We start from the raw sequence: 139,886 nt of genomic DNA on the forward strand, positions 1-139,886 counted from the left end.
CTTTAATGGACAGGCCGTCCCTCTCATTATCTCTCTCTCTATATGCTATAATTGTTTCCTGTAGTTTGCCAAATACCAAAAGGAAGTACATTTGGTATTTAAGTCATGATTGTATATCATCAGAATCAGCTTAAATTGCCAAGTAAATGTGAACAGCGCCTACCAGAGACCTGACTGTCCTGGGTAGTCTGTCCTGTTTGGTGGCCGGTCCAAACCAGGCGGTCATGGAGGAGCAGAGAACAGACTCCATGTTTAAAAGCTGGCACGGGGGGGGGGGGGGGGGCAGTGACGTTGTTAGGCCTATTTCAGGGGCTGGAGCTATCCTAAATTGTTCCTAAGCCCCCCAAACAATTGAACTTTTTATTTATTTAATTATTTATTCATTTGGTCTTTATTTTCAGAATAATGTCATACTGATGAAAGGATATACATAGAGTTTTAAGATTATTGCATAATAGTCTGTGGAAAGAATAGAAAGAATTTCTGTAAACACATTTGTCTTTTTTTTTGTTTAACAGACACCTGTATCCTCATTTAGCTGGAATAAATACTAAATACTTACAAAATACATTTATTTGGGTAAAGTTCATTGTTGTAGTTAGATTTCACTGTGACCTTTGACCTTGGTTTACTCTATTCTTTATGACAGAAACATTACTGAGCGGAATCCCACTGTGATTGAACCAATCTACAGGACAGTAACTGTAATTAAAGTCCATTCTTTAGACCTGCAGCTTATCTAATGGAGAGAGGAATTAGATACGCTATCACTTTAGTTAGGACACATTTACATAATCAGGTTTAAGCATGCAGCTTTAATGAGTCTAAAAGTTAACATGACAGTAACTCTTGTTCAACACAAGAGAACGGAAGAAGACCATGTCTGTTGCTTTTAACTTGTTACTTGCTGGACTTCTTCACTGGTTGTAGTTCTAATACAGTACTACAAAGATGCTTCTCCTGGGGGTTAAGCCCCCCCTGTCTTTAAATCCCAGTGACGTCCCTGGCGAGGGACATGTTGAGTACATTTGAATATTGGATGTGTCACCCCCAATATATATTATAATGATGGCCTTGATCTAAAGTGTAGCCAAAGTTATTTGGTAAGCTGTGAAGTAACTGATTTTCTAATCTTTGTTGTTACAGGGTTGTCAAAGCCACTGCGCTGCTAATCTTCCTAATGAATGTATAGACTCGGCTATTTGCTGGATGGCTCGTGGAAACATGCAGTTTATTAATATTTTTCTCTTGTGTGATCGACCTCAGTCCTCTTAACTTTTCCCCAGAGTGGTGTACTGGTGGTAGTAACTTCATAACTTAGTTACTTTCCACCATTGTTGGCTTAAAATCATTTAGAACTCAAGTAATAGTTTCCTAATCAATGCTATTATTAAGAAGTAATATTCTTAACATCACATTTCATATAAATATAGGATTTTTTTCCAATGAACTTGAAATGTAAATAAGGTGCCACAGTGCATTAAAATCATCAAAATAGAGCATGTTTATCAAATCTTTGGATAAACAAAGTATCAAAAATGTTACTTATTTTTCCATAATACAAAATAATATATTCAAGCTCCCTTCTTCAGTATAATTTGAAGACACTTGAACTTGCTTGAATATTAAAATATGTAATATGAAAACACGATGCATTGAAACAGCAAATGGCATGGGTGCTTAAACTTTGGTTTACTTCTTAATGCATTAGACTTCCATATTATAATATATAACACTCTAAAGAGGTTTTTCAACATCCTGCAGTGAGTACTTTTGACACTTTAATCCTATTTTACTTATTTGAAACCAAGCTCTCTGACCAGACCACCTTGAGACTAGCATGGCAATTCAGATGAGCGACAAAAATGAGTCAGGTCAGTAAGGTGTCTTACATGTTTAAACTCCGTTGAGCTTGGTAGAATGTATGAATAACTTTAAATGGCATTGACATAATTGTGTAGCATCGTGTACCTATGCTGGTGCAACAGCGTTTATACCGGTTTACTTGCCTTCAGCGTATTACATCTCTTTAGAATAGAGTCCGTGTGCTATTACTACCTGAGCATCCACGACAACGATATGAAAGTTGTATAAAGGTAGTGGGCGTGGCCGCTGCCTGTATGAACGGGTGACTGTTGCCATGGACGCTCTGCTCTGTACTTCACTGCCGTGACTACCGCGCCAGGAATTACTTTCACAACCTGATTGGCTCCTTCTCTCTCACCAGACATCGTACAACGCACACCATTGGCTCGGAGATGCGGCTCCGGCGCGTGGTTGTGATTCCTCGTCTCCAATTGGCCAGAAAGCTGCGGGACTTGGTAGCGCCGCATGTTGCCTGTAAGCTGTGATTGGACAGGAAGCCAGGTGCTGTAGCGCTGCGCTGTCATCGTGACATATAAATACACTTCAGCCGAGCTGTCAGAGATTGGTGGACTGGATACAAAAACACTGGCATAACGGTGTTAACGCTGACCAGCTCTGGAGTTAACTTCACACACAGGTGAGAAGCTTCGTGTAACGTTACTGTCTGTTTAGTCTTGATAGACGACCTTAGTCAACACAAGTCTCCGTGTGGACTCTGAATTACAGTAAAAGTGGTGAGTCGGGGTCTGGCTACTGCCGGGTGAGCTCGGACATGTCTTATAACAAGACACTGCTAACGTTGGATCAAACTGCTGTGTGTAAATTCTAGCATCATCTGTGAGAGGCGGAAGCGGGTCCGTCAGCTATTTGGTCCCGGGTAGAAATCTAACTTGTCATATTATCTTTCTGTATTAACTGTAATCAAATTATTGATGAAAAAAAAACGTAAGCTTTTAGGCAACAAAACAGTATTGTCTCACACGACTGACTCTTCGGTATGATGGAGTCTAACGGGTGACAGATTTCAGAATGAAGTTCCAAAAAATCCCGTTGCCCTTTCACCCAGTTTGGCTCCTCTATCCGTATCTGCTCTCCTCTCCCAAACACAAGCTGTATGTAGCTGTATAGGTAGGAAACACACAATATACGCTAAGGGCTTACTAGCTCCCACAATTAAGACACAACACATATGCTACATGTAACGAGTTGACGTTACTTCTGAAAACGCTGTCTAGCCACCGTTAGCAACTTTCTCTGGTTTATCGTCCTGTCTTTTAACATCCTGTGACGTGTGCAACGGTACCGGCATTTAGTTAATATCGTTAACGGTCATATATAAACGTCAAGCAACGTTAATAAAACCGAACAAATGCCACACTGCCAGTAAAACGGTCCTAGCTAACATGCTAGTTGGTCAGTGTTCTCCGTAACCTTGCCATCTAGCTAACCTTACAGTAGCTAAATAACGTTAGCTGTACGATATCTAAGCTAACTGGAGAACAACAGCACAGACCGTCTGTTACCCAACATCTCATTGCTATTGGCTGGCTTCTAATCTACTGTAGTCTTCTGTAAACACATACTTTGATATTATTCTGCAATGGCTGGTGGTCCGTGATGGTGTATAGTTCTCTGGATGGATGTAAATATTGCCTTATATTATTCAAACAGCATAAGTAGGATGCACTTTGACCTACTGGACAACGTTATCACAGTAGTAAATGTGCTGGTAGCTGTGTGCACGTGTAACTTTGAGGTCTGTGTGTATCTACCACTGTCTATTTTATTCATCCATTGCAGCCAGCACCTGGTTAAGTACTGTAGACATGTCAAAGTGAAAGTGTATTCATGTAATAATGCTGAACTGTGATGAACTCATTCAGGATGCCAGGATCAGCCTCAATCAGTTGCTTGGGACCATGGCCCAAAGATGTAGGCATCATTGCTTTGGAACTGTACTTCCCGTCCCAGTATGTGGATCAGGCCGAGCTGGAGCAGTTAGATGGCGTAGCGGCTGGTAAATACACCGTGGGCCTGGGCCAAGCTCGCATGGGCTTCTGCTCAGACCGCGAGGACATCAACTCTTTGTGCCTGACGGTGGTGCAGAGGCTGATGGAGAGGAACGGCCTGTCTTATGACAGCATCGGTCGTCTGGAGGTCGGCACTGAGACCATCATTGACAAGTCCAAGTCTGTCAAGACAGTCATCATGCAGCTGTTTGAGGACTCTGGCAATACAGATGTGGAGGGCATTGACACCACTAATGCCTGCTACGGAGGAACCGCTGCACTCTTCAATGCTGTCAACTGGGTGGAGTCCAGCTCATGGGATGGTGAGTGAACAAGTGAATGTTTGATGTATTTTCAGTGTTACATTGTTCATCTTTTACCTTTTTTAATTGTTCAGTCTAGAATATATTGCAACACGTTTTTAGTCTGTTACATCTTTGTGATGTGTTTCTTTGATCAGATTGTAGCTTTTTAGCAGATAAATGCATAAATTAGCTACAAACTCTAACTGAAATGAAAAATGCCATTTGAACCATTTTACCCCACATTCCCGGGCATATTGTTCACCTATTTAACAATATTTGCTTTTTTTTCTTTTTCTTCCTGTAAAACAAAAAATAAAAAATATAACCTGTGTTTACCAACCAATAATATCATGACATCCATCAATCAGAGCTAGAGAAGGTTTATCTTCTCAACCATGAAATCAAATTCCTCCCAACGTTATGTCCCCTTGATATCCTGTATCCCTGGGACATACGTCACCACACACATACTCTGGAGGTCATGGTTCATCTTCGCTCAATTAGTTGCAACAACATAGTGTTTCGTTCCTATAGAATGGTTTCTGCAAGAATCTCATGCAACTTTGCTGATGATTGCATTGTAGAGAAGAGATTGTATATATTTATTTATTTATTATCTAAGGAAATGAAATCAGCCTTGACTTTTCCCTTCTGCTCATGTTTCCTGTCTGCAGGCCGTTATGCGTTGGTTGTAGCGGGGGACATTGCCGTCTACGCCACAGGAAGTGCCCGGCCTACTGGAGGTGCTGGTGCAGTGGCCATGCTGGTCGGGCCTAATGCTCCTCTGGCTTTTGAACGAGGTCAGTCAAGTGATGTTGTTGTGCTGTGATTTTCTGTTATCGAGCTGATCCCACCACCCAAATATTTACTGATAACTGTGTTGAACTATACATCTAAAAAACGAGAAACTCAGTTGTTCTAGGAAAGTTTATTAGGAGCAAAACTTTTACTTGAGCACGAAACGTAATTAAATTTGTGTTGATTGTTGTGTAGATACTAGATTGTGGGGTCATTCATACATAGAAGGAATACTACATGTAAAAGGAGGTGAATTGAGCCGACTGCTGCTGTTTTCTGTGGCGCAGGTCTGCGAGGGACCCACATGCAGCATGCATATGACTTCTACAAGCCGGACCTGATGTCAGAATATCCGGTGGTGGATGGCAAGCTGTCCATAGAGTGCTACCTGAGTGCCTTGGACCGCTGCTACTCTGTGTATCGCAACAAGATCCATGCACAGTGGCAAAGAGGTGAGTTGATACTTGTAGAAGATAGATTTCGATCAATCACAGTGTCCCAACCACACTGGGTTTTACATATTTATTACAGTAACAAAAGTCAAAAGATCTAATGCAATGCAAGATATAATGAAAGAGCTTCCCTCTGAAGACCTTTGTCAAAACTACAAATACAAATCTTTCCAGCAGAAAAACCCATAATGTTGCTTGTATTTGATAGTCAGCAGCTTCTGCTGGAAAAGTGCTGTCTGTCATGCATGTGGAGGGACTGGTGGGATAATGGCCTGATTAGTTAAGAGGGTTTAGGATGTAACCTGCTTGCTGTGCTAAGAGGTTTACTTTAGTTCAGTGACCATAAAGTACTTTAATGAGTTGAGCCTTTAACCTGATGTGTCTACATGTACAATAGACCATTTTGTCCTGGACGTCACGTTTACGTCACTGTAGTTGTGTGTGCAGGGAGGTAACGGTGAGGTGAAACTTGTGTGGTAGGACAGATTGTAAATAGATTTATAAAAATGATTTTCCTTTTTTTTCCCCTTCCTTCGATGGCGGTATTCTTTATAGAAGGAAGGAAAATGCAGCCATTTAACAGACTGGACTGATGAAATTATTCTGAATTCTTGTCTCTGCAGCTCATTTCATAGCAGTTTTTTCCTGTTTATTACACACAATGAAAAATCAATGATAACGGCTTTCAATTAATGAATACTGCACACGGTAATATATCTGTGATATGACTTTACTCTACAATATGACTGAGGACGTTGTCAGGGCGACATGACTGATTGGGGCTCAAGAGACGACTTTGTCTTGAGTTTGTCTTCTGTATGGGTACTGTGTTTTCCATCAGATATAGAAGATATCTAGAGCACACAAGTCAGTCCACTGGAACTTAGTTTAGTTGGATCAGTGAGTACGGATCACTGTTATCAGCCACCGGTCACATGGTAGGACTGTAGCTGATCCCAGCTGACATCAGCCGAGGGCAGGGTACACCTGGACAGGTAGCCAGTCTATCACAGAGACAGGGACAGAGGCAGACGGAGACACAGACACAGGGAGAGACACAGGGACTGACAGAGACACAGACACAGGGAGAGACACAGGGACAGACGGAGACAGACACAGAGGCAGACAGCAACACAGACACATGGACAGAGACAGGGACAGAAACAGAGAGACAGGGACAGAGACAGACACACAGAGACAGAGGCAGACGGAGACACAGACACAGGGAGAGACACAGGGACAGACGGAGACAGACAGAGACACAGAGGCAGACGGAGACAGACAGAGACACAGAGGCAGACAGCAACACAGACACAGGGACAGAGACAGACACAGAGAGACAGAGACAGGGACAGACACAGAGAGACAGGGACAGAGACAGACACACAGACAGAGACAGGGACAGACACACAGAGGCAGACGGAGACACAGACACAGGGAGAGACACAGGGACTGACAGGGAGAGACACAGGGACAGACGGAGACAGACAGAGGCAGACAGCAACACAGACACAGAGACAGGGACAGACACAGAGAGACAGGGACAGAGACAGGGACAGACACAGAGAGACAGGGACAGAGACAGACAGGAACAGACACACAGAGGCAGACGGAGACACAGACACAGGGAGAGACACAGGGACTGACAGGGAGAGACACAGGGACAGACGGAGACAGACAGAGACACAGAGGCAGACAGCAACACAGGGACAGAGACAGGGACAGACACAGAGAGACAGAGACAGACACACAGACAGAGACAGGGACAGACACAGAGAGACAGGGACAGAGACAGACAGAGACAGGGACAGACACACAGAGACAGAGGCAGACGGAGACACAGACACAGGGAGAGACACAGGGACAGACGGAGACAGACAGAGACACAGAGGCAGACAGCGACACAGGGACAGAGACAGGGACAGACACAGAGAGACAGGGACAGAGACAGAGAGACAGGGACAGAGACAGACACACAGACAGAGACAGGGACAGACACAGAGAGACAGGGACAGACACAGAGACAGACACACAGACAGGGACAGACAGACAGACAGGGACAGACACATAGACAGACACATAGACACAGACAGATACAGGGACAGACACAGACAGCCATCCACACTCGCATTCACGTCTATGGTTTGGAGTCATCAGTTTTCCAGCATGTCTTCGGCCTGTGGGAAGATGCTGGAGAAGGTAGCAGATAAAACGGAGCAGGCCGAGTGTTGGAACCAAGTATGTTCCACATTTCTTGAGACGGTGCAAAGCAAGGGTTTTCAAGGCGTGTCCTCCTTCCTCTCTACAGAGGGATCAGAGGAGCGTTTCAGCCTGGACGACTTCGGCCATCTCGTCTTCCATTCTCCATACTGCAAGCTGGTGCAGAAGTCGTTGGCTAGACTGATGCTGAATGACTTCCTGAGCCACCCCAGCCCCAACACTGAGACCGGACCCTTCACAGGCCTCGATGCCTTCAGGTACGCTCCCAATAAACCCATGAGACAGGCCTCTTTACAGGACTGATAAAGGAGCAGGAGAGAGTAGACTTGTTGCTGTCTTCTCTGTGTCCAGCATAGCAGAGCTAAAGTTAGCTGTACAGTCGGACAATGCCTTTGCCAATGTCAAGAAGATATCTGGCTTGTTTTCTCTGGAATGTATCAAATTATTATTAATATTAATTGAGCCTCAGAGCTTCATTCATCACATCAACATTTGAAGTACACTGCTCACAAATATTAAGGGAACACTTCAGATTTTGAACGTATTATAGAAGTTGGAGTGGAAACAGTGGAAACCAAAAACCATCAACCCGCTGAGGGCTGGATTCCAAATCACACTGAAAGTCAAAGTGAATAAGGGTATAGGTCAGGGGAAAGGGAGTTGATGGCATCAATGTCTCTCACACAGAGCTTGAAGCAGCACTCTGTATTATCATCTCAACCCAAAAGATTAGATTAAGATTACTTTTAACACTTAACTGTAAAGTTTATCTTGAATTCTGGTGCTAAATTTGTGAACGGCTTCTCACTGGACGTCGGGTGGAACCAGATGCAGTAGGGTTGCCGCCGCTCTGCCGCTTGTGTTCGTCAGATCTACATCGTCCCTCCAAATATGGTCACTTCTCTGGCTGCAAAAAACTCAAAATTCAGCATGGTGACAGCCAAAATGCTGAACTCCGCACATGACTGTTTTGGGAAACTTCATGGAAAATTGTGGCACTGACAATTTCTCTTATTTTACCTTTAATAAAAGTGTCCTGAGTCCTGGTCGGGACGCTTTGAAAGCAATGAGTAGATGCTAGCCTGAGTTCAGATACAAGATCACGTTAGACTAGTTCTTCATATGACATCCCAGAAAGCTAGAGGGCTCCTTTATCTGGATCAACCAGTATTTTCTACATGAAGTCATCAGATCAAACATCACAGATCGTTTGACTCCATCTAGAGAGATAAACTCTATTGTACACGTGTGTAACCGGTTGGCAGAAATGCAACACAAGGAAACCCTGACCCCGGTTGTAATTCTGTCCATGCATGTGTTTGAATTTCAGGGATGTGCGACCAGAAGAGACCTACTTTGACCGTGATGTGGAGAAGGCCTTTATGAAGGCCAGCACAGACCTGTTTGAGAGGAAGACCAAGCCCTCCCTGCTGATCTCCAACCAGAACGGGAACATGTACACCCCCTCTGTCTACGGCTGCCTGGCTTCACTCTTTGCACAGTACGTCTCAGTGCATTCATTGGTTCTGTTGTTTGGAATCACCGTGTGACCCAAGTTTTCTCATGACATCAACATGAACAAAATGTCTCTAAATCAAATTTCAATAACTCAAAACAACAACATAGGAAACAAAGCATTAGACTGAGAGGGAGCTGATACTAGGGAATAGTGTTTCATGGTAAACCCATACTAGAACCGTACGGCCACACCCTGCTGGTACCCCAGACCTGTTGGTAGTACTTATTCTGACAGACAGTCAGTCTTCATCTGAGTTTAATATCATGTTTGTTCTGGAAGCCTCCGTCTCCCTGCTGCAGTACCACTCTCCCCCTGAATAACCATTAATGTGAACTTAACTATCAAATCATATACACATTCAATATACATACATGTTTAAATTAATTCCCATCTTCCATTACTTTCCCTGACTTTTACATTTTTTTCTTGCTATCATTTCAGTATCTGTATTGAGATATGTAGGCATTTTAACAAAGTCCCCATCCTGCAGCTGATTGTATCGTAAGATTGTTGGCTCCTCAAACAGTCGTTTCGTACTCCAGGTTATCATTACACGTGTCTTAGATGTGGCTGAAGTGGTTGGAAGGTTGAGTCCTGGTGTTGTCGTGTGATGAGAACCTTGTTGCCTCTGTGTTGCAGACACACATCTTCACAGTTAGCCGGACAGAGGGTTGGAGTTTTCTCCTATGGGTCAGGATTTGCTGCCACTCTGTATTCCCTCAGAGTCACACAGGACCACACACCGGGTAAGTCTGTTCACCTGTGGAATAGGGATGGAATCAGAATGTGGACATTATTGTTCATTTGTCTCCATGTGGTTCGTTGACTGTTGCAGGGTCGGCTCTTGAGAAACTTGTGTCCAGCCTCAGTGACCTGAAGGCCAGACTGGACTCCAGGAAGAAGGTGTCGCCTGCTGACTTCTCTGAGCACATGAAGCTGAGGGAGGACACGCACCACTTGGGTATGACCCTCTTATAGTGGCTTCACACCAAATGCAAAGCAAACTATTTGGCACAGCGTGTTTGCATACTAGTGAATGCAAATTAAGTGAATATGCAAATTTCAACTTAAATGAGGAATAAATGTGACGCTGTCATGAAATCCCATCAGCAAGAACACGACTGCTGGAGGGAAGGGTGGAGAACCAGAACCAGCACTGTCGGTGAAATGAGAGGCTTTCTAAAGGGGCTCTGGTGCTCACTAACACTACCGCTTTTGTCCACAAAGTCGATGTGAACGATGAATGATCCTTTTAGTAGATTCAGTATCGCTGTCCAATGCAAAATACTATATTCATCCCCAATATGAAGTTGATTGTGATGATTGTGGACAACCGTAGCTGACTGACCAATCAGTGTACGACCTGAACTCTGCCTCCAGGGGCCAGAGAGACGGTGTGATATCTGACCCCTTTCTGCCGATGTGTGTGTGCAGCCAGCTACGTCCCTCGAGGCTCCGTGGAGGACCTGTTCCCAGGGACCTGGTACCTGACACGAGTGGATGACAAGCACCGCAGGGAATACGCCCGGAGACCTCTGGACGACGACCTGCCAGCAGAGCCAGAAGTGGTTCGCTCCATCAATGCCACCGAGGTACAGGATAATTAACGGTCCGACCAGTTTCCCACATTGTTTCTAATGTTGATGCCAGGAACGCGTACACGGCCTTCTATGTGTGAGTTTATGACCAGCTGGAACCCATGATGAGTCGGTGAGCATGTGGAGGAACATTCAGAGCATTAAAACAGGCCATGTTTAGTGGGTTGTTATGGGTTGTTATCAGAACTTCCTCTCTGACGTTGCTGGCCAGCAGCGTTCCTTTGACTTTGACTCGCTCACGGACGCCGCTCTGCCCTGCTGTCATGCAGCAGTTACAGCTGATCATGTTGCCATGGAAGCGTAGCACCCACCCTCCGGTTAACACTGTTACCTCCGTCAACACGTTTGCCATAGTGTGTACTGTTAGCTACAGTGGCCTTCAGAGCTTGAGGATACACTAAAACATGCTACCTCTGCTTGACGGTACATTAAACACGCTACGTCAGCTTGACGGTACACTAAAACTTGGTGACCACTGACTTTGGCATCGTCATGTTGAGAGACAATCAAACTACCTCTAATTTGGTGTTTTTTAAGGATAATTCAGGCCAGACAGCTTTAAATGTAAAACAGCTGCAGGAAGGAAGTTTAACAGCGAAGTAAAAGTAGGAGCGACTGTGAACAGTGTTCCTGTTGAAGAGCAGCTGAGAGGACCAGACTGGTGAATCATGTGACATGACCGTGATCGGTGCTGTGGAGCAGCTTTGTTAACAGTCATTTCCCCTCCTGCAGCACATCCCCAGTCCAGCCAAGAAGGTGCCTCGCATCCCTGCAGCCAGCGCCGGCTCCGAGGCTGCCATCAGCAACTAACGGGCCCCGCCCCGCTCCGAGAGGCAGCACGCTCCATCAGTTTGAACTGGAATCACTAGACCACACTCGAGGTCAGAGGGCTAGTACGAGACCACATGTCGCCTCCTGAAGCGTTTTCCATGCAGCGTAATGAGGCCGGAGCAGCGTGGACGGCGGCCTGCAGCCTTCCCATCATCCCCCTGGTGTCCACACATCATGCCGTCAGACAGGAAACTCCACAGAGTCTATTTTGATCACAATAATCACTCGTTTTAGCAATCTGTTATTTTAATGGTAACACTTGTACATATTTTCCTTTTGCATTTGTGCAGAATGGACAGTTTGTATTTGGGAGAAGCTCCGATGTTTGTTATACAAGCTACTTGGTCCTGGCAGCTGGCAGCCGGGGGCAGGAAGAGGAAGTGGACATGGTTGATGTGGCTGCAGGCCTTCTGCTGATGGCAAGATTACAAGGAAGTGTGCCTCAGCCGGATTAACATGTTGAAATAGTGCTGCTGATGCCACGGCATACCGATGTGAGGCGGAGCTCTGACCCCACTCTGCTCTTTGTGTTCAATACCTCAGTCTTCTATGAAAAGATGCGGTCCTCCACTTTCTAGTCATGTGACCAGACATCAGGAACAGTGGGGCTCTGTGGTTGGCTGCTGCAGCTAACCTAACGTAGTCAACATCCATCCACACTAACACGTCGGCTGCTGCTCAAGCAGACGTCGTGTTCCACGTTGAACTGACGACAACGGTCATTTTAGTTTTCATTTGCTTTTTATTGCTGAGAAATGTCTAAACCCATTGAGAGAGAGAGAAGCTGCTGCTCTCGTTGTTTTCTGGAAAGAAGCAGCTCAAGGAGGTGTGAAGTATTTGTGAAATACTTTGTAGCTCGGAGTAAGGGATTCCTCATTCAAACGTTCAGTGTCTCTTGAAGAAATGGCCTACCTTGGACATTTCCACCATATTTTTTATGTTTTGCCGACTAGATGACAAATTACATTGAATATGATTATGAGTTTTAGTGTCTTTGTCTCATTGGCAACATGTGTAGTAACATGTGTAGTAACATGTCCAGTAACCGTCCTTCATGGTGGCTGGTTGGTTGACGGACTGCAGTCGTCATGCTGCAGCATCTCTACTGTTGGACAGTGGTAGAACCATAGAAATACATGATTATTAATATTTCTAGGAGTAGAACTCACAGTAGAGTGCAGCCAGTGGGTTTAGACGTTTCTATCAACTGAAAGAAAAACATGACAACGGTGTCATCCTTAAAAGTGCAATCAGCAATATATGTCTTTATCAACATGGTCAGCTTTTTAAAATGAATTCTGTTTCAGACGGCTGGGAAACGTGCAGTCCTCCAGTGAGAAGAACATTTCTGTCTTAATGCTTATGGCATACATTTTAGCAGGGATGTGAGTTTTGGGGTTTGTTTTTTTGCATTTTGGAAGTCAAAACCTCAGCTCTTAGTAAGTCTATCATAAACTGTGCAGCCAAAATAAAGACACTCAGAACATTAAGGACAAAAATGTCCCCATTGTGATTTGGTCCGACAGCCGTAACTCATTCTATCAGGCTCTAAATGTTCCTTTTGATTCTTTTCCATCACATTGAGCTGTTTTCTCATGTTTGTTTCACTAATAAATGCTATCCTTCTGGTGTCCACTAGGGGCACTGCTGTATTCTAGAGCAGAGCAGTGTTTTATCAATGTTGGTGCTAATATTTGTAATATCCCACACTGTAAAAAACATTCCACATTAGAGCGCTGAGCAACTTTATTTTCCTTAAAAACAACAGTGGGAACATGTAAACAAACTGGCATTTACAGGTTTAACGTTCTGTAAATGAATATTTGGTCGTTATGATCAGGACTGATGTTGAAGAACTCGGTAAAATAATTCAAATATATAGTATTTTTTTATAGCTGGTTTTAGGAAGGGGACTTTTTGTCCTTAATGTAACAAGTGGGAGTTTTTTTTTAAATCTGACACTGCAGACAAAATAAAAATGCATCAAAATCAATGTTGTTGCTAATCATTGACACATATACAATAATCCTCAATGAATTCAGTATATGTCTGCGTAACATCAGTGGCAGTATTTCAACAAACTGGCATTTAAATCCCAGAGAACACTCCTTACATGCATAGTGTCTTTTCAAAATAAAAGTCACAGGATGTTGGGTTCAGAAAACAAAATCACTGAGTTAGTTTTAGGAAAAGGTTGATGTTAACTCACGAGTCAGGTGACTAGCGAGTGACAAACAAGTCATGTGACTATCGACACTGACGACTAACGGGATTAAACGTTTGACATCAGCCTCCTGGACTAAAGTCCTGTGTTAGTTTGACCCGTCCTCCTACCCTCCCTCTCTTTCTACTGTTGCTCTACCCATAATGCAGTGGGTGGCTGTGTTACAAACAAACACAAAACTGGTTTTTCAAGCTGATTATTTGATGTCTGCAGTGGAACCAAAGTGCAAACATGATGGCCCGTTTCAAGCTTCAAAGCAGCAGCAGTCACATGACATATTCAATACAATATGAGAGACAGGAAGAGCAGGTGATCTGTAGCTCTGTCACACGAGCAGCAGCTGTCCTTAGCCACGGCTTCATGCATGTGGTCCATTAGAGCCATATAAGGCCTTCCTGTCAGAGGGCTGTTATCAACTCATGAGAGCTTCATGTCTCACATCGGCACGTTGCTGTTTGTCCTGTTTATCGGTGGCACTGATTGGACAGAAGCTGCTGTCAGCAACAAGAGACCAACTCACAAGGGTGAGTGTTCAAGGCTGACCGTCTCCCAGACAGACAGGCAGTCAGCTAATGTGACCGTCTCCCAGACAGACAGACAGCTGATGTGACCGTCTCCCAGACAGGCAGACAGCTGATGTGACCGTCTCCCAGACAGACAGCTAATGTGACCGTCTCCCAGACAGACAGACAGCTGATGTGACCGTCTCCCAGACAGACAGCTAATGTGACCGTCTCCCAGACAGGCAGACAGCTGATGTGACCGTCTCCCAGACAGACAGCTAATGTGACCGTCTCCCAGACAGGCAGACAGCTGATGTGACTGAGAATCCTCACAGTGAACAAACAAGTCGGACCTCCTCAGCATCACTGAGGTTTCCTGCTACGACTGACTGTGATGTCACTTCCTGCTGGTCTCTGGTGATTCTAGAGGAGGATTATTGATGCTTTGGAGATATGAATGGATGAATGTGACATCAATGAGTTTGTGTAGATTCAGAATAAATGGATGATTGACTCTTTCACCTATATTCACAGTGAAAACCCGATTTCTGATTTAAATATAATCCATGTCTTTGTAAAAATTAGCTTCTCTTTAACTAAAAGGCTTTTCATAATGTTGTCAGACACTTATAGTAACAATCTAGCCTCATCACAAATACGTGTACTCTACTTTAGCTTCTATCTTCATCTTTTTGACCCGTCTGACGTCCTGATATTTCCTTCAAACACAGACATGTCTGCTTCCCCCTAAACTCACTCAGCATAAAGTCTCTGTGGAATATTGCAGGCTCAGGATGGTCGGAGGGGAGTTTCTCCAAGGTGACGTATCTCTGGCAGCTTGATGCAGATGCAGCTGCAGCGGGGGGCGGGGCTTAGCAAAAGGTCATTAAGTGTTTTAGTAAATGTCACCGGATGCAGACATACGTCTGGATTGTTACACACACACACACACACAAATAATTATACAACTAACATTGTGTTTATTAAAGGTCTTACATATGAAATATTAACACCCCCCCCCCCTCCCCCCCCCAATAGAACTCACAGATCACACTAACCAGCAGATCTATGATGTAAAGTTAAGGTATAAAATCAGCTGCTTGACCATCACAAGTCCAGATCCAGTACCAGCAGAGAAGCGTTGCGTTTACATGTTGTCCACGCCACGGATCCTCCTGGCCAGCTGGATGTCCCGGGGGAACAGCGTGACCCTCTTGGCGTGGATGGCACACAGGTTGGCATCAGAGAACAACAAGACGAGGAACGCCTCCGAGGCCTGGAAGGACGAGGACCAAGGACGTTACATCAGAGACATTAGCTTCACCTCTGATTGGTTGATCAGGTTCATGATCTGGGACTTTCAAATGAACCGTTAAACTCATCCCAGAATAGTGTTAGTCTATGAGCATATCATAAGTGTTAACGGTTGAGTCGGTCATTTGGAAAACCACAGAGACTTTGAACGCATCAACGAACCAACGAAGCCCCGCCCCCTTCGTTCAGACCTCTGTTCAAACGAGTGCTCCAGATGGCAGAGTGAATCAGGAAGTAAACATGGACAGTCCAGCCACGGACACAGATGACATGTTTGAAATGTTTTAATGTGTTCACTGCTGTCGGGATGTCACAAGGATTTCACTTCATATAACAGAAGGTGTTGGTGAACGGACTCACCGACTCAACCTTTAAGTCACTTTAAGCCCTATTCCCACGGGACGAGTCTTCCATGGGGACCCCATGTGATTTAGAAATGACCCCCGACATCTGTGTTGCATGAGCTGGATTCACACAGCGACAAGCCAATCTGTATTTGAATTAACCGACATCCCCGCAGATAGGAATGAAAATGGCCTGCGTAACATTCGACCACATACAGAAATAACACTACACTATAGCTGTTTGTATTGCTGCCGTGCATGTCATCCATCCTATCATCTTCTGTGAGATGAACCTCCCCAATTTGCATCCAAAATTCTGCCAAAACATTTATTTATATTTTCCAACACAGCCTCCATCATTTTGACTGAGGAAGAGGCATGAAGGAGAAAAATAGCAGACATCATGTTGACAGAGGATCCTCAGTCATACGGTAGACTTGGTGCTTACCTCCTGCACGGCCATGAGAGCGTAGACCTGCCACCTGAGAGATTCTCTGGAGAAACTGTTGCTCACCTCACGAACCTGAACCAGAACAAGAACCCAACACTCAGTCAAGCTGCAGTCACACAGGAGACCCAACGCTGCTTCAGACTCCCAAGGCATACCGATTAGGAGAATTTATCATCATGTGTAACCATTAATATTCCTGCTGATGAAACGTTAAATCCAAGCGGTATGAGTGTGTTCCAGCTAGTGAACTCTCCTTGTGGCGGCGGGACTCACCAGACGGGCGAAGGGGGCCCTCCTGAGCAGCAGGTCGGTGCTCTTCTGGAATTTGCGGATCTCCATCAAGGCCCTCGTCCCTGGTCGAAACCTTCTCTTCCTGACAGACGGGGCGGGCAGCGCTGGAGACACATACAGAGTTTGAGTCTTCCTGTGAGGACAGGTGGACTGATTGGTGGTCTGTGGGTCTGAACATTAAGGATGTAGCCCGACGTCTGCAGCCTGATGACTGCCCTCACAGCCCAGCAGCCTGCAGCTCCACCGGCACGCACCAGAATACATCTGGATATATCCTGAATGAGTTCTTATTGTGAATGGAGCTTTTTCAGAGACATGTCTGATATGTTGATATTATTGAGGTTTCAGGAGCATTCTTTTGACAAATTATCGTCACTTTGCAACACACGTCCTCAGAACAGAAAAGACGGTTGTTGGGTTAGAACGAAAAGCACAAGGACAACCTCTTCCACATTACAGTATGTGATTAGTAGGGATGGGTTTAGGGGGAAAGGTCAATTGGTGCATGTAAACATAGTCAGAATGGATTTGCTCTGAAGGAATGAAGGCCTGATAAACAGCTCAAATATTCCACTTAACCAGATGGAATGTGTTTGTAGAGGTGGGATGAAAGATTATTAATTTATGGAATATGAATATTTAAACACCGGGATGAGCTGCTTTGTTGTAACTGTCTAGTTCAGATAGAAGCTGTGACTGATTTAAGGTCCCTCGTCTTACTTGAAGCTCCACTCTGTCTTGGGGACCGCCTGGTTGATCCGGAGGGCCCCGGGGACCCCGGCGGGGGTCGCCGTTGAGGTGTCGTCCCCTTCCGGCGGCTGGCGGAGGAGTCGTGACGCATCGTGTCCAACACTCAGCGAGGCAGCAGCCTGGGGGAGACGGACAGCGTCAAACACGTTACCTCAGCTAGCATTCAGCGTTAATCTTCCCAACACTGAAAACGCGGTAACGTCACGGAGCGCCGGTGTCGCACGTGCAGCTACTCTGATAACTATACACGTCACCGGGTAACGGTTGTACATTAACACTAACGTCACCACGTTAAATTCAACAGTTACAGTTGGTTCTTGCTCGCTTTACGGTCGGCTAACGTGTAAATACTAGTCTACGACGTCACACTGACGTCCTCGTTTTAAACCTTTCCGAACCATATAAGGTCATTGTAAACGTACCGGTGGAGTTGAACAGTATTCCCGAATTCAATGTTTCATAAACACCAGAAACCGGACTGAATGGTGTCAAGCATCCACAACAACATCCGACTAAAATTCAAAAAGGACGCCTCTCCGGCTCAACCAATCAGCTTCAGCTTCCTCTTCTTCTGTGGGTCGCAAAGCACCGCATGGGTACATACCGCCACCTGGTGTACTGGAGACTGTAACAGCAGCTTTACACTTACACTTAGCTAGTGTACGTGTATGTTTGTGTGTGTGGGTGTGTGTATGTTTGTGTGTGTGGGTGTGTATGTCTGTGCATATGGCTATGTGTGTGCGTGAGTGTGTATGTCTCTGTGTGTATATTTGTGGGGGTGGGAGGCTTGGGTTTCATGGTGTTCTTTGTTGTTCATATCTTGTTTAGTTTTTGTTTTGTTCGCTTTTATTTTCTGTGAGGCACTTTGTGCTACTTTTAAGTATGAAAAGTGCCATATAAATAAAGTTTGATTTGATTTGATTTGACTTACTGTTATATACAGTAAAAATCAAAAACCCTTTGTCTTACAACCCCGCAGTAAAAAGATGTTACCAGAATTATTCTTACTACATCTCATTATGACGTGGTCGCTGATCCGATAAGCACTTAAATAAAGAGTTGATCTTAATCTTGAAACAAACAACAACAACCACTTCCTTTCGTCTTGCATGTATGACACATGTATGACACATGTATGACACACTTGTATACTCTGCTGGGTGATTCCACGCCAACTCCCCTACATTCCAGGAGCCTCCCCAGGTCACCTCCTCAGATTTTGCTGGAAAAATCTTAAAGGTAGATCTGTATGTTTGTACCCACCATGCAAAATATTAGCTTTTAATTCCGCATAGTTTCAGAAATACAATTGAAATTTGGCCCAAAAAAAGCCATGTGCGAAAATGTTTCCAACTTCAGGAACTTATCATTTTATAACGGATTGATCTAGAAGCTAATATTGAAGATATCTATAGTATTCATGTTTAGCCTCTGGGATGCTAATGCTAAACGCATCGCGTTTGATCAGCATGTTATTGGAAGTGATTACATCTGTTTTCAATACATTTTGACATACAGAGAAGGACTGAGGACTGTGTTGCTGTGTGTGAGAGACACAAGGTTTCCCTTTAAGTTATTAATAATTTCAGTAATAATCAGTCCATGAAACTGATCGCTACACACATATTACACATATCACATAATAATAAGCAGAGGCTACATATGATTTAGTCCAGTCATGAATGATGAAAACCAATGGCATTATCATGCTTCATATGAAATGTGATCGCAGTAGCATTTCTAGTCCTGCACACATGAAATAACACAACCAGTGTGAAGGCTTGTGTTTATTATGATTGTGAAATCAGCGTTTGTCTATAAATCATGAATGTCAGTCATGAAAACGTACTCCATTTTCCAGGAAGACAAATCATTCAAACTTTTAATAAGCGTTTCATGGTTTTGGAGCTGCTGTTAGGTTTAGCTGAAGGATGGTTTTGATGTTAACAGTGTCCACATGCTGCTGTGTGAATATTTGTGAGCTTTAGTCAGACACAAATACAGGCTGAAGTAAAAGTACTTCACCAACTAACTTACAGGGATCATTCAACAAAGAAAAGATCGTATTGTTCCAGTGGGTGATGCGTTAAAGATGTTCTTCATCCATGGATTTCCTACGCTGATGATGTGGTTGTCTGTTATTCCGTATCCATGGTCTGAACGGATTGGAGGACGACGTCCAGAGAGAGCGGCGTCACCTTTTTGGTGAGGACGGCGGTGGTGCCAGGTTCATATCTGTACCGCCCCTCTCTGAAACAACACACGCCTCATTAGTCCTTCATGTTCACTCCATGTTGGCCAACATTAACCTTTTACTAGTCCACCAGCAATAATCAGGCCATGACTCAACTTTAAAAGAACATTAATCATAGAGATGAACATGAACATATGAATGGAAATAAGAAAAGGGAAACATCAAATATGAAAATCACAATGGGAAATGGAAAAGCTTCAATGGAAATTCTTCAATTAAAAGCTTGTACAAAAGAAGATGTTCAAGTTGAATGTGAATAAGGAGGCAGGGCCCAAAGCAGTGGTGGTGCAGAGGCACCTTATGGACAGCAGGGGGAGCCGACTACTATAGAGCACAGACAAATGTCCTTCATGGCAGGAGTAGAAGTCAAGAGTCCCTTAAGGCTTGATTATGCTTCCGCGTAGTGATAACGCAACGGCAACGCAACGGCCACGCAGTTGCTTGGAGACAGTGATGGTTCTGCGTTGGGTTTACGTGTCGAAATGCAATTCAAAGCCACACCGGTAAAGGGCGCTATGGTTTTTGTAAAGACTGACCGACCGACTGAGACTCTTGGCGTATATCGTCGTAGCCTCGTTATAGCGTATTTGTTTACTTTCCGGCTTTAAACGTCCACAATTTTTCAGAACTTGGTGTTTTATTTCTTTGTGCAAAAGCAAGAAGGTGCAAACAATAAAACGAGGTGAAAACAATAAAAGTAGCCTTTTAAAAGTTTAAATGGCGGTGTTTATGAGTGGAAACCGGATAGCGGTCTCCAGCGGATGTAGTTAGCGGACCAATCACAGCCAAAGCCGCTGCGTTGGCGTTGCGTCGCCTCGACGCGCGTCGAGGATTTTTGGGAGGCACACGTCAGGCCCTTGCGTTGACGTAAGGGGGGTCCGCAAGGACGTAAGGGGTCCGCAAGCTCCCTTGCGTTGTGTCGACGCGGAAGCATAATCCAGCCTTTATGGTTCATTTTAAGGCGGGTCCACACCGGACCGAAAATCTGCGTCTTTGAGAGAGTCGGCGTCCGTGACATGAGTCTCCTTGGTGTGGTCGCTCGAATCGGCCCACGTCGGCGTTCATTTTAGCCGATTCAAATGTGTAATCCGCCATTCGAGTCGGCCATATTAAGTAGCCCGACTTCATTTACCGACGCGAGTCGGGCAGTCGGTGCGGTGTGGACCCGCCTTTAGAATAAAACCTCTGTGTTCACTGAATCAGTTCAACACAGCAGCTGTGAAGGTTTTATTTCTACCACACCAGTTCAAATACATAAACACATATCATTATCCTGCAGACTACGTCCACATCATCAGAACTGTATTCAATTATTTATTTTCAAATGAAAACACTGATGAAACGTATATATAAAAAGAAATCAACACAATAAATAAAATAAAAAGACATTTCAATAAGAGCAAAAGTAAATCAAAGTACTAAATCAAAGCAGCAGTTATGACATAGAACACACTGTTTGAGTTATAAAGGGGACTTGTATACTGACTCACCTTTTGCCCTTGGCCGCCGGCTTGTCGTAGCCTCGCAGGAACTCCACTCCAGCCTCGGTGATGACACACAAGTCCACATTGCTGCCCGAACCCAGGTCACAGAAAATCCCTGCAACGATGGCGTCTCGTACCAGCTGCTTGGCCTCCTCCAGCTGAGAGGAAGACAGGACGGAGAGAAGGTACATGAACTGTCCGACATGTTGTTGGTGTTCAATAGTTACCAATACATCTTTTCACAGTCTGACATTAACAGTTATACCACCAAATGAGATTTGAAGATTGATGGACACATGAAGGGGCGGGGCTTAGCCTGTCTATTGGGATTGACTCCCTTTTGGAGCCTCGATTGGTCTTTTGAGGTTGTGCAGTTTTTGGCACTTCAGCTTCACTTCACCAGAAGTTGACTTCAAGTTCATGCTGTAGCCGTTCCCATCATTCTCTGCCAGATCGCCTCTGAACACAAGGGCAACTGAACTTTGAACTTAAGCTGCCTTGTCTCTGAGTCTGGCTGTTGGGGTCCAAACCAGATCACTGAGCCACTACTCATCCAGTACTACTGGAAAACCTGAATCACTGAAAACCTGCACTATCCTGCCGGCAGCAGATGCAGATCTGAACTCGAGTCGCTGCACAGCATGCCTTCAGGAAGTCCAGCATGTTTTTTGTTCCGTCACTTCGACCAACAGGAGCACAGAGCGATCTGTAAACGACTGTAAACAATGGTGAAGAGACGGAGGAACGATGTTGTTGTGAAATGGAGGAAACATTACGGTTACTATGGCAACAACAGCCCTGCCCTCTTTAATGTTTCCGACAGAGTGAAGAAAGGAAAACCGCTGGAGAGAGATAGCGGAGGTACTTCAGTAACCTGCTGAGTGGTGATGACATCACACACCTGGTGAAAGACGAGCAGCCGTGATTGGTCGGTGACTCTCTAATCACCTGATCTGACATAGTGACCACCTTACCGACCCTGACATACTGGAGTCAGAAGCAGGCGTTACACATCGGATTACATCAGCCAAGCATGGAAGAGTCAGCCTCACCTCCATGTTGGGTTGGAATCTGTCCTCAAACACCGAGACAGCAGCTGCAGCTCCAGAGCCTGAAACACATCATTCATTCATGAATAAGCTCAGACAGAATAAAGCTTTATTCTGTCTGGGGGGGGGGGGGGGGGAATTACGTACCCATGGTGAGGAACGGCAGTTTGTCGTAGGAGCCGTGTGGATAAACACTGTACAGGTGAGCTCCGGTCACATCCACTCCTCCGAGGATTAGAGAGGAACCGACGTGACCCTGGTACCTGAAACACAAGCACGTCACTACAGCATGCTGCTTTCTGTCGGCCAATGGGAGGAAGGAACAGGCCTTTAAATGTTCGGAACCCATGACATAACATGCATTAGCGTGTCGCACATTTTAACAACACAAGTCAACACATGTAATGAACACCAAAGAAGGTGAAGGAACCTAAATCCGTGGGTAGAACCGTTCCTATTGAGCGTCCACATAGAACCATGGATCTGTTGTGTAACGTTAAGAGTCACTAGATGATCAACTCGTTATCTGAGGTCATGAACACAACGTCACACACCAGCACAGAGACTCACAGCTTTACTGGCTGTTACCAACAGTCGTGTTTATAGACATCACCCGTGTTTGGGTTCAAATGGTGACCGTGTTACCTGGTGACTCCCAGCTGCTGGAACACCAACAGAACATGTAGGAGTCCTCGTAGAAGCCTTTAATCTAGTTTAAATCCATCTGTGTTCATCATCTACACCAACCGTTTACTGAAGTTACTACCAGCTGAAAGTCACCAGGTAACACGGTCACTGGTTCCACTGGAACACCATCCTGGTCTGAATGCTGGAGAAGTGTTAGAATATGGATTCTGACATACAAACATTTAACGAGCAGATATTTAGATGCTGTTAACAGTTTAAACTTCTAACCGGTGTGGATGGCTACATTAAAACCACACATGAGCGCCAGTATCTATGATGTCATCACTGTTAAGGGTCTATGAAACCCAAGAAAACAAAAGAGAAGAGAGACAACGAGCGGGTCCTCCTCCTTGTCCACATGTCAGGGTGACCTTGGGCAAGATGCTGAACTCCAAACTGCTCCAACTCTCAAACTGTGTGTGAATGTGTTCATTAGATCCCGATGGGCCGGTGGCTCCTTGTGTGTGAATGGATGAATGTTGACGTGAAGTGTTAAATGCTTTGAGTGCTCAGAAGACCAGAAGGGTGTTTGATAAATGCAAGTCTATCGAGCATTCAAACTGAAATGATAAATATGTACGGTCTAACTGTCAGAGATTTGTGTTTTACGCCGCTGGTACACTCACCTGAACAGCATCTGTTTCAGCTGTCTGGTTACCATGGCGACCAGTGGGGGTCGCCCAGTGTTGAGCATGTGCAGTTCCACGTTGGACGACATGATCTGCGTGGTGATCTCTGCATCTGCAGCCACGCCGGCACCACAGCAGCTGCAGCACACACAGGAAGTAGTTTAACAAGGCCTCATACAATACCTCATTACATTTACATTTACATTTAGGTCATTTAGCAGACGCTTTTGTCCAAAGCGACTTACAATAAGTACGTCAATAAGATCATTAGATCATAAAATACCTCATTCAGTCATTCGACATATAAACATGCACTTATGGGATTTCAGTAGACCTGTTGAGAGTCATTTAGGGTTCAGTGTCTGTCCCAGGGACCCCTAAAGAGTACCTAAACCCCTCAAACACCAGTCAGACTTCCTCTCAGCGTCTTGCCGTCGACCCTTTCATTCCCGGGTGAAAACATCTTGGTACTCAGACACCCAGCCCCTATGCCTGCTCCTGATCAACCCACAGAGCCCATACGTTTATATGGATTTAAGCCACAAACATGAAAAGGAATGTGAGATACAGGAAAGACAAAGCACCATGTCTTATTGTAAAAAAGTCCTACTCATACAGAAATAGGACAGAGTTCCAGGACAGGACAGACGGGTGAGTGAGGACAGAACGTGGTCCTGGTCCCGTTTACTCACTAGATCTTAGGAGCGATGTAGTGGATTTTCATGCAGTTTTTGTCGGCCACCACCATGTCGTCAGTCGCCCTCGTGTCGGCTCCCAGGATCACGCCATCCTGACAGACCAGGACAGGAAGTACACTATTACACACACATGGACCAACCAGAGACTAGCTTCTCTACCTAGATACAAATATTCATTTACAGTAACGTTCTAGAAAACAACACGTCAGTGAGCCTTCAAGCCTGGTTTATCAGTGATCCTGTCACTTCAATGAAAATAAATAGTTGCCACTTGTATGTCTTGCACATTTTGGTTTATCAGTAACTTTGACCAAGTTACTTTTTCTGGCAAAGACAGCAGACACATAATATAATATACAAGCAAATGCAAACAGGTCATAGTATGAGGATGTTGGAGAATGTTATTATTATAGATCATGGTTCAGACCTGTGTGACTTCACAGGCATCATTTCCCACATTCAAATTTAAATAGAATTCACATTTAGATATCATTCCTGGGTATGAAGCTATTGAAAATGTCCTTGATATCTGAAGAATGAGAGGATTGAACGATGATGAGTTACTGTATTTAAGTTACTTGTTCTACAACGTGGGGGAGATCTGTTAACAAAACGGGGCCTCATTGAAATCACCACCATGATGAGTATGGCTGAAGGAAATGCATTTTTTATAACGACTATCTTGGTGGACGACTCTCGCTCTAGCTTTCCCACCGATGGCACTTTACTAGTAGTAAAGGTCTTTGTTGTGATTTCAAAATGAAAATGAGTGGGTGAGGTAGTGTTTGTCCTGAGCTCCGGGTCTCCTTCATAATCATTATTATTGTCCCTTCGGCTGACTTTCTTGAGAGGACTGTTATTTCCTGTAGTCGTGTCCTGCCTGACAGTGAAGACTGAAGACAGACAGAGACCCTCACCTTGTAGATCATCCCAGCGATGGTGGTCCCCGTCTTTCTGGCTGTGGGAGCCTTGAAGCCCAACTCTGACAAACTGGACTCCAACACTGCATTCCTGGAAGGACATACAGACAGACAGACAGACAGACAGACAGACAGACAGAGACACTCCTGTTAGGGACCTGAAGAAAAAGAGCGAACTGGCAGCGAGACTGAAAGCCAGACGAGGACTGGTCACGCAGGGGATAAGAAATCATATTTATTATGGACCCCCGAGGCCGCCTCACAGGCAGCGAGACGCTCACACATCCGAGGAAGGGTTCGTGCCACAGCGGGTCATCGTTTTTTGTTTTCAGGGGCCAATGTGATGATTTGGGGGCCTCGGTTTTAATCTTTAGCCTTTCTATTGACATTTAAGTGCAAAGTAACACAAATATTGTATTAATGCGTTTACAATTTTCTTTTGGGCTGTTCTGGAGTCAGGTGACATATGGAAACAAATTAGTCACCAACCATTAACAACGACCCCCCCTCTATAAAACTAATGTACTGAGGAGAGGAGTAGCTATTAGTGAAGAGAAGCCCTGATCCTTTCCATTAGCCTGTCAATGACTTATGCTAATTGCTAATGCTAATCACGAGCACACACATATCCTAACTTTGCACGTGAACAAAATGTTTGTTATGATCACAAATGTTTATTAGAGCTTAAAACTGTTTTTGTCACGACAGACTGGTTATGAAAATGAGTCGATGATAGAGCTGCACACGGATACGTTTCTGTTCATGTTCCAGTAGCCGAGTTAGGCCTACTGTAGGCGGACCGCCCTATTGGCTGCAGAGGCCCCTCCCCCAGTTACAGACCAGTCAGTAGAAAGTTGCATGAAAAAAACGTGTTTTCCCCATGTGGACCATTTCACCGTGTCTCTGGTCTCTGGTCTCTAGTCTGTGGTCTCTGGTCTCTAGTCTGTGGTCTGTAGTCTGTGGTCTCTGGTCTGTGATCTCTAGTCCGTGGTCTCTCTTCCGTGGTCTGTAGTCTGTGGTCTCTAGTCTGTAGTCTGTGGTCTGTAGTCTGCAGACTGTTGTCTCTGGTCTCTATAGTCTCTAGTCTGTGATCTCTGTGATTTCTAGTCTTTGGTGTCTAGTCTGTAGTCTGTGATCTCTAGTCTGTGATCTTGAGTCTGTAGTCTCTAGTGTCTGTAGTCTCGAGTCCGTAGTCTGGTCGCAGCCCTTTTCCTGGTCCCAGTAAGACCAGATCCGGGTGCTGGTTTACCTGCGGCTGTTGTCGAAGCAGAAGCCTCCGGTCTGCGGCTCCACGGCCTTCAGACTGTGTTGCATGATGAAGATGAAGATGAAGATGAAGAGACGCCGCTGAACTGGAGGTCCAAACTGAAGTCCTGTCGTCGACGCGTCGGCGCTTTTCACCGATCTTTACTTTTACTTTCACTCTCCAAACAAAGCCCTCCTGCTCTCCACTGTAAAAGATATCCACACCAACGGAAAGCCTGCTGGTGTTGTCAGTCTGTCTGCCAATATTACAATATTACAATATTACAATATTACAATTACATTTTAGTCTTCGACCTGTAAGAAATAAACCACCGTCATCATTTATGACATTTATGTAAACGGATTTGTATGCGAGAAGATATACTATCATTTACAATATTATTTATATATGCATATATATAAATATAGATTATATATTATATTGTAGATTTATATATACTGTATATATATGTATGTGTGCGCTAATATTTCTTGCAGTGTATTAAATGTGACAGACTGTAACTGAAAAGTGACAAGATGGAACCTGCCTCAAGCTGACTCCTGTCATCTACCTTCACTTTTAGTTGGCGTTAGTTTTGATTTAACCCTCAACACTTACGTAGGCAACCTGATGATTGAGTTGATTATGGATGTACATGCATTTATAATATATGTTATATATATATATATATATATACACACACACACACACACACACACACACACACACTATATATACAAGTTTATCATTATTGTTATTAAGAATTATTACTCAGAGGTCCCTGATTGGTCAAGGCCCCTGGCTGAAGCCAAGGTAAGCCTGTGCATTAAGGCGCCTCTACCCCAGCCATACAACACACCGAATCAGATGAACAATTACATAATCTTCACTATTTTAGAAATCCGGCTCCTCCCTCCAAGGGGATCATTGTTGTTTACAAGTAAAGCCGATGCCTCGGCCACCCAGTATATAACAGTATATCAAGATCAAATCCAGTATGCCAGAAATACCAGGATGTCCTACTGTATCCGCTCACAGCATCCAAGCCAGCGTGCTTTCTGGCCAATCTGACCCACAATCCTTTGCACAGGAGATATCTGAGCAAAGGGTCAAAGTTCAAGTTGGCATGTTGTTAAGAGGAAACAGTAAGTCGCAGCTGTATGCAACAGTACGTTCTAAAGTTTAAAGAAAAAGTATGTGATGTCAGACGGAAAGTGGAACATGCTATCCTGTGGCATTATGGGAAATGTATGGCTCCAGTGTTTTTGCCTATGACCTGTAAGTGGATGATGACATGATGTCTTTGCATTTACACGTGAAAGTCACTTGCCATCTTCCAAAACAAAAGACTCACCTGTTCAGACTTCACCTAGACTCTGCATAGCATTACCCACTAACACCCCCCCCCCCCCCCCCCCCCCCCAAAAAAGATAGCACTTCAATGTTCTTACCTATAGCACTTTGATCATAGCACTGTAAGGTATCCTTGCTAAACAGCTACTACTTTACTCGCTTTGGACAAAAGCATCTGCTAAATGCCCTAAATGTAAATGTTATTAAAGTGTGTTACATGTAACATGGTCAGCTAGTCAGCATATCTGATTAGTTATTGTCTACAAAATCTCATGTTTCCAGAGTTCATCATCTGTGTCAGTGATGCGTTGAGATGGTGCTGAAAGCAAATAACGCTACAACAGGAAGTGCAAGTTTTGAACAATTTAACAACCTCCCAATATCTGCAGCCTTATTTCGACATTCAGTAGTAACACCTGCTGTGTGCTAGCTGACAACACACATGGATGAACGGGCCAACAGTCAGTCATGTGGAGGCATCTGTTCATTCAGTGATTTTCCAATTTACAAATCTTCTGAAAATACATTTTGTGTGGCTTGGCAGGTCGCAAAAACAAGGCAATATTACATAATTTCAAACATGGCGGCTTTAAAATCAAACCAAAATCAATGAAGATTTCAAGATTCAATTCAGACTTGTACTTTAAATCTACTATGAAAAAAAAAAAAAATACATCAATGCAGAATGCAACACCGTCACCCACCGGGAGTCATATGGTAGACAATGTAAAGATTCATTCAGAACTCATCAACCGACTGTGTCTCTCTCAACATGGACTACTAGCCGATGACTAGCAGCTAACGTGCTAACAAGGCAGCAGTGCTGACAGAGCTAACAGTCCTGTTGCTGTACATGAACTATAGTTATATTAATGATATATATTAATGATTAATGAGGGAGACATTACTACACTATATCTTCACAAAGACTCTAGATGTTGATTCTATATTAGAACATGTTTGTGGAAATGTGAGCGCACAGATTACTAATTATATTAAGGGATTTTACTGCATGATGCATATTTTACCTGCAAAACATTTAAAATGGTCAGTAAAGACGTCTTGATTGCAGCTATGGGACTTCTGATACTGACCGTCAGAATAAAAAGGTGTATGGATGTAGATAGAAACAAGATCATATCATTTGTTATGTAAGCTTTTTAACCTTTAAATGAAAACATGATTATTAATTAGGATGCTTTAAAATGTAGAAAATCCATTATTCTTCATATAATAGACAGCTGCACAAATCTTATTGGATTGCTAATGCATCATTTACTTGTGAGCACAAAGAAGAGGCCAGGAGGTGTTTGTAAATAGAAATGTATAATGGCTAGCATGCTTCTGTATATACTGAATACACTGTAAACGGACATGTATAAATACATTATCTGTACTGGAGACTGGAGATGAATCTGTGCGCTCTGATTTTCACACCTGTATTATTCTACCATGTGACATCTGGCGGGTTCCATAGAGTGGAGCAACGGAGGAATCAAACCTGCACAATAAACCACGCTGGACACGTTCACGGCAATGAAGCTGAATGTCACCTGAAGTTCTAACGTTGCTGAATCCTAAATGGAGGAACCAGATGTTGTCTCCTGGGTCTGTGGTCCCCCTGAGGTCTAGATAGTAGCTCACATTAGTCCAGAGACCAGACCAGACTATGTGGAGAAACCAGAGACTGTCTGTGGTCCAAACAACAATTATTTGTCTAGATGACCTTATTTGGAGTGTTGATGGAGCAGCTACAATGTTAGCATAGCCTAGCACCATCAACCAGACTCCATTCAGAAAACCAGCATTTAAAAAGCTTGTGGTCTTCAGACAGACCTAACAAAGCATGACTTCACACTTGTTACTGATCAACATCTTTATGGAGTTATTTCAGCATCCTTTTCATCTGGTTATTAATATTAAATCACAGATAAATAGTTGATTCTGGGTTCCTCCAGCTGTGGTAAACCAGCCCACGTGGGTCTTGTTAGATCCAGTGAATCCAGCTTGGTGAAATCAACCGAGCACCTCTGGATGATGTCATGAACCCAGACAGGACGGAGTTTAGGTTCCTGGTGGATCTGGGACTTCAACATGTACAAAGCAGCAATGGTGATTTGATTGGTGAAACCATGTGTCTACATGGAGGTAAACCCCACCTCCTCACTTCAATCTAAAAGAAACTCAATCACATTCAATCTGATTCAGACTTGCATTCATTCATTTCATCTTCCAGGGAATCTTCAGTGTCTGGAGGACCTTCAGAGTCTGGCTTTAGGGGTCTGTTCCAGCAGTGACCTCATATCCAACAGTGCCCCCTCCACAGCCTTGGCCAGATGTGCTGCACTCGTTTCTTTACAGGTGTTGAAAGATGACACAGCAAAGTTGATGTGGTTGTTCATAGGATTGTAGCAGACGCCGTATCCGTTGGGAACGACTGGTCCAAAACACATGACGCAGTCAGTCTGGGAAGGTACCTGAAGAAAGGACCATGGAGCGGTTAGTTCGTTTTAGTCATGGTGTTGAATACATGAGGCACATGTCCCATCTATGGTTCTTTTTAGTCCACTGTGGTCCACTACAGTCCACTACGGTCTGCTTTAATCCGCTACAGTCCGCTATAATTGACTAACCAATCCAAGGAGCTTGATTGGGCTGTCACAGTGACAGTGGAAAATGTAGTAATAACACAAATGATCATTCATGATTCATAAATAAAAACATTAAGCCTACATTTATGAACCAGACAGAGAACTCACATAGGAACCTAGAACCATCAGAGAAGAGGGTATATGTAGAAGTTATGACTAATCTAAAATCAGCTGCATTTACATCTTGTGTTAACTAGTTCATCTGAGAATATCAATGTTGTTTCCTATGGTGAGATCAGAGTGTGGATGAAGCGTTGCTCAGTTTTACTGAACCTAACCACTGATGGTCGTCGCTGGAAAACCTCACCTCCGCGGTCGAACGCTTGACGTATATTGCTTATTACTTTATACACAATTGTCCCACTATAACGGCCAATGGCAATTATACAGATACAAATGGCCACTGCTCTGGCCATCCTGTCATGTACATGTACCTGCCCATGTCATCAACAGTATTTCCAGTTAAATATTGGCTTGAAAGCGGGGGGATTTGAGTGGAGCACCAAGCCATGACGAGCTGAAAGGCCTGTTGACTCTACGTCATGTCCACGTTGCGTATCCGTGCTTGTGCATAAATCTGGCATATAGTGTTGTCAGATTTTGGCTAAATTTGATTAGGTTGGGTGGGGAAAAATATGATAGAAAATGGTCCAGCCCTACCTGACTGGTAGATAACTTGTAGTTTAAGGCTTTGGCATAGGAGGCGTCTGTGTAGATGTCAGGTATGGATAGATTTTCCTCAACAGCCACCATCTTTAGGCCCAGGAGGTGTCTGTCTATGGCCTGGCCACTGATCGCCTGTTGGGATGTTGGAAGGTTGGCATTACTCTGCAGTTGTCTTATTGTTAACACTCAGCAGGACACACATAGTACAGTCACCAAACATTACTCAAACCGGAGGAAACAGAGTGTTTGTGTGGGATTACTTTCAGCAGTGGATGAATCCACACATGGTGCTCTAGTGAGAATTAATACATGGTACCGAGTCCAAACAGTGAGGCACATTGATGTTTTTTAATGGAAGAAGAGACGTGATAGATAAATTCACCTTTAAAAACATATGGAATATCAGCAGATGTCTCTCATTTTTGTTTTACTTTCAAACTTGGGTCTTGTGTGTAAAATCTTTAGTTTTAACATTGTACTATAATTGTTTTAACCTCTATGTGAAGCACCTTGATATTTTGTTTGTATTTAAAAGTGTACTACATGAAATAAGTCCATTATTATTATTAACTCTGCCACCTACTCACCATGTTAGTATACCACCTGTGTGCCTTCACAGCTTTCTCCAATAGATCAAGTTTCTCTGTGTTCTGTGAAAAAGAAGGACGATTACACACATCTTATAGTTGTTTAATGTTGAACAATGTTCAAATATCTGTTGACCTCAAACTTTATCTGTAAGATTAGAAAAATAAGTTGGACTCATCATTATAAATCACCACTTTGTCTTGATCTACCTATTTTATATGTGGGGTAACCATCATACATGTGTAATTAAAATCAAGTATAGAGAGGCCAAGGCCCGCCCCTTCCTGTGTCCACCATGGGACCTGATTTCAGAATAAATATGTATAGTAGTCAACAGACACAGAAAACAAATGTATTCATCCCATTCAAACTGTACCACGAATTACACATATGATGTTTGTCAATTAAAAGATAATTCATGAAAAGCCCAGAAAGTCTCATGTTGTGTTTTAACTGAAGTATCAGACTGTACATCTGTCCTAGTAAAGAGTTTCACCAACAGGGAGGTAACAGGTCTCCCTGTGTGTTGGGTACCAGGATGTAACGTTACTATAACAACAGGTCTCTCTGTGTGTTGGGTACCAGGATGTAACGTTACTATAACAACAGGTCTCTCTGTGTGTTGGGTACCAGGATGTAACGTTACTATAACAACAGGTCTCTCTGTGTGTTGGGTACCAGGATGTAACGTTACTATAACAACAGGTCTCTCTGTGTGTTGGGTACCAGGATGTAACGTTACTATAACAGGTCTCTCTGTGTGTTGGGTACCAGGATGTAACGTTACTATAACAACAGGTCTCTCTGTGTGTTGGTACCAGGATGTAACGTTACTATAACAACAGGTCTCTCTGTGTGTTGGGTACCAGGATGTAACGTTACTATAACAACAGGTCTCTCTGTGTGTTGGGTACCAGGATGTAACGTTACTATAACAACAGGTCTCTCTGTGTGTTGGGTACCAGGATGTAACGTTACTATAACAACAGGTCTCTCTGTGTGTTGGGTACCAGGATGTAACGTTACTATAACAACAGGTCTCTCTGTGTGTTGGGTACCAGGATGTAACGTTACTATAACAACAGGTCTCTCTGCGTGTTGGGTACCAGGATGTAACGTTACTATAACAACAGGTCTCTCTGCGTGTTGGGTACCAGAATGTAACGTTACTATAACAACAGGTCTGTCTGTGTGTTGGGTACCAGGATGTAACGTTACTATAACAACAGGTCTGTCTGTGTGTTGGGTACCAGGGTGTAACGTTACTATAATAACAGGTCTCCAAGTGTGTTGGATACCAGGATGTAACGTTACTATAACAGGTCTCCAAGTGTGTTGGGTACCAGGATGTAACGTTACTATAACAGGTCTCTCTGTGTGTTGGGTACCAGGATGTAACGTTACTATAACAACAGGTCTCTCTGTGTGTTGGGTACCAGGATGTAACGTTACTATAACAACAGGTCTCTCTGTGTGTTGGGTACCAGGATGTAACGTTACTATAACAACAGGTCTCTCTGTGTGTTGGGTACCAGGATGTAACGTTACTATAACAACAGGTCTCTCTGTGTGTTGGGTACCAGGATGTAACGTTACTATAACAGGTCTCTCTGTGTGTTGGGTACCAGGATGTAACGTTACTATAACAACAGGTCTCTCTGTGTGTTGGTACCAGGATGTAACGTTACTATAACAACAGGTCTCTCTGTGTGTTGGGTACCAGGATGTAACGTTACTATAACAACAGGTCTCTCTGTGTGTTGGGTACCAGGATGTAACGTTACTATAACAACAGGTCTCTCTGTGTGTTGGGTACCAGGATGTAACGTTACTATAACAACAGGTCTCTCTGTGTGTTGGGTACCAGGATGTAACGTTACTATAACAACAGGTCTCTCTGTGTGTTGGGTACCAGGATGTAACGTTACTATAACAACAGGTCTCTCTGCGTGTTGGGTACCAGGATGTAACGTTACTATAACAACAGGTCTCTCTGCGTGTTGGGTACCAGAATGTAACGTTACTATAACAACAGGTCTGTCTGTGTGTTGGGTACCAGGATGTAACGTTACTATAACAACAGGTCTGTCTGTGTGTTGGGTACCAGGGTGTAACGTTACTATAATAACAGGTCTCCAAGTGTGTTGGATACCAGGATGTAACGTTACTATAACAGGTCTCCAAGTGTGTTGGGTACCAGGATGTAACGTTACTATAACAGGTCTCTCTGTGTGTTGGGTACCAGGGTGTAACGTTACTATAATAACAGGTCTCTCTGTGTGTTGGGTACCAGGATGTAACGTTACTATAATAACAGGTCTCCAAGTGTGTTGGGTACCAGGATGTAACGTTACTATAATAACAGGTCTCTCTGTGTGTTGGGTACCAGGATGTAACGTTACTATAATAACAGGTCTCTCTGTGTGTTGGGTACCAGGATGTAACGTTACTATAATAACAGGTCTCTCTGTGTGTTGGGTACCAGGATGTAACGTTACTATAATAACAGGTCTCTCTGTGTGTTGGGTACCAGGATGTAACGTTACTATAACAACAGGTCTCTCTGCGTGTTGGGTACCAGGATGTAATGTTACTATAACAACAGGTCTCTCTGTGTGTTGGGTACCAGGATGTAACGTTACTATAATAACAGGTCTCCAAGTGTGTTGGGTACCAGGATGTAACGTTACTATAACAACAGGTCTCTCGGTGTGTTGGGTACCAGGATGTAACGTTACTATAACAACAGGTCTCTCTGTGTGTTGGGTACCAGGATGTAACGTTACTATAACAGGTCTCTCTGTGTGTTGGGTACCAGGATGTAACGTTACTATAACAACAGGTCTCTCTGTGTGTTGGGTACCAGGATGTAACGTTACTATAACAACAGGTCTCTCTGTGTGTTGGGTACCAGGATGTAACGTTACTATAACAACAGGTCGCTCTGTGCGTTGGGTACCAGGATGTAACGTTACTATAACAACAGGTCTCTCTGTGTGTTGGGTACCAGGATGTAACGTTACTATAACAACAGGTCTCTCTGTGTGTTGGGTACCAGGATGTAACGTTACTATAACAACAGGTCTCTCTGTGTGTTGGGTACCAGGATGTAACGTTACTATAACAACAGGTCTCTCTGTGTATTGGGTACCAGGATGTAACGTTACTATAACAGGTCTCTCTGTGTGTTGGGTACCAGGATGTAACGTTACTATAACAACAGGTCTCTCTGTGTGTTGGGTACCAGGATGTAACGTTACTATAACAACAGGTCTCTCTGTGTGTTGGGTACCAGGATGTAACGTTACTATAACAACAGGTCTCTCTGTGTGTTGGGTACCAGGATGTAACGTTACTATAACAGGTCTCTCTGTGTGTTGGGTACCAGGATGTAACGTTACTATAACAACAGGTCTCTCTGTGTGTTGGTACCAGGATGTAACGTTACTATAACAACAGGTCTCTCTGTGTGTTGGGTACCAGGATGTAACGTTACTATAACAACAGGTCTCTCTGTGTGTTGGGTACCAGGATGTAACGTTACTATAACAACAGGTCTCTCTGTGTGTTGGGTACCAGGATGTAACGTTACTATAACAACAGGTCTCTCTGTGTGTTGGGTACCAGGATGTAACGTTACTATAACAACAGGTCTCTCTGTGTGTTGGGTACCAGGATGTAACGTTACTATAACAACAGGTCTCTCTGCGTGTTGGGTACCAGGATGTAACGTTACTATAACAACAGGTCTCTCTGCGTGTTGGGTACCAGAATGTAACGTTACTATAACAACAGGTCTGTCTGTGTGTTGGGTACCAGGATGTAACGTTACTATAACAACAGGTCTGTCTGTGTGTTGGGTACCAGGGTGTAACGTTACTATAATAACAGGTCTCCAAGTGTGTTGGATACCAGGATGTAACGTTACTATAACAGGTCTCCAAGTGTGTTGGGTACCAGGATGTAACGTTACTATAACAGGTCTCTCTGTGTGTTGGGTACCAGGGTGTAACGTTACTATAATAACAGGTCTCTCTGTGTGTTGGGTACCAGGATGTAACGTTACTATAATAACAGGTCTCCAAGTGTGTTGGGTACCAGGATGTAACGTTACTATAATAACAGGTCTCTCTGTGTGTTGGGTACCAGGATGTAACGTTACTATAATAACAGGTCTCTCTGTGTGTTGGGTACCAGGATGTAACGTTACTATAATAACAGGTCTCTCTGTGTGTTGGGTACCAGGATGTAACGTTACTATAATAACAGGTCTCTCTGTGTGTTGGGTACCAGGATGTAACGTTACTATAACAACAGGTCTCTCTGCGTGTTGGGTACCAGGATGTAATGTTACTATAACAACAGGTCTCTCTGTGTGTTGGGTACCAGGATGTAACGTTACTATAATAACAGGTCTCCAAGTGTGTTGGGTACCAGGATGTAACGTTACTATAACAACAGGTCTCTCGGTGTGTTGGGTACCAGGATGTAACGTTACTATAACAACAGGTCTCTCTGTGTGTTGGGTACCAGGATGTAACGTTACTATAACAGGTCTCTCTGTGTGTTGGGTACCAGGATGTAACGTTACTATAACAACAGGTCTCTCTGTGTGTTGGGTACCAGGATGTAACGTTACTATAACAACAGGTCTCTCTGTGTGTTGGGTACCAGGATGTAACGTTACTATAACAACAGGTCGCTCTGTGCGTTGGGTACCAGGATGTAACGTTACTATAACAACAGGTCTCTCTGTGTGTTGGGTACCAGGATGTAACGTTACTATAACAACAGGTCTCTCTGTGTGTTGGGTACCAGGATGTAACGTTACTATAACAACAGGTCTCTCTGTGTGTTGGGTACCAGGATGTAACGTTACTATAACAACAGGTCTCTCTGTGTATTGGGTACCAGGATGTAACGTTACTATAACAGGTCTCTCTGTGTGTTGGGTACCAGGATGTAACGTTACTATAACAACAGGTCTCTCTGTGTGTTGGGTACCAGGATGTAACGTTACTATAACAACAGGTCTCTCTGTGTGTTGGGTACCAGGATGTAACGTTACTATAACAACAGGTCTCTCTGTGTGTCGGGTACCAGGATGTAACGTTACTATAACAACAGGTCTCTCTGTGTGTTGGGTACCAGGATGTAACGTTACTATAATAACAGGTCTCCAAGTGTGTTGGGTACCAGGATGTAACGTTACTATAACAACAGGTCTCTCGGTGTGTTGGGTACCAGGATGTAACGTTACTATAACAACAGGTCTCTCTGTGTGTTGGGTACCAGGATGTAACTTTACTATAACAACAGGTCTCTCTGTGTGTTGGGTACCAGGATGTAACGTTACTATAACAACAGGTCTCTCTGTGTGTTGGGTACCAGGATGTAACGTTACTATAACAACAGGTCGCTCTGTGTGTTGGGTACCAGGATGTTACGTTACTATGACAACAGGTCTCTCTGTGTGTTGGGTACCAGGATGTAATGTTACTCACACTAACAACAGGTCTCTCTCCTTCTTTCTCTTCCTGCTGATAAAAAGAGTCGCTGCATAAAACACATCAGCTAAGATAACGTTACATTAGTGAAGGAACGTAGCTAAGTTAGCTAGCTAGCTAGCAAGAAGAGCTACGGCCATGTTGGTGCCGTACCTTGTGTGAGATGAAGTTCATGGAGTGGTTTCTTACAATACTAAATTATACTACGCAAAATTGAGAGTTTCTGGACTTGAAAAATTATCTTTTAAATTGACAAACATACCCTACTCACAAAAAGTTAGGGATATTTAGTTTTCGGGTGATATTTATGGAAAATGTAAAGAGTTCATGCTACAGTGATATTATATCATGAAAGCAGGGCATTTAAGTAAAAGCATGCAATGGTGATTTCCTCCTCTCAAACTATTTATTGAAACAAAAGCCAGCAGCGGTGGTGGGTATACCAACAAAACATGTCAATGTCTCAATAACTTGTCATGTGACCAAAGGATGTCCACGTCTCTGCTTTCTGGGACTTTTCCAGTCCTCCGTGTCTCTGTAGCAACCTGCTGATGACACTCTGTGACTCTCTAAGCTCATTGGCCACTCCCCTCTGACAACATCCTGTTTGAAGCCTCGCATGGCGAGGTGCTGTTGATCACTTAGGTGTCGTCTTGGTCTCATGATGTCAACATGTGAACAGCATGATGAAGACGATGTTTAAATACAGATTCTAATTGAACCAGGACATTGATTGGTCGATTCAAGGATCAAACAGCTGTTGCTAATGCTGTCGTTCAGCTCCGTGTTAGAGAACAGCAAGTTGTGCCAAAAGTACTGAAACATTGAACAGTTGGACATGAGCATTCAAACGTTTAGAGAAGGTCAAATTAAGTTCATCTGTAAAGGTTAAAGTGCATTTTAGGTTCATCCTGAAATTTCACCTGAAAGCCGAATATCCCTAACTTTTTGTGAGTCGTGTTTGTGTAATTCATATTCTATAGCCTCTCTACATTGATTGATGAAGTACTACCATGTCACAGTTGCACATCCCATTTAACTGACCTGTCTGGTGGCGTCATCGAAGGCCTTGACGAAGGCGGCTGAGGCGCTTGAGGCTGATCTGATTGTATCCGTGCGTCCCAGTCTGAACATTCGTAGGGAGGCACTTTCATAAGTGGCACAGCAGGACTGGTACATCCTGCCAAGAAACGGGACAGACGCTGTGATGAATCTGTCTGCTGGTGGTGACGCAAAATAAATAAAAAAAAAAGGCCAATAAAACGCAGGGAAGAGGAAAGCGACGACTCGCCATGAACATTCAGCCGCAAAACATTTTATCAGGGAGATGATGTGCTCCATGTTTGTTAGAGGTCAACTAAATATATCAGGATGAAGGGGAGCCTCCCTGAACTGGTCCTGGGACTACAGAAATAAATAGACTTCAGTCTCCTCTATGACTATGTAGCATCATGTAGTAGGACTCATGACATCTATGACATGTTTTTCCTTTGGTGCTTGTTTTGTGTTGCTTGTATTATATCATTTCTATATTTTGACTCCATCATATAAAAGAACACACCATGTACCAAGTCTTTCAAAAAACAAAAAATAAATGATACACGCATTGTGTCTCATTTATGAAATGTTCATTTGTCATGTTTAAAATACATGTTCTAAAGGCATCTGCATATTGTGAACATAACAGGGCAAAGAACACATTAACATTCCTGATCTACGAGCAGTCAGAGGCAGAGAGAGACATTTGGTTGGTAGCTACAAAAAGTTCAGAGCTACCAGCTTTTGTGATGAATGCCAAAACACACGTACATTTCCCTCTGTGAACAGTTTACACACAGATTTGTGACGCCCAACTGTGTGATAAAGGTTTTCATGAAGCGCTCTAGTTAGCGTGGCTCTTCAGCATCTCACCTGTAGTACGCCAGCTGTAACGCCATCTGTATGAAAGCATCAGGGCTCATCTTGTGGGCCTTTGGGACGTTTTTCCCAAAGTGTCCAAATACCATGACCCTCGTATCCAGGTCCTGGGCCAGTCTGTTGTGGGAGACATGTCAGGATGTCAGCATGTCTCTGTGTTCTCCAACGACATGAACTAATGAACCTACTTATTTGTTCTACTGGTCACTGAGCATGGACATAAGATTGGCCCTCACATGTTCATGGCGTGCTTGGCCTCCTCGATGTCCTTCTTGATCTCAGGCGTGATGTTGAATTGCAGTTTCGTGGGCATGGGCAGAGGCATCATGGGAGACGGAGTCATCTCTGGCTTCCTCCTGTTATCTCAAACAAAGTGATATTTCAATAATGAAGTCTGTAATCTCTCCGTCTCTTTCTAACAAGAAGAATTCAAAGCAGACTGTTCGACCTACTTACGTGTATTCCACAACATGGTCGATCAGGGCCACTATGGGGGGGCCCTCAGCTGGAGCGTGCTCATAGTTCGCTCCACATGTCCCGTCTTCTCCGACAATAAACTGAAATAAACAGCAGAAACTTTGAGAGAACAAAACATAAAATAAGAATGTACATCACATCCATTCCCCTGAGGAAGATGATGACGAGGTTTCGTTTCTACATGAAGAAGTTGTCTTTCTGAGCAAGTGTAAGGCCCAGTCCCAGTCTCAGTCCCAGTGACCCCCATAGGCCTTGAAACCTGACCACTCAGGGTCTTAACGGATGTCACCTGGTTAATGGTTGAGTATGAGAGGCTGCGAGAGTTGAAATGGTATAAATGTGAATGGGACGTCTGGTAACCCCAACTTTAAGTTACAACGCTGTGATTTGTGGGTAATTACGTCAGGCAATGCAGAAATGTGGACTCACAGAAAGTGTCCAAAAAGGACTTCATAAAGAGTCCTAAAGGACTTGATCCAGCTGTCTAACCTGAACCACACTAGAGCTGTGGTACTGGACTCCTAGTCACAACCTGTCCTTAGAAATACCAGGTCTGAGCTTCTGCTACTTTCTTAAGTGTAAGTAAGGCATTTTTTAAATGATAGCCAACGCTACTAGGAAATAAGCAAAAAAGGAAAAACAAGTAAACTTGAAGAAACGCACTTCAAGCATGAATAACTGCAGACATGGTTGCAGAGCTGCAGCCCGTAGAGAGAGGTGGTGTGTGGAAAGACCGTAGTTGAAGTGTTAGTGAGGAATGTGTGAGTGGTTCACCTGCAGTGTCTTGTCAAACCAGCGGTTGCCACTGTTCAACTGGCTGCCTCCTCCATGCAACATCTGGACGGCAGCACAGCTGCGGGACTCATCGTCAGACATTTGAGGCTTCGCTCCGTCCAAACACAGAGTGAAGATGCTCCTCTGGATGGCTGACACTGATTCTCTGTTGGTCTTATCTGGGCACATCAAGGACACACACATGATGTTCTTATTCAAAACCTACATACATTTCCACATGTTATATCTATTTACAACTCACATATTCACCTCTATGTTATACCGTAAATCCTCCAATATAGGCTCGGGCCTTTATTGACTCAAGTGCATCGCGGCCTAGGCCTTTATTGGAAGGAGGCCAGAATTAGAGACAGGCCCCTATTTCTATTTGAGCAAAACGGACTACCAGTAGAATGAATAAAAACCAGATTTTGTGTCTATTTGAAGTGAACCTATAAAATACGAGGTGCTCCACAGCTGCCATATTACGGTAAACAACGTTTACCGCTTGCCAGTATTGCACGCTTGGTGGGCTGCCACTAGGAGGATGATTGACAGGCGCTCTCCTTCATACAATCACACGCACACTTCATGGCTGCACCTGATTGGACGATCGCTTTCACAGCTGTCCTGTCTGCTCCCGGATTTCAAACCGACCAACATGGCGGCTCGTTTGGAAACTTTCTCTTATTTTACGACAATAGTTCACCGAAAGGTGTTTCTGAAAAAACATTTTATGCGAGCTATGCAGTTGCTGAATCTGTCTTTATTTTAGATCGACAAAGGTCAGTTTAAAAGATTTTCGAGAGCTTGCGGGAGGCGGCGGCGCACCGTCGTTCAAAACTCGGGGCGACGCGAATGCATTGCACGGCTTCTTACATAGACAATGGATGGGAAGTGTTGAAATAACGCTGCCTGTGGACACGTACCTTCAGCCAAAATCTCACGCTGAACTAAGTTAAAAACATGAGAGCACTGCCGTAGCTATGGCTTGGATTTGTTAGCAAACATTGCACCCCTGTGGTACTTGCATGTCACTATCACAAGCATAATGTTGAGGCCTGCCCAGAAAAACGTTGGTTCTAATAATAGCCTTTATTTACCTCCGTCGACAGCGAGACCAGCCAATGTTAGAGACCGGCCGGTAATAGAATGCAGGCCTATATTAGAGGATTTACAGTAATTCGTTTCTCCACACTGAAGTGGCAATCAAGCTATGAATCCCAACTATTCAAACTGGAGTCGTCCCACCTTTTGCCCTCTGAGAGACTTTTTGATGAAATGAAGTGACAGCTACTCATAGCACCAAGCTGTACACAGCTGTACAACAGGAGACGTAGTATCAGCCTGCGTTTGGTAAACAGAGACACTGTTTTCAGCTTCTTTACATTCTACCAGCTCAAAGTCCCATGAAAAGTTGCTGTGGACTTTGAAATTTCATCTCTTGCCAACTGACATGCTTGCGCCGCATATCGCACCCATAAAACCTCTGTTAACAAGTGGTATATGTTTTTCCTTTTATTGCCCTGATTCTTTTTTGAAGGAAGAAAGAAAGCTGTTATGGGATCGCTGTGTGAGAAGGGGGCGGGACATGTGTGAATTTGATTGGATAGGAACATCACATGCAGCCTGCCCTTCCTTTCGATGATGTGAGTGTTGCCTTAGCTCACCCTTGCTGAGGTTGATGTAGGCTTTGCCCCAGACGTCACGGTGCTGGGTGGTGAGGATGCCGACGGGCTCCATGCTGGTCTGTGGTGAGGAGCTACAGATCCTCTCCAGCTGAACACATAGCTGATCTGCCGTCAGTGGAGTCCCATCGCTGTTGTACACCTCCAGTGCAAAAAACTGATCCCATGTGGAGGAAAGGCAATAAATAAGGCTCAGTCAGGATTCTCACATTTACTTCACACTTTGCTTAACATCTTCTTTGATCATATATTTCAGCTTCAGTTCATTTAAACATACAGTACATCGAGCAGGTTTAGGAAATTATCTTTATATGAACTCAAGTAAGAAGAGCTAACGAATGAAGACACTCTGACCTGTATCACCAGGCAACATTAGTGGATTATTCAGTTCTCTTTGGTTTGACTCTCTTCTTATATCATGTTTCTCTTTGTTTAGATGCAACTGACAACTATGTGGAATAAGTCCGTCAATTAAAAGCCATAATCACAAGCCACAGTGACACTTGGCTCTTTCTGATGGATATAGTTGATGACTTCATCATGTGTGGAGTAACAAGTCAGTTTTCAACCAACCCTGTGAATTATGTGCAAGCTCGCAAATTGGTCCAATCTCAACAACTATTCCACAAACTGGAGGCCAAATATTGTGACCAAATATTATTATATTATTATTTTATTATTTTAAGGCACCATCCCCCATTAAACCCTGTAAGGACGGACCACAGTAGGAACCACAAGGTTGACCGTGTTACTTTTAACTGTGATTAAGATCAAATGGACTTCACTTATTCCTGATAGTTTATTCTTCATGAGACAAAGCACCCAACTGTGATTAAACTACTCTATCTAGACGAGTGAACCACTGAAACCCAGTGATACCAGGGGTCCTGCAGCACTGAGGAGAGCCACACTAAGCTGGACTCTGCGATACAGGACCCTGGTCCCAGAGGAGCCCAGATACAGATGTGTGAATTTGACCAGTGCTCCTCACCTGAAAGTTGTGGACTACAGTGATGTGTTTAGGGGGCCTGGAGCTCTTGGAATGGTTCACCACCAAGTCTCTCTTCAGACCAGGGATCCGGCAGGACGACAGGACCTCGTAGTACTGATTCATACATAGGGCCTCCCCTCCCAGATACTCAACTGGTAGAGTCTCACTGCAAGACATGCCAGCTCTGACATTAACACTAATCATACACAATATCATTGACAATCTGACTGTAAAGAAAATAATCCATCCATCTGAAGAAGTGCTTGTCAGATCTACTTCACACTTGGGAGGTGGACTGCTGCTGGTGACTAAAGGGAGTCCTTTGTGGAATCAGACTCAGAGTACTTTGCAACAAATTTGGTGCAACGTGGACACGTGATATATTCAATATTATTATGCATTGAACAAAAACACACAGTGCTCTGTGTAGCAGACAGACAGAGGCTCGTTGACTTTGGCTGCCGGATTATGAATAACAATACAACAACAGTGGCTGCTTTAGACTTCCTAGTTGTCAGCCATTTGGCCAGACATGGTTGTAAAATTTACATCATAAACTATCACCTGTCATTGAATGTTTGAATTATAATAAGCCTCAGGCATATTTAAAGGGGGAGTCTGTCATTGTATTGCAGTACGGTTGTTCAGTGAATATCTCCTGTTGGTCCTCTAGCTGTCCCTTGTTTGTATCTGCAGTTAGTACACAGCCCCATCTCTGTAAATATGAAACAGGCCAAGTGGATCAGAGTAAGCCATAAAGGTCACTTTTTACATTCAAGGCCTCTATTGAGGTTTCTAAATGGAGCTTAGATGTATGTTAATACAGCAAAGCAATGGAAATGTTGGTTTTGAAAGGTATTTTAACCTTTTGGTATTGTCCCTGCACAGACGATGTCTCATGCCAATTTTTATTTTGTTCTGAATTCTGAACCCACTATGTCTGTCACCCTGGAGACTGGATTCACCAGACTCTCTGAAAGTCCTGCAATCAATCGCTTCACTGGGAGGGAATGCAGCAATCCAAGAAATGCACTGTGACCATACAGAGACATGCTTTTTCCATCATGGTTAGAAAAATTCAGTCAGTGGCAGAAAATATATGGTGAATGTGATCTCTGTGTTACAACCAGGGCATGAAATTGACACCCGCCCGCACGCCAAATGCGGGTAGCTTTTGTGATTGGCGTGCGGAACTGTCAATCTACCTGCCACATCGGCGGGTAGCCAATAAGACAACACAACACTAAGCAAGTGTTGTGTTGTTGACCAATCAGGTAGCCAATGTGTGTTGTTAAGCACCCGCCCCCCCACCTCCCCATAGCTGGTGAGTTCGACAGTGCATGCGCGTATAGCCCCGTTCACATACGTCGCTACTTGCCCGTCACTTGCGTTCTCGCTGAATTCTACTCGCTGGCAAAAAACATTCACTTCCGCCGGCGGCGACTTCAAGCGGCAACTCTCTGTGGAAGTCTCTGTTGACGTCAACTGTCAATCATCTCTATTCTACATTCTGATTGGTACTCGCTTCACTCGCATCGCAGGAAGTTAAAGTTATTTTCTCTCCGTCCCCGCCCACATCGCATCGCCTGTTCTGACCACATTCCGCTAGAATACATTCACATTCATTGACAGCTGTCGCTCAGAGATGGGCGAGTGGAGACGTATGTGAACGAGGTCAAAACCAAAACACCAAGGAAGGCTGAGGAATAGTCACCCACTTATATTATTAATAATAATAATAATAATAATAATAATAATAATAATAATAATAATAACAGTCATGATAAACTAATAGTATAAAGGCTCAGCACTGTGTTTTAGTCATTTTTGTTTTCATCTTTTCTTGAATGGTTAAACTCCTCAACCCCATTTATTATGTCAACATTTGGATCAGAACGAGCAGTTTGTAAGAAATTGGTCAGTAATTGATATGTGATATTTTGGTTCTCAGAATTCACCAAATTGATGCATTACAATGAAATGACTCAAAATGTTCTCCCGGGGGGGTCATGCCACCGGACCCCCCTAGAGGATCACGAGCCCCCCCACTAGAGCTGTGCGATATTACGATATATATCGTAGTACGATATAAAAATGTCTACTGTAGGATATAACCCTCTGTCGTTTATATCGTAATTTTAACGTGTAGGCTACTTGTTTAGCACTGTTGCTACACGCATTTCCACTGCATGCGTGTCCGCTGCGTCTCAGCTCCGGCAGTCCGCAGCTCTCCGCAACAAATACGGACTTCTATTTCTGGCGGATGCGGCGCAGCAATTCAGCACAGGGCAAATATAGCGAAACAGGAAGTTCGGTACATACTCAACAATAAAACTTTTCAAAATAAAACACTTGTGTTAATACAACCACTTGACTACGTCAAAAAAAGTGCCATTCATTTGCCTTTCATTCACATGGTTATCAAAAATAGTGCTGAGATGTGATTTATTTATTTATTTATATATATATATATATATATATATATATATATATATATATATATATATATATATAACATTCTAAGAAAAAATACTATATCGGGATATATATCGTTATCGGGATATAAAATTTTGTCCATATCGCACAGCACTACCCCCCACCATAATCTCCAAAAATCCTGTGGGGAAACACTGCAAACCCATTTGTAATCGGGACAAAAAACTTAAAGTTAGAGGCAAAAAAAACACTTGCACACACTTTAATGTGTATTTTGTACAAGTTCAACAACCATTCTTATGCATTTTCTGTGTCGTTCACCTTTATTTTAGGCACAAACTATTTTGGCTGGTAGCCAAAAAAAGTTAACTTCAGGCCCTGGTTACAACTGAACATAACAGATACATAAGCTTGATAAGGAGAAATGATGAGCTCAGTACTTACTTGTCAATCATTGTCTTAAAGTCCAAAACACCTGCTATCAGTTTGGCAGAAAACCTAAACAGAGAGAACATAATCTATATTATTTAAAGGTGACATATATCTGTGAATGTTAAATGGTGCAAACACAGTTAGTGTCTAAAAGTTTAACAGTGTGCTTTCTGAAAAAAAAAATACACTTTTAAACGACAGAACTGATCCCAACACAGTGGAGCTGCATGATATTGAACAGATACAGCATGAGGTGGTAAAGACACATGTCCACATGCTAACTAATATTTTTTTCTCAATGTTGCAAGCAGCTGTGATAAATGACATGCGAGGGCATCGATCCGTCAAACACATCAGAGAACGTGGGATTTACCGGCTCCGGTGATGAGGATGGGTGGATCTGTTCCCTGTTCTTACCAGCATGGATGATGTTGGTAAGAACAGGGAATAAAACCAAAATATCTGAGTCATGTAAACATAGTAACTGTTATACAAACAACAATGAGCAGAAGTGGTTCGATTAAACCCTCCATGGATATGCATTAACTTCCAGTGAACTGTGCATCCAGATCAGATAGCCATAGACTGTACTGTGTCACCTTATCTGTCCTTGTTTATCACTGAAGTTCATACGAGGCAGGACCAACCCAGGACTTGAGTGAACCACCACAGGCAGCCGGTAATCAAGGTAAGCCACCTGCACCCACCAGTCTGACAACTAGAGACACAGAGACAGTCAGCAACAGATCTACATGGCAGCTGTTTAGTAAAAGGAAAGAAGTCAAATGTCAGTGAGGTTTGCAGTGAAATTATGTGGAGAAGTAAAGCAAACAGGCATTATATTTGACATAAGTCATATTCCCACATCACAATAACTTTTCAGTGTTTTCCCTGACTCAGAATGAGACCTAGACCATGTGTCCATCCTTTGAAGGATGCGTCCTTCGTGGTTTATATGAGCTGCAAGGCAGCAAAAGGGCGAGCAGTCTCTGGTTTGACTACAGACAATTTGCTGTTCGCCGTTCCCGAGCAACCAGCTGTGGTTGACAAGAAAGAGCACAGAAGAAGTAGCTTACGTTATCTGATTCAAATGTAGCTAGAGACATATTTGATCTTTTTATTTGATATTCTGATAGAGGGTATACAGATGTCAGCTTAGAAAGTGTATTCTGCTGCATCTCCTGCTGCTGATCAGCTGGTAGATGCCATGCTGATAAATCCAATTGTCAGAATGAATCTTGAGATAAGTTGGGGCTGTGAAAGATCCATCAGTCGGATCCTCTAAATCAGGAAAAGGCTGCATTCCTGAGCGTCTTTACATTTACATTTAGGGCATTTAGCAGACGCTTTTCTCCAATGTGACTTACAATAAGTACATTTGTCGAAAGAAAGAAACCACAACATATCATTGCCGATAAAGTAAGAGCGAAAAAGTAGAAACAAGTGTTAGGTCCTCGTCTGAGTAAAGTAGTAGCTGTTCAGCAAGTATACCTTAAGTACAAAGTAAGTAAGTACAGTCTTTGAGATGAGACAGCCTCGTCTCAGCCGCTGGGAAGAATTCGTTGGGTGGACTCTGAACTAGGACACCGATATAGTTGGCTAGTGTCTGGAAGATGTTCAGTAATATTTGTTTCACTGTACTTAAAGCAACACTAAAGAGTTTTTAGTGCCTTAAAATAATGTTTCCAAAATAGTTTCAGTGGTTCATCACCTCAAAACCGGGTGAACGGCACTTCAGCATTCGCTCTGCGGCCGTCTATCGGCTGTAACCGCACTATGTAACTTTGCCTCGTCGGGTAGCGGTTTTGTAGTTCTAATGAGACTACGAATTTGACCTGCTTTACGGCAAGCGTTACAAAAGCCGGTAGGTGGAGGCTCTGCGTGGAGATCAGAGGGAGAACACCCGGCAGGTACGTGGAAGATACTTTGCAGCTAAGGAGTTTTTAAATTGGCGTCATGGCAGAGCCTGCAAAGAAAAGGAGGCGTATAATGTCCGATGAGGCGAAGAAAAGAAAACGGGAGCATGACAAAGAAAGAGCTTGAACGAGAGTGAATATCGGACCGGCTCACACTCGTTGGCGAGAGCTGAAGGAGGCTACAAAATGCAAGACGGATGGTGACTTGGCTTTGTTGCTGCTGGACTTGTAAATAATACCGGTAATCTTTTTTTTTTCCAACAGTGTGCATCTGTGTACAATACATTGTCGATTATTTTATTGGCTCATGTTAGCTAAGGTGTTAGCTATTGTGCTAATATATATGTAACTATCGCTATGGCTCATGTTAGCTAATCTGAGCTATGGCGTTAGCTACTCTACCTTGTCACTGGACATCGTTCAAGTCGTTCATCGTTTCCAGAGCCGGTTCTGCATACAAACAAATAATGTACGTGCGACGGTAGGCTGCGGTAGGCTAAATTATTTACGACGGCAGTAATGGACAATTCCGCTTCCAACCTGTAGGGGGACCGAAGAGGAAAACTTCTTAAGTGTTGCTTTAAAATGCACTGAAGTAGCACATCGCATGACATGGTTAGCTGTTTGAGACTGAGAATATGACCAGATACTGATAGAATAAATATCTTGTAAAATAATTTAATTATATTAGCAGAATATTGTTTACAAAGAAGGTAACTCATCCGGTTTTTGAAGCATTTCAAAATGAGTTTAAAATAATATTAACAGACGCACACTGGCGTATCGTGTCAGTAAAATACGGCGTTCAGGCACACAAGGTCGTAAAAACCAGCTGGTGATATAAAACTAGAAAACATTAAACAGCTGTGAAGAGGAGGTTAATAATGACATCATCGGCTTTCCATGCTCCAAATGACTGATCGCCGAATGTGCTTTCTTTTATTATTTTTTTGTGAGGTTAAAGATGTGGGCACAATGACATGGTGTGAATTCATCAGTCAGTCAGTCAGTCAGTAGCAGACTTTGACTCCACTCTGTTACAGATGGCAAAATCTGCAGCTAGATGAAGACACCTGACCATCGGAGTTTTTGTCAAGAGCCGGAGGTGGGACAAAATCTGACGGAGGCTGCCACCTCGTAATTCTCTATGCAGGAATAATGGTGTTTTCAAAGTGTCGGAGGGCTCACCCAGTTCTGAGTATTTTGTGCTCTCTTCTCCAGGCCTCTCTGAAGTCTTTCTCCAACCCCTCCTGCTTTCTGAAACGTGTCCACCAGCTCCTTAGTGTGTTGCAGCTCATCCACCTCCACAATGGGCTCCAGGGCCCTGATGTAGCGCTCACAGGTCTGCTGCAGAGGGGGGACAGGCAGACCGGGCAGTCCCTTCTGGTGGGTCAGGTATCTGCCAGTGACCCGGGTCACCGACACAGGCTTCACCAAGTAACAGGGTTTCACCATCCCCATCTTCATTTGAATGACAGAAGAGTGAAAGTTAAAATACATGTGATTTTGTTCAAATACTAACTGACTTAGTGGGAGTCGGCTCTTTAATAGCAGTGTTTTTCAAAGCCACTTGTTGTGTTGCCTGGGACAGCAGCTGTTGGCAAATATTTCATTACCTGTGCCTAAAAAGATTCCTATTAATCAAAAGTAAATCAAAATGATATAGTAGTCTGATAATTGCAGGTCAGTGACATGCTAAACCAGATCTAGCTTCTAAACATCCTTAAGAAAATCTGCTAATAAAAGACCTTCGGGCCACTTTCTGTTTTTTTCCTTGACTTATTCTTGGTAATACATTGTCAAATTATTTTGGCTGTGTTCAATGAATATAGCTTGTACTTTCTAAAGGGTAGTCAATTTTTGTGCAATTCAATATTCTGGTATTGTTTTTCAATTTAACCTTAAAGTGGCTATGCTACATGAATACTCCCTCCTGTGTACCTGGATACACAAAACGTCCTCTCACTAAAACAGCTGTAAAATTGTCAAATCTTAATATTTTTTTCTTGGGTACTAGCACCCCAAGGGGCACTTTGGTGTACTGCAGTAGTAGCATCAGTAGAGCTGACCACACCGAGAAAGATGTGAAAAAGAAGCCCACAAATTGAGTGTGAGTGTGAGTTTAGAAAATATTTTTGCCATGAATTTAGAAATACATTATTCACATTTGAAATGTTGCATTTAAGTGATTTTCAGTCAAAAGTTATTAGAAGGGTCAATGTAGTTCAACAATACAATGAAGTAAAAATATATAGCATGGGGAAGGGTGGTAAATCTACATGAAGAAACGCAGATATTCTCTGAGAGTAAAATAACAAATTCAAGAGAGAAAAAAAATGCAAGATTATACAGTCATACATTTATGAAAAAAAAACAGATTTTTTTAATTAAAGCTTTAAAATAGATAGTTTATTGTTATTGTACAGCGAGATACAACGAAACTCTGTTTAGCTGTTTCACTCCAAAAAAGCAATAAAAGACTCTTTGAGATACATATACCCATATCAATAAATAGCATATTATAAAATAAATACACACAATCATTTATCAAAGTCTATAGATTGGATATAGTGAGGTGTTAAAGGAAAACACCACCGCATTTCCATACTGAACTATGTTCTGCTCTGATCTTAGACGAGGTGATACATACCTCCCTCTCCTCTGTGCGTGCACTCAATGGCTCTTGCGTGCACTCCGTGCAGCGCTAATTTGCTAGCATGTAGCTTGGCCCAGTATATTCCTTAGGATCCAAAGGGGGGTGAAGTTAGAAGCGACCAAGCACTTCCACGTTGTCCCTATTTAAATACGGTTACGTGAGTAGTTACACGACCCAAGTTTGGTTACACAAAATGAAACATGCCAATTTTTCTAAGCGGATAACAAGGATAACTATATAGTATGGCGGAATAACAACTGGAAGCACTTCGACGTCGGCGCAGTAATATCATCACTCCGCTCCCCCTCTTACTTCCGTCAATAGAACCTACGTGACCTGCACGCCGTCGCCTGCACTACCTGTAGTAGGTTGTGCACAGTTGAGGAAGCATCAGGTTGTAGTAAGATAGTTTGTGAACAATCAAAGATCATGGTTATAACGTGCATCGTACAGGGTTGGGAAAACAAGCAGAAGGTATATAGTCCCGTCATGTTTTGAGTGATGATATGACCCTTTATTGATATTAGTACTTATTATTGCACTTGTCCCTGTGTGTGTGCGTGTGTGTGTATGTGTGTGTATGTGTGTGTGTATTCCATTCATGTTGTGTGTGATCATGGTGGGGAGGGTCGGTCTAGGCTCCTTCTGTGTGGAGTTTGCATGTTCTCCCCGTGTGAGCGTGGGTTCTCTCCGGGTTCTCCGGCTTCCTCCCACAGTCCAAAGACATGCAGGATGGGGATAGGTTAATTGGTGACTCTAAATTGCCCGTAGGTGTGAATGTGAGTGTGAATAGTTGTTTGTCTCTACATGTCGGCCCTGTGATAGACTGGCGTCCTGTCCAGGGTGTACCCTGCCTTCGCCCAATGACAGCTGGGATCGGCTCCAGCCCCCCGCGACCCTGAATACAGGATAAGCAGTAGACAATGGATGGATGGATGTGGGGAGGGGTGGCTTTGCTTTGAGCAGTGTGTTCACAGCTCTCGGGTAAAAACTTTTCTTTAGTCTGTTTGTTCTGGCTGTTAGTCTGCCTTATGGGAGCCTGCTAAACAGGCGGTGTCCAGGGTGTGAGGAGTCCGTCAGGATGCTGGAGGCCTGCTTGTGACGGCGGCTCTGGTGGATGTCGCTCAGGGGTAGAAGAGGGGAGCCGACAATCCATTGGGCTGTTTTGACCACCCTCTGCAGGCTTTCTCTCCCCACTGCTGTGCAGCTGCAGTAGATTGTACCGCCGTAGCTGAGGATGCTTTCAATGGTACAGCGGTAGAAATATCCTTTTTAATATCCTGAGGAAGAACAGGTCATGTCCTCCAATAAGTGAACTCCCAGGAAGTGGGATATACCTTCTCCATCAATGTATAGCTCAGTGTGAGGCTCCTTGTTTTTGTTTTTCCTGAAGTCCATGATTATTTCTTTGGTTTTCTTTGTGTTGAGCTTCAGGTCTTTCTCCCGGCACCATGCAGATACTACCTGGATCTCCTGTCTGTATGCGGCTTCATTGTTGTTGGTTATGAGACAGACTATGGATGTGTCGTCTATACATTTGACCATATTATTGGAGCTGTGGGTAGGAGTGCAGTCACTGGTGAACAGGGAGTAGAGGATTGGAGTGAGAACACATTCTTGAGGGACGCCAGTGCTGAGCGTGGTAGTTGAGGAGGTGTGATGGACCAGTCTGACATGCTGAGGTCTTTCTGTTAGGAAGTCCACAATCCAAAGACAGAAGGTTGTATTCCCAATGTTTGCAGTTTGTTGTCCAGCTTGTATGGGCTGGCATCATAGCATCATAGCAGTTGCGCTTTTCCAGATGAGTGAGTGTTGTGAGAAGTGCTATTGCGATGGCATCGTCAGTAGCTCTGTTTTGCCCTGTAGGCAAACTGGTGTTCACTGTAAAAACTCTTGCATAGATCTAACTTAAAATAAAATAAGGTAACATTTTCCAATCACTTTTTGAGTTGGGAAAACTTCATAATATGCATTTCACTACATCCTAAAATAATAAGTAGAGCTGATTACAAACAGCCAAGAAATTGAGTATAACCAATGTCAAACATGTAAGCATGTTAAGCAAATCAGACTTAAAACTCTTGTGTAGATGTAACTCAAAAAAATGAAGGTAACATTTTCCAATCACTTTTTGCAAGTTCAGTGAAATAATTATAGAGACTATGAGAAACAGTCAAGAAATTCATTAAATTGGTAAAATGAATGTCAAAAATGTTAGCCTGTTAAACAAATCAAACTTAATTAAAATAGGTAACATCTGTGAAAAGCGATATATAAATAAAATGTATTATTATTATTATTTAAAAGGAAAAAATACTAATTTTGACTGTTAACTGCTTCAAATAATCAGTTACAATTACCATAAATTTAACAAATAGTGAAGCGATATCAATTTTCAAGATTTATTAAATCACTACATGAAAACATTACATGTGACATCTGACCACTCATAAAGTGCAGCTTTGCAGAACACGTTAAGAATAGTGTCTTTTGACACAATGACTTGAACACTTAAATAACATGAAAACAATTTACACACCAGAATTTATGCCTTGCAGCATTCTATAAAACTTTCATGGAACAAACAAGTAAAACATCCTGACAAATGTTAGTGCTCAGGCTCTGATAAATGTCTAAAATTTATGAACAAACACAACACACAACAGCTCTTCATATGTGCAGGCATGACAGACATTTTTGAGTGCCTAGGCAAGAAGCATGTTTTTGAGAGTCATGAACCTGGAGGATGGTTTTGGACGCAGTGTGTCGAGTCCCACGAAAAGTCTCTGAAAGACCTCAAAAGTTTTGACAAGTTTGGAAGGATACTGGAGATTAAGTGCGTATGTCAACCCGAGGAGTAGGCTGCATGCTCTGGCCAGATTGCCAAGATCTGTGAGTACTGGTATTCCCTCAAGGATGATGCCCACCCCATCTGGATGACGACACACATAGATCCTCATAGTGTCCGTTTCCAGGTCCTCATGCACAGTGGTCTCAGCTGTTCCCTTTAAAACATACAAACACAGTAATTACTCTAAAACCAACTATATCACTTGTCGATGTAAGAAAAAAATACATTAAATAGATGTGTGATTTAATTAATATAGACAGCTTCTCTGAAAAGCTTATTTGAAAACTAGAAAATTCCAGAACAATCCTAATTTGAAATCTTGTACATTAGACTTAATCTGCACCCAACCTTATCCTCAACCCCAACCAGTCGTCCTTTAAGTTGCTTAAGCTGACCCCAAGCTTATCTTTACCACAAACAGTTATCACTGTAAGGCTTTACCTTAAACTTAAATCCTAACCCCAACCGCAGAGGTGGTGCTTAGGAAAACACCATTCTAACATTAATTAATAGTAATTCGCTTAAAATCTAACCTAAAACAAAACAAGTAGTTACTTACATGTGTTGTAAAAAGTACCGTCACTCCTAAAATCCGTGTGTTGTCCGTTGTACGTTGGTCCTCTCCGTGGATGGTGTGGTCCAGAGTGAACTTAACCGATAACGTGCCCGTAACATGCCCAGACTGGCCCAGACTCTTGCTTCAAGTGCATGGGCGGGATCTTGCTCTGTTGAGTTTTACATCTGATAGAAGCTGTTAAACTGATTTTTGTAAAAATCAATTTCATGCTAGAAAAAAAAATCCCACTTTTAAGTTTCACATAACTTAGAAAAACAAAAAAAGAAGATTAATTAATTTATCGCAATAAAAATACTTTAAAAAGTAAAGTCATATGGACAGTACCACTGAAGGAGTTTTTGCAGTGTTGGTCATGGACCAAAATAATCTCAAAACATTCAAGTATTTTTTTCAGTTTATGACTTTATAATCTTACAAATTTATGTTTTTCTATTATAAATTTGCCACTATAATCTCAGAGAATATCAGATGTTTACATCTTTAATCTTGGAGTTTTGGAATATTTCCACCTCCTTCGGCTCTGTATTAATTCATTCCTAATACGCTGTCGTAGTTGTACCTCCTAAAATATGCTTTAAAAAAAAAAAAGACAAATATGTTTGTACTGGTCAGGGGGTACTTGGCTGATTTTTCTTTATGTTACGGGTGTATATTATTGAACACATTTGAGAAACACTACACGCCTGGGACGCCATGCTCCCTTTCAAACGGCAGAGGGCGGTAACGAGCTGTGGCTACTTGATGTGACCACGAAGAAGACTGTTCTCCTCACCATGGCGGAAACAGAACAACAGTCAGGTAAAGCTTCTGCTCAGCTTTAACACAGTTATCTCGCTTCTACTCTCGTGTTAAACTCGTGTTACGTCTGCACATCCACCACACTGATACACACGTAACCAAATCACTTTACGTGCGTCGTAAAAGCCCATAAGGCATATCGCCGCTCTCCTCAGGCGAAGCAGTCCTCAACGTATGTTGAATAACGCAACTTGTCGTTTGGCATTGTTATAAACTTGTGTGCCAACCCGAAGTGGTGCTCTGTGATGTTTTGTAAGCAGCCGAACTTGAGAAGAATCTCCGAAAGCTGTTAGCTAGCATGTAGAGGTTTGCAGTGTAGCACCGCTGTTGTTTGCCTCCATGGAAACCCTGAAGTTATCTGCTGTTTATCTGATCCGTCTGTGATCACCAAGGGTCCACTCCTGAGGATGAAGCAGCCGACGTCTCAGACAGCGTCACCTTCATGGTGCCCAAGAAAGAGATCAGCATGGTGCCCGACATGGGCAAGTGGAAGAGATCCCAGGTGGGTTCCTGCCTTGCAGACATGTTTCACCATCTTCTGTTTCTGTTCATTTCTTTACTGAGCTGCAGGTTAAACAGACACGTTGAAGGCTCATTTACATGCACGTACACATCACAAGACCAATGCAGCCGGATACAGAGACACAGTAACTCTGCTGAGTGCAGTGAGGACGTTTACTGTGTTATGAGTGCAGAGTTATGATTTCATCTCTGTGGGGCATCATCAACCCCCCCCCCCCAAAAAAAAACTATGGATATGCAAGTAAATATAGGCTATAAACATTACTTCCTATACACATTTTAAACGGCCAAAAAATTAGTGTTGACAATATTTCCACTTTTCATTACACATATCATTCGTTAACCACTCCATTCAAATGTTAGGTACACGTTTAGGCTACTCTTATTACTCGTCATGTCAAGCTATTTCAAGCTAACGTCAATATTAAAATGTATGTAGTAGGGAAAAAGGCTTTATTTGTAACTCAAATATTCTGCTGCTGTATTTTCAGAGACCCCCACAGATATTTGAGTTAACTGTGTTCATGGGAGCCGTTCTCACTCTATAGGAGCTCCCACCGAACTCCAACACTGTATGAGTGTGTACATATAGGGGGCGGGGACAACCCACAGCAATGAAGCAGTAGGACTGTTGAGTGGAATGCAAAGCTTCATCTGAACATGTGAGGAGCCAGAGTGGGGGGTGGGGGGGTTGTTCACTCCTGGGCTTTGAATTCTGGACAGATTTGCCAAATGCACGTACAAGTTAACTACACAACAAATTGTGTTCTCTCTGAACATTTGAGGTGGATCTGTTCAATCCATTAGGAGGAAAGAAAAGTATAAAACATGCCATTTCCTGTTGACCTAGAGAAAATATTCACCGGTGGGAAGACCTTTAGTGTATTAAAATATTTTGTAAAGGGCAAGAATTTCTCAGGGTTACCCATCAGTCCACCTGATCTTCTACAGTTGAAGTAAAAACATGACACCCTTCACCTGCTGACAGATGGATGAGGCGCCACTAGATTTCCTCTGGAGTAGAAGTTTAGAGGGAAACCTAAAGGGCAGTTTTTCATTTGAATCCTAGATATTTTGGACATAGTCTTTAAACAATCCTGCCAACAAAGATATAACTTCGTGTGTGTGTGTGTGTGTGTGTGTGTGTGTGTGTGTGTGTGTGTGTGTGTGTGTGTGTGTGTGTGTGTGTGTGTGTGTGTGTGTGTGTGTGTGTGTGTGTGTGTGTGTGTGTGTGTGTGTGTGTGTGTGTGTGTGTGTGTGTGTGTGTGTGTGTGTGTGTGTTCTCCAGGCGTATGCTGACTACATGGGCTTCGTTCTGACACTGAATGAAGGTGTGAAGGGAAAGAAGCTCACGTGTGAATATAAAGTGTCCGAGGTATGTTGATAGCTTTCTACATGTATACGAATTTTTGTTGTCCTACACACTCTAGTGGTTCATTGTGTGAATTAAGGCCATTTGCATCAATAAGCTGGACAGCTGTTCATACAGTGATGATCGTCGTTTCTTTTTCATTCTTGACTTTGGTCATGGTAGTTGAGTTGAGATCACAGATAATAGTATCTGTAACTTTTAACCATTTCATAGTCTTCATCAGCAGTTAGTTATATATTTTCTCAGACCAGCCAATGGAGGAGTTTGAAACCACAGATCTCATGTTTTAGTGTAGACAGATGGGAAAACTGGGCTTTTCTGAAGCACAAAGCAGTGCAGACATGGGTACATCATGGGTACATCATGGGGTACATCATGGGGTACATCATGGGGTACATCATGGGGTACATCGTGGGTACATCATGGATACATCATGGATACATCATGGGGTACATCATGGGTATATCACTCCAGGCTCCTTGCTGGAAATCAAAATAATTCTGGTCATCCATCTCAGAGGTCTTATTTCTGCTCTGAAGATGGAGGAGAGTTATCTGAGGGGACATGCGGAGCCTATCGGAGAGCAGACTTTACAGAAGCCACGCCCCCTTATTGATTGGACGCTGCAGCTGATTCACTGAGCTGCAGGAACCCTGGTGGCTACAGTCTGTGCTAGTTTAACGTCTGTGTTAATTGTAGGTCTGAACATAAAGAGACCATAAATAAATGTATTATTTTACTCCATCAAAAGTCTCCAGCTGTTAGACAGCTGATCCAGCTGTGATCAGCTGATCCAGCGCCACGTGACTCTTCAGAGGAAGGCATGTCTCATTTGTATATACAGATTTGTACAAACAGATTTCGGTGTGTCCCCGTGGGAGGGAAACTTCCTGTTGCCTCCAGCTTTTTCATTTAAAATGTTAACTGCTTCACACAGTTACAATATCCTGTATTGATGCTGAAGCATCAGATGACTTAACGGTATACAAAATAATCACATTTTCATTCGTCTGAGAAGAAAAATACAAACATTTGTGAATGAGAACAACTTTGCTTTACTGAAACGATGCAAGAGGTTAAACCAGCTGAGTCCGTCCATCCTGAGCTAGATATGCTGCTTTCTCTTCAGACTCCAGAACCATAAAGAAGAGTATGACTTCCAGTGTTGTCTTGTTGTGTGACAGACAGTGGAGAAGTTACTAGATCTCCTGGAGACTCTGGACCGATGGATCAACGAAACCCCTCCTGTTGACCAGCCATCACGTTTTGGCAATAAGGCTTACAGAACCTGGTACGCCAAACTAGACCAGGTTAGTACACACGCACACACACACACACACACACACACACACACACACACACACACTGATGTGACAATGTCTCATACCAGAGCCGATATCAATGTTGTACATCTTCTAAAATGTCTGTAAACGTCTCCGTTTGGTACTTAAACCACCTAATTCTACATACTGTGTTATAAATACATAGTGACTGAGAAAAGGCCTGTGATTAATGATACACTGGTTATGGACAATGATAGAAGTTCTAGACCTTCTAGAGGTATATTTTGAGATACTTCAGCCAAATCTCTGGGTTTTAGTTCACCTTTATAAGAACATTCCCACGTTTGAGATGGAGACAGGATTTATGAACCTGCATGTTACAATTCATTGGTGTGGATAACCAGACACACCACCGCGGTCAACTTGTGGAGTGGACTGTATGTAACACACACACAGATGTGTGTCCACACAGTTCAGTGTGGTCACGTGTTTCTACACCTCTTCACCAAAACATTTCACCAGAGCTCCTCCGTGGTGCTTTATGTTCAAAAGTGCAGAAAATGTCTTTGCTGGTGATTGGCGAATAATGCATCGCCACGGCAACGGCGTTCAACAAACCCTCACAATCTTCGAAGTGAAGCATCAACAAAGTATTGAGGCTTCTCTGAACATTTGAGGTGGATCTGTTCAATCCATTAGGAGTAAAGAAAAGTACAAACATGTCATTTTCCGTTTTCAGTGGCTTCACACTCCAGAGTCTCCTGTCTGGTAGATAATGAACCAAAACATGCCTTAAGTGTTTTTTAGTTATTTATTTATGTGTAATAAGTTCACTTTTAAGAAAGTACCCTTTTGTATTGAAATTATGCAAAATGTCCAAGATTTGTAGACTTAACTTCCCTTGAAATATGTCTAAGAATTTTCTGAAAATGACTGGAAATCATTGTAACCCTAACCTCATTGCACACAACCCATAAGGCTCCGACATGCTTGCTTGAACGTTTTGCGGTTAAGGTAAAATGATTGTTTTGTATTATTCTGGTTATAGTTCAGCTGACCGGTGTTGTTTGTGTGCAGGAAGCAGAGGCCTTGGTATCGTCAGTGCTTCCCGCTGACAGACAAGCTGCAGCTCCAGAGATAGCTGTCTATCTGAAAGAGTCTGTGGGGAACGCCACCAGGATAGACTATGGGACAGGTAACACTACTGTTTGTTTTATTTCAGTTATGTAGAACTACAAAGCACTCAAGTCATGAGACAGAATAATATAACTGAGAAATCTGAGGTCCTGGTAACCTTCCCTGGGGGCTGCCAGTTCTACGATCTATCTAATAAAGGCTTAAAGGCCCCAAACAATACTCTGTTTCAATATAAAGTAAAGCAAATTCGATTACATTTCTCAGCCCCTCAGGGAAGTCGCAATTTTCTCAGCAATTAATGCAAATTCAAACAATCTCTGTGAATGATGAGCAAGCTTGTTCCTCAAACATCCTAAATGAGGATGACAGGATAGAGATCATCTGAAAATCTCTACTTCCTGTTGGTAATATAGTCTGTCGTTTAATATGAAAGATGTGTTTACTGTTTTCCCACTGATCCATTTGTAAAGTAGTTCTGTCTCCAGTCTGATCACAGCTGATAGCTACCTTTGCTTGTGCATGATTGCTGTTATGACGTGGTGTCTTTGTCTCTGTGGACATCATCTCTGACATCATGGCTTGTTGAACCATTCCTAATGTTACATTTGATTTCAGATTCATTAAGTGACGTTGTGAGATGTCCATTTTGGTAAGGTTACGTAGAACAGTTTTATTCTCACTGGAACAATTTGGCTTCGATTTTTAAGCAACAAAGAACAAAAATCGCAACTTTTTTTGCAATTTTCACTCGCAAACCCAATTTTATTTCTAAAATAATGACTAAAACACAACATGCATCGCAATTATTTTTACAAAATTTCTGTGAAATCAGGCATTTTAATCCTCAAAACTCCACCAAAATCCCTGAAATCCAGGAGGGATTCAGCAGCTAGCAGTGTTATGTTAGTAGGATGCAATAAATGGGTAAAGAGGATGTTTATTTGTCTTTCACAACACACTAATATTCCAGCCACTCCAAATCTTTATCTGCAGGGCCAGGAAACCTCTAGAGATAAGGGAGACAATTTTAATGGGTGACGCGTTTAAACATTCAAATGTATCTAATTGTCACCCTTTTGGATCTATTACCTCATGGCGACATTGCAGTTCTGCAGGACTATTACAGCTCCCCTGTCACGCCATGTTGACTCGTAGCTGCTGTTTGTTTTAGTTCAAGTGTGGCGCTTTCTGCAAGCCGATATCAAACTGAGTATCAGACTGTAGAAGCGTTACATCACGAAGGTGGCGAGAAAATCAGCAGACTCTGGGTAGTAATATTAGCAGTAGCAGTAGTAGTATTAGCTTTAGTAGTAGTAGTAGTATTAACAGTAGTATTAATATTAGCAGTAGTAGTAGTATTAACAGCAGTAGTAGTATTAACAGTAGTAGTAGTAATATTAGCAGTAGTAGTAGTAGTAGTATTAACAACAGTAGTAGTATTATCATTAGTAGTAGTATTATCAGTAGTAGTAGTATTATCAGTAGTAGTAATAGCAGAGATGCAGATTTTAGTCAATTTCAGTAATCAGTAATCAGCCGCCTTGATAATACTAGCAGTAAGTCTAACAAGACTACGGCGGTGGTGCAGAAAGAGGAAAGTTTTAAGCCTACTCTTAAATGTGGGAACAGTGTCTGCCTCCCGAACCAGAACCAGAAGACGGTTCCACAGAAGAGGAGCTTGATGACTGAAAGCTCTGGCCCCTGTTCTAATTTTGGAGACTTTAGGAACTACAAGTAAGCCTTTATTCTGAGAGCGTAGTGCTCTAGGAGGACAGTAGGGTTTAATGAGCTCTTTAAGATATGATGGTGCCTGACCATTAAGAGCCTTGTAAGTGAGGAGAAGGATTTTAAATTATACTCTGGATTTTACTGGGAGCCAGTGCAGAGAAGCTAATAGAGGAGAAATGTGATCCCTTCTTCTAGTTTTAGTCAGAACACGCGCTGCACCATTCTGGACCAGCTGGAGAGCTTTAAGAGATTTATTAGAACAGCCTGATAATAAGGAATTACAATAGTCCAGCCTTGAGGTAACAAATGCATGGATGAGTTTTTCTGCATCTTTTTGAGACAGCATTGGCCTAATTTTAGTAAAGTTACGCAGGTGAAAGTAGGCTCTCCTTGTAGTTTGTTCAATATGTGAGTCAAAGGACAGGTCCTGATCAAAGATAACTCCCTGGTTTCTTACGGTAGTATTTGAGGCGTTGGCAATCCCATCAATAGTAGCATTTATCTTTAGACAGCGAGCTTCAGAGGAGTTTAGGCCCAAGTTCAATAACTTCTGTTTTATTGGAGTTTAACTTCAGGAAATTGCAGGTCATCCAGTATTTTATATCATCAACACATGCCTGGAGTTTAGCTGATTGGTTTCTTCAGGCTTGATCGATACATTTAATTGAGTATCATCTGCATAACAATTAAAGTCTATAGTGTCTTCTAATGATATTGCCGAAAGGAAGCATATATAAGTTGAAAAGAATTGGGCTGAGCACAGAACCTTGTGGAACTCCGTGACTAACTTTGGTGCGCATGAAGGATTTTTCATTCAAATGCACAAACTGATCAGTCCTGGCAGTCTGTGGATGTACTTGCTGGTGTTTGATACACTCATACATGACGTCCCATAAGTGCTCAATTGGATTTAGGCCAGGGGAACAAGAAGGCCAGTTAATGGCATCAATGCCTTCGTCATCCAGGAACTGCCAACACTCTTTGGTATGGTTTAGAGGATGTTGGACCTGGTCTCACAGCCCAGCAGCCTGCAGCTCCATTGGCATTCAGACCTGGTCCAACTAGAGGATGTCGGCCCACATGGAGTCTGTTTCTGACAGTTTGGTCAGAAACATGAACACCAGCAGTCTGCTGGAGGTCATTGTTGGGCTCTGGCAGTGCTCTTCCTTGACCTCCTCCACAAAGGAGCAGATACTGGTCCTGGTGCTGGGTTGATGTCCTTCTACAGTCCTGTCCAGCTATCCTGGTGTAACGGTCTCCTGGTCCTCCTCCAGGCTCTTGAGACTGTGCTGGGAGACAGCAAACCTTCTTGTGACCTCACGTATGGATGTGGATCCTGGAGGTGCTGGACTACCTGTGAACCTGATTGGGCTGCAGGTAGCACCACATGCTAGAATTAGTGACAAGGAAACGGGCAGAACCAGAACTAGAGAAGACATCAGAACCTCCTTGTTGGAGGTGGTCTTGTTTCACCTCCATTGCTTCTGTTGTCACTTTAATTTGCACCAAAGCAGGTGAAACTGATTCATAATCACGTGTGCTTCCTAAATGGACACATTGATCTCCCTGAAGGATAACTGACTTGGTGTTAGACTGTCATGATTAAGTGTGATACATTTATCTTTTCAGGTCATGAAGCTGCTTTTGCTGCTTTCCTCTGCTGCCTCTGTAAGGTTGGAGCTCTCAGGGTGGATGATCAGCTGGCTATCGTCTTTAAGGTGTTTGACAGGTGAGCTGTCACTGCTACACGTACAGACAGACAGTAAGTGATTTATTTATCTATTTTTTCCTGCGTGGAAAAATTGCTGAATCTAGACCTGACCAACTGAAGCAACTCCAGATCATAACACTGTATACATTTCAGCAAAAGTTAAAGTGATCTACAATCACATTCCTCTTTGACGATCTGTTTTAATTCAGCCACATTGGATAGTACTGCCCATTTAAGGTCACGCCACAGCATCTCAGTGGGATTTAAATCAGGACTTTGACGAGGCCACTCCAAAACCTTCATTTTAAGGTTTTTGGAGCCATTCAGAGGTGCTTTCAGTCATTATCCTGCTGCAGACCCTAACTGTACTTGAGCTTCAGGTTTCCTTCAGAGTTACAGAGTTTTTTGGTAGATAAATCGCAAGTGTTCCAGGTCCTGAAGCAGCAAAGCAGTCCCAGACCATCACACTAAAACCACCATGTTTGACTGTTCATGAGTCCATATAATCTGATCCCAAAGGTCTTGGGGGTGATCAAGATCTTTTTGGCAATGCCAGACAAGCCTTTGTGTTCTTTATGGACAGCAGTGGTTAGGGTCTCACAGGTCTCCCATGGGTGCCATCTTTGCCCAGTGTCCTTCTCACTGTAGAATCATGAACACTGACCTTATCTGAGGCAAGAAACGCCTCCTTTCGATGTGTTTCTGGGGTGTTTTGGGACCTCCTGGATGAGTTTTGGTGGAGTTTTGGTGGCCGGTCGGTCCTGGGAAGGTTCACCACTGTTCCATGTTCTCTCCACTTGTTAATAATGGCACTCACTGTGGTTTACTGGAGTCCCAGAACCTTAGACATCTCTTTGTAACCCTTTCCAGACTGGTAAATGGATGATTTTATTTCCTCATTTGTACTTTTGATTGCAGCATCCTGTGCTGCTGTTTGAGACCTTTTAGCTTCACATTTCCAGACAGGTTCTATTTAAGTGTTCAGATTGAACAGGTCTGGCAGTTTTCATTCCTGGGTGTTTCTTATTAAAATCAACCCAATTATAAATTAAATTTGGTCTTTTGGTTGATTGAGTAACCAAGGGGCAATTACTTTTTCCCATAGAGCCCGGTAAGGGTTGTTTTTTTTCCCTTCAATAAATAAAATAATCATTTGATTTTGTTTACTCTGGTTGTCTCTCTTATATTGAAATTAGTTTGATGATCTGAAACATTTAAGTGTGACAAATATACAATATAATGATAGTGACAATATAATATATAAAATACAAAGAAATCAGGAAGGGGGCAGATGCTTTTTCACAGCAGTGTAAATAATATCAGCATCGAAGTTTTCCACATCACCTGTAGACTGTCGCTATCAGAGTCTGAGCTCGTGTGTGTGTGTGTGTGTGTGTGTGTGTGTGTGTGTGTGTGTGTGTGTGTGTGTGTGTGTGTGTGTGTGTGTGTGTGTGTGTGTGTGTGTGTGTGTGTGTGTGTGTGTGTGTGTGTGTGTCTCTGTCTCTGTCTGTGTGTCTCTGTCTCTGTCTGTGTGTCTCTGTCTCTGTCTGTGTGTCTCTGTGTGTCTCTGTGTGTCTCTGTGTGTCTCTGTGTGTCTCTGTGTGCGTGTAGGTATCTGGCCGTGATGCGGAAGCTGCAGAAGACCTACAGGATGGAGCCGGCCGGGAGTCAAGGTGTCTGGGGGCTGGATGACTTCCAGTTCCTGCCCTTCATCTGGGGAAGCTCCCAGTTTGTAGGTGAGAGCCTCGAAGCAGCTGTTGATATGACGGAGATGCAGATGTGCTGTATGATGACACACAGTGTCAAGAGTAGCTGTGATATAACATGTTCACGCAGGAGAGTTTCATGTGTACGGGGTGTGACAGTGTGATCGTTAGTGTATGCATGATGAAGTGAAGGCAGCTCTGTAACCACACTGATGGAATTATTATTATTATTTCAATGTTTGATTTCAAAGAGTGCAAAAATGTTAACTTGCATAACCAGGCGAGCGCCCTGTTGTTACAGGACATTTGAACTAGAACTCCTGAACAATGTGTTTACAACAGCACATTTCCAACAGGAATGTTGCCTGGATACAAGGATCATCTGTCGTCATTGTGCAACACAGATGCAGATACAGAGATACTACACAAGAAAAACATGACGAACTAAACAAACCAGTAATTGTTTACTGTAGTTCATTTGATAAATTTACATCAGACGGAATATAAACAGCAATAAGGATTACATGGCCGACATCATAACATCAAACATTCAACATCAGGAAACATTGTCCATCAACTCTGTGTTTAAGCACCAAGCATCACCCACGTTTGATTCCAGCTCCTCTGTCCTGAGGTCTGGATCCTGATGAATCCACCATGGAGCTCCCCAAACCTGCTTTCTTCTGGTCCATGCTGCCTCTCAGATTGACAGCTTCCAGCACTGAAAAGACATCAATGTCTAGACTAAGACTAGACATCTACTAAACCTTCACTTCCCGAATAACCCAAATTTAAACTAGACATCAAATATTTGCCTAGTATAGATCTATTTAAGATATTTTATAAGTAAAATGCTCAGTGGGGTCTAATAAACTGCCTTTCTGCTTACCATTTACTCCTGTTCTGTTCAACTGCCACGTCCAGTGTCCCTCTAGTGTCCACCCAGTGTAACTGCTGGGGGGTGAGCTGAGTTCATTTGAAGGTAAATGGCGACACCTGGTGGTGAATGTGTACACTGACGGCTCATTCTCCCTTCAGATCACCCAACACTGGAGCCTCGGCACTTTATCGATGAGAGGGTGGTGAACGAGCATCACCGGGACTACATGTTTCTGGAGTGCATCAAGTTCATCAATGAGGTGGGAGAACACAACGTTGGTTTCTGTCAGTCTGCTCAAACATGCACTTTTATATCAATCCGTTTGAACGAACTGAAGGTAAAACCGCTGTTCACCACCTACAGAATGATAGACATCCTCCCTCTTACTGCTGTCATAGCTTTTGACCCAACATTCTAGTGAACATAAGTCCGTACTGTGATGTCATAGGTAGCTTCTTCCTGTAAAACAAAATATCAATCACTATTTTATTCTACTAGTCACATAACCATGATCCACATCTGGAACAACGGAGACTATTTTTCTGCTGTAGAAAGTAGATCTGGTGAAAACTGTTCACAGTGAGGTGGATCATAAAATATGTTTTCCTTTTTAAACATAAAACATTAAAAGACAGTTTCCACCAAGGAAACCCAAAGAGCTCTCTGTGGAGATCAAGTCTTTGTTCAGGTATCTGGGCCGTTCAGGCCACATAGCCACAACGGTTAAGGTTTGATTCCCGGCAGAGGACCTGCATTGCTACGCTGGTGACTGTCAAATACCAGCAAAAGGAAAAGCGAGATAATCTTGATTTAGGGGTTAAAACTTTGCAGTAACATAGAGGCTGGTGTTCTGGGCAGACTCCAGCATTTCACAAACTGTCCGTGCTGTGTTTCCAAGGTTTTGTCTTCCCTCTCCCTGAGGCAGAGGTATGAGAATATGGACTACTGCCCCCTAATGGACATCATTATCCTCTGTGGTTAAACTCTACCAATTAATAGATGATGCTATCCACCAGTTACTGTGGTGTCAGCTTTCCCTCATCAACTTCTCACAGAACGTCATCTGAATTTATTATCATTTAGTGTGTTTTTGTCTGGGAAGCCTGTCTGTCTCCCTCTCCCTGCTGCAGTACCACTCTCCACCTGAACTCCTGATAATGCGACGCAGGGGTGCTGTTTTACAAAATGTCTTATTAAACACTGTTAAAAATGAATATCTTGAATTAAAAGGAAGGCGAAGAAGAAGTCACACTTTTAATATTGTGACTACTTCACTATTATCCTGTCACTGTGTAACTTACTGTGAGATTTGTTTTATCAAACAACATATTAATATATATTCACTACCTATATACTGAGGCTATACTTAAGCTGTTGGGAATGAAGAAGTCCACCTCAGCTTTGTTCAGGAAAAGGAAGACCGGCAGATAGATTTAGTTGAGATCCAGAGCAGGAACCATGTGCTTTGTTTTTGGTTTAGAAAGGAAAAGGAGGGGAGGGAAGTAGAGGAGGGCGTTGTTGGAGCAGTTACATCCTTTTCCTCCTTCCCTCTTCTTGCTCCTCCTCCTCCTCATGCTCATGAAAGGATGCTGCTGTTGTGTCAAGAAGGGAAGGAGGGCCTCTCTGGTTCTCCTCATCGCTTACTCACAGTTTTTAAGATTTTTTTTCCCCACTCGTCTCTTTTGGTGCGTGAAAGACTATAAACCGAAAATGAACCTGCAGATATAATCAGTAGAATTTTAGTCATTGTGTTTCCATAAATCCAAATATTCTTGGGTTTCAGCTGGAGGAGGGACGATGTGAGGATGAGCATGTGACTGAATATCTTTGGCTTTTGGACTGTTGAGTTCACACAAAACTGATATTTGAAGACTGGCTGCGGGCTGTGCTGATTGGTGGGATGACTCCCAGCATGCATTGGGGCATTAGACTGGATGGAGCCTCATTGCATGTTTGTTCCCGCGTTGTTACTGGTGCTGTTGTCCTCTCTGCTGTGTCCTCAGCTCACTGGCTGAACTGTCTTTACATCGCTGTAAAGAACACGCCATGGCAGCACAGCTGACGGCTCCCAGCCGCTCAGGCAGTGGCACGATGGAGAAACCTCGGGGTTAAATGCCATGTGTCCCATAGTAGTAGTATATTAGGCATACCAACACATCGTACTAATGTGCAAACATGCTGAATCCCATCGTCCAACTGCAATGCATATATAGCATGTACAAGGACAATACTGGCTTCTGATTGGCTACCAGGTGGACACCTTAACTGTAGTTCCAGTCAACCACTGCCATTAACCTCCATTCTAACGCCTGCTTCTGACTCCAGTGTGTCAGGGTCGGTAAGGTGGTCACTATGTCAGATCAGGTGATTAGAGAGTCACCGACCAATCACGGCTGCTCGTCTTTCACCAGGTGTGTGATGTCATCACCACTCAGCAGGTTACTGAAGTACCTCTGCTATCTCTCTCCAGCGGTTTTCCTTTCTTCACTCTGTCGGAAACATTAAAGAGGGCAGGGCTGTTGTTGCCATAGTAACCATAATGTTTCCTCCATTTCACAACAACATCGTTCCTCCGTCTCTTCACCATTGTTAAAAGTCGTTTACAGACCGCTCTGTGCTCCTGTTGGTCGAAGTGACGGAACAAAACCATCGACTGTCACCCGCGACACTCACTATGGTTGTGATCCGAGCCGGGCCCAGTCAACATGCAGCTTTATGTAACGTGGGTAACCATAGCAACAATACTGAGGCTTAATAGTTATTACCAGTTAACTCTCAGTGTTGAAATCAACGTGATGTTTAAATGGATTACAAAAACACGTTTGGATGTGTTTTGGTGTGACTCCATCTTTGTTTTCCTCTTTTTTGTTTACTGTTGCTCAGTCGGGCCTCCGAGGCTGCAACTCGCCGTATGTACACAAGTGTTTTCCTCCCATTCACACACATGTGGATACTTCAAACTCATGTTCTTTGTGTGTGTGTGTGTGTGTGTGTGTGTGTGTGTGTGTGTGTGTGTGTGTGTGTGTGTGTGTGTGTGTGTGTGTGTGTGTGTGTGTGTGTGTGTGTGTGTGTGTGTGTGTGTGTGTGTGTGTGTGTGTGTGTGTGTGTGCCGTCCTAAACATGAGTCACTTCCTTCCCCACATGCTGCTGTGAATCACTCCTTCCTCCAGGGAATATGGGCTGTCTCCTCCCCCCTTTCCTCCCTCTTCTATGCCCTTCCCCCATGTGTTCTCATGCAAGGCCCTGGAAAGTGTCTGGAGCAGTGTGAGGAGGGGGAGGAGGGAGGGTGGATGGAAAAAGGAGGGGGTTGGTAGATGGATGCCCCAGGGTCTCGGTCTGGATTCCCCGCCTTTTGGGAAAAATGGTGGGAAAACAGTCAATAGTCGTCACTTCATTCATCCATTTATGAATTCATCCATTTGTTTGTGTCTCACTTGTTCCAGTGACCGTCTACCTATTGTTCTTCTGTATATTCTTACTATTAGTTGTCTGTAAGCGAACACCCTCCAGAGCTCAACAACAGTCAGCCTTTTGTTCTGCACGTTCTTTTTCCCACATTGATTGAAGCAGAGAAATCAATGCAGTAAGAAAACATTGGAATCAACCGGCTGGTTTTAGTCACACTCGTTCTTCTTGCTTTGACTTATAGCAAGATTTAGAAATCATAAACACAGAAATGACAAACACACGATCACTTTACCAAGTTCAGTGAGGGTATAGGATCACGTCACATTTCTGTCATATTGACCGAATAGGTTGTAATTGTGTTGTTTATTCAGCACACGTGAAATGTGTTGTACTTGTGTCCACCCTGAGGGATCCCTCCTCACTGGCTCTCTTTCTGTGGTCACACAGTGTTTCTGTATCTGACGGAGGATCCGGGGACACGGGATGTCCGTGTTGGACAGACTGTAAAACCCTCTGAGCAAAATGAGTGATGTGTGATGTTGGCCTACATAAATAAAATTCAATTGAATTACATTGCATTTCCAAACATCCCCAGTGGGGGCACTGTTGCTGTGGATGCTGCTGAATGCAGCTTTAAAGTTAAACAGCAGCAACATGAATTATCTCCACATGGACAAAGTGGATCTATTTTCATATTTAGATCAAAGTGATATTGGACCATGATATTGTTAAGTACATACATACTGTATTTTTAATTAAAAGTTCTGTCTCAAACCTATCATTTATGGTTTGTCTGGAAAATGTCGAGAGCAGTGTTTTTCTTTTAATATCCACATGGAAATACGGATAAATTAAAAAGTCAGCTCAAATGATATTGCTGTATTGGAAATGTCTTCCCTTAATGGAAGTTTACGATAGTTGCTCGTGAGTGCAGTTCTGTTCGACAGCCATATTTATTTTGATGTTAACAATGGGTCAAACAACCAGTTGAATGCTTTACCAAGGCTGGGGTCATCTTACTTTTTGGTCGTCACCATCTTGGTCTTTGATTGCCACGATTTCAGCTTTTAGCCGTCACTTTTTGGGTTTTTGGCCGTCGCCATCTTGGTTTTGAAGGGAGCCATCTTTGTTTTTGATTACCAGTGGCCCAACGTCGACGTCCCCCCAAAGCCTTAGACCCTGAACGCTCAGGGACCAAACTGGTGTCACATGGTAGATGGTGAGTGTGAGAGGCTGTTACTATTGCTTCTGTTAATATAACCACTACTGCTACTATGCTAATGCTACTACTACTATACTACCAACACCAAATGCAGTTGGAACCCAAGGGCCTGGGCTGCACCAGATTTCTGCCTAAAAGCCTATTAAGGCAGTTTTTTCTCACCACTGTCGCTGTAACGCTTGCCCCTGGGTGATGTTGGGACTTTGAAATGTATTGATTCTGAAAATCATGAGCGTATTCTAGTCCTGCTCAATGTGTTAAGTGTCCTGAGAATGACTTCTGTTGGGATATGACACTATAAATAAAATGGAATTGAATTGAATTGATGGTCTGAAATGGTAGAAATTTAAATGGGACAGCACTCGGCATGTCACTTTACTTTGATGACGTGTTGGTTTTTATTGTGGTTATTATTTAATGTTTCCAGCGTGATCTGAACGTCTTCCAGACTCCTATCATCCCAAACCAGACGTACCTGTCTAATCATTGATTTACTTGTTTTTGTTCAAACGGCTTCAATAAGCGACAATACAATAACTGGTTGATAAACCAGGTGTGTAATATAATCATAATAAACCAGGCATGTAATTTAATAATAATAATATTATTATGAATAATAATAAACTAGGTGTGTAGTAATAATAATAATGATAATTATAATAATAAAAAACAGGTGTGTAATATAATAATAATAATAATAATAATAATAATAGTAATAATAATAATAGTAATAATAATAGACCAGGTGTAGCCTGTGATGACATTCCTATGATTTCAAGTGTTTTATGTTCCATATTAAATCTTTAATGTTTCTGTGTAAATGTAATATTCCACACATGCGTCGTCCTCTTTGTTTACCTTTTCTTATGCCTCTGCGTTTCCCCTGGTAACCGCGTGTTTCACGTAGCAACGCTATGAACTCTGGGTAAACAGAAACAGAAAGTGGGCATGAAGGCTCCAAAAGTCTGTGAGTGAGTCCTCGTTCACCGACGATGTGACCGGTGGACGGACCTGAACCCTCAGGGACTCAACGGGAACAACATGGAAGTCTGAGTCCGTGAGGGGGGGCGTTGGGAACGGGTCACTGTCTCGGTTTTTAAATGTCGCCATCTTGGTTTTTGACTTTTGATCACTACCTTCTTGGTATTTGGCTGTCTATTTCTTATACTTCAACCTTTTTTTCCTTTTTTTTTTTACGTGTAATTCATGGCACAACTCAAAAGGGATCAAACAAAATATTTGTCTCACCTTTTATTTTCATACAGTATTTATTTTGACATAGGGTGATGTTGCCTCTATAGGATCTATATGATCTTTCTTAATCATCTTAGCTTAATTTTAGGTCTTTATTATGGATTCTCCTGTTTTCATTGTGTACTAAAGCATGCAGCTTCCTTAACTGCTCCTTCAACATAAGCCACTTCTCCATTTTCCATCAGGAAACTCACCATGTTCCAAGAACATTTTGCCAGAATGTGTCTGTTCTTGCCATGGAAATGGGTCAAATAATTGGGGTCCATTATAACGCTTCATCCCATTTGTGAGCTACTTTCCAGCCTACAGAAGGAACGTTTGATACTCTGAAAACTCTTTAATGATGCTTTCAAGAACATTGAAAGGAATGTTTGAAAGATCTCCTGTTCGAATCACTGAAGTAAAGAGATGAATTATGATTAATATACTATATTGATAATAACCATGATTGTACCGAATGGGAAATTCTAGATGTCCTGTTTGTCGTTTGATATATTTTCCAACCTGCAAACACACATCCACTGTTCCTGCTTATGTGCAGTGACGGAACATGCTTTGTTGGTTTTGGTGCTGGATGACCCAACAGAACTAAGTGTGAGGTCCAGTACCAGTTTGAGGTCTGGGTCTTCCTCCTCATCGTTGTCCCTCTTCCTCTCTTCTGTAGATGAAGACCGGTCCGTTTGCGGAGCACTCCAACCAGCTGTGGAACATCAGTGCTGTTCCTGCCTGGGCCAAAGTCAACCAGGGTCTGATCCGGATGTACAAGGCCGAGGTTCGCTTCCTTCTCTCACGCTCACTCATCACTCCAGTTCTGAGGCATCTGTCTGATGCTTGTGGTTTTAAAGCTTCAGTTTACGACCCAAAAACACTAAATGAATCGAAAATGAATTACAACTTGCATCAGAAACCACAACATCTGAACAGACGAAATAACAGTCTATAGAAGATCAAAGTCAAAGAAGGTCAATGGGAATGTATTGTACCACGCACTTCTGTTACTACTGCAGGCCATGTTGTGTCTCCATGTCAGTGTGTTGATGAAGCTGAAGCGTCGGGGCACACTCACACTCACACGAGGCCAAGCTGCCTGGTCGTGTCCCGAAGCACGTACATACGTCATCACGTCGTAACGTGGCACACGACTTTACGCAGGTTCTAAGCAGCGCCGGCTCAAAGTCCCAATAGAAAACACACAGAACATGACTGCATCTTTGCTGACAAGTCACGTCTGCACATATCTCTAGTCGACGCTCGATGTGGGCGGAGCTGAGTGCTAGCTGCTGGGGAGGATTCTGGACAGAGCGCAGAGCGGCATGTTTAGGATAAAAGGACAGCACTTCACTACGTCCCAGTCCAGTTCCACTCTCGTACCGCTCACACCACGATTCTGAAGCCCAACCCATCTGTGTCCTGCACACTCATCAACACTATTTTCAGTCATAAATCGTTGAGTTGAGCACTGAGCGATGATGAGTGGAACGGCCTGTCCATTATGCATCACGACCACGTTGCGTACCCGTGCCTGTGCTCGTGTGTGAACTGTACCGTGCCGAAGCCCGCCTATTCAACCGTGCCGGGCCGAGGAAGTGGACTTTGGAGATCAGACGAGCTTGGGCACGGTACGGATGTCCGAGTGTGAGGGTGTCCTTAACTTGGTAAACGTTCCCTATTTAGTCCGTCGCTCTCTGCTTCGACTATAGTCGTTACTGGAAAACCCCACGTCAGAAAGAAAGTCAGCTTCCTTCATATGGAAGTAAGCACACAACGGCAACGCGTAAAAACACAGTGTACAGGATGTACACATTCTGCTACAGTGATTTCAATGGGAATGCCCCCGCTACTCCCGTTTTCTTCCTAACAGCCTGGTTCTCTGGGTCCTAGAGGAGGGAGAGGCAGGGAAGGGTTAACAGAGGAATGGAGAGACTGGAAGTGTGTGTGTGTGTGTGTGTGTGTGTGTGTGTGTGTGTGTGTGTGTGTGTGTGTGTGTGTGTGTGTGTGTGTGTGTGTGTGTGTGTGTGTGTGTGTGTGTGTGTGTGTGTGTGTGTGTGTGTGTGTGTGTGTGTGTGTGTGTGTGTGTGGGGGGGGGCGGGGCGGGTGTGTGGGGGCGGGTGTGTGGGGGTGGGGTCGGGGGGATGTCTAAGCCCGTTCTCCCCGCCTGCATGCCCACATCCTGTGTTTTCCAAAGCAGCCTGTGAGTCTTCCCGAAGAGCTGAGGGGCCAAGCTGTCTGCCTCCCCCTCCTCCCCCTCCGCCGTTCCCTTCATTAAATCCTCCCCTCCCTCTGTCCCGACCTTCCTCCAAGCCTGGAGCAACCATCAGCAGACTTGCATTCCTCTCTCCCTTTTCCTGGCCCCACACAGGGGTTCGGCAGAGAGTTGTAGTAGACCTAGAAAGAGCAGAATCCACCATTTTCTGTATGAGAGAGGAGGCAGTTTGGAACATGAAGTGATTCCTTTTGAAAGACACGTTGTGAGAAACGACGGTGGATGCACTTGGACTGTTTTTTGTCTTGTCCACACATACAGAAGAAGAGCAGCCACCCAGCTCTCCTCTGGGTTTGAAAGCCTGTTGACTAGCAGTCAGTAGACGTGGTGTTTGTGCTTCTCCTTCTCCAGGCAGCGATCATGTTCACTTCAACTGAAATACACACCATCTTCTTGCACAGACTTGCTAGAGATGCATAATTCATCACTGTGAACACCGTGTCTGATTTATTGTTATTATAAAAGACGAGTTGGTTGATGGGTCCAACAACACAGGACTTTCACCCAGCAGACCGGTGTTGGATACAGCATTTCCTCCTTAACATCGTTTTTGTATCTTAATGTCAACATGACAATAATACTTCCAACTGAAATCCATTAGTCTGATACTTGTGTTGAGCAATACCAACAAATCTAGAATATTTGTTAAGAGTATTTTGAACCGGATTAGACTGGTGTCTTTAATTTGCTCATCGTAAAATCGTTCGTAAAGACGTAAAGAATCATATCACCTAGGGCAACAGTGAGGTTCACTGGTGTTTGGGCAACAATGGAGCTCTGTGGCACACAGGAAGTAGATTTACCCACACAAGACTTTTTAGTGGATACATTCAGGACTTTGTTGACAATAAGAAAAGTGTAGAATACCTCAGACATACAGTTTATATGTGAGAAGAACTAATGCGTACAGAAACACTGGTGTAGCCATTTTCAATACAGAGCACAAACGACTACACAAATCTACATCCAGTTATACCATCAATGGGTTTTGCCGTAACTTTATTCAGCAATATTGATGGAATCTATGTTCATGCATTTGATTCAGCTAGTTTGATCTTTTTCATTGATTAAATCTATGTTGAGACCACCGGGTTCTCTGAGGCATGCGTTTCCACCCCAGTTCTGTCCAGTGATCATGACTGATAGTGTCACTGCGCAGACAGTTCAGTGCCCCCCCCACCCCCACACACACACACACAGAGAAGCTGGGTCGTAGTCAGTATGCACTGAGGGCTTCCAGAGAGGAGGGAAGAAGGAACCAGGATGTCGCCCACCGTCAATCTGTATGTTCAGTAACTAGAGAAAGTTACCAGGATGTAACGTAGCATGGGAGCACTGTACGTACGTTGGCAGGACTCCCCCTTTTCAAGTTTACCCAGCTTTTACTACTGAAAATTTGGTTTAAAAAAAGCAGATATAATAGAATGAGTTCACTTCATCAGTGCTGTACTGTTTGAACTTTCCTTTTTCTCATGTTTGTTAAAAAAGTCCCGTCTCTGTTTGCAGTGTTTGGAGAAGTTCCCTGTGATCCAGCACTTCAAATTCGGCAGCCTGCTGTCCATCCAGCCAGGGAAGCCTTGAACGCCACGCACACCACGGAAAGACCAAACCCCAACAGTGTTTCTTCCTCCAGCATTGTCATGTGCAAATCCAACCGTAGCAACAATAAACAACATGTAGTTTGACACACGCGTGCACGCATGTGGTCCTGAAAGCTTGTCGGCCATCTATCAGTTTAATGCAGAGCATGTTCTGGATGACATTTGTGATATAGGACCACCTTTTATGTTTTTATCATTTTATTTATACAATGGAAAGATTTTTAGATATGGAGGGATTTTTGTTTGGTTCATTAACACTTGAATTTACCACAAAGTGGATCCTCATGAGCCGTCGGCTACTTCAGTCATAGATTAAATTTGAGGTATTTTCTTGGTTTTTGCTTTTGAGTTGCCCACTTCATCCCAACGTGTAAGTCACATTAACAGTGTTAAACACTGTCTGAGTGTTTTTCTTCGAACAAGAACAGAATAGGATTAGAAAGTACATCGAAGAGTTTTCAGTGGTCAGTGGTAGCCAGTTAGCTAGCTAGCTAGGTATTGTGTCTTTCTCCACATTTGTATTATCTAAATTAGCAAGTTTGTTGGCTAACCAACTGGCTGCTAGTTAGAGAGCTCTTTAATTCCACTGCATTAATGTTGCACTTACAGAAACTGTGCACAGACCTCAGCGTTGTTTCCTACGGTGGGATCAGAGCGTGGATGGCAGCCGGTACTTTATAAAAACTGCCCCGCTACTACGCTGAACATCCATTACTACGCTGCTACGTTGATCTGAATGTCCCTTCTACTCCTTTATTTATTTCTATGAGTAAAAGGATTATATTTCCAAAGCTTCAATAACAGCTCATCCAAATTGAAATGTGCAGAATTTCATTCACCATAATTGAATGACTCTGTCTTTCTCAAAGTCAATCATTGCATGAAGTCCCTTTATTTCCCACTAACCAGTCAGCGATCTAAGCCCAGCACCCAGTTCAACTGGTACACTTTGTAAATAGTCAAACCATATTTGAATACATTCTTGTGGTTGTGCAGCTTTTCCCTCAAAGTTTTCAATGGTAGTGCTTTACCCCCGCTTTTAAATTAGTGGTACATTCTGCATGTGTTTCAAATGACACATTTTAAAGAACAAGGCGTGCGTTTTTAATTTAATAAAAGAAAAGTTATTTTTGTGTCGATCGCTCATCTTTTAACCGGTGACCCCACCATGTATGATTTCCATGTTGCATTAAAGCCTCATCATGCACAGTTTAAAACATGTTGCTTACTAGCTTGCTGGTAATTAACATTCTGCACCGTGGCTCCTCACTCTGCTGCATCAAATGGCTTGATTTTGGGGTTTGAATCCTGAGAAATGTTTAAAAACAGACTCAATTTCCAGCAAACAACAACAGTACAGAACAAAGTCCGTTGTTAGTAAATTGCTTGTTTGAGGTTCATGTTTTCATTCATACAGAATGCACCAAATTGTAACGCATTGTCACAGCGTTGTTTATCCATGAGATGTCAGATGCACAATATTAGAGGGAAATATTAATCATCTGCTGCTGTCCTCGGAGGAAAGATGTACTATGACAGCAATATAGAATAGATGATTTGATATGGATTTAGATGCGATGATCATCTTTCTCAAGCAAAGCAGAGAGCTGGTCATGTGAGAAGACGGTAGTGGAGGTGATGTTTCAGTGTCTGGTGTTGGAACAGAGGACAGATACAATACAACAATATATGCAGAAGAAAATACAAAAATGTCTTATTTTTTTTATATTAAAATCAAATAGTCTTCCTGTAAAACAAAATATGAATTAATATGAGCTTGCATCAGCTAGTACCAACCAATTTCAGTAATAATATGACATCATCTATCAATCGATCAATCTTTTAACGTTAAGGAAGGTGTGTTAGATCCACAGTGCTTTGCAGCTCCATATCACGCTGCATTTGAAGCACAACCAATTTTTTGTCGGCCAGTCAAATTGTCTTAATGGACCATCCCAGTCTAGTTCTGACCCCCTTTAAAGGACCATCCCAGTCCAGTTCTGACCCCCTTTAAAGGACCATCCCAGTCTAGTTGTGACTCCTCATCATCAGTATATCAGTGTGTACTTTAGTAGCTCTGCCTCCCTGTTTTAACCTCCGTTCACTGACATTCATGTTGAAACGGTGTAAAATCACTCAAGGAGACGGTAATCAACCTTGTGAAAATCACTGCGTTGTTTATTTTATTGAAACATACTGTATTCTCATTAAAGCCATTCAAATTTGTGCAGTTTTGAGCATGGGACCCAAAGGTGATTTGATATCAGATCCCGTCTGCGTCTGAAGCTAGAAGGTTCTGGGTTCACTTGTTTTAATGTCGGGTGCTTCCAGTTTACCTAAGTGACGCAGGTGGAGCTAGCCGGTAATATCAAGTTCAAGAGAGTCTCATTCCGGCGTACGCCGACCTCAATAACAGGCTCACTCTCTTTTTACGTCCTGCACAAGGAACACATGATCCCTCGGCTGCATCTTATTGGCCAACTGTTCTCTGGCTGGCTCTGATTGGACTTTGTAACCAGGAAGTGGTGAGATAAACAAGCTTGTATGAGATACGATCAACGTTCCCTGATGAGAGAACAACTTCCCAACACTCCCAGTATGAATATGAGGAAGACGTACTGGGAGAAGTTGGACATCGTTCATTTATGAGGACTGTTGAGTCGTATCAGTACGAGCCTGAAACTCACACAAGTACACGGTGTAACTTTCAGCCAATCGTTGACCTCCTTTATACTTCGGTTCTGCCCTCTGAGCTGTCAATCACAACAGAGCCAAGAGAGCCGTTGAGCCGAATGTTATTACGCTTGGAAAAGTAGTTCCTTACAAGAACTGAATTTAGAACTGGAATTTGAGCTAGAAGGAGACTTTTAACGACGAGGTGAGTTTTAACGAACCGTGACAAACATTTTCAAGTAGATTTGGGAATGTTTATTGAATATGGACAAAATAAAAACAAACTGTAAAAAATAAAGCAATTTATGTAAGCGAGGTGGCTGATGACAATGGACGATGACATGTAACAACATGTATGGTCCTTTAAATCCCACCTGTAACACGGCTCAAATATTGGGTTTGACTGGGGAATACTGACAGTATAGAAGATAAAGACACGCTGACTTCTGGTTTATTGGACTTTAGGATGCTGAGGCTGATAAACAACTACAATCTAAAAGATCTCTCTGTAAACTGGCAGCCTTGATGATAATAATATGGTGAATGGAATATTAATTTTTGAACAAGTTTGTTTTTTTGATATATTTTATTTTAATTACGTATTAAATCATGAATTAATCTCATGATTTCAGGTCACATTTGTGCTTTATGCTCCTGAATTTCATGTTTACATGGGAGATGATTTGAGAAAATTGGGAATTCCCACAAATTCTATATTCCTGTATAATTGTGTGTGAGGTTCTTGCATTGTTTTATTATACTAGACCGTGTCTTGTTTGTGACCCAGAGATGAACCCAGCAGTGAGGCAGATGGATTCTGGGACGAGGAAAGAAAGTGTTGAATATTGCATGAGTCGGGATACTTTACTCCTTCATGTTTTTTTTTAAACAGACTTGATTACCAGGAGAAGGGGAAGTCCGATTCATGTCAAATTTCCAATTCCATATCATCATACAACAGTCCTTTTTTAACTCACAAGCCCTCATAAGGGCTGGAATTCCCCTTCCGTACAGAGAGAGCTGGAACGAAGCAGTCCAACGGAGACGGAGGGAAACATTGTCGGCTGGAACAGCAGCTGTGTCCCATTTCAGACGGAGCCTCTATTGTAAGACGCAGCCTGTGAAGGCGTGTCCTTCAGAAGGAGACGTCGTCAGAAGAGATGCTCACTGAGACAGTTTACTGGTGTGATCAGCCAATCCTCTCACCTCACCATGCAAGTCTGACAGTCTCACGGCAGCCTGTAAAATACATACAGAAATGAAATCTATTGGTTACATGTTTAGGGACATGACTTGTCCTTTTTCCCTTTTTGTCTCTCAGCACTAAAACAATGTATGTACAGTCAATATCAAGTTAATTCCCCTGTCCATGTCTTCATGCTGTATAGATTAGGTGTACAGTTATATAAATATCTATTTTTCTTTTATAAAGAAACATTCTATGAAAGTAATTTATTCCCTCATTCTGGGAAAGATGAACTGGTGTGGGCAGAGTTGTGTTTTAGATTTTTGTTTCCTTTGATGCCTTTAATCTCCACATCTTTTCTATCTTCTCTTTAAGCCCTTGATGGCATCCGCCACCATGATGTCCAGTTGGTTAGCCTTCAGTTTATCAGTCTGGATCTGGAAGTCCCACGGGAACTTAGCTTGGTCATTCTCTTCCACCTTTGGAGGTGTCTTCCATTTTGACATTGGGACATCCAGCACATAATACTCACAGCACGACGCACAGATGTTCCTGTACACTATGCAGCCACTTGGTGATGGCATGTATGAAGAGCTGAACAGCACCAGGCCTTGTTATGATCCACACCTACTGGCTAAAGAAACTAACTGCACTCCATGAATGTCTTGCAGCACAAATGCAGCAGCTGCTGATAGATGGGAGCAATTCCTTCAAACTACTGGCCAATAACCTGCCTCTGAAGAAGTGGACCACATACATAGGACATTATGACAAGAACTCAACGGGGATGTGAAAAACAACTCGAGAGGCCAACTCAAAGCTAATTGCACAAGTAACCATGAAGTGCATTATTTACCAAGGAGATGCTGATGTTCTGCATCCGCCTGAATCCCCTTGGCCAGATTATCACTAAGAATGGCTATGGATACCGGTTCCAAAGTGGACTAACCATCAGCCACCACCTCCACATGGGTATGTCATCCAAACTGAATGCCAGGAATGAGCGTGACTCACTGATCCACATCACCAGGATCTACAGCAGCAACATTAGAATGTCATTCAGGAGAGATAAATGAGGTTGGATGGTATCCAAGAGAGGCAAGATGATCACTGCAGAAGGGGTTGGATCACCAGGAGGCAACAGCAGATGTCCAGGACAACGAAACATACTTTGGAGTCCCACATGCAAATGAAAAGGCTGCAAGAAAGTCAGCAACAGTCAAATACCTACACAGAGCAAGGCAAGTCCTGAAGAGTCACCTGGAACAAGATCAGAGCCATCAACACGCAAGAGGCGATTTGATTTGAGCAATATGAGTGATAATGAGAGAAACAGCCTAATGATTACACGGCATGTCAATGTTGTGTACCTGTGCTTGTGCTCATACATGAGCACAGTACCTCTTCTGACCATGCCAGGGCCATGGTTATTAGAAAGCAGCTGTGGCTCAGAGGTAGAGCGTCCTCAAATCAGAAGATCGGTTGTTCGAATCCTGGTTCTTCCAGTCTGGATGCTAAAGTGTCCATAGGCAAGATACTGAACCCCAAATTGTCCCAGAATTTCTCCAGATGTGTGTGAGTGAGTTCGCCCCTGATGTGCAGGCGGCTGTGCATGTCGACTGAGTGTTGTGTAAAGCGCCTTGAGTAGTCCAAAAGAACATAAGCACTACAGAAATGCAGGTCCATTTACCACTAGTCAAACAAACTGGACTTTGGACTCAGTCGTGCTTGGGCACGGTGAGTGCACCCTTAGTGTCAGCAGGACAAGGTTGTGATCATGCCTGCCTAGTGGGGGAAGGGCAGTATGCATCTTGAGTATTTGCATACAGGAGGTCCAGTGTGTTATTGTCTAGTGGAACAGTTAATACTAGTGAATGTTGGTAGTGTTTAGTCCAGAGTGACATGGTTTAAGTCCCCAGTGATGCTACAAAAGCATTGAGATACTGCGTTTGAGGTCTTGCAACAGTGGAGTGAATCATGTTGCACCACAGCTAGCGGTACAATGTCCGGGCCACAGAAGTATTCCTTCACATTAACATGTGCACCCACTTCCATTCACATCCAGGGAAATCGCTCCACCCTTCTTCTTCCCACTCCGTATAACGCCCACACAGCCATGGAGCTGGGAAGAGACACGCTGTAGTCTGGGAAGTCTGCGTGCAGCCATTTCTCCATGACACCCTAAATGCTGCAGCTCACGGTTTTCCTTGTGTTTAGTGTGCGAAGCTCGTCCATCTTATACCCCAAGGACCTCACGTTGCCCATAACGATTGCCGGAATGGAGGATTTCTATTTCCTCCCCATTAGCCCTTTGCTTAGCTCCGGCTGTGCAGCCCGATGTCGCCTCTGCAGCTCTCTCCAGGTCCAGCTCCAGCTGGTGGTGTGAGTAAACAGGGCCTTCACTCCTCTCTGCGTGACCCTCCGTTACAAATAGCATAAAACATATCAGTAGAATCACGAGGAAATTTACAAAAAACTAAATTGCCATCACCGATCAGATGACGCTCCCGATGTGTATGACGTCATAAAATCCATCGACTTCACCGCTGCCTGATCTCAGTCCTAATTAAAGACAAGAGTGTGTGTGTGTGTGTGTGTGTGTGTGTGTGTGTGTGTGTGTGTGTGTGTGTGTGTGTGTGTGTGTGTGTGTGTGTGTGCGTGTGTGTATGTATGTGTGCTGCTTTGGGTACAACTGAGAGGGAAAAGACTGAATTTGTTGGAGGAATGTTTGGAATGAAACAGCTGCGTGGACTCGTTCTGACATGTCTGCTCTCTAAAACGGGAGGCAGCTGCAGACCCAACATGGTGGACTGCAGTAACTAAGTACTCGACTTTGTCATTTTTGATGCTACATTTCAGATGCAAATATTGTATTTTTGCAGCAACAGCTACATTTAGAGTGCACATTATGGTAATTGCTCTTGTTTGTTTCTACTTCTACACACAAGTCTGAAGAAACACTATTTTGTTCCACTGTATTTGTTTATACAGACGTGGCTTTAATGAATAAAAAAGCTTCTAAAATACAATGCATGAGTATAAACTGAACCAGTTGTTCCCAACCGTTTTGGCCTGTGAGTCTTTACTTGAGGCCTCGAGTCACATGTTCCAGAAGTCTATGAGTTCTTGCAGCTCTGCCAAACACTCATTTTCCCTCTGAACTTCTCACATGGTTTCATTTAAAGAAAAGAGGTCAAATGATACAATCGTTCACTAAAAAAAAAGACTATGAGACATATTCTGTGAGAATCATTACATACAAGTACACGCTGTATGTAAAGCAGATGTAAATAATAACAATAATAATAACACTCACAAGATGAATAATACTTTTGGTTTGATCATGAAAGTTTAAGTATTTAAATAATCATAAATAATGGTGCTCATAATGTCATAATGGTTTTGTCACAGCCATCCAGACCAGTAAGAAGCTTTAAACACTGAATTCAAACTATTAGCAGCATCTAAATATCTGCTCTTTACATGACCATATGTCAGAAATGTTATTCCAACAGAATCAAGTTCTACAGAGTTCTGCAGGATCACGATGGATGGATTCAAAAACAATTGAAGCCTTTTTTTCATGAGGACAACTACACGTTCAGGTGGTTCAAACAGCTGTACATGATCACAGATAACGGAGTGGATCATCTAGTAATGTCTCGCTGGTGTAACGTTACACAACAAATACATGTTTATATGTGGACGAATATGAATGGATTCTAGCCAATCAATGATAGAAAATCTGTTTGTTTAGGTTCTTACATATCTCAGCGTCCGTCATACTTGAAATGCGCGACACACTTATGTGTACGTCATTATTGGTTACTGACTGTTAAAAGTACTACTTCTGTATTTACCGTCTGTAAATTCACTGGTGATGGTGTTTCTATATGGAAATGATGTGAGTTGTTCTGAGAGCAGCAGCACAGTCCTGTGATGAGGGCGGACCTTCTCTACCAGGCAGCTGAGCTGCAGAGCCGTTACCAGGCTTCAACCTCTGCAGGACTGTTACTGCCCAGAGAGACACCAACAGATCAGCTCAGTCCATCAGTTGTTCGCTTTATTGCAAAAAGACTGAGAAAATGAATAAAACGCCCTCATCTGAGTTTTTATTTACTAGAACTTAACTATTATTTTAAAAGTGACATAGCTGTATTTTCTATGCAGTGTGCCAGTAACACTGTGACCTAATTCACATAACCTAGTTTTCAATATGCAATTGCCTGATTCATATTCAAATGAGGTGTGGCCTGTTTATTCATTTTGCACTATTCTTGTGCACAAAAGGCGTGGCCTATTTCAAGTGTCAGTGAACTAGAAGTCAGGGCATTTTTATCTTCTGTACTGTCAGTGTTTTCCAGTGAAACTTAATATTTGAGCAGTGTACAGTTACAGGAGGGATTTCAATCAAATCCTTCACATTTGATTGGACCGCTACAAAGTGGGTGGGCATAGAATGTAGCGTGACACACACACCTCTCTTATTGTTATTGTTATTATCTTATAGTTTTAGCTGGATGGATGTCATGATATTATTTGTTGAAAGTGGTTGATACTAAATGATGAAAGCACACATAACGAACAAAATGGAACACGTTAAAAAACTACATAGTGAGGTTTAGGCAACAAAACTACATAGTGAGGTTTAGGCAACAAAACTACATAGTTAGGTTTAGACAACTAAACTACATAGTGAGGTTTAGGCAACAAAACTACATAGTTAGGTTTAGACAACTAAACTACATAGTTAGGTTTAGACAACAAAACTACATAGTAAGGTTTAGACAACAAAACTACATAGTGAGGTTTAGGCAACAAAACTACATAGTGAGGTTTAGGCAACAAAACTACATAGTTAGGTTTAGACAACTAAACTACATAGTGAGGTTTAGGCAACAAAACTACATAGTTAGGTTTAGACAACTAAACTACATAGTTAGGTTTAGACAACTAAACTACATAGTTAGGTTTAGACAACAAAACTACATAGTAAGGTTTAGACAACAAAACTACATAGTAAGGTTTAGACAACAAAACTACATAGTTAGGTTTAAAACTACATAGTTAGGTTTAGGCAACAAAACTACATAGTTAGGTTGAGACGACTAAATTACATAGTTAGGTTTAGACAACAAAACTACTCAGCCTTTGTTTTGTGTATTTTACAGGCTACAACCTCCATGTTTGAAAAGGGAAGGTAAAATCTCCTGTTGTATAGAAGTCTATGAGAAAATTGTCCTACTTCACTCTGCTGGCCACCAGGGGGCGACTCCTCTCTGGTTGTATAGAAGTCTATGAGAAAATGGTCCTATTCTCTCTGCTGGCCACCAGGGGGCGACTCCTCTCTGGTTGTATAGAAGTCTATGAGAAAATGGTCCTACTTCTCTCTTGATGTTTTATCTCAGTAAACATTGTAAACATGAGTTCATGGTCTCAATCTCTAGTTTCAAGTCTTCTTCAATCCAGCATGATGTTCATTTAGTACATTATGGTCCATTTAGAGTCCAATAGACCAGAACGCAGGGGATGATTTAGGGGGCGGGGCTTACCTGCTGAATTGTTGCTATGACAGCGTTGTCCAGTCTGGGAGTTCTCTGTGTTTTCATCTTACAAATGTAACCCTCTCACAGTGTGTTTTTATTTCCTCAAAGTTCACTGAAACATTTTGGTCCTAAGAATGTCTTATTCAGCGTCTGTGTGCACCATGGCGAAAACCAAAAGACTTTAAACGAACACTTCTATGGTATTGTTCATTAAGTGATATTTATCAAACATTAACATGCTAATATAGTGGTAAAATACCTAATAAAGATGAGCATGTTAGCATTGTTATTTGAAAATGTTAGCATGTGATGTAAGCATTTAGTCTCAGAGCAGCTAACACGGGTGTCAGGCATCGTAAACTAAATGCTGTTTAAAGCCTGCATCAGTAGAGACCAGGGCTGTATAATGTATAATATTTCATCATCACTGGTAGCTACCGCTGCAGGTAGGAGATGGTTTGTGTGTAAATGAATATGGAAGGAAAAATGTCAACATAGTTAAACCAAAACTAGTATAAACAGGGAGAGTGCTCTGATGAGTCCTCGTGAGCCTGACCCCACCCCCATCAGACCCCCACCCCCTCCCTCCACAGACCTCTGTGCAACCTGGCTGACCTGTACGATCTCTGCCTCCCCCTCCCACAACACCTATTCCCTGCAGCCCCCCCGGCTGCTGTCACATTTGGCCCCCACCCCCTCTGCAAACGCATCAACCCCCTCTCTCCCGACAAAGCATGCCTCCCTCCCCCCTCAGACTGCACCTCTCCCCCTCCCTCTGTTGTCTTCCTCCCAGCAGCCCCACAACACTCCCCCACCCCCCTCACGTCACCCCCTTCAGAGGAGTGACTGATGGGTATAATAAATAAGAACAAGAAGTAAGAAGTAGTAAGTTGACTTGCAGTATTTTTATACAAAGTAATATCTACTGGTTTGAATCTATTTAATTGGGTCCACATAGTCAGTCATTGAGTTGTTAATATTACATATTATGTTTACAAAATCACTGATGTCAAACAGGGAACCAAAGATTTTATTTATTGAGTGTGTATGTGTGTGTGTGTGTGTGTGTGTGTGTGTGTGTGTGTGTGTGTGTGTGTGTGTGTGTTCAGGGTGTGAGTCTCTCTCAGGCCAGATGGAGGAGCTGTGTGTGCACCATGAAACAAAAACCATTGTCCACGTTCGTCGGCTGAGCGTCTTTCATGGCTCCGTTCTGTTGGGGTCTCTGTCCTGAAGCAACGAGTGTGAACGCGGCAGGCGGACGCTCGCTGTCAACAGTCACATCTAGAGCCCGTTTCATCGGCATCGTTCACATCGCCTCGTTGCTTCCATTCCAACCTACTGACTGCAAGTTATTCTGGGGAGCGGGAGCTGGAAACAGCCCACAGAGCTGCAGGAGGAGCAGCAGCGATGGGTGTGATGTGTGTGTGTAGAGACAGAGAAGTGAGGCAGCCAGGGAAAGGAGGAGGATGAAAGAGAGGAGGAAGATGAGGAGGAGGAGGAGGGTCAGCCTGCGGTGGCTCTGCTCTACATACACAGTGATATCTCCATTCATTGATTTTAAAGAACACCACCATGTGGCACAGAGCAGAGATAACAGTCAGGCAGAGATGGGAGGACGTCGGCTCACACACACATGTAGCTAGGGCATTGTTAGAATGAAGAATGGGCCTTTTTATTCCACGTATTTATGAATGATCTGATCCATACAGATACAGGAACAGTGACAGTATGCAAGTATCATAGTGTTTCTATGCAAAACCATCACTCAAGGCTTTTGTGATGTTTTGGCATGATCATATCTGATGACTTATTATCTGCATCATGTTGGCTGAAGAGTACGTTTCAGCATTTTTGAGGCAAGAAAAAGGTGAATATATAACTCAAGGACCACTTATTCGTGTTCTCTGGAACTTTTAACTGCAGCTGGTGGAGTTTCTTAGTTGTCATGTAGTCGAATATATAACATGAATAGGAAGACATGCCAATAATCATTTTCTTTATTTTTTGTTTTAATCAACCTACCTTTTTAAAGTCAAACAAAAAAATTTAACATTATATTGAACAGTGTTGTATTGCATTCATATTTTCCCACTTAATATGGGTTTATATGTTAATAATACTAATAGCTTTATGAATGTTAAATCAGGTAAATAAGGTTTGAGGTTGCCAGATTGAGAAAATAACCCGTGAGAAAAGTTAGTGGAGAGTCTGGACCACAATCTGGTCCAGTAACGCCTGGTTAAAGGAACAGCTGGATATTTAGATAGAAATATGTAGAACATAACTTCTGGTTTGAAGACTTAAGTTGTGATTAAATAACCAAGATGTAACACGTTCATCGGGGAGGAAGGTCTCGGTACATTTGGGCAAATCCAGACTAGTTCATTCCTGTTAAGTCTTTATGCTAAGCTAATTGTCTGCTAGCTGTAGCTTCTTATTTAATATGAGAGCGTTCCCTTTAACCTTTACTGCGGACTCTATGGATGACTGTAAAAAGTTCTCTATTAATCAAATGTAAAACTGTAGCTTATCAGTGAGAAAGCTGTCCCCTTTATGAATTATTAGCAAATAAATGGTTATCTATAAACGTATTGAAGTGTATTTTTCATCATGTGTATCATATTTAACTGCAGTCAGACACAACGGTTACCATAAGGTTTTCATTTTTTATTAAGATTATAAATTCTTAACAAATATTTTCTGCAACAGTTTTACCCGGTGATATACAATTTAGTAAGCACAAAAATACAAGAATAACAACAAAATATGTAGAGAATGGCTGAATACTCTCTTTATTTTGGTACACATAGTGCTCATAAAGCTAACGCGTGGAGTCTCAGGTTATGGCTAATTCACGACTCGGCCTTTTTAAAACAAAAGGATCACTCTTTTTACAAAACAAAGCAAAACTCACATAACCAAGACATGTCGGAGTTATGAAACATACTTTTGAGCAACAACCATGATTAAGAGGAGATGTTTACTATCACACAGCAGGAAATGTCGTCATCGCCCCAAAGTGTTCCAGGGTGAAGTGACAGGAGGCGTTCAGAGTCCATCCAAGTGTTTCACATGATGCTGCGAATGTACTTCATCAGGATAGCGAGCAGTGGTGTGCGTTTGATTTAAGGCAACGGAAGTGGATCCGTTCATCCGCCACTCAATGTCTCCCAGACAATACCCTCGTTTTAAATAACTCTTCTTCTTTCTCCTGCAAAAATAAAGTTTCATTTCCACCTTGTAGGGGAGACCGGGCTCAGTTGTAACACCTCCATATCCTCCAATCAGAAACAAGTGGGAGTGATGTCACACCAATCAACCACACTGGCATATGTTCTAGTTTTCCAAGAAGAAAAGGTGTGCTTGTAGGCATAAGTTTGGATTCTCTCTGTGTTTTTGTAATGTGAACAAGCCGATAATGAAGTGATCAGTGTTCAGGTCTTTCAGGTGGATTACAGTCTCACTGCAGTTTGTCAAATTAAAACGTGATCTATAGGTTTTCCTTTATGCTCCAAAAGCAATATTAAAATGTCTCACTATTTAAGACTAGGTCACGTGCTCTAACATCGACTGTTGCAGTGCTGAGAGACACAAACGAGTGTCCCTGAACATGAAACCAAATTGTATTAAGTGTCTATTTCACAAGCTGCCGTGAGACTGCTGGCTGTAGTACAGGCTGAACGGGACATGGATCATACGGTTCAGAATGAAGCCATGTCTTATTGGTGACGGAGAAGTTCCAGCCGACCTGACACATGTATGTGTGGGGACGGAGGACTCTGGTGGACAGGATGTGGAACAGGACGGTCGCGTTCCCTCTATAAAGGGTTCCTCTGGAACACTCTGGAACATCCCGCCGCCACGGAGACGTGATAGTGTGAGAGGACGTGAGCTGAAGGTGCACAGACGACTTTTACACGTGAAAGTTGTGAAGTCGTCGGAGGGACGTGTAGCTACCGAGCTCAGAAACAATAGAAACCCAGCTCTCCAATACTTCATGTTACAACTGAGCCCGGTGTGCTTCAAATAGCAGAGCGGATTCAAAACGCCACAATGGCTCGGGTCCATGCTCCCAGACTGGCCAGGACCTGCTTGCTACAGATCTGGTCCAAGTCCGCCTGTCTGCTCAGCAGCCCTGAGAACCCCGAGCCGAAGATGGAGATCAGGTTGGAGATGTTGGACGTGTCCGTGTAGTCTATGCCGGAGTAGCAACAGTCCTCGCGTTTCGCCCGTTTGCGAGCAGCTGTAAAGTCCGTGACTTCCTCCACGTCGGACACGCAGCAGCCGAACTCCACCTTCCGCTTCTTGGCCGGGGACTGCGCGCCCGAGCCGCACTGGAGCGCGTCGCAGCAGCGGCAGTCCTGGTGGAGGTAGCCGTTCTCCACCGTGGTCACCACATGCGTGTCCAAGTCCAGCACCGTGGTTTTGTTGCAATGCGTGCTGCTGCTGCTGGCGGGGAACTGGTCACAGTGCGACACGGGGGAAGCCTCCATGCAGCAGCTCCGGTAGTAGGACGGATCCGGTTCCTTGCTGCCGTCCTCGAGGGAAGAGCAGCCGAAAAGCGCGCTCGGTGTCCGGGCGTGCGCCGCGCCTCGGTGGCACGCAGAGCCGCACAGACTCGCCTCTTCGCCGCAGCAAGCTGCCCGCGCCCGCTCCTCGTCTTCGGCGTCCTCCGCGTCCAGATCCAGCGGGTTGAGCTCCTGGATCTCGTTGCAGACCGTCATCACCTCCTCGTACTGCTGCATCCTGTAGATCTCCGCGTATTTCTCCTTGATGTAGACCTGCCGGGCGTTCCGCAGCACATAGGACACCAGCAGATTCTTGTGCAGCTTGATGCCCCCTCTCTGCGTCCTGGAGTTGTGGATCTTCATTAAGGAAATGGAGATCAGGCTCTGCGCGTCCACGGCGCATTCCATGGTGTTGATCATAGCCCAGTCCGCCTCCAGACCCTCTCTCAGCTATCTCACCGGGACGCGTTGTGTCGGAGGAGAAAGGCTCGAGTCCGCGCTGTGGAGACACATCGGACACGACGACCCGCCTCCCTCCGAACGCCAGCAATCATTTGCAGATTGCCCGAAACCAGAAAAGATATATAGTCTAGACGGGGGTCCCGCCCTCTTCAGGAAGAGCCAATCGGATGCCTCGGATCTGATGAGTGGCAGACTAGCGCGCTGTAAATATGTGGTTCTCGACCAATCAGCGTCCGGCGGTTCCTCTGAACTATTCAAATTCCACCCAGCTTCTCGAACAGGAATGTCCTCATTTCAGCTGCCAGTAGACTTCCACTAAACCAGTCGGGTTTCCGGGTAAACCAGACCAAACAACAAAGTAAGTAGAGGACACATGGGCCGCGTCCCCTTCTTCTCTGAGGAAGGTTCCTCACGGCATAAAAGAGCAGAAGTGTCTGAGTGTCGCCATGATAAGAGCTGGTGGAATCCTCTAAGGTGAAGGAAGGGAGCTTCAGTGCTTCCTTCCATGTCTCCTTTAGGAAACACGGAGAGGAGAGGAGACACCGCCGCCCCACAGACAGCAACGTTTACATCGTTAGTGACGTTCATGAAAACAGACGATATGCAAACAGAGACTTTCATATAGTTATAGTTTATATGGATATAAAGTTATTGGATCTGTGTTGATAAATGTGATAACAATTTAATTCCATTCGTATTTATTTATTTCAATCATGTTACAAATAGTTTAATAAAATGAAACCAAAACAATAACTACAATGAAATGTTACTTGAGCATAAAAAACCCAACGAGTTCTTCTAAACAATATTCATAATCAACATGAACAGATAATAAATCAAAAAGGAGTGAAAGTCAAACCGTTAATAACTTAATTGATCATATAAAGCCTGGATTCCTTTTTAAAGTCGGTCCAACCTCGAACGTTAAATAATATTAGTGAGCCGTCCACATTGAAGATGAATAATCCTGATTTGTCCCACGGTGGGACGTTTCCATGTTCCAGCAGCACACGGGAGATGGACTTCAATAACAAGACGCATCATAAAGAGAGTCATCCTCCAATTGAAGATTGGTGGTTTGAATCCCGGCTCCTCCAGAAGTGTCCTTGGGCAGGATCCTGAACCTCACATTGCCCCTGAAGGCTGGACCATTGGTGTGTGAATGTGTGTGAATGTGTGTGAATGTGTTAGATCCTGATGTGCAGGCGGCTCCTCTGCCATCATTGTGTGAATGTGTGCGAACAGCTGAATAGACTGAATGTAGTGTGAAGCACCTTAGTAGTCGAAAAGTCTAGAAAAGTGCTAAATGCAGGTCCATTTATCATAATATCATAATAAACATAGCACCATATAAGTGAACGGTTAGGGTCACATTATTGCATACAGGGAATATTGATATTGATCATTGTAATTGATAATACATGTGTTAGTCGCTTTGGACAAAAGCGTCTGCTAAATGACCTAAATGTAAAATGTAAATGTAAATGAATGAACAGTGTTGGTCTGTTGATTATAACAGCATCAGTAAGGAGGAGCTGCTGGACCTGAACCAGATCCTAGTCCTGAACCAGCTGCTGGACCTGAACCAGCTGCTGGTCCTGAACCAGCTGCTGGACCTGAACCAGCTGCTGGACCTGAACCAGATGCTGGACCTGAACCAGCTGCTGGTCCTGAACCAGATGCTAGTCCTGAAGCAGAGGCTGGACCTGAACCAGATGCTGGACCTGAACCAGATGCTGGTCCTGAAGCAGTTGCTGGTCCTGAAGCAGCCATGTTCTTTTAGATGAAGAGAGCTGAACACCAACCTGGTAACTAGGTAACATTTACATTTAGGTCATTTAGCAGACGCTTTTGTCCAAAGCGACTTACAATAAGTACATTTGTCAAAAGAAGGAAACAAAGAAACCACAACGTATCATTGCCGATGCAGTAAGAGCTAAAAATAGAACAAGTGTTAGGTCCTCATCTGAGTAAAGTAGAACTTCAAGAGCAACAGTGCTACGATCAGAGTGTTAAGGGTTGTTGTTTTTTTTTGTTTTTTCTTTTTTTTTGGGGGGGGGGGGGGGGGTTGTTAGTGGGTCATGCTATGCAGAGTCGAGGTGAAGTCTGAACAGGTGAGTCTTGAGCCTTTTTCGGAAGATGGCAAATGACTCAGCTGTCCTGACATTGGTCGGGAGTTCGTTCCACCACTGAGGCGCCAGAACAGAGAAGAGTCTGGACTTTGCTGAGCGACATTTGTTTGATTTCAGCGATGGTGGTACCAGCCGGCCAGCTGAAGTAGAGGAGCGAAGTGCTCGCTTCGGGGCATGAGGTTTGACCAGTGTTTGAAGGTAGATGGGAACAAACCAAAACATGAGATAACACATGACATCATGAGGCTAAATGTAGATAGATCCATCCATCCATCCATTTTCTACCGCTTATCCTGTATTTAGGGTCACGGGGGGGCTGGAGCCAATCCCAGCTGTCATTGGGCGAAGGCAGGGTACACCCTGGACAGGACGCCAGAAATGTAGATAGATAATACACTAAATACTATATACAATATACAAAACGTACTATATACATTATACATAATATACTATATACAGTGCCTTGAAAAAGTATTCATACCCCTTGAACTTTTTCACATTTTGTCACTCTACAACCACAAACTTTATTGAGATTTTATGTGATAGACCAACACAAAGTAACACATAATTGTGAAGTGGAATGAAAATGATACATGATTTACAAAAATGTAAGCAAATAAAAATCTGAAAAGTGTGGTGTGCATTTGTATTCAGCCCCCTCTACTCTGATACCCCTAAATAAAATGCAGTGCAATCAGTTGCCTTCAGAAGTCACCTAATTAGTTAATAGAGTCCACCTGTGTGTAATTTAGTATCAGTATAAATACAACTGTTCTGTGAAGGCCTCAGTGCTTTGTTAGAGAACACTAGTCAACAAAGAGCATCATGAAGACCAAGGAACTCACCAGACAGGTCAGGGAAAAAGTTGTGGAGAAGTTTAAAGCAGGGTTAGGTTATAAAAAACTATCCAAAGCTTTGAACATCTCAAAGAGCACTGTTCAATCCATCATCCAAAAATGGAAGAAGTATGCCACAACTGCTAACCTACCAAGACATGGCCGTCCACCTAAACTGACAGACTGAGCGAGGAGAGCACTGGTGAGAGAAGCTGCCAAGAGGCCCATGGTCACTCTGGAGGAGTTGCAGAAATCCACAGTTCAGGTGGGAGAATCTGTCCACAGGACAACTATAAGTTGTGTACTCCACAAATCTGGCCTTTATGGAAGAGTAGCAAGAAGAAAGCCATTGTTGAAAAACAGACATAAGAAGTCCCGCCACAAGCCATGTTGGGGACACAGCAAACATGTGGAAGAAGGTGCTCTGGTCAGACGAGACCAAAGTTTAACTTTTTGGCCTGAATGCAAAGCGCTATGTGTGGCGGAAAAGTAACACTGCTCATCACCCTGAACACACCATCCCCACTGTGAAACATGGTGGTGGCAGCCTCATGCTGTGGGGATGCTTTTCTTCAGCAGGGCCAGGGAAGCTGGTCAGAGTTAGGGAGGATGGATGGAGCTAAATACAGGGCAATCCTGGAAGAAAACCTGTTGGAGGCTGCAAAAGACTTGAGACTGGGAAGGAGATTCACCTTCCAGCAAGACAATGACCCTAAACATACAGCCAGAGCTACAGTGGAATGGTTTAAAACAAAGAATATTCATGTGTTAGAATGGCCCAGTCAAAGTCCAGACCTAAATCCCATTGAGCATCTGTGGCAAGACTTGAAAGTTTCTGTTCACAGACGCTCTCCATCCAATCTGGCTGAGCTTGAGCTATTTTGCAAAGAAGAATGGGCAAAAATTTCAGTCTCTAGATGTGCAAAGCTGGTAGAGACATACCCCAAAAGACTTGCAGCTGTAATTGCAGCGAAAGGTGGCTCTACAAAGTATTGACACAGGGGGGCTGAATACAAATGCACACCACACTTTTCAGATTTTTATTTGCTTAAATTTTTGTAAACCATGTATCATTTTCGTTCCACTTCACAATTATGTGTTACTTTGTGTTGGTCTATCACATAAAATCTCAATAAAATACATTTAAGTTTGTGGTTGTAGAGTGACAAAATGTGAAAAAGTTCAAGGGGTATGAATACTTTTTCAAGGCACTGTACTATATACATAACATGCTATATACTATATTTCCTTGATACATAACATACTATATAGAGTATACATAACATACTATATACTATATATATCAGACATTAGACATACTAATAGTGCTTTACTACATACATTTTATGTAACTTACTTCATACACATTAGACCTTTTAAATCAAATGAAACCAGCTCGATAACAGAATGACTTGGAGGAATAATCGTCCTGTAACAGTCCTTACAAACCAGTACATCTTGTTAGTTTGATATGATGCATCAAAATGCACCATACAATACAATATACTGTATATTGTATATGTTGTATATAGATCCATGTATGCACACTTGCAGACTGTCAGGCAAAGTAAGTGTTGGATGTGCTCATGAAGTGTCAGCTGACACATTGCAAACTATTCAGGAAGAGGAGTCGCTACCTGGAGGACCTGGAGGCAAATACCGCTCTGTTTAAAGCCCAGCTGAAATGAAGAATGTCCTTTTAACCCTTTAGATCAAATATTGTTCACCGATTTAACAATATATAGTTACAACATTACTTACGTAATTACCAATAATATCATGACCTACATGCATCAATCAATCAACCAGAACTAGAGAAGGTGATGAGCTAATCCTTCGAACTAGCAAATCAAATTCCTCACAATCTTTTTTTTTTTTTACATTTTTTTTACAACATTTGTTCAACAACAAAACAGATACAGGGCTGGTAAGTGGCAGTGGAAAGAGATAATAAAACATTACGTTAAATAGTGCAAATGGACAAAAGAATGTATACACACATACATACATACAGTACACATAGAAAAATAAACAAGCATACACTGAAATAGACAAAACGACAATAGATAAAAACAAACAATACAATCAACAGTCAGCCTTTAAGTCTGAATACAAATACATTAGAAAAATGATGGTATTGGAAAATGACTGTATAATGTGAAGCAGATTGCTTGATAACTGGTTGGCTGTCATAGCGTCGGTTCAGCAGGCAGCTGTTCTTCCTGCTCAGCAGCGTCAGGTGACCAGGAACAGGACTCCTCTAGTGAACTTTGCCAAAAAAGACAAATATGTAAGGATAATGATAAACATATAGCAAATATCATATCATATACCTTTGTGAATGTTGTGAAGCAGATGGTTGAGGAACGTCCTAAGACAACAGACAGACAGGAAGTTACCTTGAAATACATCAACAACACAGTCTCAAAGCAGCTCCTGAAATCACAACATTTAAGTCTGCTGGTTTGTGCAGGTACATGACTTTGTTTCTTGTCTCTTAGTACTGAAACAATGTCAGTGGAAATTGGACCTGGACCTGCATTTATAGACCTGCATTTATGTAGCGCTTTTCTAGCTAACTAGCTACTCAAGGCGCTTCACACTACATTCAGTCACTTTTACCCGTTCACACACATTCATTCACTGATGGCAGAGGAGCCGCCTGCACATCAGGATCTAACTCATTCATACACACTCACACACCGATGGCGCAGCATCGGGGGCACTTGGGGGTTCAGTATCTTCATGCCCAAGGACACTTCGGCATGCAGACTGGAGGAGCTGGAATTCAAACCGCCAATCTTCTGATTGGAGGACAACTCGATCTACCTGAAAAATAAGTGGTGCAGGCCCAGATGATACTTCAACTGAACTGCATCAGTTTGAATGTCATGCTGAGCAACATGAAAGAAAAAGTATAATTCATGTCCATGTGCACGGATCAGCCAACTTCAATATTGCCATGAACTCCTGTGAGACTGTGTTGGTATAATACAGAGAGACAACAAGTTACTTAGGTGCACTCACACTAGGGCCAGTTGGTCTGTACCACGCTGGAGCCCGAAGTGCCATCTCAGAGTCACAATAGAGAACACAGAGAACATGATGTAACTTCACTGACAAGTCCCGTCTGCACATATTTCTAGTCAACACTCAGCCTGCATCAGAAACATGAAGTCTGAAGCATGCCCAAGCCCGATCCAGAATCCATTCGTGTCATCAACAGTATTTTCAGTCAAACATCAGCTCGATAGCGGGGGGCGATCCTAGTGAAGGGGGTGCAATCTGAGTTGAGCACTGAGCGATAGTGAAGGGAAAGGCCTATCGGCCGCCGCTACTGTGCTGAAGCATACCTCTGTCTTTGACCAATAGGAGCACAGAGGGTTCTGTAAACAATGGTGACGCGAAAGACAAACGATGTTGGTGCTGTGAGGAGGAATCGTGAAATGGAGGAAACATTTCTGTCACTATGGCAACAACAGTCCTGCCTCTTTGATGTGTCCTCGACGATCATGAGTGAAGAAAGGAAAACGCTGGAGAGAGATAGCAGAGGTATTTCAGTAACCTGCTGAGTGGTGATGACATCACACACCTGGTGAAAGGTGAGCAGCTGTGATTGGTCGGTGACTCTCTAATCACCTGATCTGACATAGTGACCACCTTACTGACCCTGACACACTGGAGTCTGAAGCAGGCGTTAAACGTATGTAACCTGCTCCGCTGTATCCAACTATCTGATTTTGAACGCTCCCGTCCTCCCCGGTGTCTGACGCCGACTCTCATTTAGCACGTGAGTGTTTGTATGTGGAGCAGTCAGTCGTTGGTGTTGATAGTCACATGACTCATTACACAAGTTAATTTCAACCACACTCAGTGGTTAGTCAAGCCTGACTAAGTAGTTTTGTTGTGTAAACCTAACTTTCTGTGAAGTTTATTTTGAAAAAACATCCATGTCACAAGCACGCCATCACTGACACCTGCTGACCAATGTGAGTTATATCATATAATTTATAATATAAACATGAGAAGCATCTAATATATATATATATATATATACGCCGCCTGTTTTTAAATCATGTCTTTTATTCTCTCAGAGTTGTGCTGCTCGGCTTTGCTAGTATGTTTTATCGTTATTTTTTTTCTGCTTTAATGGTTTATTATCATTATTATGTTATCTTACTTCGTTCTTAGTTTGTCTGTCTTTGCTCTATTTGATTGTTCAGCACTTTGGTGAACTATCATTGTTTGTAAATGTGCTCTATAGATACATTTGGCTTGGATTGATGTGCTGCCCCCAGTGGATAAACATGAGTAAATGCAGCTTTAAATGGAGGGGTTTTTTTTGGAGGCATGTGGTACATCGACAGGTATTTAAGCTTATATAAATCAGCAGTGTTTCCTCGGACTACACCCTCTTTGATGAAATGAACCCAAACCAAAGGCTTCATGAATGCCAATGTGTTTTTGTGATAGAAGACATGGCAGCAGCTTGAAAAGAAACAAAGACAGTGAGTTTGATTTAAAACCACAGTGGACTGATTGGTTGTGAGTTCTTGGACTAAATCAAAACCATTTAATAGCTTTACTTCCTCAAACATGACCCTGAATATTCATAACCTTTATCGTCAGTAAACATTAGTAGTGTTATGAGACATCGATCTGGTTTGATATATTGATTCTGTGATTCCAAGTGAAAACATCTATAGAACAACACCAACATCTATAAAGTATGTCTTTATTTTGAAATTCCCATGACACGTCTGTGTCACCTCCTTCCTTTAGAGCCCAGTAATAAAACTGTCAAATCATATCTTAGCTGCGACTGGTGCAACTGATTGTGTTGAGTGGGAGATCACTTTGTGCTATCAGCAAATAATGTATGGTGAAGAATCTTGATTTACACTCATGTTGGAATAATAACTAAATACAATTTATAACAATTCATTATAATAATAACGAACAGTCAGAGTGCGATTATAAAGGCAGCTGATGTGAATGAAAATAAGTCTACTTCAGTTACACACCAACTCAGCCACATACAGGCGGCGGCTTTGCAGTGGCCTCTACAGGTTCAATCGCAGGTTCAGATGGGAGTTCAGATGGGAGTGCATAACCTGTGTTGAACCTATAGAGGCCAGTGCAGCACTAGTTTTCTGCCCTGTGTGATTAGTGTTTTTTGCTGTTTCCAAATCCTCATTCTGAGGCGCTCCTACAGTCTGCAACAACATATTTATTCTCCATGCGGGATGAAGCAGAAGTCACGAGAGCGCCCTGTGGATGAGACCAGGACCACGCTGATGGATGGCTGAAGGACATCTGATTGTAATGTTGTCCATGAATGATGAATGTATGATGCAGAGCAGGACACACACTCATCTTTTCTTCCAGAGGAGGTAGCTGTTTGCAAAGAGGAACAAACCCCAGAGGTTTACACTACATCACCTACTATAGAAAGATCACTGCTCACTGGATGGAGGCTTGTTGCAGGTGGTGCAGCTGATAGTCAACATACAAGGAAGAGCTTCCTCACACTGCAGTCTGCCTTATTGATTTCTCGAGGAAAGCTTTTAGTAAGGAACCTTCCAGGAGGAGGTTTTTTTTCAACCTTTGAATGACATATTTAGGAACAAATGTTCAAAAAACAACAACAAAGAACACCTATAAAACATTAATACAACATATAGTAATGTGTGGTAATATTACACAACACAGGCTCACAGCAGTTTGTGAAATAATTTTGATTCATAGTAGTGCTGATTCATGTACATGGACACCAATTTTCCACTTTTTTAATGACACTCAGTCCGAATTTCAAAAGGAATGTATTTCAATAAGAAGTATCATTGGTGGCTGTCCCTCAGTGATGACAACATCATGACCGAGCCCACCTTAGGTTTACTGAAAGCATCATCGTTGGTCATAAAATAACTACGTTTTGACAACAATGTAGCTCTGGACATAGCAAAGGATCCTAATTCTGATATTTGTTTAAGCTCTGATGTGTAAAACAACATGTTGTGAGTCCTATATAAAATTCATGTTCGTTATTGTGTCAGGGATAGTAACAGAAAAAAACATCTGAAAGCTAGTTAGGTACAGTTTTGTGAAATGTAGAGTACCCTCACTGCCTCCATAAAAGTTTTAACTTGACATTGTTGGAGCACTGGGCGCCAAAGTCTCCTGTGCTGCAACTTACTCGGATGTGTCCAAAGCATTTGACACCGTCGATCATTGCATATTATGTCACAGGCTCTCGGATATAGGCTTCAGACCACACAGTTGGCTGGTTCTCAAACTATCTTTGAGGCAGCATGTACAGCTCAGTGGTCTATCATCAAGCAGTCTAAATGTCACCAATGGTGTGCCTCAAGGCTCAAGTTTAGGACCTACACTTTTTACAATTTATGTAAACAATGTACATCATAATATTACTGAAGCATCTTTACATCTTTATGCTGATGATACAATTGTTTACTGTCATGCAAATACTGTTTCGAGGTCTTTGAATGTCTACAGTCTTATTGATTATGGTGACATAGTTTACATGAATGCCTCTGCCAGCTCTCTACAGATGTTGGACACTGCATCATGGAGCTCTAAGATTTATAACTGGCTGTAAATCACTGTGCTCTGTATTCTCTGCTCAACTGGTCATCATTATCCACACGTAGACTTTTGCATTGGTACAACTTCATTTAGAAATCCCTCATACATCCTCCTACATGTCACGCAGACAGTGCAGCCACAGCCTTCTTTACCTTCATGTTCCTTCAGTACATACAGAGCTCTGCCCCTTCAACCTGGAACACTACAGCAGGATCTGAAGATGTCCAGTTTGATTCCACTTGGGAATTTTAAACTCAACTTAGAAGCACTGAGAACATCTCTGGAAATGTTGTATTGTTTGTACACTATTGATAATGTCTGTCTGTAACTAGTTGTTCTTGTATTGTTTGTCTGAAACAGGTCTCTCTTGAAAATGAGACCCCATGTCTCAATGAGAAAACCTGTATGAATAAAGGTTGAATAAAAACATGCACAAGATAGTTTGGGTTTTATTTGGCCAGGTTTTCTGTCAAGGTTTTTTTTAGGAATAGTTCCAAAGAAAACTGCATTCGTTTTCATGCAAAGTGTCCTTTCTAAATAAACATCTTCACAGGAAGTGAGCTTTAGGCAAGAAAACTACTACATTTAAGAAAAGAGCTTAATTGAGATTAATTTGACGGACTAACTAGTCACATGACTCACATCACAAACAACTGATGGAACAAAATGTCAACATTTACTAACATTTTAATAACACCAGTCTCCTGGACAAATGTGTTTTTGCTTGACCCATCCCCCACAAAGCACACTTTATACTCATGATCCATGTACCTTCACATGCTCTTACCATGTCCACTAATGCTACATTGAAACCCGGGGCGCCAAAGGGGACCTCTGTGCTCTAGAGATGGCGGTCTGACTGAAGAGTCGCGTCTTTGAACCGGATTTATTCGCTGAGTCGGTGGAATCAGGTGTTGGCATCAAATGAGTCATTTCTTCCTTTCGTCGCCTGTCCCAGTAGTGGTAACCTACCCTATTACCAAAGCTAAGGCTTTGGTAGGAAGCCCATTTTGTGGAAAACAGAGGGAGATAGAGAAATCCACAGCGATACGCGACTCTCAGTCTCATAGCCCAGTTCCTGAAACATGGCTGGTACCGGCCGGTTTTGAGCTGACCAAAACATAGACGGTAAAATACACTGATCCCATCCACCATTGGAGGGTGCAGGCGAAGAAGCAGTGAATATCACTATGTAATACATAAGTCAACTTCATGTGTATAGCACATTTAAAAACAATAGGAGTTTTCCCAAAGGGACTTGTAAGCTGCTATGCAGGTAAGAACTGGACTGTTGGTGGGCAGATGAGATGAATAGGCATTTTTTTTCCAGGTTTTAGTGCACAGTGTAGTTTATCAATGGAGTGGTGGATATGAAATGTTGATGCATTTTCAAGTCAAATTAAGTCAACAGGGACCCCGAAACCAACGTTGGGTTTAGACAATTAAACCTCTTCGTAAGGTTTAGGAAAACTGTCCCGGGTCACTTCACAACAACTCTTTGGGAACTTAACTTTCCACTGTAGTGAGAGACAAGAAAAAATGGACAATTCATGTCCATGCACATGAAACCAATAGTTGTATTTGGTGACTTTTTTCTCAACCTGCCATGAGACTGGGTTGTAATGTCACAGTCCAGGATCCATAACCCCAGATATTTCTCCAATGCCTCCCACTTTCCTTGGTCTCCACACCTTCCCTTGTGCTATCTGTTTCTGTATCTTGTGCAGCAAATGCCTCATTACTGTATCTCTCACCAACCTGTCTTCCAGCTGTTCTGCTCAGTCTTATAGAAGAGCCATTGTTTGTGGCAGACCATTCAGATATAACAGTTTAGCAATGTATTTAATAAAAGTAGACTAAACTGTTGTGAAAAGTGATTCATATAATAATTGATATCCCTCAGTGAAGCGTGTGAGAGACTATTAAGCCTGATTTCTCCATGCAGACCTGTATGTCTGTCACACAAAACACTTCAGATGCTTGTGGATTTTAATGAGGCTTTGGGGAATAATCAGTTTCAGTGATTGGCCTCAGAAAAGGAAATAATGTTTGATTTGATCACATAAGTAGTAGGTTTTACTATAAATTTGTCTAATGGGAAATTACATTGTATTGTGTGCTTATTTTGTGAGCAGCTGTCAATTAAGGTAAAATCAGATTACATTTACCACTTGTAGTATCAAGTCATGTGCATATTTCTGCTTTTATCCTACCAGGTTCAGAGGTTTTTTCCTCCACCGTCACATAATGTAGATACATGAAAATTCCAGCCACAGAAAAACACATTGTGACGAAATGAGACAACTTGATGGTACTTTAAGCTATGTGGATATATGTGTGGGCCACTTGGGAAAACAAGCTTTAAAACACAACATCTGACTGAAATAATACTATGATGTTGCTATGGTTAACAAGTTAGCAAAGAGTTGCTTATTGACAGATCCAGCACTCGTTTGGCGTTCTGGGGGAGTGGCTTTGAACAGAGGTCTGACTGAAGGGGGCGGGGCTTTGTTCAAAGTCAAAGTCTCTGTGTTTTTTTCAAATGACCTACTCAACCTTTAAGTTTAGACAAACAAAACCAATGTTAAGTTTAGTCAATAATAAACAATGTTCATGTTGATGACCTTTCCTGCAGTAACTCTTCCATACTGTGAGGTGAAATGAACATTAGCACTCCGCTACTGTCTGAAACGCCTTTGTTTTTCTCTATCTCCCTCTGTTGTCCACAAGGTGCACCCTCCAGTTCGTTTCTTGTCCAGTATTTGTCCTCCACCATTATCATCCACTGAATCCCAGTTTACGTTCTCCTGTCGTATCTTTGAAAGAGTTCTGTTCCTTCTATAAAAACATAAAACGCTGCCAATAGAAAGAAAATGTGTTTTCATTTTCTTTTTTGTTTCTGTCTGGGTCCTGCTGCTTTGCTCTGCAGCTCCTCACCCCTCCTCCCTCCCTCCCTCTGCTCTCATTCTAGCCTCCTCCCCCTCAGCTCCTCCACCCTCTTCCATCTTCCCCCTGGAGAATAGGGGTCATTGCACAAATGATTACTCAGACCTCTGTCGCCATGGCAATGCTGCCATGTAACGGACGACAGGCATGCACGTAGCACAGCGAAGACGCCGATTAGTAAACTGGCAATGGCGAAAGAAAGCGCTGCCTTTGTGTGGTTCCGTTTTGCCTCCATTTTTTCAGATAGCTTGTGTTTTTCTGTCTCCAGCATTAGGAGGGACAGAGGGACGGGGGGATGGAGGGATGGAGGGACGGGGGGACGGAGGGATGGAGGGATGGAGGGATGGAGGGACGGAGGGAGGGGAGCGGTGGAACAGACAGAAGCCTGCACACATTCTACTCACAGCCTCCAGCTTTGTCTCCTTTTCTTCTGAACGAAGACTGCTGTTGATTTATATAAAATCTGATATCAAATTATCCAACAGTTAGACACAAGCTAGAGTTTGCAGGTATGATGGAAATGTGTAGGATATTCTTTTTTAACAACGCACTATTTGTGTTTTGTACAACAAACAATAATAATTTCTATTTATAAGTTGATCCATCTGCTCACTCTTTTTTAGGCACTCCTTCTTCCCCCCTGTCTGCAGTGTGATGTATAGAAGAACCCTTTCTGCCCATAAAACCATTTTAACTTTAGATTCTCCCAAATAAAATAAAAACAATAGTAGTTTCTGTGTGTCAAGCCATGCAGATATTAATTAATTGATTAATTAATTTATTGGGGTCTAAGACATTTCTAGACTAAAAAAACAAAAAAATATTGAAGGATCAATCAAAACTTTTCATAAAACACATCATGAAAATCAGTAGTAATATCAGTAGTTATAGTACTGTGATTCAGATTATGCTAGAGACATCACTGTCCATAAAATGAGACCCTGATTTGCCAGGAAGGGAAGATCCATGTTAATTTAATTTAAAATTAAATTGACATGTAATAAATATAAATACAATTCTGACCAACTGACCATTTTAAATTACACTGTGGAGCATATCTGGGGATCTATTGGCAGAAATGTAATTTAATGTTCATAACTATGTTTTATTTACCTCAAACTAAGAGTCGTTGTGTTTTCAGTAGTTTAGAATGAGTCCTTCATATCTACATCCAGAGTTGGTCCTCTTCATGGAATAAACTATTTTTTCGACAGAAGCCCAAACTTGGCTTTTGGCCACCGTCAGGGGCGGACTGGGACAAAAAAGCAGCCCGGGAATTTGTTCCTGATTGGCCCCCTCTACAAACTAAACGTAGATATCTACTGTAGGTCTTCCCAAGAGTCTTAGAAATAAAACTTGACAGACATCAAAATATTTGATAGAGCCTTTTAAAGATCCATTTTTTTGCAATGTTTCTCTTTTATACAGGTATTAGGGATAAGGACAAGTTCAGATGAAAGTAGCTCAGTCGACATGGTACTCGAGAAAGAGTAAAAAAGTACTTGCTTTTAAAGGTACTTAAGTATCCAAAAGTATATGCTTTTAAATGTACTTTAAGTAAAAGTAAGAGTAAGACTGCAACTCTCTCCTGGCCGGACTCCCGGCCTCTGTGACTAAACCATTGCAGCGTATCCAGAACGCTGCAGCACGCCTTATCTTCAATCTACCCAAATTCTCCCATGTGACCCCCCTCTTCCGTGACCTCCACTGGCTCCCTGTTGCAGCACGCATCCACGCACCCCCCCCCCCCACAAAAAAAACCCCTTACCTATAGCACTCTGATCATAGCACTGTCGCTCTTAACGTACTACGTTACTCAGATGAGGACCTAACACTTGTTCTATTTTTAGCTCTTACTTTATCGGCAAGTTTCCTTCTTTTGACAAATGTACTTATTGTAAGTCGCTTTGGACAAAAGCGTCTGCTAAATGACCTAAATGTAAATGTAAGTAAGAGTACATTTCAAATAAAATGAATGTTTCTAGGCTTAACATAGTTAATAAAAAGTCTTTGGGGGTTCATGTCTTCCTGCACCACCAGTAAATACCAACCACTGCTATGTGCTATACAGTCACACAAGATAAGTAAAATATAATACAATACATATACCTTATTGCCAAGGAAACTGCACTGTCGTAGCTATGTTCGATGCTACTTTAGCTATGTCGTAGCTATGTCGTAGCTATGTCGTAGCTATGTTCGATGCTACTTTGGTGGTATCCTAATGGGGAGGGATTACGTATTTCCGCTTTTACGTAGATCCCAGTGGAGAGCGTGCACTGTGATAGGGTTCCTTCTTTGACAAACACAGCTTGTGTCCAATAGTATTTTTTTTAAAAAGAAAGAAAAAAAAAAAAAAGAGCAGACCTGAAAGTAACTTTTCAGCCTTTCTAGAAATTAACTTGAGTAAAAGTAAAAGTATTTGTCTTGGAAATGTATTCAAGTAAGAGTAATAAGTACCAAAGAAATGTAATACTCAAGTAAAGTACAAATCCTCTGGATATGTACTTAAGTACAGTACTTAAGTAAATTTACTCCGTTACTGTCCACCACTGGACAAGTTTCATAACAGTATAGAGTACCCACTCATCCTTGTGTTGCTTTTCAATGGTGGGTTGATGCTTTAAGTTTGGGTGACCTATGGGTGAAGACAAAAATATGTAAACATTGTTGAATGGATATATTATTATTATCTAATAGTCTGCAATAGTTAGTGTGAAGGTTGGTAAATAGGTAAGTGACAGTAATAATTATAGTGAATTCAAGTGAATGGAGCATTCTACAGCGTAATGAAGAGCCGTGCAATAATATGTTAATGTGTTATGAAGTTAATATGCCTTTCCCTGGACTAGTAAGACTAGCTTAGTTGAATGTGGCAGCAAAAGTCATAGATGGTAACGTTAAAGCTATGGTCTACATTCTGAAAATCAGTTGAGCCTCTGAGACAGATTTGAAAAAAGCATCCCCCCCTAATCAAACCCCTCCCCCCAGTGTTCCACAATTTGACAAGGCGGGGTGACGAGGAGCAGGGGAGACAAGGGGATTGGATGGAGCCTTCCAGACCAATGGCTCCCATTGGTCAATTTCTATGCAGGCCTACGGCTGATAGACTGAATAGATTTTTTTTTATCCCAAATCGTAGACTATAGCTTCAATGTTTACAGGCTAATTCCAATTGGATGGTAACATTAGATACAGAGGGTTGTGACATACAGAGGAGGGCGGCCCATACTAATTAATAGTTTTAGTGTCAATAAACCCCCAAAAATATCTGATTTGTTGATAGTAGTCCATCTTATTGAACGCTTGTCCTTTATGGCAACCAGCCTTCTGTGTCGCTAGCTAACGTTTGCTATCTGTGACATATATGGCTTAGAAGCAAGCTAATACTAATCAAATCAGCATAATGTTTCCATGTATCTTACCATCATATCCCTGGTGCCGTCTTGACTGAGCAGAGGCCACTGTGCTGGCTGCTCTGGTGTGTCACTGTCGTCTGTCTCATCATTGAATCACTGGACTGAGTGGGCTCAACAAATGTCGGTATTTTCAGGCTTTTTGTGGCACCTTCGCGTTTTGCGTGTTTTTTCTGTTCCATCATGTTTCACTCCTGAAAACCAACAGCCAAACACGGCAGCCACATGCATCTCTCTGCCGCAGGCAGTGTCTGATTGACAGGTGAAGGGTAGCAACCCCAGACGACGCATGTTAACTGGCTGGCCACATTCTTTAAACATAGGCTATCATATAAAACACTCATATTGGGCCAATGGCCCTACTACTACTAATTCTACTACCAAAACCAAATGCAGATAGAATCCAAGTGCCTGGTCTGCACTGTGTCGCCACTGTAACTCCTGTTACCTTCGGCCCATATTCTCTGCAGTCAACCAGGTATTGGTGGCCACGGCCTTTGCGGCGGTGGCTTTGGCGCATGCCTGAGCAGATCGCACAGCAACCTCACCCTCTGGGAACCCAAAAACCAACTGGAAGGGAGATAGCCATGTGGCAGAAACAGGAAAAGAGTTATTAGAGGTCTTATTCTGGGCCCAGGTTTGACGGGTAGCAATGATCTCGATAGTGTCCTTATCCAGAGTGGACCACCAGAACCACTGTCTGAGGAGGCTGACAGTCCAATGCCCCTGGAGTGAGAGCTCAGATTGGATGAGTACCTGCACTGTAGGACCCGTGAGTGGAGACCAGCTAGTATGAGGAGGTGGCTAGGAGGGCAGCTCTCTAGGACCTGCATCCCCTCCTGTGCCTGACTAACCTCACTCTCGATGCCCAGGTCACAGTTCCAATCAGGCAGATAGGAGGCATGATAGTGGTGGGACCCCTGTTGGCGTCGTCCAGCTCAATCTGGTGGAAGAGGGCATCTGGCTTGATGTTTCTAGGACCAGGGTGATAAGACTAGGTAAAGTTGAAACGGTTAAAGAATAATGCCCACCTGGGGTCCGTTTTACAAAGCAGGTTTAGTGAAAACCTTGAGTTAGTTAACCCTGAGATGAGGTTTCACAAACCCTGGTTTTTCGGTTTCACAAAGCCAGTTCAGCAAAAATCTGAGTCAGTTACCATGGTAACATACTCCGTGAACCTAACCTGCTCGCTAGCAGGTTTGCTTCAACAAACCGTGAGTTTCTCCCTACATGTCTCCGCCTTTTTCCGGAATCTAAACCAACTCTGAAAAAAATGTGCCGTCCTTTCCAACCTAATCGATATGGAAATAAAAGTGATTCTAGCAGCTTTGCGTTGGGAGACAATTTTGATTACCTTTCCTTCCAATCACATTAGATATTATCTAAACAATATTCTCCGACATTTTCAACATTTCATATCTTGGACATAATCTGCAACCAGATTCTTTGCGGAGGTAGTGTTTTTGCGAACGGGAGATTTATGAAATGTTTAACGACATTTCTGTGTTGAAATATCTGCTTATATTTACTGTTTAATATGTGAAATATGATTAAAATCATATGCCTTAGTCAACGCAATATTCTTATACTTAATTTTCAACTGACACCACTTTCTTTCTGTGCCTGGGGGGATTACACCCAATGAAAGTGATAATTCATTCAGTGCACTACTTTGTGAACTACAGGAGTTGAACCCTTGTCGCCTGCACCGTGGGCGACGTTGCTAACCATTACACCACAGTGTTGCTCTGCAAGACCAAAAATAAAGAGTTATTACCTTTAGATCGATAGACTGTTTCATTCAGTTATACACATTTGATTGGGCAGTAATTGTCTGCCAAGCCAACTATCGCTACTTTGCTGCAGTTACGTTGCTCCACTTTCTCAGGATGAGCTCGTTTTCTACATAAACACTCAGTAATATCTAATGACGCTCTCCCCGTTGCCATGGTGAATCGTAGTATCGGAGCTCCATTGATGATGGCTTTGTAGAGTCGGCAGGCACGCGCGTAACTCAGAGTTTACATACTCAGAGTTGATTGAACTAATTCAAAACCGCTGTTCTGAAACTGAAAACTCAGAGTTGCCCATCTCCGAGTTGGTCAACTCAGAGTTCAGTGTTAGGTTCAGAGTTTGTTGAACCTGCTTTGTGAAACGGGCCCCTGGCCTGTCAGGAGTTAAGTCTCTTGGTGGTTCTAATATATTCTAGATTCTTGTGATCTGGCCACACTAGGAACAACTGTTCATCCCCCTCCAGCCAGTGCCTCCACTCCAACGCCAGCTTTCTGGAAAATAAAGCACACGGGTGACCTCTTTAGAGGAGCACTGAGAGAGGACTTCCCCCAATACCACTTCCGAGGCTTTGACTTTGATGATGAACTGGAGCTTGGGATCTTGCAAGGTGAGGACTGGTGCAGAAGCAAACTGGTTTTAGGGACCTGAAGGCCTCTTCAGCTTGAGGGTTCAATGTTTCTTGGTGACACAATGAATCCCAGGAAGGAGACTGTCTGCCGGGGAAATTCACACTTTTTGGCTTTGACATACAGCTGCTAGAAAACCTGCCAGAAGAAAGACCCAGAATATCATCCAGGTACACAAAAACAAAATAATTGAGAATGTCCAGCAGTACATCTTTGAGCAGAGCCTGGACCACAGCAGGGGCATTAGCGAGGCCAAAAGCCATAACCAGGTACTCATATTGGGTCATGCTATGCAGAGTCAAGGTGAAGTCTGAACAGATGAGTCTTGAGCCTTTTTCGGAAGATGGCAAGTGACTCTGCTGTCCTGACATTGGTCGGGAGTTCGTTCCACCACTGAGGACCAGAACAGAGACTTTGCTGAGCGACATTTGTTTGATTTCAGCGATGGTGGTACCAGCCGGCCAGCTGAAGTAGAGGAGCGAAGTGCTTGCGTCGGCGTGTGTGGTTTGACCAGTGTTTGGAGGTAGATGGGTGCCGTTCCATTGATGGCCTTGAAGGCTTGAATTGGATATGGGCTGGGAAAGGGAAATGGGTGGGCTCCCCCAGAGTTCAGGCTCTGCATCCTCCACAGAAGACCTGTTAATTGGGTTCAGGAGATTCTCAAAGTGTTCCTTCCACCGCCTGATGATGTCTTCACTACAGGTCAGCAGATCTCCCCTCAGGTACCAAGAGACTTAACTCCTGACAGGCCAGGGGCCCGTTTCACAAAGCAGGTTCAACAAACTCTGAACACAGCCTGGGTTAATCCCCGCTTCCCCTTCCTGAGCCGCCAGATGGTTTGCCAGAACTTTTTGGAGGCCAACCGAAAGTCCTTCTCCATTACCTCCCTGAATTCCTCAGTTCCTGAGTTTTTGCCTCAGTGACCCCTGAAGCTGCAGTCCTGTTGGCCTTCCGGTACCTGTCTGCTGGGCTAACCAAGCCTGAAAGGCCTCCTTTTTCAGCCTGATGGCTTCTCTCACTGCTGTCCACCAGCGGGTTCTGAGATTTCCACCAAGACAGGCACGATGACCTTCCAGCCACAGCTCCTTGTGGCCGCCAGTCCTGTATCACATCTTCCCCATCCATCGGAGCCAACTCATCACCAGGTGGTGATCGTTGGACAGCTCTGATCCTCTCTTCACCCGAGTGTCCAAAACATACGGCCGCAGATCTGCCGATATGACTGCAAGTTGATCATGGATGTTTGGCCTAGGTTGCTCTGGTACCAGGTACACTCATGAGCAACTTAATGTTCGAATATGGTGTTCGTTATTGAAAGTCCATGACTAGCACAGTACAAAACAAAACACTACTCAGGTTCAGATTGGGTAGTCTGTTCCTCCCAATCATGCCCCTCCAGATGTCTCATCATTTTCCACGTGTGCATTGAGTCCCCCAGTAAAACAATGGAGTCCCGAACGCGACCCTTTCTAGGACCCCACCCAGAGATTCCAAGAAGGCCGGATACCCTGAACTGCTATTAGATGCATAAGCACACACAACAGTCAGAGTATTTCCCTCAGCAACACAAAGTTGCATGAGGCCAACCCTCTCGTGGTTGAACTCCAGGTGCTCAGCCTGGGACTTGTGAGTATCCCCACACCTGCCTGGTGCCTCACCTGTTGGTCAACTACAGAAAAGAAGAGAGTCCAACCCCTGTTCAGGGATTGGTTCCAGAGCCTCTGCAGTGTGTGGAGGTGAGCCCAACTATATCTAGTTGATATCGCTCAACCTCCCTCACTAGCTCAGGCTCCTTCCCCATCAGCGAGGTGACATTCCACGTCCATAGTCTATGCAACCGTGGGTTGGCATGCCCAGGTGTACATCGCACCCGACCCTGATATCTCTCCTTGCGGGTGGTGGGCCCACATGGCGATGGCAGCCTCTTGTTATCCCTTTGGGCTGAGCCCAGCCGAGCCCCAAGAGATAAGGCCCGGCCAACAGACGCTCGCCGACAAGCTCTCCTCCCAGATCTGGCTCCAAGAGGTGGCCCCGGATTCCCTGATCCAGATGAGGTACTCTAATCCAAAGATTTCTGCCCCTCCCCTGATGACCAATTTGCCTTGGGGGACCCTACAAGGAGCTTTTGCCCCAGACAAGATAGCTCCCAGGATCACAGGGGCACAAAAACTCCTCCACCACGTTAAGGTGTCCATTCAAGAAGAAGTAAAACAATCACAATGTAAAGTTAATTCAGATCTTTTTTCATGGTGGGCACCTGAATTAAACACATCATCATCATCATCATCATCATCATCATCATCAGAGTTTCCCACATGGCGCGCGCCCGGCCTTGGGGCGCAGCTGCTTAGAGCACGGCAGAAACCGGATCTCCAACATCCGCTCCAAGTCTTTCTTCCTCATCATTGTTTTTAGGGCCTGTGACATTGTAACATCAAGAGATAGGGACATATTAAATATTGAGGAAGGCTCATACTTATGGTGGATGGATCCAACAATGTTGTTTTTATTCCCCCCTAAACCTAACATCGGTTGTGTTGTCAACACCTAACTTATGTTTTGTTGTCTAAGCCTAAATTTAGTTTTGTTGTTAAAAGCTAACGTTGGTTGTGTTGTCTTAACCTAATATTGGTTTTGTTGTCAAAAACAAATGTTTTTTTGTTTCAAGCTAACATTGATTTTGTCTTCTAAACCTAACCTTGGTTTTGTTGTCTCAAGCTAACATTGGTTTTGTTGTTGAAAAATAACGTTTTTTGTCTAAACCTAACGTTGGTTTTGTTGGGTCTTTTGTCGAAACCTAATGTTGGTTTTGTTGGGTCTTTTGTCGAAACCTAACGTTGGTTTTGTTGGGTCTTTTGTCGAAACCTAATGTTGGTTTTGTTGTCGAAACCTAATGCTGTTTCTTCTTCTCAACTGAACATTGGTTTTGTCTCCTAAACCTAATTGGTTCTAACATTGATTTTGTTGTCGAAAACCAACATTGTTTTTTTTCGTTGTCTAAATCTAACATTGGTTTTGTGGTCTAAACCTAATGTTGGTTTTGTTGTTAAAAACTAACACTAGTTTCGCTGTCGAAACATAACGTTCGTTTTGTTGTATCGATGTAACATTGGTTTTGTTGTCTCAACCTAACATTGGTTTTGTTGTCTCAATCTAACATTGGTTTTGTTGTCGCAAACTAAGTTTTTTTTTTGTCTCAACCTAACGTTGGTTTTGTTGTCTCAACCTATCATTGGTTTTGTGAGGAGAAGGATTTTAAATTCTATTCTGGATTTTACTGGGAGCCAATGCAGAGAAGCTAATACAGAAGAAATATACTTCTTCTAGTTTTAGTCAGAACACGCGCTGCAGCATTCTGGACCTGCTGGAGAGCTTTAAGAGATTTATTAGAACAGCCTGATAATAAGGAATTACAATAGTCCAGCCTTGAGGTAACAAATGCATAGACAAGTTTTTCTGCATTTTTTAGAGACAGCATTGGCCTAATTTTAGTAATGTTACGCAGGTGAAAGTAGGCTGTCCTTGTAGTTTGTTTAATATGCGAGTCAAAGGACAGGTCCTGATCAAAGATAACTCCAAGGTTTCTTACGGTATTATTTGAGGCGATGGCAATCCCATCAATAGTAGCTATATCTTTAGACAGTGAGCTTCGGAGGAGTTTAGGCCCAAGTACAATAACTTCCGTTTTATCAGAGTTTAACATCAGGAAATTGCAGGTATGTCTTTATATCAAACTTGGATGACTAAAGATATATGCCGTTGGATTTATATATTCAACCCTATGTCGGTTTTGTTGCGTAAATTTAACATTGGTATTGTTGCCTCAACCTGACGTTTTTGTCTTCGAAAGCCAATATTCTGGGCCCGGTTTCCCGAAGCCTTCTTAAAGCCTTCCTAACGCTACATCATTCGTAACCCCTAAATAAAATGCACATGCATTTCATCACAAGGCTAAGCTTTACCTAAACCTCAGAAGTAGCCTAGGTATATTACAGTGTCATTTAATTAGCCCATTCAGTCAATGTCAAGGCATGTCATAAATGGACGCCGGTGATGGTTGTGAACGCGGAAAACTATGGCAGCGATACAACACATCCTGAACCAAAGCCGTTTAGTTGGAATACATAATTTCATAAGGATCAACTTCAATCCCATGGATATATTGACCGACGCGGCTATATTGCATAAGTTTCGACTACAACGGCAACAAATACGCATGTAATTAAGGAGGTAATTGGCTCAATCTCCTCCGCTGTTTCTATATTTTTTCTATATCTTTTTTTAAATCAGTATAGGCTATGGTAGTATGTTCGACCATGGTTAAATAAATATTTAGGCCTAGAAGGCTTTCTAGCAATGTTTTATTCGCAAACACTGCAATAGCCTACATTTTATAATATAGTGCTGTCATGCACCTGCACATGAAATGGAAAATCGAACTCTGAGCAATCGATTTCAGCACTTTCTTTCTGGACAGCGCCGTGTACGTACGACGTAAGGAGTGTTTCTTAAGAAGACTCCTAAGAGACCGTTCGGGAACCACGACTATAGAGGTAAACAACTTTGGTAAGTCATAACGTAGGAGTCTTCGTAGCGCGCTAAGAGTGGACGTTATCGGGAAACTGGGCCCTGAGCCGTAGATTACATTTTGTGGCTGATTCACGAACTGCAGTGAAACTATGTTGAAATGTCTGTTACTACCTGTTAAAACCAAACCACGAATAGAACATTTAAAAAAAGTAAGACGATTGGACAACTCCCAAGAGAGAGCCGTGATCCGGTTGCACAAAAGCGGGATAGGGGGCAGAAGGATATGTTATGGTATAAGTTACCATGGAGATTTATTCTGTGGAGTGAGCCTGCTCCAGACCAGGCTTAATTCCAGGATCTATTTAATCTCATCCCTTACCTCAGTCAGCAGTCACCACAAATGGAAACCAATAGTTATTCCACTGCCCACTACACATTGTTATCACATATAACTAGACCCAACTATTTAAACGTTTGTGATCATTCATTTCAATCATTTTGGATAAATTATGATTTTAGATGATGTTGCTATCATTAGGTAATTTCCAGTTTCCTATAGACTAAGGCTATATATAAAATGACGGAATATTAGAGCCACAGAGAAAAAATAAATATTCACAGACTTCGAGAATGAAGTCGTAAATTTACGAGAATAAATTCATAATATTGTAACCCGTTGTTTTAGAGGAGGAGAGTATTAAAGTACATTTTGATGACATTCCTAGCAAGAAATCTGCATTTTGTTCTCATATTATTCCTTCAGTGAATGTAAATGATCTTTCGTTGGTTAGGGTTAGAGTTAAGGTTAGGTAAATGCTAACTAGGAAGAACCGGGGATCGAACCGGCAATCTTGCAGTTGCCAGCCAACCCGCTCTACCTCCTGAGCTGAACTCTCTGAGGGTTATGGTTAGATTTAGGTCTGATGCTCTCTAATAACCAGCATAAAGCGCATCGGTCACGTGACCATGGCTCTGTGTAATACACAGGAAAAAATACGAAAATATCGTGCTTTACTTTTCGTACTTTTTAGTATGAAAGCTGAGTGAGAGCAGCCTGACCTCCTCGTATGCCTCCATGAGGATTTCTGCCTCCGGCGGGGAAAAATATGCCGCTCTTTTTGCCATGGTGAATCAGTGAATCTGTGATTGGCGGCGGGGTCTATTTGAGGGAGCAGTGAGCGCGCACCTATCCAGGATTGGTTTCACCTGGCTTGATGAATCCATGTCTGCTCATCCTGGCTTGGTCTTTGTGCAACCAATTAAGCCTGGACGCTCTTGTTTTGGATCGATTGAGCTCAGCTCAGTCACTTATCCTGGATGTCTTAATCCTAGTTTTGTGCAACGGGCCCCTGGTGAACACCCTGTGTGTTATTTCTTATTGTGATACATCAAGAGAAACGTAATTCCCAATGCCGTTATGTCAGAACTTTATTTTTAGGAGACCAGCCTCGACTAAACGTAGCCTATAGCTCTTGAAGTGGATAATTAACACGTTCTCCTTTAAAACCAGAGATGAGGGGGATATAGAAAGTAAAATAATGAGTGTAAAACACATGTGAAGTGAACAGAAGAGGCTTAGTGTTTCTGCAAGACTCCAAATGCACAGCAGGCTTTTTCACATGTGCTGTTTAGTTCAGTTGGTGGGTTTGTCTGTGTGTGGTTCTGTCAGCTTTGCCCCTCAAAGAGCTTTTTCCCCTCTCCTTTTTTCCTCGCTTTTCTTTTCCTAGAGAGAGAGAGGGAGAGAGAGAGAGAGAGAGAGAGAGAGAGAGAGAGAGAGAGAGAGAGAGAGAGAGAGAGAGACTGGAGCCAGCAGTCTGGAACGAGCATGACAGAATTTGAATTATAGAAGCAGCAAAGAGGGGAGGCAGTGGGGGAGGGAAGTGGAGGAAGGGGGGAGGGCGTTTCAGTGTGTGTGTGTGTGTGTGTGTGGCAGTGAAACAGAGAGAGAGAGAGAGAGACTCATTTCAGCCTTTCAATGGAGGCTGTTATTTGGAAGACATTGTTGAAAAGCAGCTTTGGAACAGCGCTTCATAACTAATGTTTCATTTAGATGAGTCTTCTTCTCACTGTGCTGTAATGAGGAGTAGAGTGTGAGACCGAAATGTATTCAATAAAATAAACAGTACACTTTGTTACAAAACCTTTCAAAACCATGTATGAAAATACTGAAGACACTGTGACAAACCTAAATATGAGTCCAAATATCCAAAAACAGCATGCTTACAATTAAACTGTGAATATGCTGATGTTTGGTACCCAATGTTCACCATCTCAGATTAGCATGTTAGCATGCTAACGTCAGTTTTCGGTTCATTTTGCTCCGTAGCACATACACCGACCCTGTCACACACACGGACTTAGTGCGCCGGTGTGTTCTCGATGGTTAAATGAGTAACAGTAACCATTGACATGCCTAATGCTAACATGTGCTTATTGCCGTAGACACTGATGGATATGTCTTTAGTTCTGCAGGCATTTGGTCATAAACCTAACTTCATATCAGGCCATCCAGTAGTTGTAAGGAAATTGACTCTGAACCAAACATATCATGTCATGGTGGTGGTGGTGGAAAAAGTCATGGAATCAGCAAGTCAGATTCATCCCCTGGGACCATGAATGTCTTCTCAAATGTCATGGCACTCCACAGTTATTTCAGTTTGGACCCACTCATTGACTTTGGGGCACTGAGCAAGCGTTGGAAGACTTAGGAGTGAGAATGAGTTGGAAGATCAACTTACAGAAACTTGGTTGAGCTAAAGAAGTTTGCAAGATGACGAAGTGATATTGTTATAGTGACATATTGAAGACAACAACATGTATATAGTGTGTTGTTGTTCAAGGGGATTAGCAGTTCTCCCTTCCAGTGTTTGAATGAAACCAATATGTATTTGACCATCCAAACCCGACACTACACAGAGCCCAAAGATGTTAAAAGAGAAAACCCACCCAGACACAGTTTGTTCACCCTGTTGCATTCTGGGAAGAGATACACAATCATCAGCTGATGAACCAGCAGACTTCAGAGCAGTTAGAGACACCTACATTCTTCCTCTACCCTTCACACTATAGTATATATTTGTTTCATTTTTATGTGCCCAATGTAGCAGAGATGGGACTACAAATTTAATTTTGGATGAAGGTCATGTATATAATGCACACGCATTTATAACATATTATAATGCATTGATAAGGCTTCATAAAAGTGGTTATAAATGTTTATAATCATGCATGAAATCTTATAACAAGGTATAAAGTACTTTAAGTGGTGGACATAATGTATTATAAGTGTTATACCTCCATGCCCAAGTAAGTCCAGTGTTTCAAAGAAGAATCTGAGTCCTGGATGTTACACACACATTAGAACGACCAACCTTCAGCCAGTTATACAGACACAGAGAGTCCTCATCATTGTGTTATAGTGTCATCATAACCTTATACAGTGCTGTCACTTTACATAAAGCTCACAAAGTCATGCTATAGCATATTATTGAGTTTATAAGAAATGATTCCATTTCAGAAATGTAGAATTTCTAATCAGTGCTGACATCCAGCAGCACCGTACAGACGGCTGTTGGGTTGGGGATATTTGTTGGTTTGTAGTCAGCAGCAGAAACATCCTGCAACGACACACACACACACGGCAAACTACGATTCCCAGCTTCCTCATCATGAGTCTATCGCCTCACAGAAGAGAGGCGTGTGTGTGTTTTACCCGTCTTGTAGGGACATACATACCCAGTCACATTATGGGGACTCGCCTTCTTTTGGGGACAAAATGAAAATAAAAATGTAATATAACAATAGAACGTAAAATGTAAATCATTGCATTTTAGGGTGAAGTGTGAGTGTGTGTGTATGTGTGTGTATGTGTGTGTATGTGTGCGTGTGTGTGTGTGTGTGTGTGTGTGTGTGCTGCAGGCGAGGGAACATTCCAGAGAAGGTATAGACAAAAAGAGAAACAGAGAGGGACAGACATCATTGTAATGACTGCATGCAACTCGATACTCCTGCATACTGAATATTCCCCCGAGGGCTTTTTCCATTACCACACAACAGTGCAGCCGTTTAGCTGATCCAGACCAGCCCCCCCTCCCCCCCTCTCTCTTTCCTTTTTCACTCCCTCGCTACCTCCTCATACTGGTTCTTTTTTCAAGACAATGTAACCTTTTGCAAGCCCCAACTCCCCCTCCCTCCCCAGGAAGTTGGCTAGCCACTTTGCTGCCAAGAAATATGAAATGCTGGCAGGCTGCCTGTTTCATCTGCAAACACACAGTGGAGAGAGGAGCAGCAGGAGCTGGAGGGAGCTGGAGGGAGGGGGAGGAGGGGGAGGAGGGAGTGGAGGTGACACAGAGGAGAAGGAAACGCTGCTGCTGCGCTCGCCATGAGGAAGAAAAAAGGAATGGAAAGCACAGCAGAGAGAAAGAGAGCTGCACAGAGATAAGGATGCATTTTACTGGCATGAAACGGAGCCACATTACCGACTGAAGATGAAGCATGAGGAATATTTTCTCATAGCAGCAAACAGTCATTGATGAGAGTAGTGAACACACACACACACACACACACACACACACACACACACACACACACACACAGCTCTCGAGAGGGACCAGAGACCGGTTTTGTATTCAGGTTTACTACATGCACCATAACCCAACACTCGTGCCCGGCAGGTCGGCTCCTCGCTCCTCATCACCCAATCACCTGCAGCTGCCTTAATCAGCTGACTCTGCTCCGTGAGACACCTTTCTCTCTCCTGCAGCCAGATGCTGCACCACGCCCCCTCCACGGCATGATAACCGTAATAATAATAATAATACTAGTAGCAATAATAAAAATAGTTTAGATAATTATCATACATTATTTAATAATAATAATAATCATTTCTTTAGCTCATTCTAGAGCTAGTCTGACACTTGGTCGTGCTAACAGTCACATTTACGCTCCATCGTAAGAAAGACCACCTTAAGGACCGACGGAAATAGCCTACTGGATTAGCTGCTGTTACCAGCCTTTCAAGCACTAGTTAGGTCGTACTGTGGTTCCTACTTCCTAGTAACTAACTGTACTTTAATAAAGGAAGTCCACTCTGAGCTCCCTTTCATTCATTGATTCTTAACTGTGATGAGGGCTCTCCAGAAGCAGGGTGGACCTGGACCGGAGCAGGGTGTCCAGGTCTACCCTGCTCCTGTCCAGGTCTACCCTGCTCCGGTCCAGGTCCACCCTGCTCCTGTCCAGGTCTACCCTGCTCCTGTCCAGGTCTACCCTGCTCCTGTCCAGGTCCACCCTGCTCCTGTCCAGGTCCACCCTGCTCCTGTCCAGGTCCACCCTGCTCCTGTCCAGGTCTACCCTGCTCCTGTCCAGGTCCACCCTGCTCCTGTCCAGGTCTACCCTGCTCCTGTCCAGGTCTACCCTGCTCCTGTCCAGGTCTACCCTGCTCCAGTCCAGGTCTACCCTGCTCCTGTCCAGGTCCACCCTCCTCCTTCCATCCAGCATCAAGAGTCTGCCTGCGAGCTCTTTTGACATCTTCAAGTGATGCTCTTCCTGTCTGTTGCCTGGCAACAGAAGAGGAAAAGTAGATGAGGTAATGAGTGAAGGTGAGCCAGAGGAAATGGAAACATGGGTTTTATGTGTATGACATTAACCATCTTACACTTTCCTTACAATTTTTAATAAAATGTGTTGTATGATTATTCATCTGAGTACTTTTTCATTAAAGACAGCAGTAATAATTTGTTTTGTTTGTGACAGTTATCACTTTGTTTTCTTTTATTTAAAGCAAAAAAGCAGAAGAAAACTTATGAATATGGACAGACCAATAAGATTCCTCCTTCATATTCAGTCCCAGAACACTGTCGGATCACCGACACAGAATAACTTAACAACTAATAACTTAACAACTTAATAAACACAACAACTTTGCTGGAACGATAGCAGGCCGTGATTTCCCTGTTGATAGAAACTTAATGAAACATTATTTCACTTAGAAACATGCACCATGAGGGCTCAATATGAAGTAGATATTAGCGCAGGGCCATCAGGCAGGACTGCAGGACACACCTCTGCTGAAGGTGGTCAGGCAGGACATCCAGCCCTGCGGTCCCATAAGACATATTATAAAGGAGCTGTAACTATCTGTGTCACGTTCACGGGAACTGGCCAGGAGAACCCAGAAGCACCAGAAATTGTTCAAAAAGGAATGCTCTTTACTTGGGTCAACAGGCAGGGTCCAAAACCAGGAGATCAGTCTAACCGGCAAACAAATCCGAATAGGGTCAGGCAGAGTAGCAGGGTCGAGTACACGGGCAGCAAGGTCAAGGCAGGCAGATCAATTGGAGAACTATCGACTAACGCTGGAGAGCTCGGCAGTAACACACAAGACAATCTGGCAGGCAACAAAGGAAATGGCCTGAATAAATACTGAGGGAATAACGATGGAATGGGCTGCAGCTGAGGAGACGGGCGGCAAAACCAGGTGAGGGGAACGAGCTGATCGCATGGCCAGAGGGAGTGGCTGGATCTGAAAGGACAGGAGAGTTAGTGACAACTATACTGTAACAAACCCAGATAACAAACAACCTAGGACTAGGTGGGATTCGTGACATCTGTCTGTAACGTTTAATATTGCTCTCAATAATCCACTAAAATGGACATTTAGTTTAGTTTTTAGTTTAGTTGATTGTGAAACATCAAGTATGTGGTGAATCTCCTCCAGCATTAGGGTCTTTAGGAAGATCATTCCAATGGACCATCAAATCATTCAAATCATCAAATTATTAATATTAACAATGTAATGGATGATGACCATGTGTGAAAAAGTAATTACGACAGGCTTGATAGCTTATTATAAAGTATGTAATCCACAAATAAAAGGTTTCCCTGTAACAAGCCTTCACGTATGCAGTTACAAATGTTATACAGCTTCCATTCATACATTCTTCTTCTACTACAATAATGGTTGTTCATCTATACATATTTTGTTACTACTAAATGGTTATTTTAAGTGTCCATTAGAAGTGTTTGTCTTTTAAGCATTAATAAATGATATATGTCTCATTAATGAAGCTGTTGGTAACAGCTGGTGCCTCATGTGAGTTGAACAGTAGAACAAGGGCAGATTTTTAACCCCATCACTTACTGTAATTACTTTAGCAGGAGATCTCTTTTAACACACAATGAATTTTAATTTTTTTAAATGTGAACTCCTCCTTTAAGCAGACCTGCTACCTTCAGGGGGTCAGCTGGTGATTACATGAAACTCTGACCTATGACCTATCTGACATGATAACCATAACTAACTAAGGAACAGTTCAGTATTTTTATGCTGAGTCACTTTGCTGCCTGGACAGCGATGTGAAGGTTGAGTAAAAAATGGAAAGAAGGCAAACGTCATCCACCACAAAATACATTCCCCTCAAAACACAATGTAGTTTAGTTGTGTGCAAACAGACCAGGCTGTACTATCACTTCAATTTTGATTTACAAAATGAATCGAGCATTGGACAGAGGACAGAGGACAAAGCTCTGATGTCTTTCAGGATGTGTCTTTTCTTCCAGGAGCTTAATATCCACTGCTGCTGCTAAAACACACACACACACACACACACACACACACACACACACGCACACACACACACACACACACACACACACACACACACGCACACACACACACACACGCACACACACACACACACGCACACACACACACACACACACACACACGCACACACACACACACACACGCACACACACACACATACACACACGCACACACACACACACACACACACACACACACGCACGCACGCACACCTGGTAGCATACATGGTAGCTCACCTGTTAGTAAACTGGTAGCTCACCTGGTAGCATACCAGGTTGCAAACTGGTAGCTCACCTGGTGGCATACCTGGTAGCTCACCTGGTAGCGTACCTGGTAGCACCCTTGGTAGCATACCTGGTGGCAAACTGGTAGCTCATCTGATAGCATAGCTGGTAGCAAACTGGTAACTCACCTGGTAGCTCACATGGTATCATACCTGGTAGCCCCTCCTGGTAACTCACCTGGTAGGATACCTGGTATCATACCTGGCATGTGTATGTGATGCAGCCACCCACTGCATTATGGGTAGAGTAACATAGTATAAAGAGAGAGATCGTCCACACAGGGAGGGAGGGGAGGTGAAAGGGTCAAACAAACATGTCAAACTAAAAGGAAACGTTGACATCAGTCATTACCAATGGTTGGTGTCGTTAGTCACGTGAGTCGTTAGTCAGTCAAGTCAACATTAACCACACTCTTTTCCTTAACCTAACCTAACTAAGTGGTTTTGATGCCTAAAGCTAACTTCCTGTGAAGTTTATTTTAAATAGACACTACTCATGTAATGAGCGTACGTTGACACGTGTGGGAACGTAGAGCATCATGGTTTAAAGCTTTGGAGTGCTGACCAAGCTGAAGTATTATAGAAGTGTTGGAGTGGGGGCGTGTTTAAAACCATTGGTGGAGCTTGTAATGCATCTTTGTTATAGTGCATCTTTGCTTGTATGTCAGTTTGTTTTCATTCATTCTTTTCTGACTCAAAACACAGAAACACAGAAAAAACGTGTTTCTGCAGCCCTTTTTGCAAATGCTGACACTGTCACAATGTCAAGTTTGCTGAATCCAAATGTGAAAATACAGAAACCGAGACAAGGACTGATTTTAAAAAAATGATTTAATTTTCCTTCCAAAGAATTGCCAGCAGAGTCCTTGGGCTGTTGTGAGCAGAGCTGATCAAAAGGGCTGAAGCGCTGAGCCAGGTTGTCCAGAAAAGCAAGGGGGGTGAGTGTGTAGGTCCAGAGTAGTTTCCAGGAAAACACAGGGAGTGGTGCGGAGGCAGGAGGCTGACCAGGAGTAGTGGAGATAAGGGAATCTGCAGGAGCGAGAGCAAAGAATTAACTGAGGGCTTAAATCAGATACGAGCAATCTTCAGACTGGAACAAGACTAACTGGAGAAGTTGTGTCTAAGATTCAATTCAATTCTATTTAACGTGTCATAGGACCACAGAAGTTATCTCATGACACTTTACACATTGAGCCGGACGAGAACACACTCATGATGTTCATGGTCAATACAATTTCAAAGTCCCAACATTACCAGGAGCAAGAGTTACAGCGACAGTGGCGAGAAAAAACTGCCTTCTTCTGGCAGGAATCTGGAGCGGACCAGGATCTTGGGTTCCATCTGCATTTGGTGTTGGTAGTAGTATAGTAGTAGTAGTAGTAGTAACAGTAACAGTAGTAGAAGATCTGGCGGCCATTATATACGTATAGGCAGAGTTGATTGCTGTTGCAACTTCCACACCTGATCCCAATCCTGCAATCAATACATTCTGAACTTATTTCTTTTGGTTTTGGCGTCTTCTCATCCTCAAAATGCTCCTCTTCTCTTAGGTGGGAAGATGCAAGTGATGGAAACAAGGATGCATCAATGAAAGAGAAGGAACCACCACAAGAGAATATGTGCAGGCCAAAAGCTTCAGAGTGAGGGATGGAGAGAGCAGGGGGTTGGAAGAATCAATATCTAATTTCAGTGCTGACTTCACTATGGACAGTTTTCCAATAAGACCGGGACAGAACACCAAAGTTTGAATAGTCATGTATCTCTGTCTGTCTCACTCTTTCATACATCTTTCTCTGTCTCTTTGTCTTTCCCCCCTCTCTGCAGCCTCACGGGTGGATCACAACCACCCGTCTGTCTCCTTGTCCACTGCTGAGACCAGGCTGGGACTGACTCACTGCTAAACCAAGATATGAGGTCACTCCTAAAGACCCTGTATTTATACGCGGGGGTAAATTAATGAGGGCTGCATAAGCTACATGTCTGTCACCTAGTTTTTGCTCTTTAAATTGACCATTTATTTAAAATGTGCACCTGAAAACAAAGCATGAACTAACATGAATAAGAACCTTAAAGTTCTGGGACTTAGAAGAGACAGATTAAACCGATTTAACAGCACCTTGGTAGCATTGGATGCAGTAAATACCATGAAGTTTAATGTATTGGTTTCATTTTCAGGGACATGAATTGTCCAGTCCACATGTTCCAAAGTGTTGTTCTGACGTGATGAGTTTTTAAAGTTTTTCCTCTCAACATTAGGTTGAGACAACAAAACCAACATTAGATTTAGACAACAAAACCAACATTAGATTTAGACAACAAAACCAACATTAGATTTAGACAACAAAACCAATGTAAGGTTGAGACAACAAAACCAATGTTAGGTTGAGACAACAAAACCAATGTTAGGTTGAGACAACAAAACCAATGTTAGATTTAGACAACAAAACCAATGTTAGGTTGAGACAACAAAACCAATGTTAGGTTGAGACAACAAAACCAATGTTAGATTTAGACAACAAAACCAATGTTAGGTTGAGACAACAAAACCAATGTAAGGTTGAGACAACAAAACCAACATTAGATTTAGACAACAAAACCAACGTTAGATTTAGACAACAAAACCAATGTTAGATTTAGACAACAAAACCAACGTAAGGTTGAGACAACAAAACCAATGTTAGGTTGAGACAACAAAACCAACGTTAGATTTAGACAACAAAACCAACGTTAGATTTAGACAACAAAACCAACGTTAGATTTAGACAACAAAACCAATGTTAGGTTGAGACAACAAAACCAACGTTAGATTTAGACAACAAAACCAATGTTAGGTTGAGACAACAAAACCAACGTTAGATTTAGACAACAAAACCAATGTTAGGTTGAGACAACAAAACCAACGTTAGATTTAGACAACAAAACCAATGTTAGGTTGAGACAACAAAACCAATGTTAGATTGAGACAACAAAACCAATGTTAGGTTGAGACAACAAAACCAACGTAAGGTTGAGACAACAAAACCAACGTTAGATTTAGACAACAAAACCAATGTTAGGTTGAGACAACAAAACCAATGTTAGATTGAGACAACAAAACCAATGTTAGGTTGAGACAACAAAACCAACGTAAGGTTGAGACAAGAAAACCAATGTTAGGTTGAGACAACAAAACCAACGTAAGGTTGAGACAACAAAACCAACGTTAGATTTAGACAACAAAACCAACGTAAGGTTGAGACAACAAAACCAACGTTAGATTTAGACAACAAAACCAATGTAAGGTTGAGACAACAAAACCAATGTAAGGTTGAGACAACAAAACCAATGTTAGGTTGAGACAACAAAACCAACGTAAGGTTGAGACAAGAAAACCAATGTTAGGTTGAGACAACAAAACCAACGTAAGGTTGAGACAACAAAACCAACGTTAGATTTAGACAACAAAACCAACGTAAGGTTGAGACAACAAAACCAATGTTAGATTTAGACAACAAAACCAACGTTAGATTTAGACAACAAAACCAATGTAAGGTTGAGACAACAAAACCAATGTTAGGTTGAGACAACAAAACCAACGTAAGGTTGAGACAACAAAACCAACGTTAGATTTAGACAACAAAACCAACGTAAGGTTGAGACAACAAAACCAACGTTAGATTTAGACAACAAAACCAATGTGAGGTTGAGACAACAAAACCAACGTTAGATTTAGACAACAAAACCAACGTTAGATTTAGACAACAAAACCAACATTAGATTTAGACAACAAAACCAATGTTAGATTTAGACAACAAAACCAACATTAGATTTAGACAACAAAACCAATGTTAGGTTGAGACAAAAAAACCAACATTAGATTTAGACAACAAAACCAACGTAAGGTTGAGACAACAAAACCAACATTAGATTTAGACAACAAAACCAACGTTAGGTTGAGACAACAAAACCAACGTCAGGTTGAGACAACAAAACCAACGTTAGATTTAGACAACAAAACCAACGTTAGATTTAGACAACAAAACCAACGTAAGGTTGAGACAACAAAACCAACGTCAGGTTGAGACAACAAAACCAACATTAGATTTAGACAACAAAACCAACGTAAGGTTGAGACAACAAAACCAACATTAGATTTAGACAACAAAACCAACGTTAGGTTGAGACAACAAAACCAACGTCAGGTTGAGACAACAAAACCAACGTTAGATTTAGACAACAAAACCAACGTTAGATTTAGACAACAAAACCAACGTCAGGTTGAGACAACAAAACCAATGTAAGGTTGAGACAACAAAACCAATGTTAGGTTGAGACAACAAAACCAACATTAGATTTAGACAACAAAACCAACGTTAGATTTAGACAACAAAACCAACGTTAGATTTAGACAACAAAACCAACATTAGATTTAGACAACAAAACCAACGTAAGGTTGAGACAACAAAACCAACATTAGATTTAGACAACAAAACCAACGTTAGATTTAGACAACAAAACCAACATTAGATTTAGACAACAAAACCAACGTCAGGTTGAGACAACAAAACCAACATTAGATTTAGACAACAAAACCAACATTAGATTTAGACAACAAAACCAACGTAAGGTTGAGACAACAAAACCAACGTAAGGTTGAGACAACAAAACCAACGTAAGGTTGAGACAACAAAACCAACATTAGATTTAGACAACAAAACCAACGTAAGGTTGAGACAACAAAACCAACGTAAGGTTGAGACAACAAAACCAACATTAGATTTAGACAACAAAACCAACGTAAGGTTGAGACAACAAAACCAACGTAAGGTTGAGACAACAAAACCAACATTAGATTTAGACAACAAAACCAACGTAAGGTTGAGACAACAAAACCAACATTAGATTTAGACAACAAAACCAATGTAAGGTTGAGACAACAAAACCAACGTTACGTTGAGGGCTCTTAGTTAGTTTTCGGAAAAATGTTAACATTGAAAGTCCTGTGTTGTTGGACCCCCACCATGAGGAGTCCTTCTGAATATTTAATACTGTGTTACAAGCTCTGAATGTTGTAAGTTATGTAATGTGTTTAATTCATGAGTCCACCATTAAAACAGATCCTAATTAACTCTCAATTGACCTTGTTTTAGTGCTGAGAAACACAAAAAAATGGACATGAAACCAATAGATTTCATTTTGTGACTAGTTCACGAGCTGCCATGAGGCTGGGTTGAAATGTAGAGTCAGCAATGCTGCGGATCCAACAACCCCCCTGCAGGAGTTCAGCATGCCATGAAGACGTGAGTGATTTTCCACTCTTTCACAGGAGCTCTAGTTCTGTTTAAAACGTGTCAGAGCTGAGGTAATGGTGAGCTCTCTCTCTCTCTCTCTCTCTCTCTCTCTCTCTGCAGTCCAGACCACATTAGTGTTTCTAGGATGGAGGTGTTGAGGGGGAGTTTACCTCCCTGAAATATTTATGAGGAAATGCAGCAGAGCAACGGTGCAGCAGCCACAACTGTGAGGCTCCACTTCTCTTTCCTGATCTCTTCTCTCCATGACTCGTTTCTCAAATCTCTCTTATTGTGATGTATTGTTATTATTATTATTATAATTACATTTTTCATCGAACTTAGAAAAAGCATACTGTAGATGGCCTTAATGAACCACAGGATATGGCTTTTTCACTTCTCCTCTGTTCTGATTCTTTCTGATTCAGACCCTTCGTTATGTGAGGAACATATTCTAAATGCAGCAGTAATACAGTCGTAGTTTATTGTGTGTATCCAGCCAACCTGCAGTGGTCAACAACATTATTCCCATAGACAATGTAGCTTACTTCATATAAGATCACATCTCCATGGTCTAAGAAAAAAACTTGCCTCTCAAAACAGCTTGTCGTCCTCTAGACCAGAGGTTCTCAAAGTCGGGTCCGCAAAATCATTTGCTATGAATTATAAAATTAAACTGTATCATTAAAAAATGCATCTACAGATGGGGACCATTTGTGCAACTAAAACAAGCATATTGTGTCCATTACTCCCCCCCACGTTAACTTTGGGCCAATAGAATCAATCAATCGATATGATTGTGAGGTATCACATCAATCTGTCAATCACACTTCACTAATACTTCCAGCGGCGGCTGAAATGTGCTTAATCTGTTTTACAATTATGAGGGGGTCCTTGGAAAATGTTCTCCCCTGTAAGGGGTCCCTGGCCCCTATAATTTGAGAACCCCTGATCTAGACTATTAAAGCTGCCTGTTTCTATATCTGATGTGGTGTCCCAGAACATAACACAGATCTTCGCTGTACCAAACTTCACCGCACCATCTCTCCTCATACATGTGGGACAGTTTGTCCTGCAAGATTATGTAAGCTGTTAATATGATCAATAAAATAATAACAATAATCATACAAACCTGCACCTCATTAGTCAATGACGGCCAGATTAAAGATTATAATAGACCTTCCTTCAAACGTTTTGACTTGTCATAGCAGGAAAAACACAGCTGAGCCAGCATGAACAATAACCCTGGAAGAAACTCAGCAAAAAGAAACCCAACTGTTTGTAAAGTTACATGTGCTGGAAAAATAGTATAATAGTATACATTTGTAAGTATTATCTATCCAGTTTGGTTCCACTGCCCTTAAGTCTGCGTCTCCCCTTGTCTTGTGCCAGTGTGTTGTCGTCTCTCATCTCTGTGTCATGCCAAGATCCAGCCAAGTTTGTATTTTTGCTTTCTTTTGTTTGTAACTTTTGTCGTCGAGAATAGTATACTTTAAGTTTATAGCCTTAGTTCATAGCATGTTGCTTTCCACCCTGTGGAGTGATCTTTGGTTTATACCTTTTTTAAATAGCGTAGTTTAAGTTTGTAGCCAAATTGTTTTTCTTTGACACTTTTTTGAATAAAAGCCTTTTTAAACTGCCTCTGCATCCGAGTCCTCCCTCCTTGTCCAAGCCTGACAGATCTTCTCCAGATCCTTCAGGTTTTGGGGCTGTCGCTAGGCAACACGGACTTTCAGCTCCCTCCAAAAATGTTCTCTTGGGTTCAGGTCTGGAGACTGGCTAGGCCACTCCAGGACCTTGACATGCTTCTTATGGAGCCACTCCTTAGATGCCCAGTTTGTCTGTGTGTTTCGGGTCGTCATGCTGGAAGACCCAGCCACGACCCATCTTCAATGCTCTCACTGAGGGAAGGAGGTTTTTGTCCAAGATCTTGCGATACATGGCCCCATCCATCCTCTCTGCGATACGTTGCAGTCATCCCTTCCCCTTTGCAGAAAAGCATCTCCAAAGAATGATGATTCCACCTCCATGCTTCACGGTTGGGATGGTGTTCTTGGGGTTGTACTCATCCTTCTTCCTCCTCCAAACACGGTGAGTGGAGTTTAGACCAAAAAGCTCAATTTTTGTCTCATCAGACCACATGACCTTCTCCCATTCCTCCTCTGGATCATCCAGATGGTCATTGGCACACTTCAGAGGGGCCTGGACATGCGCTGGCTTGAGCAGGGGGACCTTGCGTGCACTGCAGGATTTTAATCCATGACGGCGTTGTGTGTTACTGGTTTTCTTTGAGACTGTGGTCCCAGCTCTCTTCAGGTCATTGACCAGGTCCTGCCGTGTAGTTCTGGGCTGATCCCTCAACTTCTGTCATGACTGTGGGTTTTTGTTGTTTCCGGGATTATTTTGTAGTCATTCTGTCTTGTGATGTCACACGTTTTTTTTTTGTCTTGTCTATGTCATGACTATAGGTTTTTCTAGTGTTGGTTTCCTGTTTTATTTTGTAGTCCTTCTGTCTCATGTTTGCTTCCTGTTTTGGTTTCCCTCCTTTTTCGTCTCCCAGCTGTGTCTCATTGTCTTGTCAGCCGTGCCTCTCGTGCTCCCCAATCCCTATAGCCTGCCCTTGTGTTATCCCGGATGTGTGTCCACCAACTGATCTGTCCTGTCTGTCTCCTGGTCTTTGTCAGTTGTGAGTTCTGTTCACCTGTGGGATTATCTTGTTTTTATAGTGTTTTTGCCCTTGTGGCCTCCCTGAGTTTTTGGACAGTTTTTTTGTTAGCTTGTCATTTAAATAAACTCTTACATTTTTTAACTGCATTTGGGTCCATATACCTCCTTCAATCATAGTACATCCTTGACACCTTCATGCAATGTCATGCAAATTCATTATTTAAAAATCATACAAACTGATTGGAATTTTGCTTTAGATTCCGTCTCTCACAGTTGAAGTGAACTTATGATAAAAAATTACAGACCTCTACATGCTTTGTAAGTTGGAAAACCTGCAAAATGTATCAAATACTTGTTCTCCCCACTGTATGAGCCTGCAGGTGGATGCTGGGGAGGTGGAGGGTTAGAAACAAGCAGACAGCAATACTGATGTGGCAGCGGTGGCACTGACAGCCGAAAGGGGGAGATGGGAAGTGTCCTAGCTTAAATAGACCGCCAAATAGGGAGGATGTGAAGGAAGAATATTATTGGAGTATGAGGTATGTCACATGAGTATGACGGCGCAACTTGAGTTGTCCGCCTGAACTAGCTCACGAGCTTCGCTCCATTTAGCAAGTATTTAGCTTTAAAAAAACAGCCAGTGGAAATGTCCTTCCTAGGGATACATTTTATTTAATACTTAGAGTACATTTCTGAGTGTGTATTTTTTCTTGAGTAAAGAAGTTGAATCAGTTCTTCTACTTTTATCAGAGTCTTTTTGAACACAAGTATCGGTACTTCTATACTTGAGTATAGAACGTCTGTACCTGCACCTCTGCCAACTGCCACTTTTATTACTTTTAGTCATATAGCTATTGTTACTACTGCTACTTTCGTTGCTTTAATTATAATTAGCATTCTATTTTATCCACAGCTGCTGTTATTATTTGTAGCTTTATATTTTATCATCACTTATTTTGATATCAATTGTCCATATTGGGATCCCGCCTCTCCCTGAGGTTTTTCCCTGTTAAAGTTTTCTTCATGTGATGAGAAGGTACTAGGATAGAGGATGACTGTTGTAGATGTCATTTTTGGCTTTACATAAAACTGAACTAGACTGAAATTAATACAGCTTGCTATAATGTGTGTTCTGTACAGGAATGAACAAAGTCAGGGTATCTTTTTGCACAAGAGCTCCTCTCACTGGTGACCGAAGGCTCTGACGTTCAGATATCAGCTCAGCCTTGATCCTGTGTTGATTTCTCAACTCACACTGACGTTTTGTCAAACCCGATGTCATCATGGTCACAGCAAAGACGTGGTTAACATTGTGAATTCAATCAAAAACACTTGCTTAGTTTAAGGCAACAAAGCCACCTAGTTAAAATAAAATCACTCAATTAACTCAAAATAAACACCAGTCTCTGGTTGAAGATCCTCCCATCCTGTGTTCAGTCTCTATACTACATTATCACGTTCTCAGAGCATTTTCTATGAGCATCTAATAACGATGCTGATGAGTTTACATTGTAGTTACATGAAAGCTCATTGTTTCTCAATTAAATAACAAGTTCAATGTCAAAAAGTGCAACACAAGTGCAAGGGGGAGGGGTGGTGCAATGTCCCGGGATCCAGTGAAGGTACCAGTGCGAGTGTGAGAGTCTCTGGCAACAGCAGAGGAGTTCACCACTGACTCCACCTCAAAGGGACCAATGAATCTGGGAGGGTTTTTTTCAAAGCCTGTGGATCCGGAATACATGATCCACCAACAGCTTCTCCGTTTCAGCAGCTGATGGCAGCTTGGGTAAGGCCACAAAATGAACAGCCAGAGAGAAATGATCCACAATCGTTAGCACAGTGCCTTTTCCTTGGGAAGCTGGTAATCCGGTCACAAAATCCAAGGCGATGTGTGACCAAGGACGGCCAGGCACAGGAATTGGACGGAGGAGACCAGCAGGTGGCCGGTGAATAGCCTTCCATACTCACGGGTCTCAGCAGATATGGTTGGCCACCAGAAGTGGCGTTGGCGAAGAGTCAGGGTGCTGAAGGTACCAGGATGGCAGGCAAACCGGGATGTGTGTCCCCACTTGAGAACCTGAGGACAAACAGACACAGGCACAAACATACGACCCTGGGGACCACCACCAGGATCAGGGTCAGTCTCAAGTGCAGTCCAAACCAAGGACTCAATCTCCCAAATCAGAGAGCCCACAAGACATGAGGATGGGAGCACTGTGTCTGGCACAGGAGGACTGTCCCTGTCATCTTGAAACTGTCTGGACAAAGCATCCGTTTGACATTCTTACTCCCTGGCCGGTAAGTCAGGTTGAACCTGAACCGACCAAAGAACAACGGCCACCGGGCTTGGCGAGAGTTCAAACTTTAAATGTACTCATTTTTATGACCAGTTTATACTGTGAATGGCGTGTCCACCCCCTCCAGCCAGTGTCTCCACTCCTCCAGGGCCAATTTCACTGCCAGAGACAGTTTCTTGAAAAAACACAGGAATGAAGCTTGTTGTCCCCTGCGTCTCTCTGGGACAGCACGGCCCCAACACCAATGTCGGATATGTCGACCTCAACCACAAACTGGTGGGCAGGGTCAGGGTGAATCAGGACGGGAGCCAAGGAGAAGCGTCTCTTTAGGTCCCTGAAAACATTGTCAACATCAGGAGACCAGACAAAAGGCACATAAAAGGGATGTGAGTTGGGTTAGTGGGGCAACTACCTGACTGTAGTTTCTGATGAAACGCCGGTAGAGGTTTGTGAAAACTCTGGAGCTTCTTGCTAGACGTGGGTTGAGGCCAGTCCATCACCACCTTGACCTTCACAGCATCTGATCTCACCTGCCCACACTCCACAGTGTACCCCAGGAAAGACACGGAAGTTATGTGAGGATCACATTTCTCACCCTTAACAAATAGTTTGTTCTCCCACAACCTCTGCAGGACCTGACGCACAGCACAATGTGGGAATAAATCAAGATGTCATCCAGATACGCAAACACAAAATGATTTAAGAAGTCACTTAACACGTCGGCCACCAAAGCTTGGAATATGGCTGGGGCATTCCTCAAACCAAACGGCATGACGAGGTATTTGAAATGTCCCAGGGTTGTGTTAAATGATGTCTTCCACTCATCTCCCTCCTTTATATGCACCAGGTGGTAGGCGTTACGTAGGTCCAGCTTGGTGAAGATGGTAGCTCCATGGAGGGTTTCAAAGGCAGAGTTAATGAGGGCTAATGGATATTTATTTTTAACTGTGATATTCGAGTCAGTGAGGGACTCAAGCCTAAAAGTCTCTCGGTTAAGCAAAATAGAGGCTTCAATGTTGATGCGTTTATAGGGTAACATGGGAACTCCAGCTACTTACTCACCCGAACCCCATCTGCGACTGGTGAGGTCTTGAGTTTAACCAATGAGGACAGGAGGCGAGTTGTCCAGGCTGTCCACAGTCTCTTTGAAACGCCGACTGCACTCAGGTAGGGTTAGGCTGTTCTGGCCCAACTGCATGGGTACCTCTTGACTTGGGGAAGCAACAGGCGGGTTGATGTTAACAGTTCGGTGTTCCAGTAGCCAGTGTGACACAGCAGTTAAGGAAATTTACAATGTGCCGTCTCTCTGCGTTGCTCTCTTAGCCAATTGTCCACCTTAATGGCTAAGGCAATTAGCTCCTGCAAACTGTTGGCCTCTGCCTTAGCCATTAGACAGTCCTTAACAGTCTTGTTAAGCCCCTTTATAAAAAAACTTTGGAGTGCCCTGTCATCCCAACCTAAAACAGTAGCTAAGGTACGAAACTCCACTGAATAGTTAATAAGAGAGCCTTGGTTTAAGCTAAGCAGTCGGTTGCTAGCATCATGGCTGGTAATGGGGTGATCAAAGACAATTTAGATCATTTCTTTAGAGAACAAATCAAATGTGGGACTGGCAGTTTGTGGACTATGTGAAAATGCCGTTCCCCAGTCCCTAGCCCTCCCCGTGAGCAAACCCAACACATAGACTTTTTTAGCTCTGTCGGAACTATAAGTCAATGGTTGTTACTCAAACACAAGGGAACACTGGAAAAGGAATAACTTACTATCGCCTGAGTTTCCGTTGTAGCTTTCAGGTGCTGGAATGAATGGTTCAAGGGGATGAAAGGGACTCACTGGGACTGCTGGGGAGGGATTAGGCAACAAGTAGGAGGGAATCCAGAGGCTTTATGGAGGGTTGCTTGCTGATTGAGATCACCTGCCTGTGGAGAATAGGCCACGCCCACATGCACCAAACATGGAACAGACAGGGGGAGAGAGACGGGAGGAAAATACAGACAGGGGATGAACACACACAAAAGGGAGAAGGAGGGGCTGCCATGATGTGAATCATGACAATCACAAGAGAGAAAATGACTGAAACTTTATTGACAAGTCCCATCTGCATATACAGTATTTCTAATAACCACTCGGCCTGCATCAGAGTATGTGAAACCATTACAGCATATCCAGAACGCTGCAGCATGCCTTGTCTTCAATCTACCCAAATTCTCCCATGTGACCCCCCTCCTCCGTGACCTCCACTGGCTCCCTGTTGCAGCACGCATCCAATTCAAGACGATGACACTGGCCTTCAGGGCCATCAATGGAACGGCACCCATCTACCTTCAAACACTGGTCAAACCTCACGCCCCGAAGCGAGCACTTCGTTCCTCTACTTCAGCTGGCCGGCTGGTACCACCATCGCTGAAATCAAACAAATGTCGCTCAGCAAAGTCCAGACGCTTCTCTGTTCTGGTCCTCAGTGGTGGAACGAACTCCTGACCAACGTCAGGACAGCTGAGTCATTTGCCATCTTCCGAAAAAGGCTCAAGACTCACCTGTTCAGACTTCACCTCGACTCTACATAGCATGACCCACTTACACCCCCCCCCCCCCCCCCAAAAAAAAGAAACCTTACCTAGCACATAGCACTTTGATCATAGCACTGTTGTTCTTAAGGTATGTTTGCTGAACAGCTACTACTTTACTCAGACGAGGATCTAACACTTGTTCTATTTTTAGCTCTTACTTTATCGGCAATGATACGTTGTGGTTTCTTTGTTTCTTTCTTTTGACAAATGTACTTATTGTAAGTCGCTCTGGACAAAAGCGTCTGCTAAATGACCTAAATGTAAATGCAAATGTAATGTGAATGCGAGTGATCACGAGGAAGTGGAGATGATTTTTGAAGGAGACACACAGCGGCATTCTTATTATAAAAGTACCGGTCCGGTTCCGCTCGGGTAGCTCGCACCACGAGTCTGAGGCCTCAAGCCCGACCCAGAATCCATCTGTCCTACACACTCATCAACAGTATTTCAGTCATAAATCATCTCGATATTGGGATAGATCCAAGTGGAACACTGAGCGATAATGAGCCCCTGGGTTGGGTTGCCAGGTACAAGAACACATATCCCCCACAGAAACTAAGAAACACAAAAAAATAGTAATAAAAAATTAAATAAATATTTTGTACCACTATGGAATTGGGAGATTAGCAGAAGAAATAAGGAGCACAATGGGAGAAAAGGTTAAATTAGAGAGATTGCCGCTAGACTTGGGTTGGTATGCTTCAACATGTAACTGGCCTTCACTGATTTTAACTACAGTTCATGATGGACCTTAGTTTTTGCTAATAAGTATTGCTAATACTAACCGCTAATGCTAATCACCAATGCTAATCACTAATGCTAATCATTAGCATGCTGGCTATTGTTATGATTATGGTTGTAAGGTCTGGAAATGTCTGTTGTAGTGACAAAATACACTAATAAACACTGTATATGCAAGCCTAGGATATTTGTATGGCCTTCGCCCAATGATAGCTGGGATCGGCTCCAGCCCCCCCGCGACTCTGAATACAGGATAAGTGGTAGACAATGGATGGATGGATGGATGGATGGATATTTGTATGCTAGCGATTAGCATTATCAATTAGCGATTGACAGGCTAATTGAAAGGGTCAGGGGTCCTCTTTACTAATTCTCCTCTCTCCACAGTCTGCAGCGCCTGTAATATGCCTGAAATATATCAAGTTCAAGAGAGTCTCATTTCAACCTCAATAACAAGCAAACTCAGCACAAGGAACACATGTTCCCTCGGCTGCATCCTATTGGCCCACATTTTTTCTGGTTGGCTCTGATTGGAGTTTGTAACCAGGAAGGGGAGAGATAAATAAGCTTGTATGAGATACGATCAACATTGGTTTATGATCCACGATTCAATTTCGAGAAGCAGATACCTGATCAGAGAACAACTTCCCAACACTCCCAGTATGAATATAAGGAAGACGTACTGGGAGAAGTTGGACAGCATTTATTTTATGGGGACTGTTGAGGTGTATTAGTACGGGACTGGAACTCGCACAAGGTGTAACTTTCAGCTTTGGTTCTGCCCTCTGAGCTGTCAATCACAACAGAGCCAAGAGAGCCTTTGGGCCAAATGTTATTACGCCTGGAAAACTGAATTTCTAACTGGAATTTGAGCTAGAAGGAGGATTTTAAGTTTGAGTTTTTGCTTGAGTTTGAGTTTTTGCTAGTCTTGACGAACATTTTTAGGTACATTCTGCATTAGTATTGAATATGGACAAAATGTAAACAAACTATCTAAAAAATTAAGCATTTTTGGTCAACATGGTTGAGATTCATGTAAAATAGGTGGCTCATGTTGTCAATGGACAATGACATGTAGTAACACTGGTATGGTCCTTTAAAATAATTTCCACTTAAATGTTAATATTTGGACCTGAATCCATCAACATTATTAATAAATACCCAGGTTTGTAATCAGAATATAAGACAATTAAAAAAAATATATCAGACAATTAAAAATATATATATATTTCAAGCATTCTTGGGGCCCCCTAGTGGCTGCAGGGGCCCTAAGTAGAAGCTTAGTTAGCTCTATACAGACATAAAAGCAACCGCAGTTGCATTCCAGTGTGTACACAACATGGGGGTGTTACACTCCATGAAACTGTGGATAGTATGTATCTTGTTACTAAACAAGTCTCTAAAAGTGTCAGTTTTCACTATAATTGCAAATACCACAAGAAAAGTTGCCCTTGGGTCGTCTAAGCCGAGTGTCTGGTTTGGAAGCATAAAGAGAACCGCTGACTACTTTGTCCCTGATCGTAGGCCCTTCTGAAGCTGATTGCTGGGGGTTCAGAAAATATCTCCAGTAAAGAAGGGTCATCTACAATAATGTCTTTCTTTATAATTGATCTGAACAGCCTCTCTGCTGAAGCTAGTGACAGAGAAGGGTTTCTGAGTTTTTTCTTGCTTTGGTGTGGGGCAGCTCACTCCTCTTAGAATTACAATTTGATATCCTCTATGTCTGAAACGCTGCTGCATGTCCATAGATTGGGTTTGGACATCCTGATCAGACTCACAAATTCATCTTAGGCTCTGGATTTGCCCATAAGGAATGTTTTTAATGAGCCAAGGGGGGTGGGAAGGATGTGTTTCCGAAGTCCAGAATGTTAATGACTTGTAAGTCATATTCCACGCTCAACTTTAGGTTCATATTAAACCATTCACACAATCTTGTATTTGAAATCAAATTCAGATTCATTGATTTTCAGCTGAACAAATTGATACTTAAATTAAGCGTTATTCTCTCACAGTGTCTTAATAAGTCAATTCAATTGTATTTACAGTGTCATATCATAACAAAAGTTATCTCAGGACACTTTTCACATAGAGACAGATTTTCTAGTCAATGCATTTTAAAGTCCCAACATCACCAGGAGCAAGCGTGACAGTGCCACATAGTGGAGAGAAAAAACTGTCTGAACTTGAGGCAGAAATCTCGAGTAGACCGAGTTCTTGGGTTCCATCTGCATTTGATGTTGGTAGTAGTAGTAGTAGTAGTAGTAGTAGTAGTAGTAGTAATATCAGCAGTAGTACAAATATAACAGTAGTAGTAATAGTAATATTAACAGAAGTAGTCAATGTTGGCAGGTACAGCCATCCTGAGATGGATCCAGCTCCAACATGTCGGCGTAGTCCAGAAAGCATGTGATGAGCATCACAGCAGCAGGTGGAGCTACAACATAGTGTAACCCACATGGTTACTAAACCCATTTTTGTAGTTTAGATGTAGTACCCCCGTTTCCCCACTTGGTGGCGCAGCACCCCTGCGAGTAATCGCCGACGCATTGAACGTGCCCCCGAACGTGACCTGTGCATGATCACAGTGTGCACCGTCCGCCATCTTGGATCAAGCTGAGACACCGAGCAGAGCGGTCGCACATGAACCGAGCTGAAGAAACGGGGTATGTAAAGTGAACAAAACCACGCTAAAACATCAGTAACTCTCGAGCAAAACCTTCATAAGTCTTCTGTTTATCAGGCAGAGTCGTTACGAGCGTGTGTGAAGGAGCGGGAGGCTGAGTTTACCGTGTTAAGTGTCCCTGAGAACTCCGGTAAGAAAATGCTAAGTTGCTGAGCAAGCCTCAGGCTAGTTGTTGCTATTAGCATGATAAGATAAAGTTCCTGTGACTGAAATATGTTCATAAAAACCAGTCGGAGTCCATGCTAAGTTCATGCTATGTTTCGTTAATGTTTTAAACCTACTCTGGTACCTGCTGTATCATTGTGTATATTGAAAACGAGCTGTAAAAAGATCGCTAACAACCTAGCGCGAAGCTAATGCTAGTCGCCGCTATGCTAATTCTGGGTGTTACCTGCTAAAGGTGATATGAATGCTAATTGTGAAGCTATCTAAGCTAATGTGTGCTAGCTGGTTAAGCTAATGAGCCTTTACTGTGACTTGAGATGAGAAATGGAGACAGCTATGGTACAGAAATGTGGTTAAATGATACCGGGTCATGCTAATTATTTTTCCGGTCATTGAGATGAGTGTATTCGGTGTTTTTGCACTAGTGATGGTTTAATATGTATTCTGTTAAAAATAATTTATCCTGTTTAGAGTTTATACTGTAACTTTATGGTTAAAAACAGATAAAAAGCTATGGTTAAAAGATAAATATTGTGTTAAAAATGTAAATTCTGATTTATTGAGCTGTTTATAAATATAAATGGAGCTTTATTGAAATAAATAAGGTGATTTATGTTGAATTATAAGTTCATGGTAAATAATAGTCATGGTAAAAGTACTTATACTGTACTGTAAAAAATATGCAGTCTCATTTAAAGCATTTAAATGCAGAGTATCCTTTATTTGGGTATTTATGTGAAAGAATTAGAGTGAAAAGTGAAAGTAGAAAGATGTCAATTGAATAGAAAGTAATGATTATTTGTTCTACACTCTCTGTGTAGACTGTTTTTTTTGTTCGACGGATTAAGACTTCGGATCCAGAATTCCGAGCCAAGGGTTCGGTGGCGAGCCAATCCAGCGAGAGAAAGATTCAGACGGAGCGGGTCCCAGCCTGGCCAGCTGTGAACCCAATCCGAGGAGCCCGACATCGATTCACTTCACACAGATAAGAACCCATACACAAATCTACCCGGGTAGTAATTGAACATTGGACTGAACATTACACAGAACATAAACGCAATTGAACCCTGAACTCTGACCTTCGAAAAAGAGAAGGATGGACAATTTTCTTTGAACTTTTTTATTTTTTTATTTTGACAAATTAAAGAGCTCTATTTTTCTGTATTTTATTTTATTTTTTTATTTTCATTCATTGCATTTCAATAATTGTGACAATAAATTGTTCACTATTACCAGCTCTTACGAACCTAGAGAATGTAGTGTTATTATTGTTATTAGCCAGAAAGACTACAGGCGCTACAATAGTGTTCCCATCATCAGACCAGGTAGCAGTCGGTGTCGGTCAGGACCTCAGAGGACCAGAAAGCACAGCCAGACCCCCGGCAGTAATCCTGGAAGGACTCCAGTTAGTAAAAGAAGAGATGCAGATTTTAATCAGTTTCTTTATTCATAAGTCAAACAAGATCATGGTGTCGGTGCAGTCAGGATCAGATTCAGGATCAGGTTTCCCCATGGTCCAGGGAGACCTGAGAGAGAGAGAGAGAGAGAGAGAGAGAGGCTCACTGTGTTATTATAAATCCCAGGCAGTCTAGGCCTATAGCAGCATAACTAAGAGCTGGTCCAATGCAAACCTGAACCAGCCCCAACTATAAGCGGTGTCAAAGAGAGAGGTTTTAAGCTTACTCTTAAATGTGGGAACAGTGTCTGCCTCCCGAACCAGAACCAGAAGACGGTTCCACAGAAGAGGAGCTTGATGACTGAAAGCTCTGGTCCCTGTTCTACTTTTGGAGACTTTAGGAACTACAAGTAAGCCTTTATTCTGAGAGCGTAGTACTCTAGCAGGACCGTAGGGTTTAATGAGCTCTTTAAGATATGATGGTGCCTGACCATTAAGAGCCTTGTAAGTGAGGAGAAGGATTTTAAATTATATTCTGGATTTTACTGGGAGCCAGTGCAGAGAAGCTAATACAGGAGAAATGTCATCCCTTCTTCTGGTTTTAGTCAGAACACGAGCTGCAGCATTCTGGACCAGCTGGAGAGATTTAAGAGATTTATTAGAACAGCCTGATAATAAGGAATTACAATAGTCCAGCCTTGAGGTAACAAATGCATGGACGAGATTTTCTGCATCTTTTTGAGACAGCATTGGTCTAATTTTAGTAATGTTACGCAGGTGAAAGTAGGCTCTCCTTGTAGTTTGTATATTTCAACAAAGTGCTTGCAGGATGGTCAAACCACGTTTGAAACCAGAATGAGGAGGAAGTAGTCCACCATTTTTGTAACTTTCTCAAACAGAAACATTTGTGTGACTAATCTTGTTGAGAGAGACACTGTAGCAGACTTCTCTGACAAAGGGTTGACAAACCAGGATGGACAGAAGCAGACCATTCCTAATTCTATACGGCACTGCCCTCCTATGGTTGATCCAATGCTATGCAGCTCTAAAAAGCTCCATCGTGCAACGACACCTCTTTGTAGTGATGACGACACCTGCAGTTGTGAGCAGAAAGCACCAGCAGTAAACCACAGCAGAGCATTTTACCATTTCTCAGAACCACAGTGTCATCCTGCTGGAGGGCCTCTTCACTGCATTTTGACTGGTAACCACATTCATAACGGCTCTTTTCCATTCAAGTGGCACAGTAACCCACGGCAGTGTGAAAGTGAACCAGTAGTCCTAATAAAAACTCCAGGACCCTGAAACCGAAGCAGCTAAATGGACTTCTGTCATCATTCATTTGATTATTTACACCTGAAATATACAATTCAATTGTTCCTAGTACTACAAGTGTTCCTTTAGCTGGTTTCCTTCCTCCTTGCAGTTTGCTAATAGATGACTTTTTGCCAGAAACCTCAAAACTCTTCACAGAGAAAATTGAAAAATGACACATTGCGATATCTAATTTGTTGATTCCTGTTAAGATTGAATATAGTTTTGCAAGCGAAATGAATAAAGAAGAGATACATTTGTCTTTGGCTTTGTAGAGAAGCCTTTAAAACACAATTTACAACTTTATGTTGTTGTTGTTGTTGTTTTTTTTTTACAGAAATGACTCTCAAACAGTTGAGTAACTTGGACTCATAATGTCTGGGGTGGACACAATACCACGAACACTCATACAGTGTAACCCAATGCAATAGAAGCAAAGATGCAAAAAATGTCCTCATGTTTTCACAGGTAGATAAACAATAAGTAGCTTTGTATTCTAATCTATGGGGTGTCGTTTGGCTCAGGCTGAACTTAACAGCCACATTTTGCCACATTTAGCTTCAAAGAATGTTTTAAAAAGTGATATTTTAAAGTCACGTTTCACCACATTTACATCTGTTAACTTAAAAATATAATGTCAAAGTTAAATCTAAATAAAATGTTAAATTTTAGGAAGTTGTTATCACGCCGATGTATGTTGAAGTTCTCATCTTCCCTGATGAGTTTGGTTTTTATTCCTTATGCGATGCTATATAGTCTGACCACCCGAGCTTTTATTTTGGTACTTCCGCTGACCGGCAGTGAGAATTTGCATATTAGCTAAATATTCAGT

General features: G+C 42.8%; 6 protein-coding genes and 1 long non-coding RNA gene across 8 annotated transcripts; 3 read left to right on the forward strand and 4 right to left on the reverse strand.

The window, feature by feature from the left end:
• Nucleotides 1-2,368: 2,368 nt before the first annotated feature.
• Nucleotides 2,369-13,591, forward strand: hmgcs1 (3-hydroxy-3-methylglutaryl-CoA synthase 1 (soluble)). Of its 2 annotated transcripts, XM_084034848.1 has the most exons (10): nucleotides 2,369-2,503; nucleotides 3,750-4,198; nucleotides 4,855-4,980; nucleotides 5,266-5,430; nucleotides 7,739-7,907; nucleotides 8,981-9,151; nucleotides 9,809-9,915; nucleotides 10,005-10,130; nucleotides 10,604-10,761; nucleotides 11,500-13,591. In XM_084034848.1, exons 2-10 carry the CDS (start codon nucleotides 3,751-3,753, stop codon nucleotides 11,575-11,577), a joined length of 1,548 nt encoding a protein of 515 aa, XP_083890974.1. In that variant the 5' UTR covers nucleotides 2,369-2,503; nucleotide 3,750; the 3' UTR covers nucleotides 11,578-13,591. The 2 variants fall into 2 exon arrangements, with proteins under 2 accessions (XP_083890974.1, XP_083890973.1); XM_084034847.1 differs by lacking the exon at nucleotides 2,369-2,503 and having other exon boundaries at nucleotides 3,721-4,198.
• A 1,738-nt stretch (nucleotides 13,592-15,329) lies between these two features.
• cenpa (histone H3-like centromeric protein A) lies at nucleotides 15,330-18,017 on the reverse strand. The gene is made up of 5 exons (XM_084035259.1): nucleotides 17,898-18,017; nucleotides 17,446-17,594; nucleotides 16,708-16,829; nucleotides 16,432-16,506; nucleotides 15,330-15,601 (listed from the first exon to the last, which is right to left on the reverse strand). The coding sequence occupies exons 2-5, from the start codon at nucleotides 17,564-17,566 to the stop codon at nucleotides 15,473-15,475; spliced, it is 447 nt and encodes a 148-aa protein (XP_083891385.1). The 5' UTR covers nucleotides 17,567-17,594; nucleotides 17,898-18,017; the 3' UTR covers nucleotides 15,330-15,472.
• A 1,232-nt stretch (nucleotides 18,018-19,249) lies between these two features.
• Nucleotides 19,250-26,618, reverse strand: psmb10 (proteasome 20S subunit beta 10). Its single transcript, XM_084034951.1, has 8 exons — nucleotides 26,446-26,618; nucleotides 25,194-25,287; nucleotides 24,271-24,368; nucleotides 23,576-23,716; nucleotides 22,410-22,525; nucleotides 22,266-22,324; nucleotides 21,220-21,371; nucleotides 19,250-19,725 (listed from the first exon to the last, which is right to left on the reverse strand). Exons 1-8 carry the CDS (start codon nucleotides 26,508-26,510, stop codon nucleotides 19,614-19,616), a joined length of 837 nt encoding a protein of 278 aa, XP_083891077.1. The 5' UTR covers nucleotides 26,511-26,618; the 3' UTR covers nucleotides 19,250-19,613.
• A 1,646-nt stretch (nucleotides 26,619-28,264) lies between these two features.
• On the reverse strand, nucleotides 28,265-49,294 carry crata (carnitine O-acetyltransferase a). Its single transcript, XM_084035459.1, has 13 exons — nucleotides 49,027-49,294; nucleotides 46,522-46,640; nucleotides 45,935-45,988; nucleotides 43,055-43,220; nucleotides 42,046-42,220; nucleotides 40,376-40,554; nucleotides 39,581-39,681; nucleotides 39,361-39,480; nucleotides 39,119-39,241; nucleotides 38,252-38,387; nucleotides 31,700-31,762; nucleotides 31,107-31,244; nucleotides 28,265-30,272 (listed from the first exon to the last, which is right to left on the reverse strand). Exons 1-13 carry the CDS (start codon nucleotides 49,291-49,293, stop codon nucleotides 30,057-30,059), a joined length of 1,857 nt encoding a protein of 618 aa, XP_083891585.1. The 5' UTR covers nucleotide 49,294; the 3' UTR covers nucleotides 28,265-30,056.
• Nucleotides 49,295-54,674: 5,380 nt separating this feature from the next.
• On the forward strand, nucleotides 54,675-74,923 carry ptpa (protein phosphatase 2 phosphatase activator). The gene is made up of 10 exons (XM_084035232.1): nucleotides 54,675-54,720; nucleotides 55,113-55,222; nucleotides 56,531-56,617; nucleotides 57,799-57,924; nucleotides 58,975-59,092; nucleotides 62,392-62,491; nucleotides 64,085-64,209; nucleotides 65,218-65,318; nucleotides 71,608-71,715; nucleotides 74,713-74,923. The coding sequence occupies exons 1-10, from the start codon at nucleotides 54,696-54,698 to the stop codon at nucleotides 74,785-74,787; spliced, it is 975 nt and encodes a 324-aa protein (XP_083891358.1). The 5' UTR covers nucleotides 54,675-54,695; the 3' UTR covers nucleotides 74,788-74,923.
• Nucleotides 74,924-86,870: 11,947 nt separating this feature from the next.
• On the reverse strand, nucleotides 86,871-89,276 carry ier5l (immediate early response 5-like). Its single transcript, XM_084035480.1, has one exon. It carries the CDS (start codon nucleotides 89,138-89,140, stop codon nucleotides 88,253-88,255), a length of 888 nt encoding a protein of 295 aa, XP_083891606.1. The 5' UTR covers nucleotides 89,141-89,276; the 3' UTR covers nucleotides 86,871-88,252.
• A 46,838-nt stretch (nucleotides 89,277-136,114) lies between these two features.
• LOC311029952 lies at nucleotides 136,115-137,629 on the forward strand. The gene is made up of 3 exons (XR_014598933.1): nucleotides 136,115-136,159; nucleotides 136,237-136,309; nucleotides 137,166-137,629. It is a non-coding gene; the product is annotated as an uncharacterized lncRNA (long non-coding RNA).
• The last annotated feature ends 2,257 nt before the right edge of the window (nucleotides 137,630-139,886 follow it).

This window comes from Eutrigla gurnardus, assembly GCF_963514095.1.
Source record: "Eutrigla gurnardus genome assembly, chromosome: 19".
In the NCBI taxonomy this organism is placed as follows: Eukaryota; Metazoa; Chordata; class Actinopteri; order Perciformes; family Triglidae; genus Eutrigla; species Eutrigla gurnardus.

Excerpts from the sequence above, each read along its gene's own strand:
- hmgcs1 (XM_084034847.1), top strand. The coding sequence starts at position 3,736 with ATGAACTCATTCAGGATGCCAGGATCAGCCTCAATCAGTTGCTTGGGA. Across the intron at positions 10,131-10,603 it reads GGAGGACACGCACCACTTGG|CCAGCTACGTCCCTCGAGGC; the intron begins GTATGACCCTCT and ends GTGTGTGTGCAG. Across the intron at positions 10,762-11,499 it reads GCTCCATCAATGCCACCGAG|CACATCCCCAGTCCAGCCAA; the intron begins GTACAGGATAAT and ends CCCCTCCTGCAG.
- cenpa (XM_084035259.1), bottom strand. The coding sequence starts at position 17,566 with ATGCGTCACGACTCCTCCGCCAGCCGCCGGAAGGGGACGACACCTCAA. Across the intron at positions 16,507-16,707 it reads GGGCCCCCTTCGCCCGTCTG|GTTCGTGAGGTGAGCAACAG; the intron begins GTGAGTCCCGCC and ends GTTCTGGTTCAG. Across the intron at positions 15,602-16,431 it reads CTCTCATGGCCGTGCAGGAG|GCCTCGGAGGCGTTCCTCGT; the intron begins GTAAGCACCAAG and ends TCGTCCTTCCAG.
- psmb10 (XM_084034951.1), bottom strand. The coding sequence starts at position 26,510 with ATGCAACACAGTCTGAAGGCCGTGGAGCCGCAGACCGGAGGCTTCTGC. Across the intron at positions 23,717-24,270 it reads TACATCGCTCCTAAGATCTA|CTGCTGTGGTGCCGGCGTGG; the intron begins GTGAGTAAACGG and ends TGTGTGCTGCAG. Across the intron at positions 22,526-23,575 it reads CTGAAACAGATGCTGTTCAG|GTACCAGGGTCACGTCGGTT; the intron begins GTGAGTGTACCA and ends CTTGTGTTTCAG.
- crata (XM_084035459.1), bottom strand. The coding sequence starts at position 49,293 with ATGGTGAAACCCTGTTACTTGGTGAAGCCTGTGTCGGTGACCCGGGTC. Across the intron at positions 46,641-49,026 it reads CACAAAATACTCAGAACTGG|TTGTCAGACTGGTGGGTGCA; the intron begins GTGAGCCCTCCG and ends CTGTGTCTCTAG. Across the intron at positions 31,245-31,699 it reads ACAGGTGGTATACTAACATG|GCGATCAGTGGCCAGGCCAT; the intron begins GTGAGTAGGTGG and ends ACATCCCAACAG.
- ptpa (XM_084035232.1), top strand. The coding sequence starts at position 54,696 with ATGGCGGAAACAGAACAACAGTCAG. Across the intron at positions 59,093-62,391 it reads CAGGATAGACTATGGGACAG|GTCATGAAGCTGCTTTTGCT; the intron begins GTAACACTACTG and ends TTATCTTTTCAG. Across the intron at positions 71,716-74,712 it reads TCCGGATGTACAAGGCCGAG|TGTTTGGAGAAGTTCCCTGT; the intron begins GTTCGCTTCCTT and ends CTCTGTTTGCAG.
- ier5l (XM_084035480.1), bottom strand. The coding sequence starts at position 89,140 with ATGATCAACACCATGGAATGCGCCGTGGACGCGCAGAGCCTGATCTCC.